This window comes from Poecile atricapillus, chromosome 3 (genome assembly GCF_030490865.1).
Source record: "Poecile atricapillus isolate bPoeAtr1 chromosome 3, bPoeAtr1.hap1, whole genome shotgun sequence".
Taxonomy (NCBI): Eukaryota; Metazoa; Chordata; class Aves; order Passeriformes; family Paridae; genus Poecile; species Poecile atricapillus.
This window is the reverse complement of record NC_081251.1, coordinates 43,894,975-44,039,153: the sequence shown is the minus strand read 5'-3', so window position 1 is coordinate 44,039,153 and position 144,179 is coordinate 43,894,975. Positions and strand designations below refer to the sequence as shown.

General features: G+C 39.4%; 1 protein-coding gene and 1 long non-coding RNA gene across 3 annotated transcripts; one reads left to right on the top strand and one right to left on the bottom strand.

The window, feature by feature from the left end:
- The first annotated feature begins 39,010 nt into the window (after positions 1-39,010).
- Positions 39,011-128,658, top strand: PREP (prolyl endopeptidase). Its single transcript, XM_058835066.1, has 15 exons — positions 39,011-39,252; positions 40,563-40,637; positions 44,501-44,634; positions 47,365-47,495; positions 51,364-51,573; positions 52,775-52,896; positions 62,335-62,440; positions 78,727-78,918; positions 90,158-90,355; positions 93,988-94,091; positions 113,902-114,038; positions 120,012-120,106; positions 122,636-122,767; positions 127,054-127,210; positions 127,999-128,658. Exons 1-15 carry the CDS (start codon positions 39,034-39,036, stop codon positions 128,291-128,293), a joined length of 2,307 nt encoding a protein of 768 aa, XP_058691049.1. The 5' UTR covers positions 39,011-39,033; the 3' UTR covers positions 128,294-128,658.
- Positions 77,237-108,109, bottom strand: LOC131577325 (uncharacterized). 2 transcript variants are annotated; one of them, XR_009277192.1, is made up of 4 exons: positions 107,954-108,092; positions 95,876-96,056; positions 90,775-91,038; positions 77,237-78,077 (listed from the first exon to the last, which is right to left on the bottom strand). It is a non-coding gene; the product is annotated as an uncharacterized LOC131577325 (long non-coding RNA). The 2 variants fall into 2 exon arrangements; XR_009277191.1 differs by lacking the exon at positions 77,237-78,077 and having other exon boundaries at positions 90,366-91,038; positions 107,954-108,109.
- Positions 128,659-144,179: the final 15,521 nt, after the last annotated feature.

The following is a 144,179-nucleotide window of genomic DNA, read 5'->3' as shown; positions in this document are numbered from 1 at the left end:
GTTGAAGTTTTGTGTGTGTAACTGAACAGAATTTCCTTTGCAATGAAGAAAAACCCTCTTGTAAAGTTAAAAAGTGAATCTGATTTTCATATTTTTCAGACTCTGTAGTTCTTGCATTGGGTCTCATTTTCGGAAACACAAACTTGGAAATGGCCCAAAACTTTTTCAGTGCCTCATCATACTGAACTCAGCATTTCTGTGTGAATGTAATTTTTCCAGACCTCACTGACTAAACAGGCAGACAAAGCTTAATCAGTTAGGACATGCTTGCCACATCTACTACAGCAAAGGAAGAAAAGTGGAGGAGCTATAAAATTGGGCACCAATAAACAAAGGAGCTAAAATGAATGCACCCACAGTACCAGACCAGTATCACAGAATTAATTAAAATGATGCCTGATAAGATAACTATAGGAAGCAGCACTGAAACTAAAACATTTAGAAGCAATGGGATTTATTATGAAACAGCATTTAGATTTGCCAGGATCTGTGTGGACTGAGACATGTTATGTATGAGAATGATACTCATCTAAATAGATGGTTTACCATGGGTTTCCTTAGCTTGCCAGAATTTTGCTGTGTTTATGGTTCCTATGTGGTGGCCATATAATTTCTGACCAGAGCATCATACACAGTCAACTTTAATCCTCAAAAAGGAATCTCCACCACCAGCTACCTATTTCTGCCACGCAGACTCAGACAGGAAGAAATCAGTATCAGTTTCATTTTCACCTTAATATCTTGCCCACAGTCTTGAGCACATAGAGGTTTGACAACTTAGGCCACTCAGTATTTCAGGGATTGTGGCCTGAAACTCTCTCTGCTCATACCAGTTTACTGCAGCTTCCAGGCCTTACATCCTGTTCTGGGAATGAACTGCATGGAACTGAGAGGGGAGTGAGACCAGCAGTTGGTGAAAAATCTGACAGCTCCCTTTTAACACTTACGCTTCTTTTCGCAACTTTTCATATCCAGATTTCCATTTGCTTAAAATTGTCTTTATGTGAGAGTAAAGCAATGCTTCTGAGCATGTCCTCTGAGCTTGATATAATCCATCTTTGACAAGGACATACCTTCTCTCATGGAAACAACCACTGGCCCAGCCCAGTCCTTTTACCTGATAGGTAGTCACAGGCTTGCCCATGAGTAGGTGTGAACACACACTGTCTGGATTCAACCAGTGAACTTTGTTCAGGGTCTACTGTTTAACACTTCCAGGCATGTTTTTTTATACCACAGTCTCATCACCTGCTGCCAGAAGAGAACTGCTGGAGGAAGCTGCTGAGCTGCCATCCTGCCCCAAACCGCCATTCATGCCCTGGGCTGTCCCTTGCCTTCTGTTGGCTCAAGAATTTGGGGAGTGTTCTAGTTCAGGGAGCCAGAAAATGTTGTAGTTGATCTGGCCCACTCTGTTGAACTGACCCACTGGCTTTTTTAGTTCAGTTTTTCTGGACGACTCAGCTCTCTGCTCTGGTCTATTCCCCATGAAAGCCTCCAGGGAGCAGAGACTATTGAGTGGGAAGGAATGACTTGGGCATACACACAACCAATGTTAACTAAAGTTGTTAGCTGTAGAGAGGTCTCAAAGGATGGGGAGGAGAGATTAAAGAAAAGAAAGACTATTTCCAAGAAATCCAGTTCCAAGGAATCAGTGTGTCATGGGCTCACCCTTCATGAAGCATTAGAGAATTCATGTGGGAAACAGCAATGGTGAGCAAGTGCTTGTCTTGTGTGTAAAGCTTCAAGAAAAGCTCACACCTTCACAGACATCAGAACCCAACCACAAGACAATTCCTTGCAGACCAGGCTGCATTGGCTCTGCTGTTCACAAACCTACTCATTTCTTTTACTCTTTGATAAGATCTGGTGGTTCACTGCTGTCTAACCTCTATGCAGTGGATGAGTGAAAAAGAACCAGGTGATCAGAGTATTTTCTGCTCTTTTGCAGCGTGGCATGGTAACTCCTACTATGGTGTCAGGGCTGGAAAGCCTACTGACCAGGCTGCCACCCCTGCAGTTTAGGAAAGATCCTGATAGGCTTTGTTTGTTCCTATTTCTTACCCGTCTGTATCAGATATGCCACGTTAGCTCCCCTGCTTCATTTTGAAAACAAAATGAGGTCTTTATGAGAGGAAAATCATGAAAGAAGGAAATATCAATATTGTGCAGGGTTGCCCTGAGGTCTGGTATTTGGTCAGATCTAACGAAAATTACTATTTTTTCTCCAGTCATTGTGGAAGACAATTCCACAAAGAACTGTGCATCATACTGCAAAGAGATTTTCCTGCAAATTTCTTCCCTTTTTCAGATAAATATATCTGCACTACATAAATATCTTAATAATTAGAAATAGTCTTCTTTTTAAAAATACACTTAACACCTCCTATGTAAATCTTATCTCATAAATTAATCCCTTGAAACCACACATCCTTTTTCCTGTAGTTTAATCCAATTACAGAATGTGGTTTCAGTGGGCAGAGAGGGGAATTATTTCAATGGCATGTCTGTGCCCTATGGCCAAAGTTTTATTTGGTCCGTTCTTGTGACTCTATTATTGAAAAATCATTTTTAACATTTTGTCCATAAGATCTGGCCAAAAACAGTAGGATCCATGGTAATTTTTGGGAAGACATAGTGATTAATTTCTGAGTTTTTGATCATCCAATATTAAATTTAAGCAAACATTTGTTTTAAGGTTTTCTGTCTGACATCCCTACTTCTTTCCATCTCATGGTTTTTTTACAGAGAATTAAAAAAATAAGAAAAGCTACAAAGGGAAGAAAACCCATTTAATTACTTGTCCTTTTCTACTCAGTTCAGAGACTAAAGTCTTCTTTTTCCCCATAGATGTAGTTACTAACCCAAATAAATGTTAGCATTACAGCCTCTTTAAAACTAAATTATTATTTCCTGTGCTCATGGAGAAAATCTTTCACAAGCCCAGACTATTTTCCACCCTAATTACTAGAATCCTCTCCCCTTGGATCCTCTGGACCTTCATCTTTGCCTGTTTCAAAATACTCAAAATGCATCAACAGGACACACCAAAAAATGAATGGGTAACTGAAAAGCTAATTTGTAAATATGCAAAGCTTTCTTAATGCTACCTGTAAATTACTGGTTCCTGTTCAAATTGGCAGGAGAGGTGACAGATGTGTTGTCAGGTTGCTAGAAAGCAGATGGAGAAGGAAGCAAAACTTCTGGCCTGCCTCATGAAGCAGGCTCAAACTGGTGCTGCCTTGAGACCCTCCTTAGTCAGTGGGACCAATTCAATAAAGCCTCAGCTGTGCAGTTGAAATACAAATAAACTATTAACTCAGTTAAATACATGGGTTTGGATTATCTGTCTACTAAAACATCTCTGGAGATTGCCAGTTTCCATTATATTTTCCAGAATCTGACTCTCCATCCAGGGAATGGACTTAGTTCAGCCCTGCCCTGGTTTTTGAGTTGTCAGCCCTGCCACCTCTGTCAGTAAAAGCTACCAAAGAATTTTGTGCAAAAGAGGTATCAGCCAAGATTCCCAGCCAGAGGCTTATTTGCTTTGTGAGTATTTCTATTCCCCTTCTTTCTGGTTATTCCTCCTAACCTTTCATTTCAATTATTGACAGAGGAGGGGAAAAAAAAAAAGAAAAAACCCAAACCACAAAATCAAAACACCTATTGTCCCCAGGAGAAATGCAGCAGACCACATAAGCACTACCTGAGTGACTACAGTATCCACCAGTACCTTCCAGCAAAAGCAGGGGATAGGGAAAAGCTCGGGCCAGCCGCGAGCTCTGGGCCAGCCGCCTTCTGCACCCTTTCCCCAGGGCTGTCTGTGCCTCTGCCCAGCCGCCCACAAGGACACAGCAGCCAGGCTCCACCTACACACGACTGGCCTGTCTGCTTGCCTACACGTGCTGAGAAAGCTTCTCCTCTTTCCTCTCCACAGACTTCAGGGCCAGGGGGCTGGGCACAGGCAATGCATTGGCACGGGCTCTCTCTTGTCATCTCCGAGCAGTGGTGGTGGCCCTCACTGGTACCACACACATCTTGGGGTGAGAAGAATTGTGACTCATCCTTCCCCACCTCACCAGGCTGGGAGATGAGATGCAGGTCAGTAATGTGACACAGCTTCCCAACACAAAAGCAAAGCCTGCTGGTACTGCCTGGGATAAAGCACAAGTGTTCTCACAAGTAGCGCAGGCTGACAGCAATTAACTGGCAGCTTTGTAGCCTGTCCCCATGGGTCAGGACATTTGTAAGTGATGCTTTGCAGTTCTCCGAGATTCACAAAAATACTCTGAAAGGGGGAAATTGCCTTCACTTTCCAGGATCCTCACAGGATCCATGGAGGACAGACAGGTGCAAGAGAAACTTGTTCCACGCTGCATTGTGCCAACTGCATCAACAGCACTTAGTGCAGCACTAGCTCAAGCCAGCTTTCAAATCAGGACTGGCTACTTAGCCAACAGAAATGGAAAAAAGGCATTAGGCAATGCATCTTTGAATAGAAAAACCCTTTCTAAAAGAAAGTATTCCCAAGCCTTCCCCATGGCCCACACTGTTGGACCTGCTAACTTGGACCTGCTTTCCTGACTAGCTCAAACTCCCAGCTCATTGAAGAACTGTGTGTAACGAAATTCATTTTGTAGGCTGCCTGAGACAGCTCTGGAAACATCTCAGACACACTGAAGAACAAAGTCAGTAATCATTTAAATTATTGCCAGGAAACCCTGAGCACCATTTTTTGCAAATAAAAGAAGAAGTGGCAAAAGGGGTGCAACTCACAAGGTGTTCCCTGGGCTGAGGCTCTGCTCTCCCACTCTAAGACAACTTCCCAACACATCTTTCAGGATGTCTCCTCAGAGGTATTTCTTAGGAACCAAAAGAACGTAGAAGTGTGACTCTTTTTCTTGACAACACAGCAGCCTGAGTAAGTGAGAGGCCCTGGGTGAAGAGGCATCTGGGAAGTGTTTTGGTTGTAATTTTAAGATGTGGAGGAAGTGGGGAGAAAGGTGAGGATAGGAAGAGAGCAGGTCTAGACCAACTGTCTACAAAGGTCACAGCACTTCTGGAGGATATTTCTCAGTCTTTTTAGGCTCTCCCCACCCTCTGATCACCAGATGTGTGCCCCAGCATGCTAGTCCTCAGGGTTTTAGGAGGAACTGAGCCCAGCCCCACCATGCTGGCAGCAGGAGGCCAGCTGGATTGTGGTTCACCTCTCTGAGACACACCTAATTAAGCCCCAGCAAAGCCTTTTCAGAAACATCAGCATCACTTTTGCTTCTTCAATAGCTTCCAGCCTTGGAAAAGCTGATGCCAACACTATGACTACCCAGGTGCAAGCAGTGCAAGCCAGGAGCCAGGGCAGCACCCAGCCCCACTTCCTGGAAGATGTTCTGGCCAGCTCTCTGTCCTCCTGGCCAGCTCTCTGTCTCTCTACAGCACAGACAGGTTCACAGCCTGCTTTTCCCAAAGCAGTGGAATCTGTCTGAACCAAGACAGCTGGGCTTGGCTGGCGGCTGGTGGAGGACACAGTGGAACCTCTGCCTAGGAGTGTTTGGCAGGACCTGGGGAAAAAGGATGAGTCCAAAGGTCCTGTGCTGCCTGGTAAGGAGTGATGGTGTCAGGTTAGGGTGCTCTGGCATATGCTTGTGACAAATGTCCCCAGGAGCTGGACAATCAGGCTGAAGCACACAAGTGTGGGCAAAAGTTGTCTCACCCCTCCTCATACCATTCTTGCTTATGCTCTGGGAGTGAGCTGGAGAGAAGGCAACCAGCATGTCAGAACACCATGTCCCAAAAGCCATACTTCATGGGGAGTATTTTGCATCCAATGAAAAAGCACACCCTTTTATGTTTTTTGTTTGCTGCCTACCTGCTTGCACACGGTGGCTGCAGGCAGTGCTTTTACACATTCACACCACCAGGCTGATGGGAACAGCTTCTGCTGGGTGTGATCAGGGGATGGAGGGGTGTGCTTGACCAGCCCATGCCAGTGGAGCTGCACCAATGCACAGGAACTCTGCACGAGTCATCCTCATCTCCATCCTCTTGTGGCCAGTGGCTCATCAAACACAGAAAGCCTGGGACTGGTGCAGAAGGGTGGGGTGTTTTGCAAGCCAGAGTCCAAGAGGGGAGTGGGTTTTCTGGATGTGTGGGTCCCACTGAATGGTAGTGGGGCTGAAGAGAGCCCTACTCCTATGCATGGATTGCTTTTGCAATGAGACTGGGGGTACAAGAAGTAAAGTGGGCTGTCAGGGTGATAGTGGTTTCTGGGGTGCTGACAGTGACTCTGTAACAGAAGAACAGGGAGAAAGTGTGTACGGATGAAAAGAGCCAGTCGTGGACATGAGCTCACTAGTGTCTTGGGCATGAATTCACAACAAATAAATCTCCTTTCACATGGAGAAGAAGCTTGTTTGTTCTAGGCCAGAGGATGAAAATCTATCCATAGCTAAGGCCAAGTAAATATGCACTGACTTTCTGTTTTTTAAAAGATGTTTCAAAAATCAAGTTTGAAAATACCCAAGAATTTGTCCCAAGAAATTTCTGTGGGAAAAACTTTGCTTCATTCATTCTTTTAAATTCTAATAAGAAAAGTGCCATAAGTTTAATTTATGAATACAACTGATAAACACCAACACAGCATTATGTGAACTTTGGCACACATCTCTTGGAGAAGGTGAAACTTAGCTCCTCATGCTAGGGATGAGTGGATGGGTAAAACATTTAGGAATATCCCTTCTTACTTCACACTGTTACAGAACTTCTACCCAGATTGCTAGTTTATAGAATATTCTAATTGCTCTGATGACTAGCATTTGAGTAAGGATTTGCCTGTTAGGGGAGAGTTAGGGCTGATCTGCTGACTCATCTCATGAGGACCCTCTTCCAGGCAAATACTCATCTCATTCTGCAGTGACTAATTGCCCAACATTAAGTTCTGGAAATAGTAGATACAAGTGTAACAGCACTGTTTCATTTTCATGTGGATGTACTAAAGTCCGGAAAACCACTATGCATCCACCAGAGCTCCTACTACCCCTCCAGTGACAGCTGAGTCCAGCCTGGCCTTTGACCAGAGATCAAGCAAATGGTTTCCAGCATTCTGGATAAAAAAAGTAAGGCTGAAGTCACAAAATAATTGACCATTAATGCTTTGTGTTGACATTACTCTGACTTGAGGCCTTATAAGGCCTGTTGAACAGCTGTCCAAGCACTTGGATGGCAACGGGGTTCCTGTGAGAGCCCTGAGTAAACCCACACTGGGAGGCAGAGGAAGCTGGCCCCACATGCCCTCCTCACAGCCACTGCAGGGGCAGCACAAGGGAGGCCAGGCTGGCTCGGCATGGGTTTCCAGTGCCAGCCCCAGAGTGCCTTGGAGCACTGTCAGCCAGCCCTGCTTGGCAAGGCGGCCAACACACGCTCCTTGGGGAAAAGGCCCAAGTCGTAGGCAGGCAGCTCCTCTGGGGAGGGAAGGGCGTCTGCATGCTGAGCTGCCCTGAGAACAACGTGGGTGCATGACACCCACACCTTGGCATCCCAGCCCCAGACATACAGCCTTTAATCATCCCCTGACCTGCGTCTCACCTTGCGGCATGCATTTACCTGAAGAAACTTTGGGTTGATCTGGTAGGACAGACTATACCTGGCTAAACAACGGCTGTCAAAATAAATGCAACTTCTTCTGAAGGATTTGGTGAAATCAGGGGTGAAATTTGTCGCCAAGCTGTCAAACAGAGAGTAAACACTAGCTTATTTGTATGTAGCTGGACCAAAGATTTGTTAGTTTAGCCCCCAAGGCTATGTCCCTAACTGTTCTTTCAAAGCTGGGTGAACAAATGTCTGAAGGCAAGAACAGTGCAGAGAGTTACACCATTTTAAATTACATGAAATTGTACTCTTTGACTTATGTAACCCTACCTTAGTGATCCCTGTGACATTTACTCGCTATACTGATGGAGAGTTGCTCAAAAACTGCAAGACCAATATTGAAAAGTTGGGCCAATCCAGGGTATATGAAGTGACCTAAGAAGGAAGAATCAATGAAGGGAAAAAATGTCTCCTATACAGAAGAGGATATAGTTTCTGTTAAGTAGCCTTTGGTTAAAGTGTAGAAGTTGCATTAGTGCTTAGAGTCCTTCTTACTATGCATTGTCAGTCTGAAAAGCCTGGGGTGTTTTTAAAAATTGTATCCTTCTTCATCAGGAAAATAATCTCCTACTTCCATTAAAAGACTGAATTGTGAGAGCTTTGAAAAATCTTTCCACAGGTGAATGAAATAAATCACAGAGGTAGGCAGGGTGCTGATTTGGATTTGATTACTTTTATGTGCACATACTCTGGTGGTGGTTATCCAGGAAGCCAAACAAGACAGGCGAGACTGTTGAACAACACATCTCATTCAAATTTACATGAATAACCTTCTTTGACCGCTATATATTGTAATGAGATAAATTTGTGAAGCAGACTTTAATACTGCTGGATTAAAAGAACCCCAGCTTTGAAATGTGCTGGGTATTAGGATATTCTGGTCACCAGTGAGCATGAAGGATTCCACCCAAATGCTCTGTTTCCCATGTAAAGGGGAATAGGAGGTGCCTTACAACATGAAGGTATATCTAAAAATCAAATACAATCAAAGACTGCTGCTGGTACCTTCTAAAGCCACCCATTTGTTCATTCCCATGCAGCTGAGATCTGTCAAAAATATTGCCTCAGAATAATATAAACCCCTCTTTCAGCAGACTGTCTTTAAAGATGCACTAGCTTAACTTGTCTGAACCATTGACAAAAAACTGCTGTAAATCAAATTATTTTATTTAACAGGGAGTTTCACAGAAGGGATGTGCTAATTACCAGAAAGGACATATGGAACGATGTGGTGTGAACAGGCTTTTAAAATGTTTTTCTTTCAAACTTGGTGAGGAGTGTCTGACACACTACAATCAGCTTATTCATTTGGAAGGTTTACATCTCATACTGATAGCTGCTGAAAGCCTGCAAATGTTTTTTAACCTAAGGTTGTACTGGCTATTTTTCTGCAAATGGGCTGATTAAGTAATACCTATTGCCTCCTGGCACAGCCATCCTCCATTTCATTGGAACTCCATGCAGGGAGAAGACCTCAATATCTGGGACCTCTTCATCACTAAGAATATAATTTGATTTTGCCATTACTCTCGCTCCTTTCTCTCATGACCAGTGACAGGACCTGAGGAAACATCATGAAGCTGAGTCAGGGGAGGTTTAGATTGGATATAAGCAAAAAGTTTTTCACCCAGAACATAGCTGAGCACTGGAACAGGTTTCCCAGGGAAGTAGTCACAGCACAAACATAATGATGTGATGTGTCTCCAGAAAAGAATTTTGCTCAAGTGTCCTTGAAAATACTAGGCTATACTATCCGTAGGCACATGTCTTCACTTTGTAGTATGGCTACGGCTCCATGTGGCTATAGCATCTCTCTTTTACTTAAGCCAGTGCAGCTTTCAGCCCAAGATACAGCCATTTATGAAGGAGGCTGAAGATCACCCCACTGAAGTTTACACACTGGCACACATAATTCCTCTGACTTTAAACACACTCCTGAAAATGAAAAGAGCTGAACCCCAGATGTGCCCACTTCTCTTCACTGATTCTAAAATGAGCCTTGGGAATTAACTCGGACATAGATGTCTACATGGTGGACCTCTAACTTTGGAGCAGAAGTCCCACCCAGTATAGCAATGCAGCTGACTCCTACATGGCTCAGTTCTGAGCTAGCCAGAAATACACCAGGTCTACTTTGAAAGTCATGAGGCTGTGCTATCAACACAGCAAGGCCAGCTTAATAAACCACATTGCTGGAAGAGTATGTGGCAATAATAAAGTGGCTACCCGACTTCTGGAACAGAATGATCTAGGTAGGGTGCTGTCTGCCCTAATTATAAACAGAGGAAAAAGGCAGCTGTCTGCACTTGTTTGTGTACCTTTTCTGCATTTTTTAGTCTTTATAAAAACTTGTGATTGGCACTGGATCTGTTACGGATGCAAGATTTTGATTTAAGTATCTGAACCAAGCGCCTTCTCCCGTGTGCTCATTAGGTAAATTCTACTGTATCATCTTAGTGCAGAGCAAGTCAAGAAGCTTACGCCTTGCCAACTAAAATCTTATCCAGTCTACGACTTAATAACCCTTAAAAGTCTTGCCAGCTTTGTTATGATGTGTGAAAAATTCACCTGAAGCACACAGTCATGCCAAAAGGACTCTAATGTAGATATAATTATATCTACAAAAAAATATCTTTCAGCTGGTGTAGTTTATTTACATTAATAAAAATTATAGTTGCTTACAGGTATATTTAATATGGATCCTTGTGTACACACTGTTTTATATCATGCATACATCAGCTGCTGTGGTATAGGCAGGGATACAGCAGACTATCATTAGTGAACACTAAGATTCTGCTGAAGGAAGATTCCTGGGCATGCTTTTATCAGTGTTTGAAATGTGTGCGTTGTGTCTATGGAAAGATTGTACATTTTTCCTGTTTTTTCTTAACATAATGTAGACAGTGTTGTCAGGGCAGGTTTTTTTACTTGTTGTGGGCTTTTATATAAATCATTTCAGTTAAATTTTCCTAAATGAAGGGATCTAGGTTATTCATAGCTTTTCTGATAAACGTAGAATGAAAACAAAGTACAGTTTGAGACTCAACATAAAACAATTCAAGTATTTGAGTTTATTGGTTTGTCCTAGACTAATTAGGGCCTGATCCAAAGCCCATTTGAGGACAGTGGGACTCTTTCCTCTGGCATTAGTAGATTTTGGATCAGGCTTGGAGGGCTACAGAAAAAAAAGAATGTTGTCACAATTCAGCCAAATAAATGAAAGCATCTGTCACTTATCATGATTTGAAACTAATTGCATGGAAAATTAGATTTATGCCCCTTAGAGATCTGTTATTGCTTGAATCTGGATTTGAGCATTTTCTTGTAGTTTAAAATATTTAATTTTCACTTTGTTTGCTCATTTTCAAGAAATTATCTCCACCCCTTCCTGTAAAAAGAACAGCTTCATCCTATAGGAGCCAAAACTAGAACTGATATTAAAGGTTTTCCAGAAAAGAAATTCAATTCCAGCTTTGCTATTGTGATGATAGCAATCCTGGTTTTGCGTGTGAGGAGAGAGAAGGGAGAGAGCTGAGTAAAAAATAGGCAGGGGTGGGCTTTTGCTGCTCTTGCGTGCTGCGCCAGAGCACTGGTCCTTCTGGTGCCTGTGTCTGAGCCCCCATTCCCTCTTGCTGTGCCATGGGCAGGGACCCCTCTGGTCTGAGAATCCACTGCTGCTCCCCGCTGTCTGGGAACCCCCACATTGAGGGCCTCTCGCTGCTGCCCTGCCGCCCTGACATGCTGGGGGCACAGGGGAAAGTATCTCCTCCTGATGGCTCAGACTCCAGCACCCTGGCTTTGCTTCTACTGACACTGTTTAAACTACTTTTTAAGTAAATAAAATACATTTGGGACCCAGCTTTGGATGTGATTTTTGAAGACAATGAAGGGATGGCACATGACTTTCTTAGGCAGCCTTAAGAAATTGTTTATAAAAAGCAAGAAAATAAAAACTGGGGAGTCTTTTCAATTATGTTTTCTCACTCAAGAAAACAAAGCTCTATTAGGTTGTTTGGGATAGATTTTCAACATGGGCCATGTAGATTTGCCAACTAGTCTATTCATTGCCCTAAAAAATTACTCCACTTAAGCAATCAACAAGACTCATCCTGCCATTTCCATGTGCTCACTATCAAAGAAGGTGAGCCAAAAACCCTGAATATGAGATGTGTGTGGGGAATCCAGGGTGTCCTTCTAACAAACCATGTTGCAACAGGCTTTTTGGTACCCAGCCACATTCCAGTGTTTCCCTTATGAAAGGGAGACATGCAGCAGCACATCCTTCTGCACACTAACCCAGGAGCTACAGCAAGCTGTTCATCAGGGTCCTAAACAAGGGATGGGTGAAATTTTGTCTAATTTCCAACCTGCTTGAATGTCATGGGTTTTAAAGTTCACTAGTCTTGAATGGTTATTTGGTTTGCATTCCTCTGAAGTGAGGCTGTAAGGGTGGGGTGAAGCAGAGAGAGGTCCTGGAAGAAAAATAGGGCAGAGAAGACAAACAAAAACAGAGAGACAATGAAAACAGGAGCAGAGAAGAGGAAGGAAAACAGTTTAAAAAATGAAGCGTAGCCTATAGGTATCCTCTGTTTGGCATCTTATTGTATGGGGCTGATATGTGCTTCAAAGCCAAATGCAGTTGTATTTATGTTTATAAGACTTGGGGCATTAGGGACCCTTAGGGAGTGAGAGGGAGAAAGAAAAGATGTAAAAGAGATTTAAGATAGAAACAGGGAATGATGGGCTTTCCCCACCTCAACAGATTAGGTTTTTCTAGTGTATATAAACACACTAGAGATGGGGTAAGGTAAAACATAAAACCAGGGAGAGCAGTGATTAATGGATTTGGGAGTTTTGTTCTTGGGATAGGGTTTAATTAGGAAGAGATTAGTTACACGGAAAGACAAGGAAGGGAGCGGAATCACAAGAGAAACTCCAAAGGCAAGGGACTTGAGTGGGAGGGAAGAAGAAGGTAAAAATAGTGAGGGCACTGGCTGAAAGTGGATTACCTGGACTGGCAATAAACTGGCAATGAGCTGGACTAGCAATAAATTGACTGCCAGCTAATTACAGCGTCCCCATTTCTACTGTCATGTAATGATAGCTACCAGTTTGGTGACATGGTAAGGACTCTTCCATGGATGCTTTTTTCCTCTATATCTTCTTCCTCATCTTCTGCAGGAGGAATGAAAGTCTGTGCTTAACCAGATGAGCAAACAAGGTCAATGTGTGCTTGCAGAAATGGTTTCAAATTCTGGGGACAGAAAGCTCTAAATCAGTCTCCTGAACAAGTCCAAGGAACTAGTTCCCAGTGACTCCTGCCATCCCACTGCCATGACTGTGATTCTCCAGAAAAAACCCTTAGAATGCAGGGAAATGCCATTCTCCTTTTCCCGAGGGACTCTGGAGGGCAGAGCCAAGGACATAGCAGAGCTATCATATTGTCCTCCCCTTTGACTTTCCTTCTCCAGAAGACCCTGAGCGAGGGACACGGCTGCAGACCCTGCCAGGTCCCCCTTGGCCCCTCCTGCAGCTCGGGAGTCCCGAGAGGTTCCTCGCTCTCCTGTCTCCTTCCCCTGAGCTGGCCCAGGGCCAGCACAGCCCTGCACCACCCTTGTTGCCAGCCTGTGTTTAAAGAGTACATTGAGTTCCTAGGTATTAGAGAGGGGTCTGTGGGTGTTGTGTGTGTTCTGGGACACGAACATCGTGCTAAATCACTTTTCAGTAGAAGGAGTACCATTAGCAGCTGCATGAGTGCTGTGAAGCAATGAAACATTAAGAGTGCACACTTTATTGGTAGGATCCGAGCAGAGCTCTTGCATCACCGCCAGCACTCGCCTGTGCTGAGAAGGGTGCATCAGGCAACTCTCCGCAGCCTCGCCTGCAGCCTGCACTTTTCATGTGGCTGCCCTGACTGACATGCAGCCATCAGCACCTCTCCTCACTCTGCAGGAGTGGCCGGTATGCAGAGGTGCTGGAGTTACCAGCTAGTCTGTAGCTTTCTGCTAGGATGCTAATGTGAACTGACAGCAAAGTGGGTGCAGTAACAGAACAAATGTTAATGGGATAATGTCCTCCTCTCATTATCTCCACCTGCCTTCTATATTCACTTACCTTCAGAGATAATCCCCAGCATTTAATTTAACGAGCTTTTGTGTACGCATGGTAGCTTTCCATTGTATTTTTAAAGCAGAAAAGCAAGTTTATCAGGCAGGATTTTTCAGTCTCTTGCTGCTGCAATTAAAATGTCTGCAGGAAAAAAAAAAATAACCATGTGGTTAGTTTCTGATGATATAGTGGTGGTCTGCATTGTTGTCTGGATTAAATAAAAACACCACTCTCACCTCACATCATAAAACCTGACAGACAAGAACATCTATGCACGATGTCTTCTATAAATTCTCCAGAACAGAGGTTTGAAAGCACTTCATTGTTTTTTTTTATTTAGCCTTTTGAATGAAAGTTTTTAGATTACCTTCACCTACTAAAAATATTTTAGGAGGCACAAAAAAAAATAATTATATTAGAGAAACTCTCTCTTATCTTTGTCCTGTGTATCAGTGGATATTTGGGTAATATATATGTTGGGCTCCTAGCACTTTCCATTTCTGGCATTCCCATGCCTTCAACAAAGACCTTTGTTTTTTAATCATTAACTTTCAACTAGACATCAAAGAGCCTGGCAAAAGTCTGCTACTAAAAGTGAAACTGATTATTTTACAGATCTAGGGTTTGATAGGTAAATTCATTCATTAGCAGTAAGGCAGATGGACGCAGGAGTCTCTCTCTGTTATTGTTATGGCAGTGTGAAACTTAGCACTGCTGTGCCATGTGGAGTATTAACACACAATGTGAGACAGTGCCTGACACAAACCTCATGCTGCTGAATGTATCATTTAAAGGACAAGGAGAATGCAAGAATTCTAGTCACAGGTGGAAAGCTAAGCATTCCAAGGATGCAGTCAGTGTAATTCTGTATCAACACAAAAACCAGGACAAGTCTTCTAAGCTCCCAGTCAGTGCATTTGGCTTAAGGTCGTGTCTCTTTTGATCCCCACTGATTAATACTGCTTTAATGATTTGGGGTTATGGCAGCAAGAAAACTACCAAGCACTTTGACATCCTAAAAGCAGATCTGGGAAACCATAAATGTTATCTGATGAGGTTTTCCGAAATCCATGATACCTCCTGGAGTTATTTTTTGACTAAAGGCGTTGCCTCAGACAACCCAGAGAGAGGAAAGTGCTTGCTGCTCCTCAAAGGAGCAGATGTCACTTACTGTTGCCCTCTTTGCCTGTTTCCTATTTCTCACAGCAATTGCCGAGGATTGCTCCTGACCTATCAGGATGTGTCTGTGGCAGTGTTCCAGGCAACTAAACAACTTTGGACAGTTTGGGAATATCAGACTGGGAAGGGTTTAGAAGCACCATCATGGGCTGTCTCCTTCATTGTGTTAGCAACTGAACCACCCAGTGCTTGTTTCCTCCAAAGAGCAGCCCTATAATTGTTTCCTCTTGTCTAGTTCATTTTTAGAACTGTTTTCATTTCGCCTATTGTTGACCCTCCTAGTTTAGTCTATTAAGCTTTACGTACACATGGAAAAAAATAACAGCACCTAACTTCCTGCCTTCCACTAGCCTCAAGAGTAACTCTCAGGGTAGTAAACCGAAGGAGCTGGGAAAGATATTTTTTAAGCTGTGACATGACCACTGTGGCAATTTAGAAGGTTAAGATGTGCAGGATTTAAGGTATAAAAGGGCAGCTCACCATTTGTGTTGTTGACTTTTGTCACACGTCCTGTGGGGCAATGCATCTTGTCTCAGTAGCTGCAGTTTGAGATGCTGCCCAAAGATTGGCTTGCTGCAGCATTATAATACAGATTTATCAATCTGCTCTGGTTTTATTTCACACTCCTTTTTCCCCCAGGACAAAAAAATCCAGGCACCTGGTGAAATTCTTGGAAGATGCTACCTATTTCAAAATGTTATAATATTTAATATTTTATCCAAGCTCTCTGAAAATTTAATTTAATATGTATTCTTACCTGTAGTGCAGTGTAGTAATTTTTAAAGATTTTCTTTTGATTTCCCAATAATCTTCACATTAGTCTGTTCTAAAATTGTAACAGTGAAATGGCTTAATGTTGCTTTTGCATAGCTGGCCTGAGCTGAAGAGGTAATTTTTTTTTTTTTCCTGCAGCCACTGGAGTGGCTCCTTCACACTGAAGACAGCAATATTTGTTTTGACTCCTACAGCTCCTTTGGGTTGGATTCTGGTTACTGCAGATCTGAGTTTTTCTCTTTCAAGAGCTCTGTGTCCAGCTGCATCCATGCCTGGACTCATCCATACCCAAATGCCCCACTAGGTGACCTCATGGTGACCTTCAGCACTTGATGGCACATGTTGTCCATGACAGAATGAGAATGTACTGAAACAGCTGGCTCACACCAGTGCTGAGTGCCTATTACTTAAAAAGAACCTTGTTAAGGCCAAGGCACCAGAAGGAATTTCAGCTTTTTAATAACCCACACTACTGGCCAGAACACTTACCTGTGGAGGGGGATTTCTGGGTGAGGTATCTAACAAGCTGAATGGGAAGAGGTAAGCACCCAAGAATGCCTGTCTGAGTGTTCTGCTCAGCATGACAGGACTTTCTAAACAAACTACAATGAGCACAGAAAAAAAGAAATGTCAGGAATATTTTTCTCACTTGCATTTGGCACTCTTGTGAAATGGCTTTGGAGCTTCAAATGATTTTCTGTGCTCAGGGAAGAAATGTTATGCCCTGTATTTCCTTAAGCTTGAATAACGAGGAAAGTACCTGTGCTTACATTGTGCATGATTTCCCTTCATCCAGGAAGCAAGAAATCTGGCTAGGATCTTCAGTTTCAGAGAGTTTGACTCCAAAATTCCCACATCCCAGAAGAGCCCTGTAACCACCAGATGAGTTCTTCTGGGACAGATAAAGCTGCACCCTTCCTGCTGGAGAGGAGTCTGCTGAGCAATGACAGGTCAAGCCAAAGGTCCAGAAGCAGAGTAAATAAGCAAACACCTGATGCTGTGCTCTCCTGAGGAGGACACGCACAGGTGAGAAGGATGTTCCCATCTGCCAAAGAGTCTTGTGTACAGGGTCCCACAGGAGAGAGACCTAGCAGCAACGGTTCACTGAGAACCTCCTCTGTTCAGAGAATTCATTCCAAAGCAGAAGCATTTCAGTTGCAAACATTGTAGTGGGTTTTGTTTTCTTTCCCCAAGAAAAATCTGTTTTCAGTTAACTTCACATAAAAATCCTAGAAGAAGCTGTAAATTTTAGGGGTTTATTATACTCAAACGAGCAAGCATATAATATATAGACAGAAAGAGCAGGAGATGAAATATGATACATTAATATACTTAGCCCTTTTGTTGACAAAGCAATTTTACCAGTAAGAACTCTCATGACTCGTAACCTTAATGACTTTCTTTTTGTATACAGTAGGGTGACAAGTAATATACACAAACCCCTTTTGGTTTTCTATGCATATTTCTCTTTTTATTATTTCATGTCTTTTTGCTTTCCCAAAACCAGAAAATGAAGTCTCCAGGTATTTTCAATCTTATTTTCCTGATTCCAATTTAATTTCTAATTTTTTCTTTTTTTTTTTTTTTTTTTTTAATGCATCACAAAAAAGGGACCATGAATGTATAAAAATAATCAAGGTCAAATTAAGGTGCACTCTATGGGCAAAGGCACAGATGGAAAAGAGGGACATCATGTCTCTCTTCCGTCTGACACACCCAGTGCTAGAAGCATGGTTCAGGGGCAGTGGGCAGGAGGCTTAGCAGTGTTAGCTGGCAAGAGGGACAGAGAAAATACTGTGTCACTGCTTCAATTAGGAAATGCAGCAAGTTTCATTCATGGCTATATTGGCTACCTAGCGCACTTTGGTTTGCGGCAGCTACAAGCTCCACAGTATTTTCAAAATAGAGTTCCAAAAATATTCCTGTAGAAGAAAAAAAGGGACACTTCTTTCATGTGTTCCATTGGTATTGATGCCAAGCTCTGATTCAACAATAATGCAAGCACATTTCTGAGAAATGGAGCCTTGTTTATTTCTATTTCAGGGTGCTGCATTAATTTATCATAAAATATGAATCATATGACACCAACATTTATTTGAAGTACAAGAACAAATCTAATAGGTCCCAAGTGCATTGAGCGATCTTTTCTTTCCTCTGTGTTTATCGCTCCAAATATTTCTAAATACTACTGTACACTTCCTCCACAATTTAGACTTGAATGAAACTTAGTACTCGACATAACAATGAATTCAAAGTCAACTCTGACATGTATTTTGATGTTACTAAACAACATGCTATCAACCATATCAGAGCATCTAAACAACAAAATAAAAATCTGGAAGCTTTCAAGCATTGTTAAAACCGAATTCACAAGGTCTCATATTAAAATAGGGACATATGGTTTCTCTGCTCACCAAGAATGCTTTTACCTTCCTCATAACTACATAGCTCTTAAGAAATCAGGACCTCTTGAGCTCTTCATAAAGATAGTTTATAATAGGTAGATACTTCATCTGTTTGAAAAATTGCAAGCACTAACTGAACTGCAACTTGTTAGCACTCCTGAAAGTCCAATGCCTTATCTATTAACCTGAACAATGTGAGTGATGTATCAAGTAGAACAGAGTGACAGTGTTTGCTGACATTCCCATTTGTAGAAAGCAAGAGGAAACCTAATCCTAAAAAGATCCTGACAACACTGGTTGCCACACTTGTTAATTTTCAAGGAAGGGAGAGCTAGCAGGTGTTAAATTGCACATGCCTGCATGCTGCTCCTTAGAGAGTAATGCATGGGAGAAGATCCATTTATTAAGACTTCAGTTGCAGGTTAGTGTGCCCTAAGAAAAAAATACATGACAGCTTGTCTCTGCAATCTGTGCCAGTTGGTACAAGTACAATACTGTTTATCCATCTGCACGTGGCTCAGCATGTTATATAGCCCATGTGCCAGGATATCATAGCTGGTGCTGTGTCACTTGAGTGCCATTCAGTGCATTAAATGACACAATGAAATGAAGCAGAAAGACTGATGTGACATTTCTCAATAGAAAGTGTTTATCTCTGTTCTATCAGTGGTTTAATTGACTTGCAAACCACTCAGGACTCAGCAAACATTTAGTGAAGATGTATCAGACAGTAACATTTTACGCTGAAGTGTCTTTAAGTACGCTAATTCATAGTACAAATGGTCAATAAGTAACATATTTTAGATACAGAAGCTGGGAAAATGAACAATTATATTTACCTTTGAGTTCCCCTATCTATGTAATTGAAGAAATTTATGCTTAGCATGCTAAAAATACTTATGGTGTTAAACAGTGAAATCTCTGCTTGTCTGTGTCACTTTTCAGTACTTTATTCTAGTCTGTGCTTTAGAGTCTTACAGCTCAGTTGCCAGAATTTTGTAAGCAATTGCCATTAATGCATTAAGTAGCACAGGCAGTGTTCATCATACATGCATGAAATGTTTGTTTTCTTGTCCTCTTCCCAAGAGGAGAGGCACGCAGTGCATTGTGTGGATTTGGTACAGAATCCAGGACTTTTTTTTCTTTTTAATATACTGTGGAATATTAAACTATCACACAGACTGGGGCCCAGACAAAAGACCTAAAAAGATGCTAAGCACATGTATTCCACATGCCTCCATCAAGCCATATAATTCCCAGCATACCACAGAAAAAAGGCATGTGAAGATTCTTGCAGGACGGTGTAGTGCCACAAGAAGGGAGTAAGGGAAATCACGATCACTGGCAATGTCCTGCTTATGTTTGCTGTTGGGTTTGCTCACAGGGCTGCAGCAATTGATTTATTTGTGCCTCTGTGGAGAAGCTCTCACTCCTTCCAGACACCTATGGGCTTCACCAATTGGGCATAAGTGAAAATGTGTTCCTGCTCCCACATCTGGTGGTTATGTTATGCACCCAAGAGAGCAGCTAGGAGCCCCAGCACTTCCTATGTGATACCTTTTTTCTTACTGTAGGTAGTTTATTGCTGCAGAAGGGAGTGGGAAGAAATTATCTTCAAACACAAAACAAATTTGGAGTCAAGTTTAATGTCAAGAGAAAAAAAATCTTTGGTCTCTGCTAGTGGTCAGCAGAAAAGTAAAGCCTTTCCTTAATGTGACAAAATTAAACTCATGAACTGAGATCACATTTATTTTAGTGGTGATCACAAGGTCCAGTCATGAAACTAACAAAGCCTGATGGCTTAAATATTAATGTCCATGCTTGGAGATCATCATCATCATATCTTGCTATTTAATCCTATCCATAAATTTTTTTTAGATGTAATTTTGTATTATTTCTCCATCAACTCAGTTTCAATGGCTGAAAAATATGTTCTAATTTCTGTTCCAAATACGATTATGTAAGGCAAACTATTCCAAAAAATGTGACCCAAGGTGCTAGGCCCTTGGAAGGGAAGTTGATGGAATTCTTTAGACAGGAGTTCACTCATGAATCTGATCATTTGTCTTCCTCAAAGACCATCATCCTTATTACACTTAGTTTCATTAGAGCAGGGGAAGGGTTTTGCTGCCCATGGTCTTCACATGGCATGGGAATCTCTTGGTTTGTGCATGTAACAATTTGTAGAAGCTGAAAAAGAAGTTTTCCAATAGCTTATAACTTATATGCTGTAGTGTCCCATGTCATTTGATATTTCTTCAGCTTCAAAAGCCTGTGTACATCACATTGCTGTACCCCAGCAAAAGGACATAAATAAGCAAAGCTAGGTCATCAACTACGGAGATTAGATGGAAACTCTTCACTGGAAAGACATGACAGAAAAGTGGCAGCTGTGATGCCATGTAGGAAGAGCTGGAGTTATAACAATATTTCTAGGTTACAGTTTAAATCAAGCTATCAAAGCCAAGAGAACTATTCACTACAGCCACAAAGCCATTAAATATTTTCTACCATTCACTCACACAATTTTTGGAATGACTTTATGTCAAATCTATCACTCTTTACTATAATTTTACCTGTCAAATAAACCTGTCAAAAATTCTGGTAGAAATTGTGTAAAAGAAAGGTGGAAGAGATGTAAAGATTAAGACTTCCTCCAGTGAGACATTAGTTTAATTTATTGACCTGAAATCCTACCATTTATCTTAATGAAGAAAACAATGCCTTGGTCATCATTTTTAGAAGATAAACACAGGATGTGGGGGACAGAAATGCATGCATATTCCTATAAGCATGTTTGTTCCATGGAGTTATGGAATAATCCATAATCTTAAGAAATTATCATTTGAAAGAGTAATTTTTTCTGGACCTACAATATTACTTTTCAGTGGATGTTCTTGCAAATGGCATATTATTCCACCAGATTTATGAGAAGGGTGTTTACCTAATGGCATTTGACAATGGTATAGTCAGACATCTATGACTTTGTTAAAGGCAAGGAATACTTGTTCTCTGTGTGAAAATTGATAATTTCCGTTCAGAGGTCTCCCAGTGAAACTTTGAGGAAGGACACATCACATCTGTAATTCTGGAGCTCAGATCTGCCTTGAGTGTTAGGAGCTTCAAAAGTAAAGAATGAGCAATGCAGATGAACCACTGATTAGTAGATACTATGACATTTGAGAAGGTAACATGTATGTATACGGAATTATTTACAAATACATTTATATATGTGTTCAAAGCACTACTTCAGTGCCTGGTCCTGAACGGCTGCAGGTACTCAGGGCTGAGGAAGAGATTTATCTTCAGTAGAGTGGATATAAGAATGCTCCTAAATTGTAATGAAGCTTCAGCAATCAGAGTTTATATTGATTCCTCTGTCTGTACAAGCTGAGATCTCTTTTTGAAACCAGGAACAACATTGTGGCAAAGCACATGGAAGTTTTTGGAAATAATCTGTCTGTCCTAGGAACATTTTCAAGCTATTTTACTACAAATACCTACTTTTTAAATAGGTCATACTGACTTTTTTTACTTAATCATAACTGAATTTCCTTGGAGAGTCTGGTCAAATATTTCAGCAGGCACTGGGGAACAGTTAATGATAAAGTCTGTTAAATTATGTGCACTGATCATCATCTCTCTATTAGGTTAAGAATTTTCACTTGGTTTGCTTGCTTGTTTTCAAATGTCAAACATTCCAGGTAGGAATGTGATTTGGATGCCACAGATTTTTTTTCTTGTGTTTATGCTGTATTGCAGCAAAACACTTTAGCAATGCAAGCAATAGAAGAGGTTGCTATTCCTCCTCAATGCCATCGGTGCTGAGGTGTGACAGTGCACAGGGTGCTTTCTCTGTTACATGTACAGAGAAAAGGGACTCCCGTACTCATCAATGTATCTCTCTCCAGACAGCCATTTAATTTGCATAGGATTGGCGTCTGTGAACAGCAAACCCTGTCTCCCCCTCCCCTACCAGTCACCAGGCAGATTTGTGCAGAGGTTTCACCAGTGCATTTGAGCCCCACCTGAGCAGGTGTTTTGGAGGCCCTGCTAGTGACAAACACTCCCAGCAGCAAAAGACTCACTGCTGGCACATCTGTGAGAAGCACCTGGGAAAAGGAGCCACAGCAGCCTCAAGCACGGCTCTTGCAGCAAGGATGGTTTCTTCATTTCAGAAGAAAATTTAATCAAGACTTTATGTCCTAAAAGTCCATAAGAAATTACTTTTCTACCCAAAGTTCCAGTTCCAGGTTAGTGAAGTTGCTTAGTACCTGATCTGCCACATAATATAGCATGTTACAGAAGCCGTCTCCTTCTTTTAAATACACAGATCACTCTGAAATAACTTGCACTGCAAACTTAAACAATTACTTTTTTATTGCTTAAAACACCCTTTTCAACTTTCATTGTCACCAAGGCAAAACAGCTTCAATCAAAAAAATCCCTTTAAAACAAACAAACGAACGCAGGGTCACGAATACTCAAAAATAACAATACAGGTCTATTTTGGTAATCCTCTTGGCAGAGTAATATGGAAGCTTCTCCCAAATGAACTGATTCCAAGTTTTCAAGGGTACAGATCATAAATAGATTTTGCAGGAAATTCACAAAGTTTGGATATGATAAGGAGATAGTAGATAATTAAGGGCAATTTTTGATTTTACCTGTGACTAAGTAACAGAGAGAGTGTATTTGTTCCCAAAACAGGGCACGGACATGTTTCTTTTTCTTAACCCTTTATGGTGTTTATTTTTCAAATTAAATCTCCATCCTTCTTAGTGAAGACTTTATCTCCAGAGCCAGAGATAGCCTTTGAGCCAGGCAATGAGAGGACACAGTACAATAAAGGACAGAGAGGTCTTTGTGATGACAACAGGAAAAGCTCAAGGAAGAAAAGAGAGTGGCGCTGAAGGATGTGTGCCAGAGAAGGACTGGGGAGGGAAGGGATGCCGGGGCCGGAGAGAGAAGAAGGTGAAGGAGTCCTGGAAGTCGCTGTTATTTAAAGAGATGGCACAGATAGGCAGAGAGCAGACTACAGAGCGCGGCCGCTGACCTTTCCCGAGCTTCATGTTACAGCAGCCGTGGGCTGCGGGCACCGACAGAGCTGGTCCGTCCTCAGCCCCTCGCTGCCTCGCGGGGACCCCGCTCTCCCCGCCGGACAAAACCCGCCCTCGACAGCCTGTTCTAAAACATTTGACACTACAGGATAAGAGGAGGAAAGGACTCTCTGCTTTCTTTACCAAAACACACCAATTTAGCTTTAATCATTGTCAAAGAAATAAAAATGGATGTCTGAAGCATTTCCAACTTTCCTTTTCTTATCAAGGTGAAAACGTACACAGAAATGGTTCACAGAATCACAGAATTATTTGGGAATACTTTTGTTTTCTTTTCAAGACATATTTTTTCTGCTAAAAAAAGAAAATTACAGATTTTTTTAAAATAAAAAAATAGGAAGTAGGCATTGTTCAATTATTTCTCTATTTTAAATTTCATCTGAGCAAGGAAGGCTAGCTTTCTTCTGACCATCTCTCCCTATTCACTTACTAAGGGAAAAGACACAAAATGACTGGTATTGTAAAGATTTTTTCATTAGTAGTAAAAAGAAAATGGCAGATTCAAACTTGTGATTTTATTAATAAAAAAATTTTTGCACTAACCAGGTCATTTTCTCCTAAAAGATCCTAAAGCATTGTAGGAAAAAAACTCTAAAGGATAAAGGATGTGCTATAGACAGTCAACCATTCCTCTGTTGAAAGTCAGCACCTTGTTGGCAGAAGTACTACCCAGTTATTTAAGACAGGAAGTGAAATCTATTTAACTTAATTGCAGGAATAATGTATGTGGCTAGAGCAGTACTTTGATACGGCATTTGGTCACGTCATGCATTTAATAGCTGCGTTATTGTGACAACAGCTATGCCATTCTCCTCAGCCCAAGTGGTCAACATCATTACCTCTGAATGAAATAGTATGGCACTACCCTAAACATCAGCTGGGACACTGAGTCAGTGCTGACTCAGAGGGGATATGTTCACATGCTGAATTATAAACATTGTTCTCCACACAGTGATTACTTGGACATTTTCTCCTCTAAGCAAAATCTTTTTTTCACATTAGTTTTGAGAACTGAAAGGTACCGTAGGGTGTGAAAGCCTGCTTCAGAGAAGTGGAGTTACCACTCATTCTTAGTTTTCTCTTCTGATCTAGGCAGGCTGCCAACAAAAACCCAAACAGAGAAACACTGCAAGTTCTGTGACATTTCAGAACACTTTTTATTGAAGTCTGGATATATCATCAAAACAACTTTCACTCTGCTTTCCAGAAATATTTCAAAGAGTTTGCTTTCTTTAAAAGTGGGATAAGCAGGAAGTTAAATCCTGCAGCTCGACTTGTTCAGATTTGTATGCAACCGATCATCTCTGTAAATATACACACAGGCACCACAGAGAGTATCACTTCAAAAAGGTGCAATACAGCTTCTTTTCTCAATAGAAAGCCCGTTGTGCTTGTTGTTTAGAATCTTTTTGTGTCTTTTGGGTGTCTCCTTGTCCTGGAACTGTTTTCCAGGTATGTGAAGAAATATGGCCTCTTAGTTACTTCCCCCAGCCCATTTTGTGAGAGTAAGACAAGTTAATTGTGCTTGACGATATGGATGACCCTTTCAAGTCATGTAAAATGATACTGCTCTGCTTATCACAGGTAGATAACCATTAATATTGTGTGTTCTGTCTATGGGAAGAGAAAGGGTCTTGTTTGTTTTGAATGTTTTCAAAGGTAGGAAACAAAGGGTCCTGTTGGGACACCAGCACACAGCAGACAGTGCAGCTGTACAAATCAAAGTTAAAAGATAGAAACCTGCAGTAAAAAATAGGTGAAAGACAAAAATATGGCTGTTCTTTTTATAATAAGACTAATCCATTTCACTGAGGTGTATAGCGGTGAAGAAGTAACATGTCATATTGAACTCCGAACTCCGAACTGGAACTCACTCCTGGCTAGTCACTATTTTTACTGAATGGATTCTCCAGTTCTTACTCATTTTAACTGTGTTTGTGTGTGTTAATAAAATGCCTTAAAAAAATGGGCATCTCACAGAGTATGGGTCAGAAAATACTTTGTCATTTTGTTCCTATGAGACCCAAAGAAAAAGGGGCTAGATCTTGAAACTTTTGCATTATTGTATAATTAATCATTACAGCTTAGGAGCACAGGTCACTAAATCTAACTATAAACAAATTGCCTCAGTACAAGGATCTTTCTTTGCAAACATGGGCAGCAGTCAGCTTATATTCAATAGAAGGGCAAAACAGGATGAGGAAGAATGTAGTCAGCTGGTTAAGTGATGGGTGCATTTTTGAGCTGAATTTTGCCTTAGTGGAATATTAATACAGAACAGAATTTTCAACTTGATTCAGCCTTCTGAGTCCAGTGGACTTTGGAACTAACCTTTAAACTGATTGTTTTAAAATACTCCACAACACAACACCCTAAAAAGCCTGAAAGTAAAATGCACTTATTTCTGTGTAACACATTAACATGTATTGCACTCTGAGGAGCAACATTTTTAAGTCAGTGGAAAATGTCTCATTAGCTTGAGCTGGCTTTGGATTAAGCTCCTGAATGGCTTTCAAAAGACATTACCAGCACCTGTGGACTTCAGAGTGCCTCACTTTTGCAAGCAGAACATAATAGTTTCTAGTGCTATTTTAGAATTGTATACTATGCACTGCACCATTTGTGGTAAAACAATATGATAAGGAAGATGAAGTATATATTTCATTTGACAGATTTGGTGTTATCTGCAAAACAAGAATGTAAAGTATAGAATTGCTGGGCAGGCAAAGAGCTGATTGAGGAAAGGGATCTCTCAACAGAGCTCAGTGGAAACACCGCATTTTGGAGAATAATGAAGATCCCAGATCCCCAGTGTCTCAGTCTTTTGGAATAATTAGGGGTTCACTTACTAAGGGTCAGATCATCTCGTTGACCTCTAAACTTTCTGATCTTTAAGAAGCTACTCAAAAGAGGTAAAAAATCAAACAAGAAGGTACTATCTGCCTTTTAAAGTGAGTTTTCAGGAAATCAAAAATACTTGATTTCTCTGAAGTTAATTAAAACATTCTAAATACGTTTGGGTTTGAAGGCCTTCATGAAGGCAATTATTGCCACAGATGAGTGAAAACTTACTCTATTTGTTGTACATTACAGAGAAGAAATGCATTTTTAAATTACTCCAAATGAAAATTACCATTGCTAGTTTTAAAATAAAACCTTTTTTAGAACAATTTTTTCTTTCCATTTTGATATTCAGTTTTTATGGTGGAAAAGCTGTTAATTTGAAATTTATTGGAAAAGTAGAAATTTGGGAGAAAGTAATCAATATTATTTGGGCTGATTTGTTTTGAAAATCCTGCTGACATATCAGAGCATTAGTTAGTAGATTTGAAATAGGAAGCACATATTAAATGTAGAATTAACAAAATATGCCACATAATGAAAATGGATCAGGATGGGAGCAAATGGGTGAGTTAAAAAAAATTTGATACAGCTTTCATCTTGGAGATAAAGACATTGAAATGCTCTGAATCCTTTTGATTTCAACAAAATACCTATAATTTCTTTTTACCAATAATAGAAAACCTCAACATCATGGTGACTTAAACACTTTTGTAGCATGTCTGTGAAAAAAAGAGGCATAAAAAATTGTGGTTGAAAAGGAATGTTAATGCTATAAATGCATACAGAAAAGTATGTACTAGTTAATGAGTGGTATGTGTTCACTTAATTTACATAAGGTTGCAAGAAAAAACTATCACAAAGGATCTACAGGGTGATAAAATTCCATATTGATACCTCTGTGTTGTATTTGAGTGTTAACTTACCATAATGGCTACACAGACACTAAAGATTTTAATTAGGAAGAGAATAACACCATTATGTGCTTATTTTCCTGTGTTTAACAGAACAAGTGGATCTTCTGACTTTCATCTGACTGCCTGATACTGCCATGAAACATGTCTATAAAATATTGCATGAAAACATTCTTCTTTTCAAAACAAATCTTACCATTGTTGTAGTAATTGCTGTTACAATGTGCTTACCTTCCTCTGCTGTTAAAACAGAATATTAAACCAGCAACTTAAGACATGTTAACAATTTCTCTGCTACTCAGAGAAAATCTCTCACAAAAAGAAGTATCAGAAGCAGCATGAAAACCCCTTGACCTTGCTACCACCCTTGATTTTATGTAGAAGGTACTAAGATTACAAAGATGCTCATGTACCTAGTCTATTTGAAATCACAATACTTGCCAGGTACTCAAATACTTTCAAGTATTTAAGCTTTACACTGCAGTGATAGGCTGTAGTGTGCAATTCTTAGACAAACAGCAGGCAGTGCTCTTCCAAATTCAACAGTAAAAGGAATAATTGATCACTTTGTATTCAGAAGTAAAACTCCTCCTTGTAATAGTTTTCATGTAAGGTTTCATTTTATCTACATGAAAATCCTCAGATATTTTTGCTGAACCCTTTAGGAAAGGCTCTTTTGACCTACATGGAAAATAATCTGCAAGAAAACAGTGCAAGCATAAGTTTTAGAGCTCTCATAAAACATCATGCATGGGCAAGTGGGGCCATGTTACATAGAACGGACTCTGTCCATGGAATTATCAGTTAGGTTAGTGGTTAATGTGTAATCTTCAATCTACAAACCCTGAAAAAAGAACTCTCTGCACTCCATATCACCTCGAAGAATGTGTTGGTATAGTCACTTTCCATGATCTCATAACTTAATTACTGATTTTGTTCACTTCACACTGTTAAGTAGAACCAAAGTTCTCTTTACATCTATTTTTCTGCCAGAGAACATTTTCATGCTAAAAAGCTACTTTCAAATTCTCCTGATACGTGCAGTTTTATTATAGCATTTTTTACCTAGAAAGAGCATTAAAACTATTTTAGGTTTTCCTAAGTTATAGGATCTAGAACTGTAACATATAACTATACCAACAATTAGAAGATGTATTTCAATTAGCTTCTTCAAGGATTTAATGTACCATTTCATATAAGAAATGGTATTTGCCATTCTAATGAAATTGATCAAGCAAGGTGCCACTAATTTAAAAATCTGAATATTTTGTTAGCATCTTTTTAAAAGCTAATTGGTATTATGCCAGCCAAGCTTGCATGTCAAACCTGATTTAAATGAAGATTTTTTTTTACTGCATTCTCTTCTCACAAGCCATGAGATAGACACATAATGCAGAGCTATGCAGGTACCTTTGCAACTATTTTGTTTGTTGCTACTTCCCACCAGAATTAGAAGTCCCATAGAAATATTTTTTGTGCTAGGCAAGAATGGATTTGGCTTTGTTATTTTCCTTTAGCATCATCCATACTCAGAGGAAACTTACTCAAATAGAAATGAGATTCAGGGGAACATTGTGTTCCCTAAAATCCCTAAATAAAGACCTTTTCCCTAAATTATGACCCTGTTCCCTAAATAAATATTCAGCCTTCGGAAGTGACTGAACTTTTATTGAACCCCAAAGTTTTGGCTTATCTCTTAGGCAATGGCTGGGCTGGTTCTTATTTATATCCCTATTTAAAACAAGCTGTTTAATTCTTGGTTTGCTTTCAAATTTAGTCACACATGGAATGTCTTAATTGTTTGTTAAAGGAACAGCAGGTTGTGGTCAGGGTCAAATGCCCTTGTGCTCAACAGATTTTAACTTTGCATAGTACTTACTCTTGAGACTGTGATAAGCAAACCTAGAGGCAGATCATGCTTTACATGAGGGAAGTGCTGAGTGTGCAGGTATGCAAGGGCAGGGGAAAGGAGAAGGGGGCCTGAGATTCTTGGGATTGGGCATTTTTTACCGTACCAGACAGCATAGTATGTACTGGTAAATGAGCTCGCAGAGCAAGTTTTTGGGACAGCATTGGATTCTGCAAGATTTGTAGCAAAACCATGCAAGATTTCTCCACTGCACAGGATTTTAGCAGAAAGGTTTAGGTTTATGGGCTGGAAACTTGGTTCTGTGTTCAGTCCTGGTAGTACTCATCATCTGCTTTGTAGGGGCAAGCTAGACAACAGACCTGCTGATGGTCCTCCAGTGGTGCCATTCCAGAATTCCATTCTCCTAGACCAGGTGTGGTCCTCCCTGAGTCACTCCAGAAGGATCTTCAAGTAGTTTAATCAACACAGCATAAGGTAACATAAGATTTCTTCTCACATGTGGTGAAGATGTCCTTCCATGTACTTGAGGAAAGGCGAGGACGATGGAGTGATGGAAGCATGAGGTTCCATGGAGGATCTGCCCATAATCATGATCCCAGCAATTTGACTCATGCAGCCATGAGCCATGGGCTGGTTGAGTGGTTTCTAAGGCAGACTCCCAGGGAGCTGGGCAACCAAGACTCTCCTCATTTCCTTGCTTTCATTCCAAACCTGATCTTGCCCATTCAGGGACAGATTATGAGGGGGATTGGAGGGGTTGAATGGAAGTGGGGAAGACATGGATAAATCTCTTCTTTTAATATGATTTGTGAAGTGTCAAGCTCAGACATAATTCTCTGTCTGATCACTGAGTGCCTCTCCTCACTGGCGAGAAAATCATTGTGAAAAGGAGAAGTTAAGAGGAGTAAATCAGGGGAAGTTGACCTCCCCTGGCTATGGTGGGCTGTAGGAAGTGGATGGCTCAGCAGGCAAGCCACTTCCTCCAGCCCAGTGGTTGGCACAGTGTCTATTTTGCATAACAGGCTGCCACCAGGGAATAAAAAAGGGTTAACTCAGACAACCATGATTTCAACTCTGTGCTCTGCAAAGAGAAAAAGGAAGACTGCCCTGTGTTTCCAACCAAAGGACTTGTGCTTGATTTTCCTTGGAGAACACTGCTTGCCAGCTTTTCCACTCCCTGGAACAAGGGGTCTGGCTGAGTTTATTTTAAGCACACTCCAGGAAATGAGGCTGTTAGGTTTATTACCATGAAACTAGAAGACAAATTCAGTTTCTTTAGTAGGTGTAGGGGCATGGTTACTAAATTTACTGTGCTTTTTCTGAAGGTTTGAGTCTTGGAGTAGGTCTGTCTGATGTCCCAATGTGTCTTTGGCTGAAACCCCCCAGCTCAGAGCTGCCACTGTGAGCAAAGATCTTAATGTAGGCAGACACCTTCAGTTAGTTTTGGTAAAAGAGAAATCCTAAGAGCTGTGTAGAAATGTGTCTTTCTCCATGTGAGTTGTATCAGTAAAAGGGCAGTGAGTGCACAAGTGATTAAGAAAGCTGGTTTACAGCAAGATGCCAGTCTCCCACAAGACAAAAAGAAAATCCAGGTAGCATTACACAAGAGAAAGGTACATTTCTTTCTCTGATCTCTTTAGTGCTTACAAGATTTAGATAACATGCTTATCATGACGCAAACGGAGATATTTTGCAAGTTTTACTTGGTGTGGTAACAACTGTTACCCTTTATACCTTTGCAAATACCCTGATGTTCGCAAGAGTAAGCGCATAAATAAAGTGAACGAACACAGCCTAACTCCAAATACCTCTTGGCTTTTCACACACATCTCTAATTAAATGATGAGGATGAATTTTTTGTGAGGTTGTAATAAAATAAAATTATTTAAATAAATAACTGACAAAATAGTCATATGGTCAGAATAAATTACCGTGACGTTTTTAATTACTAAAGTAAGTTTTGGTAGGAGGGAATGAATAATATTAAAAGATTTAATTAGTGAATTCAGAGAGGGATTATTTACAGCACTAACATCAACAACATAACATCTAACACAATTAGAGATCAAAGAAAGTCTACCAGGCAAGCAAGACCCTTCTTGCAGAAGATGTGGTGTCCTAGTCTTTAATTCTTGCTTTTCTCTCATTTGGGTTTCTTTCCCAAGTACTTTTATTTCCTCTAGAATACTTAACTGTAGATGATTAAATCATTTTTGTAAAGGATCAAATAACTTTTAGCAGTTGTCTGTTGGTTCTATAGAAGCTAAACATCAGAAATGGGTGAAGAATATTGACATCACAATCCCACTACATATGAGAAGAACGGGGCGAAGGGGAGCTAAATAATATCACTGTTATTTAGTACAAATGCTCATTTAAATTTTTTTCTCAAGATTCATAAAGGGTTCTTCTGACCTAGGTAATTTCAGCAGTGCTTTGGAATAGTCTATGAAATTATATATGGTTCTATGAAATTATAGGGCAGAGGCCTTGTTTTACCTTGGTCCTGTCCCATGCATTTTGATGACTCTCAGGCATGTGCAGAGTTTAGAATAGGAGACCTGCCAAGAGGCAAAAATAAATTAGATTAATTAGATGCAATGAATTAGAGGGAAGTTTGTGAGGAATTTTTTTCTACTCAAATGTGTCATATTTATTTCTAAAATTTCTCTGATTTGCTCCATATTTTCTGGCTGTACTCAGGAACCAGTTCCAGGCACTGAAAAATATCTCCTCTGTCTAGACTGAATGCAAAGGAAGAACATGTAATAAAAATATTCAGAAGATAAATTTATTTCCATGAAATTTGTCTCAATTTCTCCTTCTTCACATTTTCTGTCAGAATTTGAAATCATAGGGATAAAAAACCTTAAAAAAAAAGAAAAGAAAAGAAAAGAAAAGAAAAGAAAAGAAGAAAAGAAAAGAAAAGAAAAGAAAAGAAAAGAAAAGAAAAGAAAAGAAAAGAAAAGAAAAGAAAAGAAAAGAAAAGAAAAGAAAAGAAAAGAAAAGAAAAGAAAAGAAAAGAAAAGAAAAGAAAAGAAAAGAAAAGAAAAGAAAAGAAAAGAAAAGAAAAGAAAAGAAAAGAAAAGAAAAGAAAAGAAAAGAAAAGAAAAGAAAAGAAAAGAAAAAAAGAAAAAAAGCTTGCAAAATTTGAATTAAAACTTCCAGGGGAAGAAAAAAGAAAAATGTTTAACTTGTTTTAATACACACTGGATCTTTGAAAATCCTGCACAATTCTCCAAGAGAAGAAAATAACAGAATTCATGAACGACATTCATTTTCAGTAATATTGTTGTAACTTGACAAACGCCAAATTCTTCTACAAAAGTGACTATTTACTGAATAAATCACATAGGGCTTTTGTACCAGCCCCACAATAGATTCAAATGTATCCCTTGAAAAGTTTTGGTTGTAGGGTTTGAAATTAGTTATTAAAAGATTTTCTTATCAACAAATCACATACTGGAAGAGGAGAATAACATGCCCTCATTTTTCTCCAGCTTTCTGTGAGCTCCAGAGGGATCTGTCCTTGGTCTGCTTCCCTCCTCCAATTGGAAAGGGCACCTCCTCTCTGGGGAAGGTCGTCTGTAAGCACAAGCCCAACTGCTCACACTGATGACTCAAATCCACCCGTCTGCTCCAGTCTATCCAAGCCCAAAGCTCAGTCTGCTTCTCTCTGAATGTCTCGCCATCGGCTCAAGCTCAGTATGCCTCACCAGAGCTCTTAATCTGTCTTCTAAGCTTTCCTTGCTATTGCTTTTTTCCAGTCACTGTGGTTAACATCACTGGCTGTTCTGTTGCTTGGGCCTTGAGCTTGTCCAGCACCTTCAGTTTAGGACTCTCGAGGCTCTCTGTAAATTTTGATACACAAAACTTCAAAGCTTTCACCTTCCTCATACTTCTACACAGCCAAAATTACCAGTCCAGCTTTCATCCCTTCACCACAAGATGCTTCTCCCTGATTTTGACAGAGCCCATTTCCTGCTCATTCCTCTGTGCCCACAGCTGTAAGCAGGTTTCCCCTCTCCCCCCACGTTCCCATCCACTCCCCCGACATCAAGCACAACATAATTCTCCTGTGTACAGACTGCTGCCACACTACCATCTTGGACAAGCCGTGGCACCATCTGTCATCACACATTCAGGAACCTTTCACATCAGTAATGCCCTCTTTCTGCATTGTTCTGTCAGTCAAGGTGAAGCTCTCTGTAAAAACATATATCACTTTGCCATTATTTGAAATTTGGAAATTTCAACCTTCAACCCTTTTCCTTTTTCACAGTCTACAATACACCAGATTGTGAGAATGCTGCAAATGTTACATGTACCATGACCTATAACATTATTTTCCTCCATGTCTCTGAATGCAAACTACCTGTTGTCTTGTGTTCTTCACTTTGATTGAAAGTAGTAGACCATAAATGCATGGAGCATCTCTACCACCTGGCCACGTGAGGAAAAGGGCACAGTGAAGCCTTGGTCCACATCTGAATTGCACAGAGTCTGCAGTACCAGAAACACAAATATTTGATATTCAGTATCTTTAGATTGTGTTATTCAGGACTAAATTTGACTCCCACTTCTTCAGAGAAGATGCTAAAGCTATCCCTAAATGTTTAAAAAGTGAATTGTAATTATTATAATTATCTAGCATCTACTGAAATCAGATGCCTTTCTTAAAAGGCACTTCTGGAATTGAATTTTTTTATTATTATTATTCTTATTTTTGCCTTCATTTTGGAATTGTAGAGGTAATATTTTAAATTAATTGCTATACAGGGTGGCTAAAGCACTACTTTGTGGGATAACCTTACAATTCAATTTAGTTTGAACTTCAGACTCGGTGAATTGCATATAGTTTTCTTTCTTTTCCTTTCCCAAGCATTGAGAGGTTCTTCTCCAAGACATGAAAATCTCACATGGAAGCATGTTTCTGGTGCTCTGGCTCAAAGTTTTTTCTTTCTGCAGGGACCTATAGTTTCTATATTTTTATAATCCAAACCAAATGTTTTCTGAGGCATAACAGAAAGCTTTATTTCTAAGCCATTTGAACACATACATTTAAAACATATTAAACATGGGAAGATGACTGCAGAAGAAGATATTTCTAGATGTGGAGTCTTTTTAAAAGAGCTAAAACTGTTTTCCTTTCCAAGAAAAATATATCAGATTCCCTATGTTTAGTGTGTTTCAAACTCTGTCAACATGTTATAATCTGTTAACAGGAAGCTGCCTACTGGTTTGCTCACTGCCAAGATTAGGGATGACATTCCTACACTCTCAAAACCAGTGACAAAACTTCCTTTGACTTCAATAGGCAGAAGATTTCATACAAAGCAAGAACATTTTTATCCTTACATTTTCTGAATGGAAAAGAATGAAATCCCTTTCAGCTTATACTTATCTCCATTTTCAGATGCTGCCATGTAAGAATTATTTATACTGTCATCCTTTTCTATATAAAGATTATCTTAGTTGCTTTCGACACTGAAGGCAGGAGTTAATATACGAGGTCTTTTTGTGGTATACAATAACAACAACAACAGCAACAAAAACAAAAGATACTTTGGAAAGGCAAAAGCAAATACTGAAAATTAACACTTATATTTCCATTTTACTAATATGGATTTTCTACCTCTCCATACAAAAGAATTAACATAATTTCTTTAGATAGAAAATTATATTTGTAAAGGTAATTCTTTTTTCAGTGATGTTTAGCAGGAGGAGGTGGAAGAAGGGCTGATTCAAGATGCAGTGAAATAGATTTTACTATGTGATCCCTGTTTTTTGGCAAATTCTTCATTTAATGGCAAATTATATGTTAAAAATTAATAATAATAGAAAAGAGTCAATTAAAAATTTTTCATCATAAATCTTGTCTACAATTAGAATTTTGTTAGTTCTTTACCTCAGGTCACTGCACAAGGAAAAGGCGAACCTAAAACACGTTAACTTTCATCTGTTTGAAAAAGTTCCTTCACAGAAAAGTGATTTTGGATTGGATGTACTTACAGTATGATCTCTGTGTTCATTCTCCCAGTTTAGATATGTTGGTTTAGACTGCCTACCTGATAAAATAACTTTTAATACTACTTTTCAATTGCAATGCCATGCTCATGCTTCATGGACATCACTACATCACTGAAGTGACTTCACAGCAGCACAAGCACATTTAAGCACACCAATGTACATACCCAGGGCAAGCTAGAGAATGATTCTGCAGTGCAACACTGACTTCAATGACACCATCCTGTCCCATGGCATACAGAGAAGTTTACCACAATGAAACATTGTTTTGGTTGATTGTACATTCAAACATTGACCAGACCTATGTCACGTAGAAGTTTCCATGACTGAGATAACAAAACCATATTTTACTATGTAAGCCATTTCATAATTCAGCTCAAAAACAAGCAATCCTTTAATTACCCATAAACAATATAAAATGATCATAATTAATGTGTAGACCAGATTAACATAATTTAGGAATCAAAGGATCACTGAAAATCAACAGGACTTAGGCTCTTGAGTCAGTGCTTCCAAAATAGAAACCCATCACGGCAGACGATTTGAGAGTCACATTCCTCCGAAACTGGAGTTATTTGCACACCTCGGCTCATGCTCATGGTAGCACAAGACTGAGGTTCTGCTGACACCTGTTGGTAAATGTCTGAACAGCAAAACTGGTGTCACACAAGTAAATGAAATAAAAAACACACATACAAAACAGGAATAAAGATACAGACGTGTCTTCATTCTATAACAGAAATGTTTCCAGTAATTGGTAAGTCATAATGAGAGTGAGGCTGGGGAAAGGGCGACAAGGAAAGGTAAAAACAAAATTTGCTGCTAGATTTTTTGTCAGATCTTCCCTGACCAAGATGATGAGTTCACTTCCTACTGAGTCAATATGGTACTTGCAGTGAGTCATTGTGGAGATGCTGACTAAGCTGAAAGAGATTTGCTAATGACTGGATGATCAGCAGAATTATAATTAATATCAGCAGAGACCAGTATCTGTTTTGCAAATGATCAGAATGATGCTAACATGGGAGTGTGATAAGATGACAAACACTACTGAGAGATTTTCAAACTTTTTGTTTAATATATAGGAAGATAATTTTTTGCTTACTCAGCAACTTATCCTCAAAACACAGCAAATATCAAAGATGAACTCCACTGGTGTTGGTTAGGCCCAAGAAAAGGTAAAATTTTAGTAGAAACTTACTTTCTGCTACAACACTAACAATTAAGATCGGCTTTGAATTTTCAGTCATAGCACAGTCCTATTGTGAATCGCTTTTAATTTTGTGTTAAGCAAACATATTGAAAAAGGCAGAAGAGTGCTACACCTTTCATTGTAAGGATTTCCCTTATCAGACTGCACTCTATTTCATCTGTACAGGAGGTGCATGGCATCCTGTAAGAAAGATATATTTTAGGCAGTGTTTTAGACACTACGTGAACCTGTATCAGCTGCTTTCTTGATAAGAAAAGATCCAACAATGTAGATTCGCTCCTTCTGTTGTTGTTCACTTCCTTCTCCCCCCACTGCTTCCAAATATACAAGGGAGAAATTTACAGTACAGAGAAAATTCACTTTCTGTCCCTGGTGCTCACCTAAATTACTGCTAGTAAAATTACAGGACCAAAGGTCTTACCTTGGACTGCTATGTACTTGGAGTTTTTTGTATATTCCTACCTGCCTATCCTACATCCAGGATGAATTGAGAGGTACTGTGATGGATAGGTGCTGTGCTTACTGGACGCTTGCCAGCCCATTCAGGGATTACCCTGTCCTGCTCTGGGAGCGCTGCTGCAGCCTGAGGAGCACCGGGCGCTGCCGTGTGGAGCAGCAGAGCACCCGTGGGGCCAGGCTGCCCTCTCCCGCCAGCTCAGGGAGCTCCAGCTGTGTGGAAGAAGCACAGCTGCCCAAAACTTCCAGCTCAGACTGGCTGCTTTTACAGCATGATGCTGATCTTCGGAGACCTTGTGGAAATGCTCAGGATATTGAGACGTCGGGCTGTTCAGTCAGATAAATGACATACGTAACCTTGCTTGAGCTGCTAGATAGTCAGGCATTCTGGACAAACGTAAATACATTCATCCCAGATAATATCTTCAGGCTGAAAAAGACATTTGCATGAGGCAAACTGCAGCTCTGAATCAGATGCTTCTGCTGTCTACAAAATTAATTTGCAGTAGACTGCCCAAAATTCCCAGAAAAAAAAACCCACTGTGCACATACAGCTTGTTTATGTTGCACACTGGCAAGCAGCCAGAGGTATTGAGCTAATAATTCTCCCCACGATGCAAATTTGTGTGCATATACAATTCTGTTGGGGAAGCTTTAGACAGAAACAGCCTTGGCTTGCCAGAATCTACCTAAGCAAGTTGCTCAGACAATTAGCAAGCTTTTATCAGCATTGGGCATGTCAAGGCATTGCCATTAACCTCCTTGCTGGTGGCATGTTCTTGAGATCCAGAAAAAAAGGTGTAGTTGTAGTCAACAGCTGTCCTGCTGCCTGGCAAAGGGAGAAGATTAACAAAGAAACAAGGTAAGAAGGAAAAATGACCAAATGAGAATGGATGAGAGGAAAGAAAACACCTAGTTGTTGTTTAGGATGTAAGCAAAGATGATGAGCATGGTTACGTCACTTAGTAACAGTGATCATTACTGGGCTGGAGTATTTCTTTATGTACATAACCCTCGGCTTCTACACAGGATGTCCAGTTAGAGATGGTAACTCCATTAAGAGAAGACAATCCAGACCAATCAAGACACAGCTCTGAGCTGGTAACTATAAAGGTTTGATGCCATTTCCAAGATGTTTTAGGTCATTGTCATTCCAGGTGATTACTTTATTAACAACCATGAGTGCTCTTTGGGCTGACCAGACCTTTAAAGACCATACATGAACCTCCGTGTCTCCAGCTGGTGCCATTAACCACACATAAACACAAGTTCACCCTGGATGAAGAGCTGCCATGAAGTCCTCCCCAGGCTGACAGGACAGCTTAGCAAACTTTCATTCGGAAGGAAAGCAGTTCAGCCATGTTGCCAAAACACCTCCTGTTCCCTGCATGTTTCCATTGGGCAGGAGCAGTACACTTGGTCTCTCCCTAGAGGAAAAATATTTGCAAGTTTTCTGACCCAGGAAATGCTATTGTAAAATAAACACCCCATGGATGAGCCTGAAGTTATCCACTTGAAACACCTTTACTGGGTGTCCTTTCATCCAGACTGGCCGCACAGGCCAGAGTGGGGCTGGTGTGGGACTGCACACTGTGACACAGAGGGCAACAAGCACCAGCCAGCTGGGCTTGTGCCCTGGAGTGACCATCTTCACTGGGACCAGATGGCCAACTTGTCCTTCACTTCAGGGCAGAGGGGAGTTGCTGGAAACTTGTGGAGGCATGTTCAATGGAAACTCACTGAAGGTTTGAGTGGACTAAGCCAGGTTTAGCCTGGAAAAGAGAAGGCTCAGGGGTGACCTTATTGCTCTTTGCAAGGCCCTGAAAGGAGATTCTATCCAAGAGAGGGTCGGCCTCTTCTCCCAGGCAAGCAGAGACAGAAGAGAGGTCATAGTCTTAAGCTGTGCTAGGGAAGGTTTAGGTTGGTTTAGGAGTTTAGGTTTGGACATCAGGAGGAATTTTTTCACAGCAAGGGTGATTAGACACCAGAATGGGCTGCCCAGAGAGGTGGTGGAGTCACCATTCCTGATGTGTATAAGGAAAGACTGGATGCGGCACTTACTGCCACGGTTTACTCGACAAGGTGGTGTTCAAGGTGGTGGTCACAGGTTGATGATCTCAAAAGTCTTTTCCAATCTAATCGATTCCGTGATTCTCTCACCTGGCTTCGAGCTGAGCCACAGAATCAAAAATCAAGCCTACCCAGGAAGCAGCTCTGTGAGTCTCTTCGTGTGCCAAGGCTGCGGACCTGAGCGGAAAAAGAAGGAAAACCTGAGATTTTACTTTTTTGCAAACGCTCGCTATAAGGAGGACGAACCCCGGCTGGTGCCGGGCGCACAGCTCCGCCGGAGCACGGTGACGAGGCGCGGGGAGCAGACTCCAAGGGCGGCGGGGTGGCAGGGCCGGCCCCTCAGCCGCCGCCATGGCGGGCGGGAGCCTGCAGGGGGCGCTGTGCCGGCGGCGCGGTGCCGGCAGGGGGCGGCCGTATGGCGGCGACGGCGCTCCGCCTGTGCCGCGCTGCGCGCCCGCTGCCGGCTGCTGCTGCCGCCGCGGCCCGAAACACGGCTCCAGCCCCGCGGCCGCCTCCGCGCCTCTCCGCCTCCTCCTCTTCCTCATCCGCCTCCTCCTCTGCTTCCCGCCACTCTCCGCCGCAGCCCGTCATGCAGGCCTTCCAGTACCCCGAGGTGTACCGCGACGAGACCGCCGTGAGTACAGCGCTGGCTGGGACAGCCCCTGGCGTGCGGCGGCCGCCGGGCCCGGGCGCGGGGCTCCCGGTTTGCCATCCCCCGAGGGGCCACCTCGGGGCGGGAGCGCCGCCTCGGGGCTTTGTTCGGCCGCGGAACGCCCGGCGTGCTCCGTGCAGAGGGCCTCGGGTTTGTCGCGGCCGCGGCGGCGGCTGGGGGCTTGTTAGGGCGGGATTCGGGCCCTTGCGCCGGTGTCTCCAGGCACGTCCCGCGTGTGTAGGGCCGGCGTGGCCGGGGGCCGGTCCGGGACGGGCGGCGGGACCGGGGGTCCGGGAGCAGCGACCGCACGGCGAGTCCCGGAGCTTCGGTACCGGTGCGAGTGTCAGGCAAACCCAGGCCTCCGCCCGGGCTGCAGCAGCGTCAGCAGAGGAACAGATAGTCTATTTATATAGGATGGCACATCTGTAACACAGTCCCGTCTCCCTGTGTTTCCACCGTATCTGGATACACAAGGGATTACGATGTAAGTTCGGCTAAAATGGGTTTGTTAGATTTTCTTTCCCTTCTTAAAAACACTGTGCATTGTGCACCGGCCAGGAAGAATTTACATTGCATTTAAACCAAATTGTTTACCAGTATGAGTCAAAGCTGGAAAACATCCTGAAATATTTACTTTCCTAGTTGACTGAAAGGCTGAACTGTGCAAGCCCTAGTAGCAGGTATCTAGTCATTTTTTGTGTACTGGAGGAAGGAAGCAGGTAAATTCAACCATGTGGATTAATCTTTTGTGGGTTTTTTTGTTTTGTTTGTTTGTTGTTTTGGGGGTGGGCTTTTGTTCATTCTAAATTATGATTTTTATATATATATATATATATATATATATATATACATTATGCTCATATTTGTGGGCAGCCATAGTAGGGAGGGCCAAACTACTCCATTTGTGTAACCATGAACCATATTTTGGGTACATCCAGTAACCAGGTTTTATAATTTGGCTTGAAAACCTTAAGGGTCTTGGTTTGGCTGGTGGGGTTGCTTTTCTGCTTACTAATCGGTCTTGTGGAAGTAATTTATGTGCATTTCACCATTTTTCTGGTGCTCCGTGTTTTTTTTCTGAGAACTATTCTGCTGCTGTGGTGCAATCACCAAAGAATGGTAATGCTAGTAACTCACCTGGGAGCACTGTGTTGGTTCTCTCTTTCTTTTCTCCTTAGCACTGTATGCTTTTGTGAAATCCCAAATGCCCTTCATTGTGCTGATTGTCATTCCTTCATGGATAGAGTTTGCTTGTGTGCACATCTTTTATAAAATTGCTTTTATAAATTCAGGTGTCGGATTACCATGGATGTAAAATCAGCGATCCGTACTGCTGGCTTGAAGATCCCGATAGTGAACAGACGAAGGTAACCTTTCTTTGCATGGAATGGCTGTTTTCACATGGTTCTCTTTTACAGACCAGATGCATTGGTATTCTGATTATGAAGAGCCAGCCAATGCTTCTTGAAAACTTACATAGTGAATGAAGGCGTAGTTCATGTGATATCTCATGGTACCAACAGCAATGCCGTTGTTTTGTCCCTGTGTTTTAATGGGGGAGAGGTTGCATGAGGCTTTGTTCAACCTGGTTTACTGGCAAATGTCCCACGCCATGGCAGGGGCATTGAACTAAATTGTCTTCAAGATTTTTTCCTACCCAAACCTTTCTATGGTTATATGAAAGTCTGGAACACTTGGTGTAACTTAGATCACAGAATTTTTAAAATGAAACCCATGCTTATCTTGCACCCATTGTTCTTGGCCAGTTCAAATGCTCAAGGTGGTTGTGTCATACTGAAAAGAAACATAAAAACCTTTTTCCCTGTGTGCGCTCAGTTGGAGGAGTCAAGGGCAGCTATAAGCAACCAAACTCCCTTCTCCAGATGGGTAATGTATAAAAATGTAATAAAAGCAAATCCTTGGTCAGGTGGGGAAGTTCCTATCTCACTTTGGGGAAAGGAAGTGTAGAATCTGAGTTCATGCTCTGTTGCTGTTTGGCTGTTGACTTCCAAGACAGATTGAGGAAACATCCCCAGCATGGCTGAAACATGCCACACTGCTGAAACACTTCTGGTAATGACATATAGGCCACAACTGCAACACCACACTTTCACTGTTGTCTTGGCCTTGGCTTAGTTGGACTTTCAGCTTCTTGGTTTGTTTTAACACTTTGTGAGAAGTAAATTCATTTTCAGACTACAGCAAAGTCTTTTTGCTGCCATGTCAGTCATATACAGTACCTTAACTCACTGACAGTGTAGGCAGTAATGGTGAGCTTGTTCCAGACACGAGGGATGGACAAGTGATGGAAAAGCAGGGATTGTGTGGGGTTGAGTTGTACTATTCTGAACATGTGTATATTTGAAATGGGACACTGAAACTCGCAAATCTACAATTGAATGGATTTGTAGTTATAATACACCAGTGTTTTGTTCACATTTTGATAAATTTTCCAATTGCAGTTTGAATATTTTTTGTTAAACACTAAAAAAGTAAGTGCTCTGGGGCAAGTCACAAGAACTCTGATAATTTTTTTTTTGTAATACTTGGGAAAAGTATGTGCTCTCTTGTAGGAGTTGTACTGAACTACCCTTGACTGAATATATATATATATATGTGTGTGTGTGTGTGTGTGTGGACTGTAAATACTTTGCAGTATAATAACAAACCAGTCATGTTAAAACAGTTTCTATTCTTAGGCTTTTTCTTGGAAAGTATATTGCCAATGAAATAGTTATCTTGATAGAGTAGTTTAGTAGAATGTAGAAAGGTGATAGGTTGTAAAAAAAAGCATGGTTAAAAAGAATTTGTGGCATGTGTTTCTTAGATGAAATTTAGTTTGACTATTGTTTTAGAATAACAACTGGCCTACTTACTGGTGAGACAGTTCAGCCTCAAGTAGACCGTCTCGACTCTTAGTATAATGCTTTAGAAATTGTTTTGCTTTTCAAATTACCTTATTTTCCAAAACAGCCAGAAGAAGTTGCCTTACTTGGACCCTTATTCTGTTATTTCTTCTGCTAGCAAAGTCTGTCCTGGTTCAAGGCCTATGATACATTGTCAGATGCAAATATCTACAGGTACAATAAAAATCTTTCTCTCTAGGTTCACAAGGGTGTACAGTTACTGTTAGCCTTGTACTATTAGCCTGGGTGGCTAACAATACTGATATATGTTCCTGTACTTTATCTTAGAGCAGTATTTCAATTATGTATTGCTTTTCAAACATAAGTGTAACCATGCTCAAAAGTGTGGAAACAGAAAGTTTCCAAACTGGACTGTATTCTTCACCATAAAACTCTTCGAAAAATCTGTAATTCCTTGCTTCTTTTTCATACAGCTTTGGCATTCCTTTTACAAATAATCTTGGAATCTTTGGTGCTTACTGATTGGAAATGAGAAAAATATATTAAGTTCCTGTAAAAGCAAAATTACTAGTGATTCAATTGTGAGTGTAATAATTAGTCTGTAAGCATGCTCTTGGGCAGAAAATGCTTGTAAGGAAAAGTCTGTGATTCTTCTTTGAATATCGCTAATGAAAGCAGATGTGGTAAGATGTGTCTGTGCAGTTAAAAGTGGGTAACACAGTTCCAGTATACCCTTGCAGCAATGTTGTCATTTTGGTCATGTTATTGATGGTTGAAACAAAGACGTGTTCCAGTTTCTGTTCCCTACATGTAACTGGAAAGTGCTTTTGGCCATCCAGTACACTGGATTGTCTCACACATGTTTTTATAAGCCACCGTTTCTCTGAAAATGTCGCAGGACTGGGACAAGTTAGTTTATTTGTGTAGGATCCACAGTCCATATTTTTGTGTATGTGGTCTTTGAAGTTCGTGTGTTTCCATTGAGAGAAAACCAGTTCAGATACACGTAATTCTTGGGTAGATTTGAATAAGTTCTTTCACCATCTGATGCGGGGACAGTTATAACGATACAATATGGAGGCTGCATGACTTACCACTGGGATGTGCTGTGTACGTATTAATTCTTCACCTGAAAAATTAGTAGATGACTAAACACTGATAGCAGCTGGTAAGTGTGTGCCAGGTATTCTGCCTGTATAGCAGCTGGCTTTTCTGAAGATCTGTGAAGCACAAGTTGTTCGATATGCAATGTGGATTGTAGCCCTGCTATTCCTAGGGGTCATGCCCTGCATGGAGGTATAACTCAAATGTTACAATGCGTTGAACTGATTGCTCTGTGACAGATTCAGGACAGGTAGAAACAATAGGCTCTTTCAAACCCTTTTCTGGGAAAGAGCACCGTGTAAGCAAGAGATGAATGGACAGGATTTCGTGCTGGAGGTGAGAGGCTTGGAGTTCGAGGGTGACACTGAAGCCGCAACATTTGGCTGTGAGTTACAGCTATACACAGTGTCCTGTCCTACCTGCTTCATGTTAGAGACAGAAAAGCCTGCATGTCTGCTTGTTAGCAGCTGTGATTCACCTTAAGATGCTTAGGTATTCATTTTATGTTAATGTACCATGCTATAAATAGGGATGATGAAACACCAACAGAGCACCAGGTTTTCCATGCAACAAACAGCTAGAGTGGTAATGGTTTTGATCACTGTCCTTAAGTGTTTGTGACGGGGAGCTGGAGTGTTTTAAAGAAAGCAGACTTCCCAAAGTTTTGAGAGATTAGTATTTTCTTCCTAAGAACTGACCTGTGAACAGTTCTTTGGGCTTCTCATGAAATACTGGCTAGGACTAATTCTGTGTGTTATGTTAATTATATGAACAGATGATGCACATGAAATTTTGTGTCATCTTAAAGCTCTTCCTAGCTCCTGAAATAATAGTGCAGTCTGTGGGCAATATTTGTCATTTGGGCAAAAATGAGAGATTTTAAAAGCATGGTGTGCTTTTGGAGGTTGCTACTTTAGTTTTTGGGGTTTTTTTATGTTTGTTTGGTTTTTTGTTTGCTTAGGGTTTCTTTGGTAGTTGGCGTTTTGGTTTTTTAAAAGGGGAAAGGCAGGGGAAAAGACTGTCTTGTCTTTTGGCCAGTTACCCCAGTGTATGTCCTGGAGAACCATTATTCAAGATATAAGCTGAGTGTTATTAAAGAATTTTGGCATAATGCAAATAAGCATGTGGGATTTTTTCATGTGTGACACTGCATAATCTATACGGGGGAGAGGTGTCTGTGATGCATTGCTTCTGAAAGCATTTTCTGTAGAAAATAGGCATTTCTGCTTGAGTTTATATTTTTTGATATTTTCTTTCAGGCATTTGTGGAGGCTCAGAACAAGCTGACAGTACCCTTTCTCGAGCAGTGTCCTGTCAGAGGACTGTTCAAGGAGCGAATGACAGAACTCTATGATTATCCTAAGTACAGCTGCCACTTCAAGAAAGGAAAAAGGTATGTGAGGAATTTCTTTGGAGGTGGTGATAAATGTGAATCAAGTCAGAAGCAACTACTAAGTAGGAAAATTACGAATTAGGAAAAAAATTATAAATTCTATTTGTATTTATTTCTTTATAGCTGGGAAGTAAAAAAAACTAAGCCAGTGTTAATGTGTGGTTGTATGATGCTGAGCACAAGGTGCTTCACTTTCTGCTGTTCCCAATCATATCTTCTTCTTTTGTTATCTTTTCTTTTTATAAGAAGAAGAATTTGTGAGTTGATCAGAACACAGACAATTTTGTAGAATAATGGTTGTTAAAGTAGAGCTTTGAGGGTTTCTTTCAGAAAGGCTTGGTCACTGTCAGTGTAGTTACAGGCATGTTATCTGAAAACAGCATAAGCCCAGATACAGTGCTGCTCTTACATTGGTCTTTCTTTGAGCAGCTGGTAGGGTTTTTTGGTTCAGTCATAGTCAGTGAAAAGCAGTAGGAATTCCCCTGTGAAAAACTGTTCTGTAGCTGCAAGGGATATGGGAAAAATAATTTGGAGGACTTAAAGCAACTGATGGAAAAAGATCTGTTTTCTTAGAAACAAAGAAATCCTGCTATATTACAGTGCCTAACCTGTTCATATCCCTGTTTTAGTTCTGTGGCTAGGTGAAGAGATGGTGTTTCTGTGTCTTACCCAAGGTCTGGAGACTGCAGCTGCCACTGAATTTAATGTGACCTCTTTTAGAAACACTAGCATGCATCTAGAGAAAGGGAGTAAAGGGACTTAATTACAGCTAAAGATTGTTTTAGCAGTTGAAAAAGAGGTAGTTCAAACAACCAGCCACTCATAATCATGGGAAACACAGATAATATTTTTCAATATTTTCAATTTGTTTGATCCTTGTTGAGTGGGCTCCCAAATATGCCATGTACATGTTCACCATTATCCACAGATGATGAGATAGAGAGGATACCTTGTTGCCTTAAGATTTCTACACAGATATTGAGAGGGATTTGTCTTAGGGATCTGGTGCTGTGAGAAAGGCACTGATACTTGCTGCTAGGGGAGCGAAGTTATGTACTATGTGGGGTTTGGTGAAGGTATATGACGGGGAGTGAACCCAAGCTGTTGGTGGATTTAACGTGGATTGTTATTGTCGTGGATGTGGCACAACATGTCAATGTATAGAGGTGGGAGGCTTCTGCCCAGAAGCAGTGGAGCTATTTAGGACAGTGCCGTATCTGGGGAAGTATGCCTTATTGTGTGGGTCAGGCAAAACTTGTTAGTTTGTATGTGATGCTCACGTAGATGTAGCAGGTGACCAGGTCTGGGCAGTAACTGCTCTGGATTCTCTGACCCATTCTCCCTGTGCAGTGCAAACTTGCTTGGGTGCTCTTGCCTTCAGTGCTATTAAGGCTTAATGTTGCAGAAGTGCTCATGGCGGTGATAAGAGATACAAATTCTTAATTTTATGCAGCTGACTGTCCTCCAGGAAGAACATTTGTGCCAGGAGCTTATGTGCTTGTAATTTATGACACTGTAGTTCGACTTTAATAGATGTCTTTTTAGTCTTTCTGAGTGATAATATAATACAAAAAAGCCCCGTGTTGTGGTGTTTGAGGCAATCAAAAGGTCTCTACCAAGTTAAATAACACGAAGTGAGGTGTGGGGTAAGGAACTATTCTATTTGAAGAATTTTCTGAACTTTTCATGACACTCAGAAATTCTTAAATTTAGCTACTCTGGTTTTCTGATGAAGAATAGCTGCTAAAGGGCAGTGTCTGAAGAGTTGCTCTGTAGAGTCTGCAGAAAGGAAGGCTGCCCAGGGAGGTGGAGTGGCTGTCACATTGCTTGACCTTTGCTTCCCAGCTTGTTGCCCAGCATAGCAAAGATGAAATTGGCAAGAAAATGCCTGATATATAGAAAGTTACTTTTCTTTTTCTTCTGTTTCTTTTAATCTTTTAGTTTTGCACTTGCTGAACATTACTGTTATTACTTGAACGTATTACTAGCTGATATTGTTAACCAGGCTTTTGTGAGTATATTTTCCCCTTCTGGTTTTACCAAGTTCCCATGTTTGTACCCAAGTATTTGTCAGTCTTAGGGAATATATTAACTTATTTTTAGATTTGAATGTTGCTCCGTAAACTCCCCTGTTCCCCCAGGTGAAGCTGCTGTCTGGTTTTTTAATGTCGTGTTGTTGTGTAGTAAAGTTCTATGAATACAGGTGTTAATTTCTTTGAGCTCTGTGGTGTCTTAGGATGTGAAGAGTATCACTCCCTAAAGACAGCTGTAATTGTCTGTTCCTGCAGCTTTTTCAAACGTGCATTGGTAGGGACATTGAAACAGTTTTGGTTCTGTTTCATTTGAACATAAGTCTGTCACCCAGTATGGATTGAAAGCAGCTGTGTGAATGACAAAGCTGAGAACATAAGGGATGGGAACCTGTGCCAGTACTTGTAACAGAGAAATACTGCAGCTGCCAGAGATGTTTAACATAGACAGTTATTTGGAGTTTATAGTATACTTAGAATTCTTTGAAATGCACTGTGGAAAATGCAGCATGTATTTTTAAAGGATATTTTGGATGCATCCTTGCCATGACACCTACTCTACTGTGAAACTTGTGTTTCCCTAACCAATTCATCTGTCTTTTATTCTCTTCATGACAACCTCATACAAGTTTCTCATACAGTCGCCTAATTGAAAATCAGAGCTCTTTCTACTTAATTTTTCCCTCTTGTGTTCTTTCAGATATTTCCACTTCTACAATACAGGGCTCCAGAATCAGCGAGTTTTATACGTACAAGACTCCTTGGATGCCGAAGCCAAAGTTTTTCTTGATCCAAATAAGCTTTCTGATGATGGCACTGTGGCCTTACGAGGTTAGTGAGACAGCAGTTCCTGCTGAGTAAATCTCAGTCTTAAGAAGTTGAAAATTTAATTAAAGTAATTACAATAGTCCTATGTGGATTTGTATGGTGCTTCAGAAGACTACTTCTAAATCTACATTGTATCCACAGTTATCTTGGTTCAGTTTCCCCATGCTTCTTTTCACAACTCTGTAACAGGTTTCCAATGAAATATGAGCGGTTCTTGAGACTGTTCACAGCAAGGAAAAAAAGTTTGTGTCTTTATATTGATTAGTCCTCTTAAAATTGTATTTTACACAAGCAATACAATTGTATTAACAAGCCAATGAGTTAGAGACCGTGAAGGAACATAGCATTAACTTCTGTAATCACAAAATTGTTTGTGCTCACTGGGGCTGTAACTTCTTTTAGCTGTCCATTTTCTCACTCTCTAGTTGCTTATTTGTAGAAGCAGACTCTTGGATCAAAAAGTCCTCTTAAGTCTCTTCAAGGACAATTTATAAGAACAGAGGATAGAATTAGTGAATGTTTCTCTAAAAGTGACCTAGTTGAAAAGAATCAATATGGCTTTTTTTATGGAGAAGTCCTGTCTTAATCTGTGTATATTGCATTAATATAATATCTGTGTATTTGTGTAAGTCTTACAGCACAGTCTCCTTCCAAATGTACTTAGAAAATCAGTGTCTGTGTAACAAGAGGGAAAGCTCCTGGTGTTGATTAATAGTTGATTTAAGGGCAGGGAATGGAAGAACTGATGGGCTGTCAAGTGGAAATCACCAGTAAAGCCCTGTCAGGGACTATGCTAGGATACACAGTGTTCATATGATGAATTTACTAGAAAAAGGAGTGAGCAGTGAAGTAGCAGAGTTTGGTGACAGTACAAAGTTACTCCTGGCTGAAGAATGACTGAAGAGTTGCAGGAAGACCTTAAGAATAGTAGTAAGTTGGCAGTAAATTAACCTGTCAGAGTCTCTGTGCAGATAAATTAAGTGATGCACAAAGGATAAACAATCTAACCTCATTTATGGAGGAATGGATGGAGTGAACTCTTGAGCTCATGACGAACAATGAGCTCTTGGGAACAATGATTGGAGTGTAATACATAAATGCATGAAAATGTCAACTTGGTTGTTGGTAGAAGCCAAGCAAGTACATCAAATACCAATTTATTCATCAGGAAGAAATTTCCCCCTGGAAGTGTTCAAGAAACAAGTCAGTGCAGCAGTCAATGCTGCGATTTAGTTGACAAGGTGGTGGCTGGTCAAAGGTGGAACTCCATGGCCTTGGAGGTCTTTTCCAACCTTAATGATTCTGTGATTCTATGAAATACAGAACAAAACAGGAGACACCATTATATTAGCAACCCAGGAGTTTATACTGTACCACTGAACACTAAATCAAATCTCAGTCTCCTTCCTCAGCTCAAAAGGGGCTCTGAAATACAGATTAGAGGAGGGCAGTAGGAACAATCAAAGGAAAACCTGAGTGTACCTGAATTAATTAGCTTGAAAAAGGGACAATTCAGCAAGGATATTAAAGATCTGCAGAATCACTTGTGGTATGCAGTAGGTTGGAGAGAAAGAATAAGGGTTGATTAGTCATTTTTCTATTACAAGAGTGAGAGAATATCAAATGAAAGCAGTGGGAGTCAGGTCCCAAGCAAACAGAAGAAGGTGATGGTTCATGCTGCAAAAAGTAGATCTGTAGAACTCCTTACCAATCAATGGTGGTGGTGGAAAAAGGCAAGCTGGACATAATCAAGGAGATGGGAAGCATTCAAGAGTATTAGCCAACTACTGAATGGAAAATGCTAAATTAAAAATGGTTGGAGGCAATAAGAATATTTGAGGAAAATATTACATGTGCTTGCATTGTTCTTGCATTTATTCCTGCATTTTGTTCTTGCGCTTGCATTGCGCAGTATCAACACAGGCTGGGGAATGAAGAGATTGAGGGCATCCTTGCTAACAAGGACTTGGGGGTCCTGGTGGATGAGAGGCTGGACATGAGCCAGCAATGTGAGCTTGCAGTCCAGAGAGCAAATTTAATCCTGGGCTGCATCCAAAGCTGTGTGGCCAGCAGGGCGAGGGACAGGATTCTGCCCCTCCACTGGGCTCACGTGAGACTCTGCATGGAATACTGCATCGAAATCTGGGCCCCCATTGTAGGAAGGACATGGACCTGTTAGAGGGAGTCCGGAGGAGGGCCACGAAAATATTAGAGGCCTGGAGCACCTCAGCAATGACAAAGGGCTGAGAGAGTTGAGATTATTCAGCCTGGAAAAGAGAAAGTTGTGGGATGATCCTGTAGTAATAGCTTTCCTGTACCTATGGGGGGGCCTACAAGAAAGCTGGAGAGGGACTTTTTGCAAGGGCATTTAGTGATAGGACATGGGGAAATGGTTTTAAACTGAAATAGGTTTAGATTAGATATTGTGAAAAAATTCTTTACTGTGAGGGTGGCGAGGCGCTGGAGCAGGCTGCCCAGAGAAGTTGTGGATGCCCCATCCCTGAGAGTATTCAAGGTCAGGTTGGACCTTTGAGCAACCTTTGTCTAGTGGAAGGTGTACCCGTCTACAGCAGGAGGGTAGGAACTAGATGATCATTAAGATCCGTTCCAATCCAAACCATTCCATGATTGTATGGTTGTTCTTGGTTGTGTGACATCACATTGTGTTTACTCCTGAGGACAGCTAGACGGAATTGTGTTCTGAATCAGAATGGCCACTCTTATGTTCTTATGGGAGAGGATATATTGGTGTGGCACAGTGGTGCCTCTCAAAACTATCATGTCTGTGAAATGCAGCGTTTTCTTAGATTGTTTTTTGGTTGTTGCTTTCAGGTCTGTACAGGCCTATGATAATTCAGTCTCTTCACCTGACTTAATTTGCAAGCATGAATTTGATCTTTATCAACTACAATGGAAGCTCTTCATTCCTTAGTGTTTGGATAAAGTGAAATATATACCACAGGTTATGGATTATAACTATGAAGCAGGCAGCACAGTGCCTGTGGAATAGCAGGCCACATAACTTTCTCAGTCTCACCTGAGAAAGTGGCCTGAGAACTCACAAGGAGGAATTAAAACAATCCTCAGAGATAGAGAACAGCCTTGCAGGTGCTGTTTGTCTGTTCCTTGTTTTCTTGCAAGAGAAGGTCAAGGGGTGGTGTACCCCACTGACCAATGATGGTGATGTGTTAGTTTACTAACCAATAAGAGTTGTACTTTTTTGTACTTTCACATATCGGTCTATAAAAGAAGATCTGAAGTAATAAACCTTAAGAGAGAAAGAACTCTCCTGTTCAATTCACAGGAGAGTCTGTGTCAGCCATTCCCAATAGAGCGACAACAGGTCTTAGCTGAGAGTACTGGTAGTTAACCATTTGCGTGCTAGTGGCAAAGTTTTCCAGTGACTTCGGTTTTCAGGGTTTTAAAGGGACTAATTTTCAGTGACTCAATTTTTTAAGTGATATTTACACTATTTCAGGACACATAGCTTGCTTCTCTCTTAGCTTCTTTGGTACTGTTTCTCTCTTAAAATTTTGCTTAAGTTCTTTACCAGTGTTCATTTTCATTTTCTAGCTCTTCCTGCCAAGCTCAGGGCGGTAGAAGAAATACAATTCAAACCATAATTCAGATGTTTGGCATAAGCTGTGTTACTGAACATGGATGCACTTACTGAGTATCAGCATCTAAACTTGGATCTGTGAATGAATTGAGAAGTCACAGAGACTGGAAAAGTGCTGTGAATCCCAAGTGGTAGCAGATGTAGTGTCTTGCACTGTTTTTTAGAAAATAAACCTTATCTTAGTGTTTGGTGAACATTTCCTTTAACTAGTATCTCAATTTGATCTCTCTTCATTTGTTTCTGATTTCTTAGGTTATGCATTCAGTGAAGATGGTGAATATTTTGCATATGGCCTGAGTTCTAGTGGCTCTGATTGGATTACTATCAAGTTTATGAAAGTAGAAGGTCCTGAGGATCTCCCAGATACACTGGAGAGAGTTAAATTCAGTTGCATGGCATGGACCCATGATGGAAAAGGCATGTTCTATAACTGCTACCCAGAACAAGATGGGAAAAGTGATGGTAGGTATGACCATTCTAATTGCATGCTATGTGGAAGCAAAATCACTTTTGCAGTGAGTTGGAGCAACAAATAATTAGCTCTACAAATATATATTGAAATAAGTAGCTGTATTGATTGTGCAACTATAGATCAAATTATGTCTTGTGTGGCCAAATCCTATGTTCAGTTAGTGGGAGTTAGTTCTTGTCTGCCTGCCCTTCTTTTTCTCATAAAAGTTTGATGCTCCTTTTCTTTTTCTCTGGGATGATTTACTTAGGTTCCATATTGTTCGTGGTACTGGCTAGAATTTCATGTCTGGTGGCAGCTTACTTCGATCTTTCCCCTTACGCATTTGTGTGGGCATAGATAAACTGCTCTTGGAGATGGACCTCATGAATAGCAATGTGAGGCATAAAGTTTTTGTTGTTCAACCAGATTAATTCATGTGTGGTTCACAGCAAAGCAAAACAAAATGTTTATGCTAGCAAAATTCAAGGAGCACCACACAAAGTGGAAAGACTTGCAGAGGAATATCACTGGGGAAGGAATTTAGCCGCTTTTTTTACAAAGCAGAGCTACTGAAAAATTTCTTCTGGAGATGTGCTCTTTGTTAAACTGGAGAGAGCCTGAATTTTGCCTCTGTATTTGCTTTTGAAGCCTATAATTTTGCCAGACTTTGTAAGATAGATACTAACCTTGGAAAATATTGCAAGAATGATTTATTTTTTTTTAAATTAATCAAGTGGCACCTCATGCAGTGCTTTAAAATACATCACTTTTATATTTTCAGCAAATGCAAGTATGAAGGTTTCTAGAAATGTTAATTAGCAGTAAATCTCCCCTTAGTTGCTCTGGGTGAAATAGAAATAAAAGTGTCAATAGAGGGTGGCAGGGATTCTTGGTTTTTTTTCGCTTCGCTTGCTCTTATTTCTAAAAAGCAAAGCTTGAAACGATAAACCTTCAAATTTCGAGAAGGTATTATCAACAATAAAAGGAAAGGGTTCCTGTTTAAACAGGTTTCCAGCATGAAGTTTTGTCTTGTTTTGTAGGATGGTGTTTGTTTGGAGGGGAATGGTTGTTACTTGGAACCATTTCAGAAGAGAAGTTCTCTCCTCTGAATTTCTCTTTTATATACAAAGGGATACAGAAGTTTCTAAGGGTTCCATATGATTGTTGCATTTCTTTGAGAACTTGCTGGTTTAAATATCTGCATTTCACTAGGCACTGAGACCTCCACTAATCTTCATCAAAAGCTGCATTATCACGTATTAGGAACTAACCAGTCAGAAGATATCCTATGTGCTGAATTTCCTGATGAACCAAAATGGATGGGTGGAGCTGAGGTATGGTAAACATCCTGCACCATATCACTGTAATGATCTGTGTTTTAGATTCTAACAACTAATAGTAGATATTAATTTTAAAACATGTTGTTAAAAGAACACTTTTTATTAGTGTAGAGTTGACAATTGAACTAAGAATCATTGATTAAGAATTTCTGAAAATAAGACTGCCTAATTTGCTTTAAATCACTCCTCCAGCCTGCAAAGACACAATCAAAAGCTCTTTTTCACTGAGATCATTCTGCCTGATGCACATTCCAAGACAGAGAACATCATTTGATGGATAATGTGTCACTGTTCTTGTTTCTTCTTGGTCAGTGTTTAGCCCCAGCTTCTAATTCCTGTGCAAAAACCTTATTCTAATAGTCAGCATGTCTGGATATTCCCTGCCACGTATTTATTTGGTTATATTTAATTTTGCAATGTCTTCCCTGAAAAATAAATATATTTGTTCTTCTTAATTGAGGAATGGAAATATACAGGTCAAAATATGTTAATACTGTGTGTGTAATTGGAGAACTCTTAAGTTTCCCTACAACAAGTTTTATCAGCACACATATGGTACAGACTGTGTTATTGGAAATGGAATTAATTTCCTAAGTTCATTTTGTTGAACTACTACTATATAGTGCAAAGTCCCAGTAAACCTAATTAATGTGTTTTATTCCCCATATTAAATTTAGTGATGTGCAGTTGAGTGCACTGTTTTGAAGTGATGGTCATTCAATTTATCAGGGAACTGACATTTTTCTTGTGGATGAATACTTCTAATACTCTGTACTCTCCTGCCTCCGATGTTTGATAAGACATTTTGTTTCTATAGGCTCTATTTTGTCCGACACTTTTGAAGAATATTAAGTGTTTTTAGCCTGGTTTGGAGTACTCAGTTCCTACATACTTTTCTCTGTGACAACCTCTTTTGAAAAATGTGGTCATCAGTTTGTGTCACTTTCCAACACATTAACCCATGAAAATGTTAGGGGTGTCTTTACTGTAGGCTGCCAGAAAACAAAGAGTCTTTCAAAGAATTTGAACAGTGGGATTTAAAATGAGACAGTAAGTGAGAATATGAAGAGCTTCCCAGTAAAGTGATGTCACTGTGCTTTCTCTAACAAATCAGACTTAATCTGTAGGTTCTGCAAATAACCACAATCTCATGTATTCATGAAACATTTTTTAGCAACTGGCCTGAATATCAATGTAAGCTTGCAAATGGGACTTGGGTTTTTTTTAACGGTTCAAAAACCAGTCAGTTTGGGTTTAAGTGGCAATCAGATGGAATTTGGACATTGTTATGCTTTTTTTTTCCCTAGTTCCATAAATAAAGGGGTTTTTTTTTGGTGACAAATGTCCTGTAATGATGTATCCCCTGATTCACATTAGTGATGCTTATTAGTAGTAGTAGTAGTATTAGTATTCCTTTCCAGTATCATGTGCTAAACTACACATGTTGTGAAGGCAAATTCATTTTTCATGTTGCAGTCTGATTAATTAGACTTTTGCTTTAGAACAGGGGGGTAAAGGAATGTAGCAGAGCTATGAGTTCCGAAACCACTGGTGTTGAACAGCCCCAATACTGTTGTGGAAGTGGGAAGGACAGTGCATAGAGAAACACCTTCCTACTGTGGGATTTTGTTTAATAAACAGATGTTACAGGATGGGTAGGGCTGCTTATGTTGGTTTTCATGACCTCTAGCAGACATAAACTTCCAGAGATGTTGGTATTTAGGAAGAAAGGCTATTTTAGGGAGGAGTGGAAATGCAGTGATCCACCTCTGCATATAATAATTATCTTTTCTAAGTGAGAATACTTTAAAAGGGTTGGTATTCTGAGGTTGTGCTGTGAGCTCCAGCTGTAACACGTCTCTGTTGTAGTGATACTGATTAAAAAATGGTTTTTAATGGTCAGGAGAAAAATATTCTGCAATTAAAAAAACCCAAAACAACAAAACCCAAACCAAAACAGTGCAATTGCAAAACGTGGTTTCATCCTTGTGCAATGGGTAAAAGTCTTCTTTTCAGCTTATTCCAACAAGTTTTCTGTTCAGTTTTTCTAAGTGTTTGAGAAAGCAGAAGACCACAAAGTAATGGAGGAAAAATTAAAATACCATTAGTCAAAATCAAATTATATGCCTGTTTGGTGCTGTCCTGAATATACTTCCTTGGTGCTAAGCTGCTGCTATAGATCTTAAAATACAACTTTGCACAGCTCAACATGTTATAAAATGCATGCTTTCTTCCATGCGTTCCTGTCAGATAAATTTAAAAATGTTTTAATTTCACAGCTTTGCTAGTCCCACTAGTTAGAAACATTGTTTTACCCAAGCTTCAGTGAAAACAGTTGAATTATGGTGTGGGTTTTCTAGTCTTAAGTACCAAACGTTTCTGTACGGTGGGGGGAGAGTTGAACTTTCATACCTAGGTTTGAACAGAATTTGCAGATCTTGCAACCAAGGTCAAAGAAGACAAATACCTCACTTGCAAGTGAAAAGCACCTGACAAGGAGATCCTTCAGAGACTGCAAAATTAATAATGTTGCCATGATGCTTCATAAAAAATAACTTCAGGTGCACTGTAGGGAGTCAGAGTGGTTTGTATTCTCAAGATCTCGATGATCAGAAACCAGGTCATTCATAAGGACAAAAGAGCATTGTATAAAATTTTGTCAGCTTAATGTATTTACAAGACAATATGCAAGCAAATAGCTCCATGGTTCTTTTCCTTATTATACATTCAACATCAACCCTAAGTATGCTTGATTTAAATAAAATCTGTGGTGCTGAAAATGCTGTTGGCAGAGAAATATAGATGTATTTCCAGCTCTTCACTTGAATGGATTGTTTGTGAGGAAAAATATTGTTTATTGTTAGTCAGATATGTAAGTTTTGAAAAAGAGGCTATCAAATCTTTTAATTAGTCTAGAAAAAGCATATGCATTTCTGGTACAGATTCTAGAATGGTGGGAGAGTTGTGATGAGCAGGGATAGAATTTAATTAAATAACAGCCCGGCAGAGGGCACTCTGGTATGGAGATTTTTAAAACCTTGGCAATGTCATACGTACTCTGGGAAAACAGGGGCTTCCCATGCTTCTCTGTTGAAGTAGCATTTTCTTGCTTCTTCTCCAGACTGAATAAGCATATCTCTCTTTCACAGACGGACTGTTATTCTCAAAGTTAAACAATAAGTTATATAACAGTCTTTCACAGTTGGTAGTGCAAGAAGTCCCTGTGGTACCACACCAGGAAAGTAAACAGAACAGAAAGGAGTGGGTGAGGAGAACCCTCCTATCCCAGTTCTGCCAGCAGTAAAATAAGAACAATTTTTCATGTTTTTTAACAATCACTGTGCACTGCCTTCTGAATTGACAATTTTTATTTTTTTTTTTAATTCTTAATTTTATATTTAGAGCTGTCAGTTAATGGTTCTAAATGGGGTTTAGAACCATTCTATCAATGGTTCTAAACCGGGGGGGGTGATTTTGCATGTGAAATTCAGAGCACAGAGAAGTAGGCTGTGCCAGATGTGTGCTGGCTATAGTGTTTTCACTGCAGCAGTGCAGAAGCATCCACAAGGGAAAAGTGAGCAGCATGGAGGGGAAGGGCTGAAAACATTGTCATTTTGCTCAAGTGAGACACACACTGCTGGGTAAAACAGGGCTGTGGGAATTTTTCTAAAGCCTTACACTGTCTAAGTCAAGGATGAATCTTGAATAGAAGTCTAGTATTAATATCTTCCTGCAGCTCTGGCAGTAGGCCCAGAGAATTTTACTCTCTTAAGAAAGAGGCAGGTAATCATGGCTGCACATGGCACTATGGGAGCTGATAATCTCTTACATAGCCAGGTTCCAGGTGCTTTGGTGCTTTCCTTGCTCAAAATCAAGCTGAAAGCCACAGTAAAAAATGTATGTGATGTTTGTCACCCCAGAAAGCTACTGATTTTATTCTGTGCTAGACTTAGGAAAGAGAATGCATGTAAATATGTGTGTACGTATTGCTGTGTTCCTCTTTAGAGCAAGGCTGCCTGGGGTTCTGTTGGAATTGTAATAGTCATAAGCACAATGTTCTAGGGTCAAAATCCCTTTTCTCTGGCTTTGGTAGGCTCTCTCAATCCCAAAGTTATCAGAGGCTCAAAAGGATATGGTCAGAATAGAAGTGCTCTTTATCTCAGCACATTGTATCTAAAATCCAAGAATAAAAACCCAGCTGGAATAAGGGATTTGAATGAATGCCCAGAGCAAGTTTTCTAACCTGGTGAGTGGGTGGATAGAGCACATCAGAATGTTGTTTGCATATAACTGTGTCCACATCCTGCATAAAGTGTGTCAGGCCTGCACCTCAGAATGTAGGAAGGGGATTATATTTGACCTCATCCTGAAATTACGCATTCCTGTGATCACCCATCATTAGGGCTTCTGAAATCTGATTGATTCTGAAACCAGTACTCTGCAAACAGAAAACAAAACAACACCTTTGTAGCCTGAGAGCAGCAGCTTCAGGTGGCTTGCATTGTGCAGACAGAAAGCTCCCAAGAGGTTGCTTTGTGAGAGGGAGTTCGTGCCCCAATCCTCAACATCTCAAAATACTGTGAGAACATAAAATGTGATAGGAGCTATTTGCAAGCTTCAGTGACTTTCTGGCACCACTGCAATGATAATATCACAATGTAGCTATCGGTTTCCTTTATTAAAAAGACAACAAACCAGTACCACACCCCACAACCCCCACAAAAATCCACAACCCTTTACAAAAGGGTTTCCTATTCTAGGAAAGAAAATAGCTTTGATTTTTCTAATAAAAAGTGAGATAATAAAAATAGAATTTGAAAGGCTAGGAGACAACTGTGGGGGTTCTTTGTCATCATGCAGGCAGATCTTTGCAGCACTGGCGCATGTGCACATCTGTGATAGTAGAACACACAGTGTAATTGCTCTTTACTTGCCAAATGTTTCAGCAAATTTTACAGTAATTTTTTTTTTCTCTCTAGAACCCACATGCTTTGTGGGTTTTTGTTCTTAATATTTTCCTTTGTTCATCTGATCAAAGCTTAAAAATACTCATAAACAACAAAAGAGGTAATTTCTACAGCAAGTGAAAGGTTTCTTGCATGTAAATTCTTCTTAGTGGGGTCATATCCAGGGTCAGTGGTGTTACGTAAAAGTCTGTGCAGAATATATCTAAAGTTAAGGAAGTAATTGCTGTCATGAATCCATTTTACTGTGGTGACTGGGTACATTCCTAAATAAGTATTTTTTTTAAAAAATATATTCAGTTACTCTGTGTGGTTTTAAGCTGTTACATCCATAGCATATAGTGAAAATTGTAGCTGTGAAAATCCAGCTTATTGATGCAATGAGTTTTTAGTTCCTAGTTCTTAATTCCATGTGTTGCATGGTTGCATCTTTATTGCCACACATCTTTCTTTTTCTGGATGATCTGATCTTTCATGGCTGGATACGTTACAGTTAGTAATTTGACCTTTTAGCTCTGTTGGAAAGCTTTGATTCTGTCTGTGATTTTTGTGAACTTTAATTTTTATTTCTTTTTCTTTTTTTTGTATGTGATTCATTTGCTGTGCTTCATTGGAAATGCATTAGATAGCAATGACAATTGCTCAGTTTCATATGCAAAGGGTACCAGTGCATGAAGAGCAGTAGTTTGTGAAATAACTGCAGATGCAAATCAGATTGTAGATTACCAGAATGTTAATGCCTGCAGTTAAGGAGAGAGTTTATCTTTTTCTCAACACAGGCATAGGATCTAATAACTGAATTTTATTTATTTTATTTTTAGTACCTTGTTACACAGAAACAAATCATGCAGTTATTAGGTTTTTTCCACCTTGATTATAAAAAAGGGCAAAGGTAGTAAAACTTTTGCACTTATTATCTATAAAGGAATGAAGTGTATAAGGCAATAATAATTGCCTTAATAGAATACAATGTAATCTAAGGGCCCCTACTTGTGAATTAAATATAGAGAGCTCTTCTGTATCCTCAGTCCAGCAGTGGTGACTGTCCAGGTAACATCCACAGAACTTGCATTAATATTTACTGTTGGCATGCACATGACTTGAAAGTAGGGCACTCTAATATCTCTCATATTGACATTTTAGTTGAGCGATACATAAAACCAGGAAGTCTAAAAACCCAACAGCTTTCTTGTGTTCATTCTTTTTTGTCATTGTTTGTTCAATTATGTATGAATTTTTGGTCTGAAATCTGCTGCTGCTGCTGCTAGACAAAATATTTCATTTTGTTTTTTCTGTGGATCCTCATAAGCCTTTTGCAGTTCCTTATATGGCTTGTATAATGAATTGTATTTACAGTAAAGTTACGGGTAAACCGCTTCTTCTCTTAAAGTTTGTCTTAGCAGTGATTTCTGTTCATCAAAATGGAGAGAACAGGTAACACTGAGGCAAAATTGCTAGGCAAAAAAAACAACCCAGAGAAAACACTCCACTATAAACCAAAATGGTACCATAAAGGAGGATTTGAAGGTTTTGATGCTTGACAGCCTAGATAAAATATTAGTTGGGACTACAGCTATCTTAGTGATACTGTTGTGTATGTTTGTAAAGTGTAATGTTGGTCACAAGAAATATTTAAGAAATAGTAGATCTAACAAACTCAAAATTGCCAACTGACTGAATGACAGTAATAATGAAACTAAAACCTACATACCAACATCAGCTCTTTGAAATAATCCTTCCTTTACTAGTCCTGAGTTAGAGATTACTGTGTTTATGCCAGTAAAATCATTGTTATGCTGAAGGTTTTTAAAAGCTCCAGTTGAAAGGCTACAGGATTGCTTCTGTCCTGTTCTGACAGATACTAAATGTTGTTTTAAGAAGTGCAATTGCTTTATAGCCTGCTTACCTGTTATTTGAAATGATGGTAATTATTTTAATGAGAGAAATGTGCATTGACTGGCATTCCAGATCTCTCTCAGAAATGCTTGAGATACGTTTCCTTTTCATCTTAAATGTGGGAAACCAGGTCTGATTTTGCAGCTGTCCCCCTTATGCTGAACCATAAATGCATTCTGATATTGAGTGAGGAACTAGTAGGAAATTTCAGTTCATAAATTTGTGAGCCAAGAGCAGGAATTGCAGCTCAACTCATGAAGATGATGTAGCAGTGTAAGAGTAATTCAAATGATAGTTGATAAGTCCTATTTCCTTTTGCCATGCTGAAAACCTGACCCTTGCCTGTTTACAGTGTAGGGTCAGTGGCATTTGGGCTGTGATTACACATTCTTCAGTGCTTCAGTCTGAGCTGCCTTGAGCAATCTCTGCCCCTGTTATTCATGTTTCCAGCTGTTTGGTACTGTGTGTTAGCTTGGCCATTTGTGCAACTGAGCAGTGAACTGATTGAGATACTAATCTGGCAGAGGGGCTTCTTCTATTCTTCTTTTTTAATTGTGGATTGTTTTTTTTTTTCTTTCCCCTTCCCCTCCTGGATTCTTTGTTTTGTTTGTTTGGGTGTTTTGTTTCCTCTGGATTCTTTCTTCTTTTCTGTTTATTGGAGATTTAAATTTTTGGGTTTTATTTTAACATGCAGTTTTTTCAGTTGGATCAGTTCCCTGAACTGGTTTACTTAACAAATGGTGGATGCTAGTACTGGCACAACATGGGCAATGAACTTGCATGGACACGAGCAACTACAGCCATAGGAAGAGCTAAGGACTGCATAAGCTGATGCTGCTGCCAAGATTGCTCATCAGACTGTAACTTTGCAATATGGATGTCTAAATCTGCAGTATAGTACTGAACATTTTGGTATGCTGCAGTCAACCATCCTGTCCTGTTTCTGTCAAATTCTTTTGGGTTGTAGAACTCACTGGTATAAGAATAGTTTTAGTGATAGAGACACGTAATTGGTATCCCACCAGCAAGATGCTTTGGGAATTCTTACTTCAAATTAAACATAAACTGCTATCAACTCTTTAACTAGTCCAGCTGGGTATATGGAAGGAAAAATTAGATGTACTCAGTTTTGCTGTCATCAGAGATTCTGAATTGCCCTTGCAACAACATCAGAAATTTGCAAATCTCTGTTCTTTCTTGGCTGAAGTTATTAATCCTCTCTTAACAGTTTTATTCAGAGAATCAAAGAATAAATTTATGTGGGTTCTGACTGTGACTGAAAGAGTTTTTGTGTGTCATACTCTTGAGTTTAACTGAAATCAGTATTTTTATATGCAACTTAAAATTATTTGTTAAGTTTTTTCAGTATGTGAGGAAGTGAAGGGAACTGGGTGGATTTCACAAGTATGGACAGATGTTTAAGCAGCATATTGCAATCATTTTCTTAATTAAAATTTACACCTGCAATTATTGCTTGCCTAAAACCACTGAAGATATGTCTTTCAAGAAAGATCACCTAATCTTGATTTCCATTTCTGGATACACTTGGTTCTAGGAAGGAAAAGGCAGAATATCTCAATTTTGCAGGCTGCCCTGTTAAAGATGTCTTTGCTGTTTCATATAATGGAATGTTTTTTGGCTACAGTAGGAATCTTATGTGTTCTTTTCTATTTATCTTGTAAGCTTTCAGCTGTATGGACTTTTTTTGTGGTATAATTTGCTCTTAACAAAATGCTTGTAAAATATGATTTGGAAACACTCATTTGGGGATTGTTTTTATTTCAAGGAGTGTTTGGTTGGGGTTTTTTTTGTTACCTTTCATACACTGAAATTTGTTTCTGTTCTACTAGGTCTCTTTCTTATGTCTTTAAAATTGTGGATCTGTTGGAATAGGCGTATAATTGGAACCCAGTTCTTCTGAAATTTATTTTGCACAGCTCACTCTACAGATATTTTGCATAACGAATGTTGCAAATACAAACTGAAATATATGTAAGAAGTAATATCATTATAAGAATTGTTTTGAAGCTGTGTATAGTACCAAGTGGAAGATTTCGAGAACACAGATTCGTATTCTGTGACTAGAGGTTTAAATTTCCATTAGATATGGTCATATAAGAATGTGGACACTAAACAGCCCTTCTCTATCAGCTCTGTTAATAAAACATCAAAATTTAGTAATTTTGGAATATGCTCATAACAGCTCAGTCAGGAGAGGGAGACTTTTTGAGTTGATGACTTCTTGTTACTTTTTGCCTTTCCTTGTTGGACTTGCACTTTCAAAAGCTTTGTTAAGACATGTGGGGTGTTTGCAAAGCCTGAGTAGCAAGAAGGATTGATTGATAACCTTCTGTACTAGCAGACACCATTTCAGAAATTCTGTTGTGTGTGTACATGCATGTGCAAAAGCGAATCAAGAAGCTTCATCAGATCATTTATAATGTGGTTGTAGCTTGTAATGATTGTTTAACAGTAGCACTAGATTTTTCTGTATGTGTGAACTCACTTTTCAAGTTGGCCTTCTTTTTTCCAGGGGGTGAATTGTCTTTAATTTTCCTGTAACTTCTTACAGGTGTCGGATGATGGTCGATATGTCTTGCTGTCTGTCAGAGAAGGCTGTGATCCGGTGAACAGACTGTGGTACTGTGATCTACAGAAAGAGTCTCAGGGTATAACAGGTATGTGTTGTTCTGTAAGTTTTCTTCCTTTTAAGATGATATGAGATTTGAAATACCTTATGTTTGATGAAAAAATATATATAACACATATATATTCAAAAACATGTATTGCTTAATCACCTTAATGCAGAAATTAGATAAAATAAGCACTCCTACCATTCCATTTTCTGTTAAGCATCAGTAGAGGGAAAACTCCATTCTTCATTCTGTAGTAAAAGGTCACAAGGAAAAGTTGGTATAGTACAAGCAGCTGTACCAGTGTATGTTCCATTTCATTCTACCCCAGTAATAAATATGTTTAAACTTTTTTTTGTATTTTAAAAATTTCACATATCTCCCTTCAAATGGTGATAGTACTTTTTTTCAAAAAGTGGCTTATAGGTAACAGTTTTTTTTCTATGTATGGTGCTAGGAAATAAAAATCCTCCAGTGTTATTTGGTAGCACCATTGATACTACAGTAGAAGTATCAACTCATATTTCAAATGCGCTTTCATGAAGTGCTCCTTCCTTCCCTTCTAGTTGGAGTAGCCTTTGGCTTTTGTGCATTAGGCTTTGTAGCCGCAGTGGTACAAGCCAAAAGTATGGCACTTTACACCCTATGGCTGTTGTTAATGGTTGACATAGGTAGCTGGTTTACTGATTGGTGGTTTTGTATTTCCAGAGTGTTGGATTATTGAAAGGTATTTCTTAATATGTGTTTTGCATAGAACACTACTTAGCTTTTTTGATTCTTTCAGCTTCTCTCTGGAAACTTCAGAAACAGAATAAATATTTCTGTAGCTCTTTGTTGAACACTGGATCTCAAGGAGCTTGTTCTGTTGTTTATTGGAATATTTCAGGCTAAGGAGGGGACACTACTACTGACTTGTCTACAACCAAACTTCAGCCAAGGCTGCCAGCAACTTCCAAATGCGCAGCCAATTCTTTGTTGTTTGTACATACCGGATCAGCCAAGGCATCATTCTTTCTTTGGCTCTGTGATCACCTTGGGATGTTATCATCAAGGCACTGTAGAATTCTAGATTGCTTGAGCCCTAGATTACATCGTCCTTCCACAGAGAAGACATCACAGTGGCTAGAATTTTCACTGTAAGGATGACCAGTGAACATGAGTCTTCTTCCAGTTGTCTGAAGAAGGCATCATCTACTTCTTCCTAATTAGGAAGTCCAAAGCATGTACTACTACATGTAGTACACTACTACTACTACATGCTCATAGCTCATAGCAGTATATATACCACTACAGTAGTACCCATGCTGGTCTGCCTGTTGGTCTTAACCTGTGAGCTATTGACCATCTCCTGAACTGTCCCAAGGCAGAACTCCACAAATTCCAGCCGTTCTTTCACATAAAAGACAACTCACCTCTTCTCCTTGCCAGCCTGTCCTTACTAAACAGCCTTTATCTCTCCATGGTAGCACAGCAGTCCTGTGAGCTATCCCACCATGTCTCCATTATCCCAGTGAGGTCATAGTCCAGAAACTGCACACAGACTTCTAACTCCTCCTCTTTGTTCCCACGTTGTATGCATCAGTGTAGAGGCAGTTCAGGCAGGCACCCAAGTGTGCTGATTCCTCAGTACAGGTTTGAGAGCTTTCTCCATGAGGCTGTTCTGCAGGCACTTCCTTCTTTACATGCCTATGCTTGGAGAGAATACAATTCAGCTCTGTTTTGTGGACTGCTGTGTCTCTTTCATTGTTACCACTCAGGCCCTTGGCTTGCCTTTCACATCTTCCTTACTTGTTCAGGAATCACTTTCTCCTGTTTTTTTTCTGGTTTAAAGCTCTTCTTACTGGATTGTCTAACCTGCAAGGATCCTTTTGCCTTGCTTAATCCAGTAGACAGCAGTGCAGCAGTAGTACAGAATGGGGTAACCTAGAATTGCTGCTGGATCATTGGTTTTTCACTCGGATGTGTATGGATGAATGTCTCCTGTTCCTTATTTGTGGCCTGCTTTCTATGGAAATAATATGGAGATGCTTAATCCCACTTTGCTTTTTGAACATTGGTTTCCAAATGCAATCAATGGTAATGGAAAAGCAGGAATCCCAGTGGCCCAGCTCTCACAAGAATGTGTAGGAGGTCAGTTGGCCAGGCAGAGGTGAGAACATAAGTTTGTGGCATAAATTTAATCTTGTTATACCTTGAAGACTCACTCAAATGAGCACCCTTATGGATACCCGAGATGTGGAGAAGGCTTCAGAAGTTTTTGTCATCTTAAACTTAAGCCACTTTCAGTCAAAGTTCTCTCCCCTGTGGATTATCCAAGATATGAAAGTCTGTGAAGATTTGTCTTCCAGCTTTGATATTTGTAACTGCTCTCTCCTGTGAATTCTTGCATGACACTCTGTTTATGTGGCATCTTAATATGAATTGAGTTAGAATGTCAAATGACTATACAAACCCATACACCACTAGGTTCCACTGTTTCCAGTATTCAGAGACTTGTGTCTCCTTGTTGCATACAACACTCTGTCTCACTTGTACTCACTTAAGAGGACTTTGAAGATGCACCCTTCCTGTGCATCTGCTTACTTGGATCGTTACGGTATTCAGCAGGGTTTTGTCATCACTGGGAGGTTGTGGTGACCTGAGATGATCAAGTTTCAGAGCCCATCCATGGATTAGAAGGAACAGTTATAAGCAATTACCTTTCTAGAGAGCTCCTTAAACAACCTGTTTTCCATTCTGATTTTTCCCAGAAGTGCCAATTGTAAGTCATAGATAATTCATAGTGTGTTAAATAAGTGTGTTCTCAGACTTGAAATAAAGTCTAACAGCCGTAACTGGGAAAGTGCACTGGAATATCATAGTCAAGTAATATTGGCTGATAAGGAGGTGTATGATTTAAAGGACCTGTAGGGTGGATGAGTGGAGTAATTCTGTTTGGTTTTAAACTTGTAAACACGTTTCCTTGAGTGGGCTATTGGCTGAGTTGGGTATGTGATAACAAGGCTAAGTTGCTGTAACCCACATGTTTATCCAAAAGCTGTTATATCATTGACTGCTTTGAAATCCAAAGTGGATGAGATGAGAAATTAATTTTCTTGCCTTATGCTGTAATGAACGACTCTGCTTGCCAAAAATCTGAATTGCCAAATTCTGTGTTGGAGGTAAAGTGAAAATCACCTCCAGATGTAGATGTGATAAAATTGTGGACTGAATGTACCTGTTTAGACCATTAGCTGAGGCTCCTACTCTCCTGTGCTCCCTCAGGATGATTCAGTCCATGTGAAATACAGGTATCTCTCTGGACAGATTTGGACCCCTGTGCCGACTGGAAAAGATTCCCATGGCTTGTAGCTCACGTGCTTCTAACATTAAAGGGAGAAAAAGAAAAGAGAATTACCACAAAACTGAAAGAAAATTGAAAAAAATAAAGCAGGAACACTTCTTCTGTGGCATCTGAAAAAAAGTACAAACTAGGGGGCAGAGAGAAAATGGCCTGATTAAGACACAGATATTTGTGAAGAAGCTGTCAGAAAAAAAAAAAAAAGAATTAGCAGGACTATTTGAGTGAATATTAGTTATTTCAGAAATTGTACTGACTGGTGAAGAAGGAATGAGGGAAATTGAAAAATGAGAGAAAATGGATGATGGTATTATAGGTAGCCTATATGATCTAGCTGATAACACATCTGATATAGGTGCTACTTTGAAGGACAGAGTGATTTGGCAACTCCAATTTTGTAACCATAAAGAAGAGGTGAAATAACGTTGGATAGGCTCTGATTATTTCAGTCAAAATGCTTTTACATCCTGGAGGTGCTTGCTGAAGACAGAGATGCAGATAAGTCTGAATTTGCAACTGAAAGCTGAAAATGACCATTAAATTCTTAAGTTACTTATTTTACTGATTACTTTACTTAGTTACTTATTTATACTAGTTTTTAACACCATGTTAAGGTGATACTGACTAAACTGCTTCCTGGATTATTGAAACTGGTTGACCAAGGAAAGTTTCTGTCAAGAGACAGGACTATGGTTTTGTAATGAAGAGGAAAAAAGTAATGGAACTAGTAATCAAGGGAAAGGACCGAATAAATGGAATGTACCTCAGAGCTGAAGGGGCACAACTGATATTGCAGTCTTGTAGTAATTTTGTACTGAGGTTATTCTGTCCCCCTTTTTTTTTTTTTTTTCCTCCTTCCATAGTAGACCTCTTACATCTGTGTCCCTTATATCACTTCCAGTGTTTGGACCTGTCCTTTAAAATTCCAGAGGCTAGTTATAGAAATGTCCTTAATACTATGTAATTTCTTTGAGATACATGAGAATTTAAGTCCTGTTTGAGTAGCAGGTCAAGATAAACGCACATGTGTATATTTATGGACTAAAGCCACACTGTGGTTGTAGAAGCTCCTGTACTTAGTGTTCTGACTGTATCATTCTGCAGCAGCATTCTGGCTGTAGCAGCAAAGATGAGTAGGCAGATCTGACTTCCTTTGTCTGGATGGAGCAAAAAAAAGGTTAGGACTTCCCTCAACTATGAAGGGATCACGATAATAAACTATTCCTGTCATAGACATTTTATATGCCAGTTACCTGTTATTAGCTCTTCTTGTACTGAATAGCAATATTGTGGTTTCTAGGTTGAGGCCCTTGGATTCAGTGAAAGCCATGAAGTGATTCGTAGTTTGGATCCCTTTGACACAAAGGGATATATATATGTATATATATATATATCATGTATAGTGATTGTTTTTATATTTTTTTTCTCATTTCACTGAGGACTTAAGAAAAAGATTTTGAAAACTTCATGCAATCTGGCAATATTGCACTGGATATATAGAGCTTGGTATGTGACAGATTTCAGATGATCAAATAAAAATTTAAGTCTGCTCTTTCATGTATACACTTCATTGATATAGTTTTTCATTATTTTCATTTTTGGGACTTGTTTGATTTAGCTGAACTAGCCTACTTCAACATGCAGCTGGACATATAAAATGATATACTTATTAGCTATTTCAAGTCTAGTGTCAAGAAATTTCTCATACTTCTGAATTTATTTGTGTTGTTAAGTCATAGTTTAGAAAGAGTAAATGCTCTGTACTTAAGGGTTGTTAGAATTAAAGTTAGCTAGCTCATTTTTGGGCTTTGTTTCTAACTTACTGTAGGTTAGAAATGCGGCACAATTTTTAAAAAATATTTTTACATATATGTTAGGAGACCTTGGTCAGAATCAGTTCATTTTGTCTGTCTGAGAGACAAAAAAAGGCCTTTTCCCTCAAATAACACAGTAGCTGGCTGAATTATTTTGCTTAAATTTTCAGGATAGAGTGGGGAAGCAAAGTGAAAAGGGGGGGGGATATTCATCTTGGGAAAAGAAAGAAGAAACAGGAGTGCAAAATTAAAAATGTGTGGAAATAAAAAATGCTTAATAGATGTCTGCGTGATAGAACTTGGAACATGGCTGTGAATTCAGGGATGAGTCAGCTCCTGTGGGAATCATCAAGCAACACAATATAGCCCATAACAAGCTTACAGAAGCCTAGATATTTCTTTCCCCAGTAGGTGAAAGGAACGTGTATTCTTCCGTTTTTACTCTTACTTATGTTTTTATGGCAAGAAAATATTTCCTTTTTAAATTTCAAATTAAATTCAGCAGTTTGTGGCTGTTTTGAAAAGATTCATCCAACCAGATAAGCTCATTTAGTCAAAAAAACAAAGCTATAAACCCCTTTTTTGCCTTCTTAAATTGTGAACTTCTTTCATATTTACGCTCAATTACATGCCTATCCCATTTTTGCTGTCTGTCTAGACAAATAAAAAAGTAAATTTGCACCTTTTCAATCCGAGACACTGGGAGGGAAGATCCAGATTGATCCAAAAGAAATAGAACAGAATAATTTTGTTAACAATCTAAAGTAAATTGCTTTGATGAAGAGGAAACCTTTGGTTTAACTTTCTCACAAATTATCTTTTTATGAAACATGGTTTGTCCGATATTTGCCACTTAATTATTGCTTTAGTAATCTTGAGTTAATGCATTTCATTACCTTCCTGCATAGCATGTGTTGTTGCTTCTTTTTGCATATACTGCCTTTAAATAATAAGTGAGGTGATAATGATGTCATCATAGACTCTCTGGAAGAGAGAATGTTATGTTAGTTCTGTTGTACTGAAGGAAGTTGTGCATTTGATTGTTCATTAATTTCTCAGGCTGTGATTCAGTGGATGTTAACTTGCCCTGTGTTGAGTGGAAAATCATCTTAGCCTCTGAATGGAGATCACAGCTAATAAATGAGAGTAGACTATTTCTAAATGTTCAGGAAATTTAAAAGGTTTTAACTTGTCTGTTTCTACATTTGAAAACTGAGGTGTGTAGATAGATCTTCCCCCTTTACTATATGTCATGATATTTTTGTCAACAGCTGTAGATTAATCGAATTTGCAGCGCAGTCTCCTGTGATATTCCTTGTCAGATTGTTTTCCTCAGAAGATAATCTACACAGCAGTGTTTCTGTTTCTTTCCATGAACAGTACATGGAGCGTCTGAGCATCTTTTCTGCCTTCCAGATTCGCGAAAATGTTCTTCATGCTTTCCTTCCCCCTTCACAGGGTTTCTACTGTATACTGACTGGGTCATTTTCCTCCTCAAATGTTCAGGTTGTTTGCTAGGTTTTTAAGCAGGCCATTGTAAGCTACTTGTGCCAAGAATGTTCGTTTTTAGAATAGAAAATCACTGTGGTAAATAACCTATGACAAATATGTAATAGCTTCATTTTAATGGGGATTTAAAATTAGTGTGTAAAGATAAGAGATTTGGGGAGATACTGTTTCCCTTCCTTCCCTACTACCATAGGCCTCTTATGAATCCCACCAGATTAACCCAGTTTGTGGCATAGTTTTTGTGACAAAACTCTTTGTGTTAGAAATGGGCAGGTTTACCAATTAGAATTTTGTTTACAGCTAACTTAACCAAACCTTTTAGAAAGGTTTTTATCTCATATCAGTGTTTTACAAATACGCCATTTCTCAAGACCTCTGGTCATAATTCACAGTATTGTGGCAAGAAAATGCTGTGAGAAGACCCCATTGGGAGGACACAGCTTATTTGCTTTTTAAGCTTTTGGGGTAACTCCCTTGCTGTACTCTGTTTCAAATAACAGTGGATATGGGAGCTCTTCCCTTTGTGCTTGCCTCTTTAGTTCCTTGTGGAGTGAGGTTTAAAAAGATCAGGGACAAAATTATGGGATTCTTGTCCAGATTTGACCACGCTGTCAGCCAGCTGATAAGTTTTGCTTTATGAGTCAGTAGCAGGAGTGCAGTGCCTGTTGGGTCAGGAAGGACACCACTGTGGGTTCATGGCCAGAAGGTTATTCCCTCATTCAATATTCCAGATTTCCCTACTTATCTTGCTAAGCTGTTAGTAGGTTTTTTAACTCTTGGCTCCTGTAACAAAAATTTATAAGTGATCTAATGCTCAGTATTTACTAAAAAACCATATATTTACCCAGTAGCTGAGCAATGTAAGGCACAATTTTTGGTAGCTGTTTTATCAAATTTGTCTTTCACAAGACAGACAGAGCTCAGGTTTGCTTGTTTGTTGAACCAGTCAAACAAGAAAACTTCTCTTATTAATCACTGTGCTCAACTGTTCTTGGTATACCTGAAAATGCCTCATAGTAGCCAAACATCTGGATACACAGTAATCAAACAATTATTTATTAGCAAACCTTGTTGTACACCTTAACAGAAAACCCAAAAATCAAAAAACCCAACCAACCAAAAAGAAGCTATCATCACCCAAAAAAAAACCCCAAACCACAAAAACAGTGGATTTTTTTATATAGCATGTCTCTTCATGCTTCTGTGCCTGATAATAATTTTGTTTTTCCCGTTTCTTGAGAATTGAGATTGTTTCTTTTTGATTAGATTGTCAGCCTTGACTGTTTACTCTTTTGAATATGTGATTTGGTGCTGTGAAGAAGGAATTTAGCGCCAATCTGTTGGTGCGCAACAAGAAATAAATGAAAGCTATTTAATCACCCTTGGCTATGAACGTAGACCAGCATGACATGGCCTATTGGTCTTGTTGAAATTGTCCTTAATATTGACATATTTGTTTATTCTGTATTGTGGTAGCAGCTCAGAAGCCTAATGAAAAAAATTGGGATCCCCTTGTGAACACTGTAGAACTGTTTTATGAGTTACTGACTCAGAGCTCTGGGCAGAGCCCCACTTTGCTCCTCCTGGGGGACCTGAGGCATGAGAGCAGAGGGGAGAAAAGGAGGGATATAAACCATCACAGGGAGCAGAAGAGGTGGCTCTTCTCATAACCTTTGGGTGTGTAGAAACAGCCTTAATGATAACTTGCAGTGGTTTCTGGCATACAAAAAGTGTAGAGGGTTGGATAATAGGAAAGCACACCTGAGTTGTTGGATTGGAAGGGAAGCTAAACACAGGTTTGTTTTATATGGGAGGTACAGGGGCTTTCTGGAGAGAGAACAGTGATAGGGGCTCTTATACTTGGGTACTGGGCTGCTTGGAGATTGGTGGTTTGTGTCTGCTGGGAACAGTGTGAGGTGGTGGGAGGACACTTGTAGGGGAATAGGAACTAGTGAAAAATACTTGAGAACCACTGGCTTGAAAAGATGTAATAAAAATAGAGCAAACACAGAAGTTCACAGCTTGCTGATTGCTTAGTCATTGTCAGTTGGAACTGCTTTGTACTAACTTGCAGTGAGAGGTTGCAAGAAAGAATTTAAGAGTAAGGCTGTCAGTCAGAAGTGTTTTTTATTTTGTTTCTTTGTTTAGAATGTTCTGGTTTTCCCCACACTAAAAAAGCATGTATGTGACTTGAGGGCAGGTGGAAAAACGTAATGTTTGTCCACTTCAGTGTTGAAAATAGGATTGTTTGGCCTTTTTAGTTTAGTCTTGCAATTTATAAGGCTCTCTTAATAAATAAATAAGCAATGAAAAGTGCTATATACAGTAACATCAAAGGGATGAGTCAGTCTGTGCCGTGTAGCTTGAAATAGTGGATCAAAACCTTTGTAATGAAAATGAACGAGACAGTGAGGCTACAGTAGACATCAGGTATAAAGTGGAATGTGGTGAGAGGGAAAATACTCTTCCATATTTTGAAAAACTTTTCTGTGATTGAAGTAACTTTTTAAAAAAGTTTCAAAAATAAATATCAAAACAAGGCTATTGTATCCTAACAAATGGGGAGAAAAAATTAGTTTTCTTTAAAAATATGTGGAAGGATCAACAATAGAGTGTTTAAGAAAAATGTTTCATATCTCTTAAATGTAAATTTCAAAGTTTTGCTTTCACTGTATTTTTTTATTTATTTATTATAGAAAATATAAATATAAATTCATACTTCATATGTATTTATTCTTGGAGGCAAATTATTAGCAATAGAGATAAGTAAAATTACTGACAAAAATGCCCTACGGGGCATCATCTGTTTGAATTTCTGTAAGGCCTTTGACGTGATCCCCTACAATATCTGTCTCTCTAAATTGGAAAGATACGAATTTGGTGAGCAGATTCTTGGGTGGATGAGGTATTGGTGAATGATCACATCCAGAGGGTAGTGGTCAACAGCTCAGTGTCCCAATGACCACGGGTGACAAGTGTCTGTGGTCTAATGGGACTGTACATACTCAGGGGTCCCATACTGGGAGCAGTGCTATATAAACAACGGGATCGAGTGCACCTTCAGCAAGTCTGCAGACATCACCAAGCTGATTGGTGCTTCACACCTGAAGGACAGGATACCTTATGGACCTGGACAAGCTCAAGGAATGGACCCATGGGAATCTCATGAAATTCCACAGGGTCAAGTGCAAGGTGCACCTGTGTTGGCATAACACCCTTTATCAATGCTAGCTGCAGGATGAAGGGATTGAGAGCAGCCCTGCTGGATCTGAGAAGAACTTGGTATTGATGGATGAGAGGCTGGACATGACCAGGCAATGTGCACTCACAGCCCAGATGGCCTAGGCTGCATCCAAACCAGCATGGCCAGTAGGACAAGGGAGGGGATTCTGTGCCTCTGTTGTGCTCTCCTGAGACCCCCATCTAGAACACTGCATCCAGCTCTGGGGACCTCAGCACAGAGAGGACATTTGACCTGTTGGAGTGGACCCAGAGGAGGATCATGATGAAGATCAGAAGACTGGAGCACCTCTCCTATGAGGAGAGGCTGAAGAGCTGTGGTTTTTCAGCCTGGAGAAGAGAAGGCTTCAGGGAAACCTTGCTGCTGCCTTGCAACTTCAAGGATGTCTGTAAGAAAGATGGAGACAAACTTTTTAGCAGGGCCTGTTGCCATACAAAAAACATAAGAGTTTTAAACTGAAAGAGTAGGTTTGGATTAGATAGAAGGAAGAAGACTTTTTACAATAAATGTGTTAAAACATTTGAACAGGTTGCCCAGAGGCGTGATGGATGCCCCATCTTGAAAACATTTAAATTCAGGTGGGGTGTGGCTTTGAGCAACTGGATCTAGTTGAAGATGTCTCTGCTCATTGCAAGGGGATTGACATATAGATGACCTTTAAAAGTCCTTTCAAATGCAAACTATTCAATGAAATTAAATAGCGTGCTGTTAATTTGAGCAAGGACATCTTCATGCTGCTACTGTCTGACTGGACATTACATTTATAAAGCACAGAATCATAGAATGTTGAGGGGTTGGAATTGACCTTAAAGATCATCCAGTCCCAGCCCTACCTGCCATAGGCAGGTTCACCAACCATTAGACCAGGTTACTCAAAGCCTTATTCAAGCTGTCTTTGAACACCACCAGGGTAAATAGTATTCATAATGAAGTTATTTTTAGATGAGGTATTTGAGGCTTTTATCTGTTAATATTAGAGAAAGTGTAGTGTCAGGGAGAGAGATTACCTTTGGTGCCTGCTTTTCTGTTGCTATAGTCTGCTGTCTGAGGGCATGAGCTATAACTCTCTCAAAATGAATCATATATATTCTCCTCTGTCTTTTGAGTGATTATCCCAGTGGAAGTAAAATTGAAGCCTTGAAACTGATTGAGAAATGTCTGTTCATAAAAGTGCTTGATTTCTTTCTTCTGGATTAATCTTTGAATATATCTTGACACATCTGAACTTTTTACTTAAAGGAATGAATATTGCTTCCTTCCATTTATTTATAGTTTAGACAGCAAATACATTAACTTTCCATGATCACTGAATAGCTGTCATCCATCATCTGCAAAATGAGTGATACCCTCTCAATATAAATACAAAAGTTGCATTCCTCTCAGGAACATCTTGATATCTCCTTTACAGTATTTCCTCCCTCAGATGTTTATAAGTGAAGTCAGGTCCCAAAGCATAGAGAGATCTTGCTTTTAAAGATGTCCAAATTGTTTGAAAATCTCTCTTGCCTTTGGAGACCTGAGTGAGACAATTAAGTATTTGTGGCTTTGAAGAAATAGAAGGAAAAATCCAGAGTTCTTTTCCCTAGTTGCCTTGCTCAGAACAGGGGCTTGAGAACAAATTGAGTATTGCATGATTCAAAAAGAAATTAGATTCTGATGTGGAAGTAAATGTCTGAGTGAAGGACTCTGCCATTCAGTTCCCAGAATATGTTATGAACATGCCACAGGGGACCTGAAACAGTCTCTTCCAATCTGATGTATGCTGCGTACCATGAAATTATCTGTCTTCTATTGAATGTAAAACCTAGTGTGTGGCAGTGTGCCCCAGGGATGACCAAGAGTTAACATTGTCCCACCCCAAACCCCTTGTGAAGGGCGGCCCAGGAGTTCTGATTGGGTTTGAGTCCCTGGGGGGTTCTCCCTTGGTGTGTTTCTAGTGGTCCCTGACCCTGAACTCCACCCTCAAAGGTGTAAACCCTCGGTTCTGTCCCTCAAAAACCCCTGCTGTGCCTCTGTTCAGAGCTCTCTGTTCTGGACATGTGTTTGTTCCCATGCTGAATAAATGGTTTCATGAACCGGGAGCCCATCTCGGTTGGTGTTTCATGCTGGTTCCCAGAATCCTGCTGCTTCTCTGGACGAGATCCTGGAGTTGCAGACTGCAACACTAGTAGATAGTACTAGTGACTAGAGTAGTAGATAAGTACTGTGAAACACCATAAGAGGTTGCCTAGAGAGGTTGTGGATGCCCCATCCCTGGAGGTATTCAAATCCGGGTAGGACAGGGCTTTGAGCACCTGGTATAGTGATATGTGACCCTATCCATGACAGGATGGTTGAAACTAAATGGCTTTTAAGATCCAACCCAAATTATTCTGTGATTCCATGAAAATCTAGGGGTTAAAAAATCATGATCTTTCTTTGGGTAGAAGTTTATGTGTGTACCGTAATAAAATGTGGCATCGTTCTTTGGGTTAGAAATCCTGTCCTGTTCTTATGAGCCTTCTGGTTCATTTCCTGAGCTTTCTCAGCATGGCTCCATTTCTAGAAAAGTTGTCCTGCAAAAAATGACACGACAGAATGGAATTTATGGAGATGAACATTTCTATCTTTACCTGATAATTTTGACTGTTAGGGCACATGAAAAAAGCCAAATGCAAGTGTTTGCCTTTTGAAAACCTTTTTTCCCAGTGTCAGATAACCCTACTGTTAAACCCTGTCTCTCCAGTAGGCACAGACAAGAGGTTATTTGCCACTGTTTGGCAAAATTGTTTGGCCTTTGCATGAAACATGAAATAATGGAAGTATCTAGAACACATACATAGTGACTCTCAGCCACTCTATTATTTCTGTCTAAAGAGGGTTGGTAACAAGACCTTGTGATAACTCATGCTCTTATCAATTTGTGCAAATTAGCTTTTCCTTCTCCTATAGTTGTCATCATTCAGTTACAGACCTGCTTCATCACCCAGAGTTCTCTGCAGACCATGGAATACTTTACTATGTTCAGAGGCCAGTACAAGATTGAGGGCTTATTCTGTGATGCTTACTGAAACAGTTTCTCTTTTGATCTTCTATGGATCCAAAAACTTTGTTTAAAAATTCTGTCTGTACACTAAATGTTGCTTTTGTTTTGGAGAAGCCTAGCTCTGTAGGTTTATTATTTTCTGTTGAGTGGCATGGCTTTATTGTCCACTGAATTCTACCTGCAGTTCCTATTGTAATGCAGTTATGTGGTGATGAATGACTGATTGGTATAAAACATACAGGCAAAACCATCTGTATCTTCTCAGCAATGTATTTTAATAGAAAGACTGGCAGGGAGAAGGATTTTAGGGTATGGCAACAGTATACAGGAAACCATCATGCTTTTCCTGTATATGTCTGTCTCTGTATCCTTATGTGGATTAAATTGAAGTCTTTAGTGTTTCAGGTGTTAGGAGTAGCCTTAGACTATACAAATGCCACTTCTCAGTGATTCTTCTCAAAGACACATGTCCTCAGAGGGCTGCTGGTTAAACTTGTAAATTCTTATCAGGATCCAGTTCTTCAATTCTTTTCTCTCCTTTTTATAAAGAATGGGCAGAATGTCCATCCTTCATTTTGTTTTTCAAGTACTTTCTGAAGCCATAACTTACAGATGTACTGTTCTTTTTGTTACTAAGAAGGCAAGGCCAGAGTGCTTGACATGGGGGTAGTGCCATGTTAGTTAACTGTATGGCCTGTCCCTTCCTTGTGTTGCCATGGGCATGACCTGGAAAGAAATGGTGTCTGTCCCCATCACTTTTCAACCATATTAGTGCCCAGTGAACTGCTTGTGTTTGTCATCAGGTTATTTCTAGCCTGAAGGAGAAGGCTAAGCAGGAGCATCTGAAGCAACGCTAGAATACCCCTTTCAGTCATAGCCACAACTAGGTTACCTGCAACCAGCCATGAAGAAGCATCCTCTTATGGCTGATACCTGTGTCATTGCAAAGCATTTCTTCCTCTCACTGGAGAGCTGCGGCACATACCCTGTGCTGCAATGATGTGTCTGATGTAAGGGCTGCCTGTAGTTGCCTCGTTACCACCTCTGATCCTGGACTAGATGTTGGCATATTTAACCACTTCAGTAAGATAGTGGTTTAGAGGTAATTCATCTGCAATATTTGTCTTCTAAGGATTACATAAAAGCCACTTTAATAAGATGGATGCTGTTGTTTTTGTATAATAACAACTAAGTGTACCCCTGCAGAACATCAACCCTATCACTTTTTTGCTAGCTGCTCACTTAGGAGTGGATGAATGAGTTGCAAGGAAGCAATGCAAATCCCTACTGTCACGTTATTGTCCTTATATCCAAGTATATTGTCCTATATCCAAGTTCTGTTGCACTTATGGAGACTACAACTATTGTGCACATTTACCATTAAAAAGTGTGATTTTTCAACAGTCTGGTGATTTCTTTTTATGAAGTCTTGTACTTCAGTATGTTGGTTTCATTCTGTCAGATACCGGTATTGCTATGGTATAAAGTTTTTATTTCTTAAAATGCCTGTGCATGTGATTTGGAATCCTGAAATGGTTTCACTGATGTTTATCAGGGTTCACTGTAGGCTGGATTTGCTTTGCTTTTACTGGGCATCAAAATGGGTTTTCTCTGTGGAACTCACAGCAACTGGAGTGACTAGTAGGATTTTTCTTCAACATGAAATCTCTTGAGAATGGCAAAACTGGATCTCAGGAAAAATCAAAATTTAAGGGGCGGTGTATTCACTCAGGATACCAAGTTCACTTTGCATGTCTACATATAAAGTATGTATGTCTAAGTTCACTTTGATTGTCTGGAAAGTTTGTGTTACAGCAGTACAAAAAATAGAATTTAATCACTTTGCATGAAGAGACAGGGAAGTTTTCTTTAAACCAAGATGTCAATTAAGAGATACAAACTTTATGAATGTACCAGGCCTGACTGTACTCTGCTATTACATCTAATGGGTTTAAGTGACCTTAGTCATCTAACTGCTTCCTCAATTATTCTTTTCTTTTTTTAAATTAACAGTAATTACAGCTCGAGTATGAGCTACTTGCATTATTCTGCTCAGCTTTTAATATTATAAAATAAGCTGAAATGCTTTTTTATTGATACAAACATTGCGTTATAGACTTTCACAAACAGATTTATGGACAGTTTGTTTGTTTATACTTAAAAGCAAAGACCAAACCTGTAGCATTAGGAGAGGGGCAGACAGTGCACTAGATGTTATTTTAAGATATAAGAGCTTTAGTTTCACATATCAATAAGGATTCTCATTTTCCAGCATAGCTAATGTATGATGCTTGCAATAGTAAGTTTTGATGATAGTTTGTGTTGTAGACATAACAAGTATATCACATATCTTATGCAGCTAAACTGCTGCTTTTTTCTTTCTACTAGCTGCTCAACCTATTGCAAAACAGGAAGATGTGAATAAAAAGCTGTAGAGTCTTAAAATTCCATCTTCAGGTTGAGTCAATACTACCCACTCTGTACCACAGACTGAAACTGAGGCAATTCATTTTTGAGAGAAGTCCACTTCTTTTACTGAGTGTGATATTCTAGGAGTTTGATAGGCAAAATGCAATTCATTCTTCAGGAACACAGATGTTTTTGCTAACTGTAGTTGTCCTTTGGTGGTGACAAATTTCCGCAGAACAGCATTTCAGGAATGTTGTTTCTGAGTTGAAAGGGAAATTCCTCATGATGAAGTTTATTGTATTCATTCCAATGGCATCATTTCGTATTCTGCGGGAAGTTCTGGGCTTTTAAAGAGAATAGAAAGTTTTCCATTTAAATTTTTTTGCAGGAACTAACATCTCTTTAAACATTTCCCAAATTAACATTTTCCAAACATTTCTTTATAATTAAAATTCCTCTATAATTAAATATATATATTATTTCTTTATAATTAAAACGTAATATTAGAAAAAGTGTTTAAAATAAAATTGCGCTTGAAACCTTAGTGCAGTCTTTCAACTCAGCTGCAGCCCTCCATTCTAAGTTTGTAGAAGGGAGCACTTTGCGAGAACCAGATGTGCTCAGTGGTGTTGGCTTCAGAGCAGCCACTGTGGTAAGAAGCATTTCTGTGGTAAACATCTGAGCTCTCCAGATGCCCCTTAGGAAAGCTGATATAAAATGAGCCATAATTCTGTCTGTATATTGTTAGAAATTCCTCCAAACCAGTCATGTTAACGTGTCTGTGAACTGGCATTTTTCCACTGCAGCCTATTGATCACAGGAGCATTCTTTGGAAGTTCTTAATACCTGGTTCACATTCTGGCCTTTCCATAGCTGTACTTGTGGTCACTGCCATTGTGCAAGAAAGATCCTCCAGCAATTGCCAGGAAGGCCTTGCCCTCAGGTGTTGAAAGGTTTTGTTTGAGGAATTGACATCTATATTTGATCTTTCAGGAATTCTTCAGTGGGTGAAGCTGATAGATAACTTTGAGGCTGAGTACGAGTATGTCACCAATGAAGGAACAGTGTTCACTTTCAAGACAAACCGCCATTCTCCAAATTATCGGTTAATCAACATTGACTTCAGTGATCCAGAGGAATCCAAATGGAAAGTACTCGTCCCTGAACATGAAAAAGATGTTCTAGGTAAGAGTTCATGTCAAGTTAAAGACATTAGGTTCTGCGTTTTCCAAATTAATTCAGTAATTAGTCTGTTGAATGATCTCTTACAGACCTTCTTGCTTTTTTCCTGTTTAAACCTTGTTTAGGATTTGCAGTTAAAAGACTTGCTGAGATAGAAACAATTCAGAATATCGTTCTGTCATCAACATCTTATGTGGCCCTAGTGAAGTTGCTTCATCTGTCCTTGTTTTAATTCTGTGTTGGTAGGAAATGAGGGAAAAGTATTTTTCTGTTTCATGTCAGTGAAATAAATGTTTACTAGACAGTCAGGGATTACAACAAGAGGGACTTTGTAAGGAGAAAGAGGGGAAAAGCAAACCTAGCTGTACTGCAGCATGCTTTGAACAGAATTGGTCAGAATTTGAGACAGGATTTCTTTTGTTCCTGGAGTAAGGGGATAAACAATACTTAAAAAAAAAAAAGCCTCAGGAAAGTGTAAGGACATGGATAAATCTTTAGTTTTGACATAGTTAAAATAAAGGTATATTGTTTTAATCCCATCATTTTGCAGAAAGTTCTGTGGAAGCTTAGAATTAGTTTCAGATAATACAGAGGAACCTCCTCTGGGCTGTTTTTTGACAGATGCCTAGTGTACATTTATGTAGTTTGCTCTCTGTACAGTACGAGGTACAATTACGATTTATCTTAAATAATTAGTTATTCAAAAATACTCTGACATTTTTATTAATCAATTTTTATATAAATTTCTTCATGTTTGCTACTTTTCCTGTGAAGAGCTGCTTTGTAGAATGAGTCAAATTCTCTTTGTATATTATTTGATATGTGCATATACAGTAACTTCTGTCTTTCCTCACTGAGACAAACATATTTTACTATTTCAAAATCATCATTTTGTCACTTAAAAAAAATCTTTATTTCTGTCTGCAGTTCACAATGTGTCCTGTGTGATTTCTGCCACAGCCTAGATGTCCCCAGTGTGACAGAAATGTTGATTCTGAATATATCCAGAATTGTAGTCATGTTGAAAGTGACTGGGGTCTAGAATATTAAGAGAATTTTAGTGAATGGAAATGTAGCAAATTAGAGCTTGGTGAAGCACAAATATTTTCTTAAGATTGGGAACTAGTTGAATCAGAAGCAACCTGCATCTTAACTGAAATATGTTTCAAGTCCTAAGCAGAAAATTAATAATAGATGTATGTGCAAAAATGCTTCCAAGTCTTAATTTTGGTCATGTGCAAATTCACTGATGGTGTGTTAAGCTATGTTTAAATTACGAGGATCAGCAGTTTATAAAGTGGGACCAAATTGGACTTGGATGTGGTGACTGTATAAACAGAATGGGACAGAAATGTTTTACTGACATGAAATGTTGTTACCATGTGTGAATTTACCTGGAAAGTGGTCTAGGCAGCCAAAGGATCTTTGACCAGTGGCTCTGTAAGCACTGATTATCTATTCTTTTCCAGTCAGATAAATACCAGATATGCTCTTCCCTACACTGTGGTATTTAGCTCAAATCCATTTCAGTCTCATTCTAAAGGCAAAGTCGTGATGAGTTCATGTTCATGCACAAAGAAAAATTTAATGTGTGCGACATTCATTTAATGGCTTATTCATGACAGCCTTGACAGTAAGACTTAACAAGAACTGCACTAAAAAATTTGAAACCTCAGATGAATGGGTTTGCTGAGGACACTGGCCTTTAGACTGTAAACCCATCAGGCATTCAGCTCTTAAACACTTGAAAGCAAACATAATCTGTCATATACAACCATCAGTGTGACTTTCAGGAATATGTTGTGTGTCATTAATCTTTTATTGTAGTTGAATGTGAAGCTAGAACAGGTAATTGTATGACTACTTCTCTCTTTAGCTTTTTGGAGTAGTATGTAAAGAAATTGGATTGAACTAACAAATGAAAGAGTCTTCATAAGAAGATGAGTTTTAAGTAGATCTTAATAAATCTATAGTAGATCTTAGAGTAAAGTAAATTTAAATTCTTCAGTTGCTTCTTTGTTACAGACACTTGCAGATTAGTGTTGTATACTTTAGCATCAAGATATGGTAGTTTCCTCATGCTCACAAAGTTGTGGTCCTGAATAAATAAAAAACCTCACTCCTTCACTTGATGTAGCCAGCAAGCAAGCCAGTCTCCATGCCAGGCTTTTTTAATCATTCCAAGCTTTGTTAAGGAAGACATAATTACAGCAATGACAGTTAATAATTCATTGTTGAAAATCTTGGAGTCAAGTGAATTTGATTCGGGTGATAAAGAAATGACAGTGTAATGAAGCTCCTTCTGCAAAAGCTAAGACAGCAGTGATTCAGAGTGTAAATGGGTATTGCTCCTTTTTACTTACGTGTGGGAGTGACTTTAACAAGATGTAATTTAGCTGTATTAGTATTTCTTCACAAGCATTATAGTTAGTGATACCCTAGGTCACAAATGTGTTTTATTGGGATATACGGATCCTACTCTGGTATGACCTGCCTGGAAGACATAGCCTGTTCATTTCTGTGTCTTAACTTAGATTCGATTTCATAAAAGCTGCACTTACAGAAATAGATTTATTTACAGATAATGAATTCAGGATTGAGAATTAAGAATCTCTACCAGTGTCCATCACTGGCATAAAGAGATGTTCCGCAAAGTATCATTGTATTCTTAGAAAGATGATGCAGCTAATATAGTCTAACCAAGAAACAAACACACATGCTTACATGATGGTGTGAATGTCATTTGGTTTCCTCAGTAAATTTCTAAGATAGACTTTTCTTTTGGCTTTGACCCTTTCTTTTCCAAGAACTGTTTATAAATGAGATAATTTGGGAAATAAAGGGAAAAATCAAGCATATTCCTGCAGTGAGGTTGTACATCCACTTCATTTTACAACTGTCAGCAGGGATTTTACACAGAGATGAGGTAAATTTAGAGCTCTACTCTGTAAGCTGAGGGGAAGAAATAAATGACAGCTGTTTTAAAAGGAAATTGAAGAGGGTGCCTCAGAGCATATTGTAGTGCAATGAGACTAATTTCCTTCCCTTTGGAGTTTGTTTATAAAGTGTTAGTTTTAGTTTTCAGGGAGTTGTGAATAAAACCACAGGAGAGATTGAATCTGACATTGAACCTGTGGTTTAAATGACCACGTAGCTGCAAGAAGCATGCTGAATTGAAAGGCAGCTACGAAACCATAACTGCTGACTGACCATAGCAGACCTGCAGCCCTAGTTCTAAGGCACAGGATAAACCTGCTGGGTTTAGAAGGTTAAATTACTCATTTGGAGAACTGTGACACCCCCCACCACACCCAAAGTGCTCAGTACAGGTAGTAAGTGTCTGGCCCGTCCCTTGTAGCAGTGAAAAGCAGAATAGATTTCTTGAATCAGGAGGTCTAAGGAGTAGGACATATTCCTGAATGTGTTGTAGATGGGGAGAGGATCTTGAGCAGTGCCTTGAATCTCAGTTGGCCATTTAACAAGCAGAGGCAAAGCAAGCAGTACTCCCTGTACCTTGTACATGTCTGCACACCTAAACTCAATGCATGTAAAATGATTCCCTTCCCTCAGCTACAATTCCCTAATGGAAAATAGTATTTTTCTTTATACCTTTAACCTGCTAACTAATTCATAAATGCTGAGGAGATGAGGAAGTGAATTACTGCAGCTGAAATTTGTGTTTAGGCACTGTAGTGAAGCCAGGAGGAGAAAGTCTGGAAGGAGCACCAAATTCCTGAATTGTTGAAATTGGTTGAAGCTTTCCCATAACCTTAACATGGCAGGCTGCCACTGAGGATGGGGTCTCAGTGAGAAGATACATGCTTTATATTGTGAGGGATTGTCATCATTTACTTTGATGTTTCAGAATTATTCATGTTTTATTCTGTAAATTGCTCCTGCTTTACCTGCAGGTCTATTTGTAAGTAGCCTTGAGTGATGGTTACAGGTCATTCTAGTTGAGATCAGCATTGGTTCCTGTTAATCTGCAGAGACACTGAAGTTTATGGTCACTGTGATGACCAAAGAAATCACCATGACCGTCCAGGTCTGTCTTGCAGCTACAGCTTTGGCCGTCCATTGAAATACATTAATTAATCTCACTCAACAATACATGCCTTGAGTGGACCCATAAGCACAGCACACATCAACTCAGCAATTCCTGCTGAAATTCTGTGGCTGCTTGGCTCTTCTAGCACGGTGTGTTCTCCATCAGCATTTCAGCCTGCATCTGTCAAAGCATGTTTGGACATTCAGACACTTAACATGCTGTAGTTACTGCTGCAGAAAGGAAAGGTCAAAACTCTTTTAAGTCATTAAGGTTAGTGGCACAGATGCTTAGTGTCATGATTCAACCCTTTTTTTTCTTGAAACTATTTCAAAAAGTTTTTCACAGCAACATTGCAGATGCCAGTTAGTGGCTTTGTGACTAATGACAGCTGTCAAAATAAAAAATAAGAGTTTATGGAAAGTAGCAGTATATGAATTTCTGGAAGGTTGAACTAGAAGTTCTAGACACAGTTGAGCTCAGTTTTCTAGGCCTTGTTAAGAAGTGTATCTCTTCTAGCCCAGATTTAGCTATTGAAGAATTGTGTGTAACCTACTGTAGTCACCAGAGTGGTCACTGTACTCTTCAGAGAAAGCTGGCTGGTACCAAGGATAATTCTTCACACCTGCTTTCAGTACTTAGGACTGTCTACAAGTGTGTTCATCTCTCTGATGCCTGAAGCAAGATGCTCAGGTTGGAGAAGGCAACCACTTAGTGTTTATTGTGTAGTAGTATAAATCCTTGCCTGATGGATGTTGGAAGTAGGTGGGTTGATAAATTAGATGTAACCAGGAGAGGAACTGCTCTGTTCCTTGGTATTCACTGAAAATAAATTGACCTATACATTGGAGAGGTTTCAGATAGTTAGCTTTTTAAGAAACACTGCTTGTGTGAGCAAAACTGCTCGGCAAGCAATTCACAGTATCCCAGAACAGGATATATAACCAAAATAAATGGTTCACTTGCACTCTAAAGGTGCTTATTTCTTCTCATTTGTCTATAAAGGATGCCTGCAGCAGTGGTGTCAGGTTTAGACAGGAGATTTGAAATCACTGTCTTAAAAGTTTCTAGGAAATACAGAGGCATGCAGGATGCATCCTGCAATGCACAAGCAAAACCAAAAGGTTAGTTGCTAATGCAACACACCAACAGAATCTGTGGTTCTCAGTGCTGAGCATGGGAATAACAGAGACCCAACTTAAAGCTTGCAGTCAAAAAATAGCTCTTGTTAATAATTCATCATTGTTTTAGCTTACTGTGTATATATGTGTTGTTTCTTAGTGTTTTCTTTCTCTTCTGCCTTTCAAGTCTGCTTCAATGTTTTGCTCTATTTTGATTTTTGCATTTCTTTGTAGCTGCCATTACTGTAAGTTTTGGAGGCAGTTAGCAATGCACCAAAACCAGTTATAATACAGGTACTGTACACAGAGCTGTGTTCCTAAATCTCATGGAATGTTTTAAAAGCATCTTGCATTGTCTTCTCATCTGTTATCTTCACCTGAGAGCATCTAATTTGTAAACCAAAGAGGTGATGGAGAGTTGATATTGCTGCTTCCTAGGCAAGTTCCTTAGTAGAAGAAATCCCCACATAAGCCAGCAGCCTTACTCCTGAGCAACTGAATCTTTTTAATAAAAAGAGTAATACCTCCTCATAGATATATGTCAAAGTAATAATATACATCAGCTCTTAATGACAAAACCCATTTAACTGAACTGTTTAATCAAATAATTAGTGAGGAATTAAAGCAGCACCACAGTGTCATTTTAAAATAAAAATACTTTTTTTTTTTTGAGGTAAATGTATATATTATATACATTTAAAGTTTGTCTGGGAGTGTTTAAAATCCATTTTGTGAAATTTTTCAAGAAATTTTGAGAGTAAAACTGAACATTTTAATTATAAATGTTGCTGAGAATGCCAGTGGAGTTAATGGGATCTCATATTGCAGAGGCAATAATTCTGCATGCAAAAGAGGTCTGTTACTGTTGGGATGCTAACTTTTTAATTCACATTTTGTGTTAATAAACTGTGTAAAAGTGTTGGAAAACTTGTGCAGTAACAATGTAAAAAGTATTTTCAATTACTACATATTCTCCCTGTGTATACAGCCAAGAATGATTCTGTATTTCAAAATATGTAATAGAATTATTAACTTACATTTATTATGTTCTCCAGCCTCACTTAAGAAATTTTAGCCACCCTAGAACTAAAATTACACATCAACTACTAATTTATAAACAGTGTTATGCTGTACCTTACTATTTCAGGTCATGGCTGAAATTTCAGTTAGTGTTCTCTAGGGCGTTGGTTAGAAAATTCCCAAATTTAGCCTAGCTCATGAGGAAATTGGAAATTTTGAGGGTAAAAAAATATGAATGGTGGTGTTTGGGAAAAGGGAAGTAGTAAGAGCTTTCTTTAGGTGTCTATGAAACATGACTTCATATGTCCAGAAAGACAAGTATTACATTTCACTGGTCTTTTGGAAACAAGCTAAAGGATTTGAAGGTCTTTGAGCTCTAGGGGGTCATGACAGACCTGAACTCTGTATGAAAGCATATAGGATACTTTCAGAATAGCTAGTTTTGACCTTCAATTACTGTTGCCGCTGAAGATGAACAGATCACACGGACACAGGTCGAGGTGTGGTGAAGAGAAGAGAGAGGTTTATTTTTCCCTCCAGGATTTATAGGCTCCTGACCACAGCCAGGGATTGGATGGTCAGGATAACACTTTCTCACTGCACTGGCCATGAGAGATGTCCATCACAAGACGTGTAACAGAAAGAATGTACACATATCTATCTTTATAGTTACTGGCCTGGGAAAGTCTTTAGAAAACTATGTTAGCAAGCTCAGAAGCTGAGTTTTCAGGGCGACATCTCACCCTTTTCGGTTTAATAAAAAGAAAAGAAAAAAGAAAAATGAACAAAGAAACTAGCAACATTATAAACAATCAAAATAATAAATAATAGAAAAATACAATACTCCATACAATCAGAAGGCTGTAATTTCAGGGTGATATCTCACCCTTTCGTTATTATAAAAAAAAAACTTTTTTTTTTTTTTTTAACATAAAAAACAACAAAACTCAAAAAAAAATAAATGAAACAAATGTCCAACATCACCACCTGCTTGTGGATGGCTCTCAATTTGGTCACAGAGGCAGAATCCATGGCCAAACTGAAAGGTGCCTGGGAAAATGTATGAAATGCTATGACAGCAGTATGTGATTCCATCAATTGGGCTGATCCAGCCTCATTACTCTCCAAGAAAAACCAAAAAAACAAACCAGCGACATCAATGGAAAGATTAATGTAATAAACTTGAGGAGCAGAAACTGCTCGCAGAACCTCCTCCAGCATCTACTGTGCCTGTGGAGTCAGTGTCAGAGGTGACTTTAAAATCAGAGTCCCCCTTTAATAGACCAAACAAGGGAGACAGTTCTGTCGTGGTCAGTCCATATAAGGACATAACCATGTAAAAGTCCATTAATATTTGGACATCATTCATGCAGTGTCTGCACTGAATGCAAAAAAAATAATTGCACCTCCAAATGTGGGACTGTTTGTCCCAAAATCATTTTTACCCTCAAATAATTTCAGGGAGGTTGTAGAGACGAGCAGCAGGAAACTGCTTGCAAACTCCAGAGAGGGCTAGAGCACCATATCATCGGCAAATGCCGGCAAATTTTCACAAGCCTTGTGAAATGGCAAAACCTCCATTGACATCTCTGTGTGGGCTCAGCATTATTAATAGCTGGCACCAGAAAGACAAATTTCGGTCTGTCATCGGGATGCAAAGGAATTGCAAAGAACAATCCTTCAGATCCACAATGAGAACTGGCCAATCAGCAGGAAGCATGGCAGGTGAAGGCATGCTAGCCTGCAACATCCCCATGCTTTCCATCATAGCAGTAACTTTCTGGAGGTGTAGCAACCTCCATTTCCCAGACTTCTTCTTGATACAGAAAACAGGAATGTCCCAGGGACTGGTTGAAACTCCAGATCACTGTGATCCAACTGTTCTTGCATCAGGTCACGGAGGGTGACTAGTCTATCATGAGAGAGGAACAACAGAATCTGCTGAACAAAGAGTCAGTCTCAAGTTCTTCTTAGTGTTGAATGTCAGCATCAGGTCCAAGGGTCCATCAGCAAACCAGACAATCGTGATGTCCATGCCAGTGTCAAGAAGCCCGCGGAGGCTAATCTCTGACAGCATCTCACCAAGGATGGACAGGGTGCAGACCCGTTCAGGATGATCCCTGGCTATCAGAACAGCAGTCCATGAACCCAGGGAGGTCCAGGGAACCCGAAGCCACCATCTCCCCGCAGCTGATTCTCAGCTCTGCGAACACAAGACTCAAAAGGCACAAGGTGAGCAAATCTAGGAACAGGAGGGGTGAGTGTGAAACCCATGGCAGAAATGCACCCCAGGAAATTTGAATCAACGTCCCCTAGGTGAACAATGGTGCCCTGAGCAGTGGTGTTCAACCATGCCACAAGAAGAGCACTCACGGCCTCACCCACCGGACCAAAGCATTCGGAAGCACATGGAATGCCTGATATGCTCAGCTGCACAGTCATTTTACAGGAGGACAAGGTCCACAGGCCAGCCGAAAAGGCTCCAGCAGCCTGGGACCCCTGGCCCGTCAAGGCCACCGGCTTCTGTCCCGCCGCAGCACCACCGGAGCCAGTGGTAAACAGCGCAGGACCTTGGTCTGCCACAGCCGCAGGAGGCGACGGGGGAGGGCTGGCTCCAGCCGCAGGCTCGGGTGATGCCCGGGAACCCGAGGCGGGGAGGGCTGGAAGCAGCTCGGCAGAGCCCGCTCTCGGCGCGGGGGGGGGGGCGGGGCGCTGGTAAAGGCACAGCCGGCAGAACCGCGGCATTGTCCTGCTCTGCTGCCAGGGGATAATCCGGGCTCGCAGGACGGGAATCCGGCAGCACGGGGCCGGCAGAACCCAGCCCGGCGTCCGCAGCACCCGCAGCACCGGTGCCCCCGCCCCACGAATCCGGCACGGGGCCCGGGCCCGGCCCGTCCCCCACCGCGGGGCAGGGCACGGCCCAGCCGCAGTACGGACATGGGACAGACCCCGAGGCATCCCCCAGGGCCGGCGCCGCCCCCCGTTCAGGCACCCCCCCCATCAGTCTGTGCCGGGGAGGAAAAAGGAACTCCCTGTCCCTCCAGGTGAAAGGATCCCTGTCCCACAGCCAGGGATTGGGTGGTCAGGATAACACTTTCTCACTGCACTGGCCATAAGAGATGTCCATCACAAGACATGTAACAGAAAGAATGTACACATATCTATCTTTATAGTTACTGTCCTGGGAAAGTCTTTAGAAAACTATGTTAGCAAGCTCAGAAGCTGAGTTTTCAGGGCGACAAATTACTAAGAACTTGTTACCCTTGATGGAAGGGGCACATCATACAACTCAGAACTTTTTTTCTGCAACCTGAATGTGTAAAGGTGTGTTTATAAGTCTGTCTTCTTTACAAATCTGAGAATTCAAATTATTTGGTTTTATTGGACTTTGAGGAAACTGGAAAGAGCTGTTTAGATGTGAATAACATAAAGCGGTGTAAAACTAAAATTCTGTCAATTTTTGTATGCTTATGTTCTGATTTTTTTTCCTTCAATGTTGTCACAATAAACTCTCCATCTCACAATGCTACTTCGGCATTACAGCGTACCCCTGTCAGTTCTACATCAGATTTCTTGCACATTTGGTTCCATCTCTTCGTTCTTTGCTTCCAACAGATAAAAAAAGCCACTGTCCCACACTGGTATTTTGCCTATGATTTAGATTTCCCGTCTGAGTTGTCAGAGAAGAGGTTGTGTATATGTAGTTGGAAGTGAATAAGAATCACCTCCTCACCTAGTCTTACAAGCGATTAAAAATTATTTGTCCCACAATACCTCCTTCAGGATACTTTCTTTAATTTTTATCATTGCTTGTATTTTGTCTTGCTTGTATTCAATTTGTGAATTAATGAGAACTTAAAATACTTCTGTTGCAGAGTAATTTCTTAAATGACAGAAATACTGATCAAGATTAAGATGTTTTAATCTCTCTCCTGTCTGTATGAGTAAATAAATAGACTTGTCACTAGAGATCCAAAGCCAGTGGCACAGGAGACAGGAGAGAATGTTACATGATTTATATAGTGGGCAAACTGGAGCTCCAAAGAGTTTCTACACTTTACAGCCTATAGAGATGGAGATTGAAGTGAGATAGTCACTAGAACCACAGAGATGTTTAGCAATTGCCAGCCCAAATATTTTAATAGGTTTCAATTTTCTAAAGTCCAATTGAAAAATTAGCATGCCATGAAATAAAGGTTCACATATGTCTAGTAATTATTCCAAGGAACAAACTCAAGATGGGAGAAGTTCTGTGGAGCAGAAGCTTTCCTGCACAGCTGCACAGACAAGCTGGGGCTAGAACTATGGCTGCCAGGAGGGACATAAAGGCAGTGAACCTCTGCAGAGGGATTTGTTCCTGGATCCTTTTGCCTGGAATGAGTTCACTGTGTTGCATCCTGCTCCTATTACCTTACAGTCTCAAGAATGCTTTTTAGCAACATTAGCATCTTGAATAAGCATGTGGGGCTTTTTTTAATGACATGATGAGAACATCACCCCAGAATAGCCCCTCTCTTACACCCAGTAGGCCTTGCTTACAATAATAGTCTCCGGGTCACTTCAGCAGTAGAACCAAGACAAATATTAACATCTAGGTTCTATACCTCAGTGTGCAATACTGGATCACATCTTTTTTCCTTATGAGTTTAGTTTGGGTATAAATCATAATGATTTTTTTTATTTTCATGACTTTCCATAAGTATTGCTGGCAAAGATAAATGTTTTGCTTGGGTTATGCATTGAAATATGTGATATTTAAGAGCAGTATTGATCTATAAATATCCCAAATGCATAAGCATATTGATTAAGCAATTCTTTGTGTCTGCATAAATTAACTTTAAGTGGCATGGTTAATGCATTTCCAGAGAATGACAGACTTTATTTTGGGTTCATTTACAAAGATTTTAGAGTTAAAGGCAGTGCGTGTCAGAAATTTTGCTGCATGCATTTAGGTATGCTAAAGAATTTCAGGAGCAGAGTATGTCTGATTGTTTTCTTTCTTACATTTTTTAATTGTATTTTCCATGGCTTTGTTTTTCATTTCCATGCTGTGCAGAATGGGTTGCTTGTGTGAGGTCCAATTTCCTGGTTTTGTGCTACCTGCATGATGTGAAGAATATCCTGCAGCTTCATGACCTAGCCACTGGTGCACATCTCAAGACTTTTCCCCTAGAAGTTGGTAGTATTGTGGGATATAGTGGCCAAAAGAAGGACACTGAAATATTCTACCAGTTTACTTCCTTTTTATCTCCAGGTAAGATATTTTTGTCTCATATTATTGTTTCTTTTCTTAGAAGTGTCTTTCTAATTTTCTGTAGTTTAGTAGTTATTTGGTATATTGGTATAAAACTGCTTCCACCCATATTATCAGTGATTGTGCACAAAAAATGTATCAGTCTTTGCTCTATCAAGCCTAAATAATGTGCCTACTAATATTTGAGATACCTGCATTAAGACTCAAGACTGACTTGTACTGGAGATAAAATTGTAGCATTTGCACAGTTCTTGCTTCATACAGCAAGACAGAAGGTGAAAATCTCAGTAAAATATAATTGTTAATGTGCTTAATGTAATTTTTATCGCAATTTTAAAGAACATTAATAAAAGTCACAGAAATTGTACTCTGGCAGTTTTATGATTCATTTATGCATAGCCTTATTTGAGCATCCTTACTATCTGTCCTTAGAGTACTTGGCCTTGTTGGATTTGGTGTGCTCATCTTCTTTGCAGTCCTGCAAAGCTAGACCTGTCCAAAGCATTACATAATGCAGGTGTGGCAAAACAGTAAATATTCTAGGATTTTGCATAGGAAGGGAGTTTCTACACAATTGTCAATCTAGTATACAATAAGAATATGTATTTATCGTTCACTCTTTCTTCTCCTTCTCCTTCTCCTTCTCCTTCTCCTTCTTTCTTTATGGCCCAAACAATCAATGCCTAATACAAGACAAGATTCAAATATGAAGGGGCAGATAGGATATTTGTCTGGATATTTCTGGGTTATTCAGGATATTTATCTTCTTCGAAGGTTTTGTATCATAAGGAGATAAAAAATGTTCTGATAGCATCTGACCTATGTTTCTGCTTGTTTTAGTTATATGTATATACAGCACAGCAATATTACATTGCAAATACATTGTAAAATACTTTAGATAAATTTGCTGGTTTTGCTAGGTAGGATTATGTCAAATTATCAAAAATAGGTTTCAGTCTTAGCAGAGAAGTGTGATGAATTGCCTATTATCTTACTGTTCACATAAACATAAATATTATATATTTTCAGTTCCTTCTTTAAACAATATTCAGATTATTGCAGCCATTGCAGCTGGAGAGTAGCTTGAGGACACTCACATTTATTTCTAACTTCATTCTTAGTTCACTTGCCCCCATTATGGGCCAGAAGTTGCCAGCTTTACAGGCCTACACCATTTGTCTCAGCTGAGCCAGTAGAGTCTCTGCAGCTGCTAAAAATGTGTAGGAGAAAAGCTCAGATTTTTTTTAGCCTGTGGCTTTACAGCTGACCAGCAACAGCTGCTCTCACTGCCTGCTTGTTGCTTAGGCAGATTGTTTTTCTCCTTTTCTTTCATTTGCTTATCATCTACAAAGAATTCAGTATGGCATAGCCCTGTTGAATGGGGCGGAGTGACCTGGAATCTGGAAGAAAAGGGGAAGATAAGAAATGTAGGTAGACTGTATGGGGATAAGGAAAGAATGAGGAAAGCAGGCCAGAGAGGTAATTTTTAGGTTGGTTTATGGAACCTTTTTAGTTTGTGTGCAGCCTCCGTTCACCTCATCAGTGGAATAATCATCCAAAAGGTATGGAGCTGATTCTTGTTTAACCTAGATATTGCTATTTTACTGTTGGAAATCAATTTGCACCTGTATTAGGTTGGGCTATTGTTTTTTTTCTAATGAGAAACAAATTAACATACTCATGTTTAATACCTACAACAAAAATAATAATAAACATATATATGAAATAATGACTAAAGCAGTTCTAAACCCATATATGTTGACACAGTAAAATAATTTTCATTATTCTCTCAAAAATATGGTTATCCCTGCTGTCCACTCTAGTCAGATGCTTAGGTGACCACTCTGGCATTTTGCATTTATTTAGCATCCAGCAAAACAGTTAAAAATATTACAATTTTTTTTTTATATTAACTGCTATGACACTAAAAATACAACAGAACAAGAGATGCAGTAGCAGGGGTTGAATTGCATGTTATTGTAACATTAGGTTGATTTGCTCTGGAAATGCAGTCTGTGACTGTGCTTATTCTTCATCATATGGTTTGCTAAGATGTGGCAATTCTGCCTGCTCTGTGTGCAGTTTGCCAGTACATTACCCAGCTTGGGCAGCTGCCTGTGTGTCAAACAGCTGCTCTGCTGTTGCTGCCTGGAGGGCTTTACACTGCGCTTCCGCATCATTTTCTGGATCCTCATCTTTATGGGAAATACTGCCTTAATGCTGGTTTGCACCTATTAAACTGATTTGGCCTGCAAGTCATTTTGTGATAAATAGAAAAAAAAAAATCCCAGCAGACTAGGGTAGTCCTACTTTTCGTCCACTGTTAATTCACTGTTAGGGAGAAAGATTTTACCTGTTGCTAGAAATGTTAGTTTACATCTGCATTTTTTTACCAATCTCTATCTTCCTGATTTTCCTGTCTATAAAACTAACTTCAAGAGGCAATTCTCTGGTATCAGATAGGTTTCCTCATTATTTCGTGTTTTAGTCAATATGAATTTTTATAGTTGAGACCTCTGTAGTATACTATTTCCTGAATATATCTATAATACACACCATACAGCAGGATTTCAATCAAGTCCTGTCCACCTTGGTTAACTTTATTACATAGAGCATCCCAGTAAAGTGCTTACTTTTAGTATTTAGTATTTATTATACCTTTTAGTATTCTTTTCCCTAGTATATCTTCCAAATGGACTGGCAAGGCTTGTTGTAAAGGAGAAAAACAATAATTAACACTTAAGTTAGTTTATGTGTCACGTGTATCTGTAGTACAGTCATGAATATTAGGATTTTTTAGTGTGCTAACCAGGTGCAAACACGTTGTATGACACGTACTCAAATGTTATTAGGGTTGAATGACAGAAAATTTGTTTTATAGTTTAAATGCAAAGTTAGTCTTGGCTAATTACACATCTGTGTAGTGTTTAGATAGTTGCAGTCCCTGTGTTTCAGCTTCTGCTGCAATGTAGAAATTTTATAATATTTACAGTCATAAGTTTTCTCATGTGCATAATCCTTTGGAAACCATATGTACAACTCAAGTGAAGTTCCTTCAAACCTGCAGGATCAGGCTGTAAAAGAAATTACTCAAGACCAGATTTTGTTCAGTTCCATAGGTAACCTGTGCTAGTCTGCCACAATTTCAAGTGGATGTTTATCACTTTCTGTTATCTGGGGCATTTGAATTTTAATTTTAAATATTTCATCATAGTGAGAAATTTGTTGACCTGAGTGAAATTCTTGCTATATTTATTCTCAGTCTGGTGGATCTCAAAGGGAGTGTTTTAAATTTGACTGTACATTTCTTTCTACCAACCTTATTGTTCTCAATAAGTCCTTTCTAACTTTATGTAAATGGTTTTTTCCCCCTATTTTGCTTAAGCTCCCTGGCTTTGTGTGAATGGTGAGAATTATTCTTTCTGCACAGAAAGCCTTTGTACCCTCCCTAGATAAAATGCATATATGTGTTAAATTGTATAATAAATGAAAAAGTGTGTCCAGAACTACTGTTTTTCACCCTGCTGAGTTATCTTTACTATTCATGACTCCATCAAAGTGCCTAAACTGGCATCTTTGTAATGATGGGTGTATACTAAGCTGACAAGCTTGCACTGTATTCTGTATTTTAGGTATTATATATCACTGTGATCTGACCAAAGAGGAACTGGAGCCAACAGTTTTCCGAGAAGTGACTGTTAAAGGATTTGATCCTTCGGTTTACCAGACAATTCAGGTAATAAACTTGAACCCTTCTGTCTTGCTCTAACCACCTATGCAAGAGCTCAAGACAATTGGACTTAGTTATTGGTGAGGAGACTTGCTTTAGAACCATGCTTTGGTTTTGAACTGAAATACTATTGTAGATGCCCTAAAGGCTCAAACAAGTATCTCAGTGTAGTAGCATGGGGACTCCTTTGGAGGTGCACACATAATGAAGGTGTATAAGAATTGGTTAAATTTAAGGTTTATAAAGTTAAGAGAAATTACTTCAATGGAAAACAGTGTAAGCTACAGATTATATGGAACAGGTTCAGAAAAATACAGGGTTCTTCACAGACAACTGCTTTGACCTCATAACAAGTATTGTGACTAAAAGGATTATACAAAATATACATTTTAAGTACTAAATTATCTTTCCACTAAACACAGCTTTGATAAGACCCTGATAAAATACTATGCCCAGGTCAGGACTTTTAAGATAGGTATGAAACTTCTAGAGAGAGTTCATGGAAATTTGTTGAAATCACAGAATCATTTAGGTTGAAAAAGACATTTTATGAGCAAATCCAACCATAACCCTCATATTGCCAAGTCCATCACTAAACGTGTCACTAAGTGCCCATCTTCTTGTCTTTTTAAAAACATCCAGGGATAGTAACTCAACTGAAATTATTAGGGGTCTAGAAAAAAGTCATTATATTGGGATTCTTAGCATGTTTAAGACCTGCAATTTATAGAATAAATATTGGAGGGTTGATTCATTTTTTTATATGTAGGATTTTTTCATCTTCTCACTAAAGAGTAAGAATGGAATAGAGGCTTTTTCTTTCTATGGACAAAGGCATAACTAAATCTAGTGCCAAAAGTGGAGCTTAAATAAGCTTAGCCTGCAAAAAGGTGAAATTATGTAGAAGGTAAGCAACATGAAGCCATGTGAGAGCATGGCTTGGAGTCTCTGAAAAGAGATTAGATACTTCTCTTAATATCTTACTTTGAATTTTGCCTCTGACACATGCACAAGGCACATTCTCTAAAAGCTTAAAGACAGTAGTATGTCTTTAGTAGTACATGAGGTGATTGTAAATAGCCCCTTCTGTTTGTCTCTGTATCTCCAGACAGAAATAAGAGTGTGGTAGAGAACAATTTGCTGGAAACGCTCTCACAGAGAATGCGTTTTTTCTGCTTCGCTCAAATTCATTAAGAGACTTCCTCAGGATAACTTTAGGGCAGAGTGAGCTGGATAAGAAAGAGAAAACTGCATTCTCTTTAGGAAAGAACTTGGTACAATTGTAATGCTGCCATCAGACTCAGAAGGATAATAATGAAACACAAATACCCATGTAATTAAAAAGGGTATAGAGGAGGTTGCTGTAAATTAGAAATAATATATTTTTCTGGTAAATCAAATTTTATAAAATAAATGTCTGGAAAAATAAAATCTTGTTTTACACTTAAATCAATTACATGCTAAATTAAGGTAAAGTAGAACAGCAATACAAATAATTTCAATGAGGAAACATGCTGTTGCTTTACCCTTGGAAACCTTCACTTTGTAAAGCACTGGCAGAGATTCACTGACAGAGCTGGGCTGTAATGTGGTGGAAGTCAGTATCACTGTCCCTGGTTTTCTCCTTACTCAGCTCCTGCTCAGTTCCAGCTCTAGGAAAATGAGACCTGTGTAGTTATATTGTGATCAGTGCTTTTAAAGAGTACTCTTGGCTCACCAGTCATCCAGTTTTGCCTTATACCAACAAATGATCTCAGTATGGCAACCTCTTAGAAATCAGATTTTGATACCTTTCATTCAGATCCATGGAGAATTCTCAGCTGAGCTCTGAAGAAGGTTGTTTGTCAAGGCCAGGGCTGGGACTGCCTGCTCAAGTTTGTAGTAACTGAGCCTGTCAGTGCTGCACAGGTCAGATGGACTCCAGTCTTCATTTCCATTTGTGTGGTCTCATTTAGAGCCTTGAGGGTGCTTCTGATTGGAGGAGGGAAAGGGGATGGAAGGGTATCAAAGCAGTGTATTAATGGCTGTCAACCAAATGAATACATAGCTATTTCAAAACACAGGCAACATTGCAGGGAATTGTGGAAAAAAAAATAAGAATGCAAGAAATATACTGAAAGTAGGCAAACTCTGATTATTATAGGAGAATGAACAGTGCTGCAGAATCTAGTTAATAATCTTAATTTCCATCATAATTGCTAAGTAGTAAAGGATAATGTTGCTGACTGTCCTAATCCATCTTCTTAATGAAAGGCAGGTCTCCTGCCAAGGTTTTTTTATTCTCATATACCTGAAGAAATACCTACTCATACTAGCAATCTTCCCAGCTTTGCTGTGTAGCGTACATGAAACTGTAATGAGCTGTTCTTTAACAGTCTTTGAATATAACTGGGTCAAGATTTGAACTGAAATGTAGGTGTCATGTGTATATGAAACCTGAATTAATGGCAATTGCCTGTTTTTTGGTCTTTCAAATCCAAACTACAGTATTTGGTATATGCTGTAAAGTGCAAGGGTGGACTAGTGATAAAGTTTATTACATTAAGAAAATTTGTGGTAGAGCTGCTACTTTTTTTGTACTTAGGTTTAAGATCCAACACTTTGACAGCTCAAACTAAAAACAAATTAGCCAACTTGCACTGAAGGGGAAAGCTGTATCAACATACCTGACTTTTGCATCAGGGTGAGAACTTGTTTCTAAGTTATTAGCTCCATGTGACGCCCTGGAAGTACATAGTCTAATTTATTGTGCTGTAGCTTGTGTTTTTGCCCTTACCTTGAAAGACTCTGTGACCTTCATGAAAAAGTCAGACTGTTTAAAATGTTTGCCACACATCAAAAATTTATCCTGGCTGCTTTTGTTAAATGATACATTAAGTTGCATTAATTACTCTTCCTCTGCCAAGCACTTCTTGAAATTTGGTTTTGCTTCCCTGCATATTTCCATCTGTCACAATGACTGATTTTTTCAGGAAATAGCCTGGGGTGGGCTTTACAGAAGGAAAAAACACTTCTACAGGAACTTAAAAACAGCACTTGCCCTAAGATGTTTACTGTCTTAATAACTCAACTGTTGCTTTAAATAAAAAGCCTTTATTTTATCTCTGTAAAGTTGCCAACTATGTTCTTATATGCCTCTCCATGTTGGCACCTCACAGTGACACTTAATCATGGATAAACAGTCTTCTGGTGTGGCTCAAAGCTCACCTACTTTTAGGCTGATATGTAGGCTTTTAAGTGTTAAAATTGCAATAATAAAAATGCTGATTGGCTCCTTTTACCAGTCTTTGAATACCCTCCAGTACTTAAAATACTTTGAGATGGGCCAAAAATAGATGTTGCTATTGATAGAAGCATTTTGGATTAGTTCTTGCAGGTGGTGAAATTTGTAACATAACTTGGTTTTACAAGTTAGTTTGATTAAACAAGCACTGCTGTTTAGATATTGCAGCAGAGATGCAAGAAGCACAGGTCTTAAAAAAGATGTTTCTCTTTGGGCTGGAATGAATTTCTGCCCTTTTTTTGCAGATACTACTTTTGCAGGTGAAGTAATTTTCATGAGAATTCTATTCTTGTCTTGCTCAGTCTTTCACTCCCATCACCAAACCCTCGCAGTACTGATTTCAAGTTATGAGACATTGATAGGGAAAATTTGTCTATGGTCATTCTCATTCCAAGTAGAACTTTACACCATACAGTTTGGCACAGTAATTAATCTCTGCTTCAGGAAAACACAACACTGAGAGAAGATGAGTCAAGCTTGAGACTGATTGGCAGAGAAACTTGTGCACAGCACCTGCCCATGCTATTCCTGGATACTGCTGTTGCGGGTGATATCATTCCATGAGCATTAGATTCCCTAATTAATATAAAAATAACAGAGGAAAGCAGTGTCCTCTGAAAACTGTAGTAAGTTCAACCTGCTAAGCAGTGCAAGAGCTGTCACTATAGTTATCTCTGTTTTTTTCACTGTGGTTATAGAGTGGTTTTAACATTGTTTTCTTCCCCTTACCCACATATATATCATAGAATCAAAGGATGGTTTGAGTTGGAAGGAATTTCAAAGGCCACCTAGTTCCAGCCTCACTGACATGGACAGAGACATCTTCCATTATACCAGGCTGCTCAAAGTACCATCGAACCTGGCCTTGAACATTTCCAAGGATTGTGCATCCACATCTTCTCTGGGCAGCTTGTTCCAGTACTTCACCACCCTCACAGTAAAGAATTTATTCATAATCTCTCATCTAGACTTTCCCTCTAGCACTTTAAACACATTTGCTTTTGTTTTATTGCAATATGTTCTTGTAAAAAGCTCCTCTCCAGCTCTTTTATAGGCCCCTCTCAGGTACTGGAAGGCCACAATTAGGCTACCCCAGAGCCTTCTCCAGGCTGAACAGCTCCAACTTTCTCAGCCTGTCTTCATAGAAGGGGTGCTTCAGCTCTCTGATATTCGTGTGTCCCCTGTGGGCCTGCTCTGACAGGTCCTTCATATATGTTGGGCACCCCAGAGCTGGATGCAGTGCTCCAGGTGGGGCCTCACCAGAGTGGTGACCTGCTGGCCATGCTTCTTCGGATGCATCCCTGGACACAGTTGGCTTTCTGAGCTGTGAGTGCACATTGCTGGGATACAATGAGTGTCTGGTCATCCCCCAAGTATTTCTTCTCAGTCCATTTCCATCCAGCCTGTAACTGTGCTTGGGATTGTCTCAATCCAAGTGCAGGCGTTTGCACTTGGCCTTGTTGGACTTCATGAGGTTCACACAGTCCCACCTCTCAAGCCTGCCAAGGTCCCTCGAGTTGACATCCCTTGCCTCCAGCATGTCCAGTGCACTGCACAGCTTGGTGTCAGCAAACTTGCTGAGGATACTCTCAATCCCACTGTCCGTTTTGCTGCCAAAGGTGTTACACAGCACCAGCCCAAATGCCAACCCCATTGACCAGAACTTTGAGTGTGACTTTCTGTATGAATAAATCATTGTAAGTTGGAGAAAAGTTCAGTAACTTTGAATCTATCTGCAGAGAGCTAGAGGCATGTACTTTCAACTGATTCTGAGCAGAGAAAAATAGTTTTCCCCTTTTCTACAGAGGAATAAGTAATTTTGGTATCATTTTCATCCCTCTCCTAGGAATCCATCACAACCAAAAAGGAGTTGATTTTTGAAGAGTTGGACTTTCTTTCTTCTCACAGTATTTGGGGTTTGAATCTCGCCTTGATCTCATGGGATGGGAGGATAGAATTAATGCTTGGGGAAAATAAGTTGCTTATTGTTGTTTGTTTCTATTTTACTCTTTTTATTTCCTTGAGGTTTTGTATTGCAGTAAGGAAGAAAATGAGTTCCAGAAGTGCTTGGACAATACTTTCAGGCACATGGTGTGACTCTTGGGGATAGTCCTGTGCAGGGCTAGGAGTGGGACTCAATGATCCTTGTGGGTCCCTTCCAACTTAAGTATGTTCTGTGATTCTGTGAAATACTGGGGGAAGAAGGAATGTGACAAACACCACAGTTTTAGTGCTTGCCACAGTATGGCAGACATCTGCTGTCTTGCAGAGGGGAAATAAGCTTTGAGCCACTCCTTTCGGAGCTCCCAGGAAGGAGGCTGAAGGCTTTGGCTCTGATCTCACCTGGTGTTTTGGCACCAAGGCACCAATCTCACTCTGGAAGACATCAACAAAATCACAGTGACAACTGTGACAGCATTGGCAGTTTGCCTGTGTGAACTTAGTATCTTACTCCCTTGGCATGTGGTTGTTCCTAACACCACATTAGTCTGCCATTACCTCTTCTAGTTGGAGGTCGGTGAAGAAACAATAACTGAAAATGTAGCGCTCTAGTTTAAAGCACTCTTGTAGTTCTTGAAAGCCAAGAGACTGTATATTAAATATATTACAAATTTGCAGTCACATTTACACTCCTTTTTAAGGGAGGAAATTGTCAGAATCAAGGACTTTACATCTAGACAGAGTATCAAGAGACAAATTGATTCCTATGATGACCTTAAATGCTCTTGAACGTTGAAATCCATATGCTGAAGTAGCAGAATAGCAGTTGGCTCTATATCCGCTATAATTTAAGTAGTCCCATCCAATGACGTTCAGCTATTTCTTTGGTATCTGAAGTAGGAATCACATCTCTCTATTCCAGATAAGAGGATGAAGTGATAGACTTTGCATTGCTTTCTTCACCAATCCACTTCAAATCCTACTTTAAGGTCTAAATGTCTGGATTTGCTCTATCCCCTTATTATATACCGCTGGGGCTGATGTATAGTTTTGGAGGTTGGGGGCTTTTGTTCAGCAGAATGCCAAGCAATCGAAATGTGGTTTGGGATGAAGGGGAGTGTAAAACTGCTCTTAGGAAGAATTAGCGCACTACTGACCACACAATGTGGGAAATAATACTAAAATAATAAAAAATACTCAGTGTTCATTTGTATTGTTATACAGGCTTTGTGATTCAGTAGTTCCAAGCTTTTAATAGTAAATTGTTTATTTTACTGCTGAGTGTGCAGGGAGTTGGAGATCTTCTTAAAATGGAAGCATCTGTAGAACTTTCATGCTCTAGACTTTATAAAAATGTTCATTTGTTTCAAGCCTACAAGAGAAGTGATTGCTTTGTAGTGTAATTAAAGCTCATTATGAAATACTATTCTTATGCCTTACTCAGTAGAACTTTTGTTTGAACTTGCAATGGTTTGTTTCTGACTTTTCTAGTGAAGGGGGGTGTTAGTTGGTTTACTTAATCCCAAGCTGCATTCCACGCTCCATTTCTTTCTCAGAATTCCTTAAAACACATGGCAAAATAGCACAGACTGAAACAGACCTGTAATCATTAAACATAGTGTAGTGAATTCCTTTTTGCACACAGGAGTTTTAAACAAGAGCTTAAGCAATTGTAGTGGAGCTTAAAGGATTGCCTCACATGTTTTAAATGATTACATTGTTGAAAAATAGTTTTGATTTTTACAGTAAATGGGAAAATACCTTTTGCCATCAAAAATATTTTAGAAGTCATTCACTCAGACACCTTAAATGAGCACGTGTGTTGAAGTCTTCAGGAACCTCAGTAGGTAGATTCTTTGCTGATACAGAGATATTAAAATGATAATGTAGTAAAAACACTTGGGGTTTATCTTCTTTCTAAACAATTTGAATTTGAAGTGAAGAATTTTTTCTCTTCTGTTTTTCCTCTAAGTTTCATATTCACTTCTCTGATTGAACTCACCTCCAGTAATTAAGCATGAACGCATTTCTATTTTAATTAACTCTCTTACTCACAGGATAAGTAAGAATTTTATTTAATGGATTAGTGGGAATCTACTTCCAACTTTTCTTCTCCCATTTGTATAGGCTTATCAGTGCTATTTCTCAAAGGTAGTGAATATTACTAACTTCATTTTACAGGAACAGAAACATTCAGAATTAAATTTGTCCATGGCTTCACATTGATGAGGTGTTGCTCTGGGGATATGGTTTGCTGTTCTAGTGGCAGTGTTTTGCTGATCCTCCGAGTTGAGTTTTCAGATGTAGATTGAAAACTTAATCAAGACAGTTATTAAAATCTTACACAAATAGTTCAGAAAACTTTGGCATCAATAAAAAGCCCCCCTCTTGATATGTCTAATAGTAATAAAGGCTGACAGCACACAGGCTTTTGATCATTATGATGTTTGTGTGTCTTGTATAGTACAGATTGAATGGCCAGTGACATCCATGGTAGAGGGTCAAACACAGAATGCTTCCACAAAAAACAATTGCTCTAAAGCCTCTAATAGCTGTTTAATTCTTGTTTAAACCAAGTAGTCATAAAAATGGGAAATTTCAGCATAGTTCTCTACTGAAAGAAAAAAATGATAGCTACCCCTTTTCTCACTAAGAGGATAAATGTCAAACTTTGGCATGCCAGCATTGTTCAGAATGAGAGTGCTCCTCTGCAGAATGGGAATATTTCTATCCATCTGCCCACCCATCATTTTACCTCATGGAGCCTGGCCGGGGGGTGGGGTTTAATTGTGATGATAATATGCTGCACTGGGGACAGATTGCTCTGGGATCACAATCATGAGTTTGATTCACACAGCTGGCAAAAGATTATTAGATGATTGCAGCTGTCAGTCATCACTGGCATAGTCCAGCATTCAAGCCACTGACCTAGCATGAAAACACATTGACTGCCTTTACCAGGCCACCAAGAAAACCATACTTTTCTGGTTCTGTTTTTCAGTGATAGTACTATGCTAGCAGTGTCATGTAAGTGCATTTAAGAGTTACTGGGTTTCTGAGAAAGGTGATTTACTTCAGTAAGAATTATATACCCAGGTATGTATCTGCCTGTGCTACCAGAAAGCATTTAAATTCAAACAGATTTCCAGAACAGTAACAATTATAGTCATTTATTTGTTAGTGAAGCAACTATTACTTGAAAATAAAATGTTGAGCACTCTTAATAGGTGTTTGCATGTCTGTATTATACATACGGGCAAGTTTTAAAAATGTTTTCTTTGGTTTTAACATGTAAATATTTAATACTTGCATTTATAAACTATTTTCTCAAGTTTAACTAGTACAGATCCGTAATGCAGGTGGTGGGTTTTAGAATATGTCTCTGTTCTGACCAGCTGTTCCTGTAGATTTTGTTATGTATGTAAACTCCCTGGATGGCCTTCACATTTCTCAGTCATGGTTTCATGAAAGGCAAAAGGCAGTGAGAAAGGGAGGCACTGGGGCTGTTATAGAGTCTGTCTTCTCCAATTCTGCTTTTGAAGCTTCTCTTCTTGAAATCATATAAATCAGGTTAAGAACTGTCTCAGAAGCTCATCTAATCCATTGGAGTCCTAAGAGGTAGGATACTGGCTTTTCCTGCAAGAAGAGAGGAACCAGCTTCTAGCTGCTGTACTAAACAGGGACCAAAAAGACTAGGAAAAGGAAGAAACTACTGTGCCTGAATGTGTTTGGACGTGGTGGTGACATAGACATGACTGATCTGTCATGGGCACTATGGCAGGTCACTTCTGCCTGTACCATTCCTGCCTGGTTTCTGTCTGCCTTATGTTTAAAAGCCTTCACACCCCATAGGCAATCTGGTTCTCACTAAGTTTACTGTTAAAAGCTTTTGCAGGGAGTAGGGGTACACCACCTAAAGGTCTCGGCTGAATTCCTTTCTTGAGTTTGAAATCCATTGCTGTGTGTCCCTCACTGCTAATTGGTTCTCTTCTAGTTACAGCCAGCATCTGCATATTGAATGACTGTCACTGTGTGTCCCTCAATTTTATTTTCCTTCACACTAAATCAAAAGAAAAATCTGCACTCTGTTCACTTTCTCTAGTGGATTGTATTTCCTGTCCTCCTATCACTCTGCATCCACTTCCTGGAATCTGTTTAGATGCTCAGCATATGGTAATGCCGTGGTTTCAGCTGAACACAGCACTCCAGCTGAGACTTTGCAAATCTGAATGCAACAGGAGCGGTTACTTCATAACACCTTGTGGGCGAGACTTTAGTTTTTATATCCTCACATAGCGTTTGCCTTTTCCCTAACAATTCATTGTTCAAGTTCAGTTTGGCATGTCTACAACTCCAAGATACTTTTCTAAATTACTTTATAGTGAGTTGTTCACTATTCTTTATGTGACTGCATCTGTCAGGCTATATGGTATGTTGTATTTCTGGCCTTGTTGGATTGCATTTTACTGTGAGGTAGTTTTGCCTTTTGTTTGTTACTCCTTCCAAAAAGCACTCCCTTGTCCCCTCTTTTCTGCAGTGTCTCTGTTTCCTGTTAGCAATTAAGCTTCACCACAGCTCCATACTCCCATTTAAATACATTACAGTGGATGCATCTCTCATTCTGAATAGTGTCCCTGTAGGCAACTGGGGAACTGGAGTATTTTCAGAATAGACGTGGCTCTGGCAGAGCTAGGAGGTTTGTGTTTCAGAGTTGCAGGCCTCCAGGCACACACAAGTTCATAACTGGTTTATGCAGTTATTTATTAGGCTTGGCGTGCAACTGTTACAAAGAGGTTTAAAGAGGTAGGGCAGCCAGCAGAGAACAAATTAGAAGGCTGTGCAGGACTTAAAGAGTCTTTATCATGGACCACATTCAACAGTGTGCTGGACAGCATGGAACTGCAGACCATCACAGTGCCCTTACCAACCACAGCTTGAAGCAGAACAGAGAAATCAGTTACATTTGGAAGATTAATAATTATGGCTATGCAATAACTGCCTAAAGGAGACAAAAGCAAATTAGAACTGGTAAAAAATGCAGATAAACTCTTTATATATATATATGTATGTATGTGTGTATATATATATATATATACACACATAATTACTGCAGCCCAATAAAATTATAATTGCTGTCTTCATCTAGGGTCAAAACTGCTTGGTGGATTAGGGTTTTTGTTGTTGTTAATTAACACTCAACAACCATTTCAGATGCTGGTGGGATCTTACACAGACATATGTAAGATGAAAATCTCTGCAAAATGATTGAGTCTGTGTGGCCACTACTTGGAGCAGACTCTGCTATTGAAAGGGGAAGCAAGTTACAGCAAATCTTGTAACCTAAAATGACAACTCTTGCATTTACTGTGAACATGACTACCTTAGAGAAGGATGCATATTAACCTGGATGATCACAGAGTAGTTATCACCAGTTCAGTTTATACTAAGAAAATAATTTTTTGCTAAATAGTAATGAAGAGATTTTGCAGAAGCTCTATTATTAGTGTTTGATTGCATAGTCACACCTGTTAGTAATACTGTTGCTGGCCACTTTGAATGGCCTGGTCTCTATCTGTATCAAATACAGAAAAAAATTGCACTAATAACACTAAGGCAGACTTTAAAAAGCTTAGTCAATAGCTTTGTCAACAGATTTGGTGGGTTGTTTTTTCTTAAATTGGATTCACTCCTGAAAAGTCAAGCTAAACATAAAGTGCTGTGATAAGTATCCAGAGATGCAAAGATGTGAACTTGAGTAAGTTGAACATACATACATGTGAAATAATTCTGCTCTCTTATTTGTCCTCAGTATAAGAAATGAAATAGTAAAAACTTAACAATCATAAAATCTTGGTGCATTCTGAAAGAACATTTTTTGAAGGAAAAGAAAGGAAGATAGTTCTTTTTCAGTTCACTTTCTACCCAGTCACTCATTTTCTCTGGGCTTTTGTCTGCTTATGATGCAGCACAAGTTCATCAATGTGCACTTTTTTTTAATGGTAGTCTAGTTTTGCATCTTCCTTTAGCAGTTGATTTGATTTTATCAACACTGCTCAGGGGTACTGATAAAATACTATCTTCCCTTAGATTAATTATTTCTGCTCTGTCCTTGAATCATCTCCCAGGAAATTTATGGGACAAAGGAAGCCTCTAAGAAGTATTATTATTTACAGTAGCTAGTGTTTCAACTGTGTAGATGAATGATATAAAGAAAGAGATTTCCTTAGTTCCAGCTTCTCACAGAGAGGGAAAAATTGCTACATAAATTCTCCCTGACAACTCCCTGAACCACTTGCTTTTCATTCAATTTGTCAGTTGAAAGTACCAGTGTACAAAGATCCCTGCTAAGAGCTAAAAATAGTCTGGATGCAGAAAAGCTTCAAAGCATAATGCCTGAAATCAGGGAGTTGTCTTTTACCATAAGGACATCCCTGACTTTTTCTTTGTGCTTACTGGTGGTTTTTGAACTGATAGCACTCATTCTAGTTGATCTGGTGTCATTAGAAATTTGATATGTTGTTTTATTGAGAGTTGATTATTAGTTGTGGATTATGTAATGTCTAATACAAGTTCATTGGCTTTTGCTGTCTTGTTCATGTTTTGCCTAAGAAAGGAAAGATTGCTGTACATTGTCCTTAGTCTTAGGTCTTAAGAAAAACATTCCTCTTTTATTATTCGTTTTTCTCTGCCCTTTTCCAGGAGTATCATAAGGATGCTTCAGCACACTCCTTGGTGCTCCTGGTATGAAATCCATTCAAAGTCTTGATACTGACATCTGTCTGGAAACTACACCATCAGTTGAAATTTTTGCTGGGTTGTTTTCTATTAGATTTGGAATGTTTTTTTCCCTAAGCATTGTTACAACAATGAATGAAAACTCATACTTCTGCTTCTTGCTACTCACTGAGTGATTTTTCTTCGTTGTACAAATGACTCCTATGAATCTGAAAACAATAGTACTGTCTCCACAGGAAATGGTTGAAATCAATAGCATCTGAACCTTAGAGGTTTTTTTTCTAAGGTAGCACCTCAGATATTCTACAGGACTTTAGCTTTTCCTTGATCATTCTTAGGGTTTTTTTTTTTTCCTCTTGTGCTACCATTTTGGTGGTATTTTAATTATGTAGGGGCACAAATGAATAACTTTAAATTCAGATTTATCTCAGAAAGTAAATTATATGTAGCTATAATTTGAGTGAGAAAATGTATATGGAACTGCTTCACATTACTTTTAATGAACTATTTATTTCAGTAAGTACTTTGGAATAAATATTCACTGGAAAGTGATTTGGAACTGATTTTGAAATATGCACTGTCTGGTATAGAAGATCTCTCTTTCAAACCAAAAAGCATGGATGAATTTTTAATATTCTACTAGCCACATGCAGAATTTTTGAGGGTGTTCAGTGATTTATAGTACTTCTGATTTTGGATAGTGAACTTGACAGCTGTAAACATGGTATGATTCTCTAAGGAAGAGAGAGCAGAGCCCTCTGTAATTGCCTGGCATTTGAAAGCCATGAAAAAAGCTTCTTTGCCATGTAAGCAAATACGTGGATCCTCTTGAGGCTTTGACACAAGCTGACAATTGACACCCCCATTGTCAAGATTGAATTTTCTGTGTGCAAGAATTTTTGAGTATGAGTTTACAGGTGAAATTTGAGCACCCTGAACTGGCCCTACATTAGAGTGAAAATCTAGCAGTAGTTGTGTTATTTTCCTGAGGCTTGTAAACACTCACCAGAGAGGCTATGTTGAGATGACCAAGCAAGTTTGACGCAAGATGTAGTAAACAGGAGAGGTGAATTAGCTAGTTACTAGTGAATGTTAGTTAGCTAGTTACCAGCTAGTTTGAATAAATGTATCTCTCTCTCAGCACGACAGATTAGGTGTATGCATCTAGTACATCATAAAACCATAAATAAGAATACTTACTATGAAGTAGCTTGCAAAAAGTAGGTTCTCCTTCTTGCTTACCCCATGATAAGTTGCCTCTACATTTTTGTTCTGAAGAGTGTTTCTCATTACAATTTGAACTGATATCCAGAATGGTAAAAATGAGTAGTGTTTGCTTTCTAATACCTACACACTACACTGCAGTGAGTTGTCTCTTGTCAGAGCAGTTTACTCTGTGAAGTAAAGCTTGATGTTATGAAAGAAAATGGACTAGCCAGCAGCTGTTATTTATGATTTTGTTCATAATGATGTGCTACTTCCTTCAAGACATCCCTTTGCTTCTCTCATGCCTGTTTCACAGTAGTACATTTCCTGAATGCATAAACACAGAGGGAATTCAGAAAAGAGACTGTAAATTATAAAGGCCTCTGGGACATTTTTCTGTTTAACATTACTACAGTGTATATTTAAATGAAAAGGTAAATTTATCTGTCTCGTATCTGTCTGTCTCTACACTGTATACTAAGTCATCTTCAAGGCAAATTGATGAAAGAAGAGGAATAACTGTACTTGGCAGATTCTAATTATTCTGCTGCAGGAAGCTCAGATTGTACTGAAAGGGGCAAAGGATAAACAGAAAAGGCAAGAAGCTGCTCTGGTTGCAGAAGTAGAAGGTGTGTGGGGATCTCATTTGATCCCATTTACCTCTAAGGCTTTATGTAAAAGGGGATCATACCTTTTAACTTACCTAGAAAAGAGTGATTTAAAAGAAATTTTTGCCATGCCAGTCTTGCAGGATTTCTCTCACCTTTCACACCTGTATTTTTCTCTTTTCTTCCCATACATCCTCCCACCACCCTGTGAGGTACCTCTCTGCAGTCAGTGCAGTTTAGCAGCTGAACCTAGCAGCAAGGAGACGTTTCTTCTAAAACACGGTCTCCTGGCACTTTGCCTCTGTCAGCATGAGTCTGTTTTTTGTGCCGGTGGGTGGGTGGGTGGTGAAACAATTTCTTCTGAGTGGTTTCTTGATTATTTTCATAGTGCTTTTGCAAATGTCTGTGGTGGGTGTCCTTCTCTCTGGGTTTTACCTGCATGAATTTTTACTGTACTGAGTTACTTTGGCCCCTCTCCAGCTCTGTGTTAAGCAAGCTTTGCAACCCACACAAAATTGCTTTGAAGCTAATTTAAGAGACTTAAAGAAGATTGATGAGGATTCCCCTCTGAAGAAAGGAAACCTCAGATTCTGTGGATTTGCTCTGTAGTGGTAACAGTTCTCTGTTATTTTTCCTGACTTCTGATTCATGTTCTATTTTAAGAAAACAAAAACTGGTGTCTAGTAAGAGCTGCTCTTAAGCGTGGCTGTTGGCTGGCTGCCAGAGCTGCCTATGGGGCAGCTGCATATCTTATACTTGGGTCCATGCCACTGCTGCAATAAATAGGGAGTTTTGCTTGTGAACTGCTATAGTCTTTAGCCCCAGACTGGTGTCTGTTTTGTAAGGTCAGAGGTTATGGGAGATGGAATGGGCTGTGGACAGATGGTGTGGAAGGCAGCACGTGATTCTGTTTGAATCGGTGAATTTTCTGCCCTGGCATCTCAAGAGAGGATTTCTCCCTACCTGCCAGGGCTGCATGTTCAGGCTTGCGGGAAGGCAGGATCTTTGTGACTTGCCTTCCTGAAGCACCAAGTGTTAGGACTTGTCAGTGGGAGATGTTGCTATGTGCCATTGTTCAACCTCAGGCATTGTTATCTCTGTACCTAAACACAGGTTTGAAAACCTTGATGCCACCATCTGTGAAGGAGGACTTTCTCTAGGGACTATTCCTTTCCGTTTACAGTTCCAGTCACCTTTCAAAGGTACTGGTGAGGGATTTTTAAAACAGTGAATGTTTAACAAAGTATTTGTGACATTTGGAAATATGTGGGCAATGTTATGTGATTTACTATGAATTCCTTACGCTTTTCTTCACCAAATCTCAAAACGCAAATGTTGGTGTAAGTGTGACGAGAAATCTTCACTTAACAAAGGAAATACTTTATGTGAAATGGATGTTTGAAACTCAGTTCTAAGAAGTAAAACCTGAAGTAGTCATTCCCCTGTGCCAGGGTTTGCCAGGACTGAACAGAGTGTTTTGCTTCCCCAGTGCTGTCTGTAACTTTGTGGTGGCTGTAGCAGTGTGTGAGGGCAGCTGCTCTTCCCTAGAAGCAGAAAAAAAATTGCTATATTTCACAAAACTGCTAAATCCTGTTTGTTTCAAATGATACGGAATTATCTCAGAAAAACTATATAGGAGACATTGGAAACAATTATTTTAAAGACATTGTTACGGTGTTAATAAACTTAAATTATTGAACATGAATTTCTAATAAGGAGCATTCCAGCTTGGTTTATATGCCATTTTAGTCACTGTAAAATTTTTTGGTATTTCACACAATGCATGTCAGTCTAATGACAAGTTTAATTCTTACCTGGTTTTGATCAAGCACACAGAGACATGGAAACAATTGCTATTTCTGGTATGTAATCCTTAATCTTGAAAGAGAGTTTGGGAGAGACATTATTAGAATAGCTACTGTCTACCTAAGAATAATTAGCTAACTGTGACTTAGGAAGTGTTTTCAAGTCTCAGAAATCTTCTGATTTCTTCTCATTTCTTCTTCTCGTGTGTAAAATTCATGTTTTATCTACAGGAAATAACTCTTTCTGACAAGACAAACTAATCACTAATCAAACTAATCACTTTTTAACTGAATATTAATGCGTTGATGAGCAAGTCAAGAAAATGATAAAATATTTCTGAACATTCAGATATTGTTCACAGTTCAAAAAATATATACATTAGAACCCTATGGACAAGATTTTGGATTTGTGTTTTACAGCAATATTTCAAAACCTGTGTTGAATCTTACCTTAGAAGGTTAATTTTAAACGTGTAAAGGTTTGGGGTTGGTTTTTGTCTAGAAGGATTTTAGGTTTTGTAAAATCAAGATGATTTCAGGTGCACTTTTCTTACCCAAACAATTATAATTACATACATCTTCTAATCTCTCCACTATGTAAATAAGTAAAATAGTTGTGAAAGGGAGAAAAAGCAAAACTAAATACTCAGAAATTGCTGAGGTTTTTAATTTTTAAAAATTGAATTTTCTTATCAGTGTCAGTAATTTTACATACTTTTAGTTATGTGGCACAATGTGAGTATGCAGACAGATTAGTTTTATTTATTTATTGGGATGATTGTGTCACTTTCTTTAATATTCAAAGATACTGATTTCATATGTACTTGCAAGAGAAGTGCGTATTGGATGATTGCCAAAATTACTTTCAGTTCTCTGTGTAAGTGTCAATGTTTGGCTATGTTACCTTTGTAGCTAAATGAAAGAAAAACTTCATCTGCAGCCTCTGTTTTTCGAACCTTTTGGTTTTCTAAAATACTTAGTTTTGCCTCCTAGTGACTAGAGATGGAGAGGATACTTCTTGTCATTGCAGACACAGAGGTGGATAAATACAGAGCCTTTCTGAATATAGGTCTGTGAAGCTAGCTGATAGTTCCCCTCTTTCCTGAGTGAAGATTCACCTCACATAAATACTGCACATTTAAAGCAAATGATAATTAGGAGAACAAAGGCCTCCTCAGGAATGAATTTATTGAACTTTTTTATCCTGCTTAACTGCTAAGTAAATTTACAAGCCAGATCACATAGCTATTAACTGTATTTGCTTGGAAAACTTACTCTGTAAACTGTCTTTGACATAAACATCCATTGACTTTCTCTAGTGAAAATGGAGTGTAAATTGCTTTCAAGTGCTAAGTTTAAAAATAGAAGGAAGGTAACACACCACTCTACAAATATATATGTATGCACTAAAGAAGAATGATGAAGATTCGGCTCTGTTTCGCTTATATAGCTTAATTTTCATGTAATTTGTAGCAATGAGCAGCTGTCTTGCTTTCTCCTTCCATCACAATAAGTAGACTAGAGGCTATAAATGTATCCCTCAGGCTCTGCCTTCTGAATTGAAAGTGATTCTGGCACTGGGCCCCCGCTGCCATGTGACACAAGGACATTAGTGTGAGACTAACAGGTACAGCTATTCCAGGGCTGTTCTACTGCTCCAACATTATGGTCCTAGAATAGCACCAAGGGTTGCACACTGCAGGAGTGCCCTGTCAACCATGCAACATTGCTGTTGCATTCCTAAAGGCTGAAGATACTTATTTTTAGCATGTCCCTCCTTGAATGGTGAGTTTCAGCATTCATAATAATATTCTTGAAGTGTTTTTCTCCATTCTTTTCAAATTCATTTTCCTAACTTGTCCTCTTCTTACATATGCTGACTTTAGTGACTTAAGACCTTATTGGAAAATATATGAACAATGAGTAGCACTGTGTGACTGGCACAAGTGGATCTCTCCTATCTGTGATAAAGCAGGAAAAGGTAGTACCCTTTTATGAGCATTTACCACTGTAAAAGCTGACAGCATCTAAAGTTAGGCATGAAACACCATCTTGGGAAATCCTTTTTAGGGCTTGCCCTTTGCAGTTTACCTTAATCTTTGAGATAGAAGCTCGTCCCTTTATTGGTTACATGAATAAACCATTCGACTTGCTTCAGAGATAACAGCTAATTTAAAGGTGAGATTGAATCTGTTGTTGAAAATAGTCTATTTGGAGAAGCTTAAATAGCTTCACATATCTTAGTGTCTCACTGAATTGATTTCCACCCCCCTTCCCTCATGTGTTCATCTTGGAGGGAGAGGTAATAATTATTTTAGCAAAGATAGGACTGAAAACCCTTAAATTGCAAATGTCAGCTTGACATGAATCTTTTTTTTTTCTGTTGAGATTTCATTTAATGGTATGTTATTTTATCTAAACTGATGACAATAAAAGCCCTACAGAAGTCAGTTTTCAGGGAGTAGTTATATAAAAGGTAAAGTCCTCATTCAGAAACCAGCAGTAAAATTAGTGGCATACTTTAATAATCAGGAAAGGACTGGTCAATGGCAGTTAAGTTTCTAGAAAGGCCAGATGCTTGCTTCCTGCAAATTTCCAGCAACAGCTGGAGTTGACGGATGGCGTTTTAGGGAAGAGTCTCTGGAACTCCTCATCATCAGACTCAGCAGTTCTCCTGTTCATCAGTTATTTTATTCGTTTGTAGTGTTCAAGTAACTATTTAGTGTGAAAATCCTTTTTCAATACTCTACCGTTCTGGCAAGAACTGTGTCAGTTAAGATACAGTTTTGGCAGCAGTTGGAAACTGATTTCATCTATGTAAAAACACCTTTAGGCTTTTGTTCTTTTTTCTTTTTTTTTCCCACCTACTGGGTACTGTGAAATACTGAATTTTTATCTGTTATATGTCTAGAGGTTTTGGTAAAGCCTTTGGAGGTAGATATTTCATTTGAAATTCCTCACATTTCCGTAGCAATGATTAAACTAAAACTAAATGTGATTACTTTGTTTTCAGTGTGCCATGTGGATTTACATGTTTCACATTACAGGCAACGCTCAGAATAAATGTGTTGCATAGGTTCATGTTACTGATGAGGCTGATGTGTAAAAATAGAACCTGTTGATCATGTGCTTTACCAATCACGGTAGGACTATCTCCTTTTAAAGCAGAGATTGTAGACATGCAACTCAATTATAAGAATGTGTCATTCTTCATTTACTACATTTTTTGTTCTAATTAGAATAGAAGCTGCAATGATGTTAAAGCAAGGCAGTGAAAAGGAATCAGCCAGAATTTTAGGACAAGGAACAAACTGCATTCACAGCCATGTGTTTTTGCTTGATTGGCAAAATATGACACAGTGGATCCCAAATTAGAGTATGCAGGCAGAGACATGCATCAAAACAAGAAGATGTAGGAACTGTGTTAAGCAATTATAGTTTTCGTTTGTGTACATGGAGTTCAGTTTTTAACTTCACACAATGTTGTGGCAGCAATAGAAGGACATGTGAAAGCATGTGCTATGTGGATACTTGGTGTCTGGGGAGCTGGTTTCCTTTCAGGAATAAAACCAGTGGTCAGTTCAGTTGTCTTGACAGACTGGGGATTCTGCAAGGTTGGGTCTCCTGGTTCTAGTTATTTAGTAATGTCCGAAAAATACACCAAAGTGCTACAAAAGTTTCTGTCATGGCTTGTGTTACCACCCTGACAAGGTTGAAGTGTCCCAGAGAGAATCTGAAAGACTGGGCAGTGCTTACCTGTCCTCTTTTAGACAGTCCCCTTTTGCTGGATACAGACCTACCTTGGTGAATTCATCTGTGAGGAAATCTGGTTTTATCTGTTTGTTCTCTGTGCCAGCTCAGTCTTTTGCCAGCTCTTTCACATGCGATGGACCATGCAGCCCGAATGTTTTCATAAGCACAGCTCCCTTGCAGAGAACTGTATTCTTCTTGTAATATTTTCTTACACGGTTTTGTGTGTAGAATTGATGAATAAGATACCTAAAGGTGATACTATCATACCCTTTGTATTCTCTCATTTTGATACATTGTCCAGAGCTGCTAAGCAACCAAGCGGGTGGTGCCCATTTACTGAATCTGACCTGGCAATTGGTGCAAGTTGCTCGGAAGGTTTTACCCATCAGACACCATAGAAATGATCACCTCTGGTTCTTGTTAACAGCACTTGTGGAGAGTTACAGCACTAAGTGCATTTTGTATTTCTTTTTCTGTTGTCTTAGGTTTTCTACCCTAGCAAAGATGGCACTAAGATTCCAATGTTTATTATTCACAAGAAAGGAATTAAATTAGATGGTTCTCATCCTGCCTTCTTGTATGGATATGGAGGCTTCAACATATCAATTACACCAAGCTACAGGTAAGTTGGGTGATTCACACCTTCTAAAGTATCTGGCGTTAACAGCTGTCACAGACTGTAGGCAGGGTGCACCACGAATCTGACAGGATGCATTTCAGGTTCCTAAGAAGCACGATGGAGGCCATAGGGGCTGCCCAGGCATCATTTGTCTGTTCTGTTAGTTCTGAATTCAAGGGTTTTACCCAGGCTCACAGAAGAAATTATGTCAGAGCAGAGAAGTGCTCTGCTCTCCTGAGGTTTACAACAGTCACCCTTCCCTTAGGATTACACCTTAACCTCTTCTTGCTCTGTCACTGAGTTCAACAGAAAAATGTGGACACATATATTACGGAAATATTTGAGCCCTTTGCTGAACTAATAACATAGGAAGTTCTCTTTTTTCCAAGTTAAACAATTGCCTATGTCTAAATGATTTAGAAAATCAAATGTTTAGCTAAATTAATGTAAATTATAAAAATTTGGCTGCATTTTCATATTATACTTTTGAGATTATATCGGAAACAAAATCCTTCTGCGTCCTATATGATCAGGAAGGAGGATTGCGTCTTGAAACACAAGTGATACTGTGTTCACAAATGCAAAGCAACACGTTGTAAATCAAAAATTCTGTGTTCAGAACAGGCTTTGTAGCTCTCAAAAGCTATAAGCTTTATTGCATAGATGATCTCTTTAAAGAAAATCTTTCTTAGGCAAGGCAATTTGAATAGACTTGCCAAGAGGCAGTGCTTGAATAGCTAAGAAATGCTTCTAGGTGAGGCAGAGGAAAACTGAAATGGAAAGGGCTGAATAGAGAACAGATTTTCAGGAAGCAGAAGAGCAGCTCACCACAGAAAAATAATCTATTATGAAACAATCCGTTTAAGTTTAGGTGCTACCTAAAGCAGTCTTGCTTTAGAGTTAGCACATTTAAAGAAATCCTTTGTTGTGCTTGCCTTTCTTATTTGCTGTGATTGTATTTCTGAATAGCATTTACAGTTCCTTGTCATTTTTAGCAAATACCTTGTCTAACAACGGACCTCCCATCTTGTGTTCTGTTTATTATTTGTAAGCTTTTTATCTGCCTCATAAAGCTACACTTCTAATTTCCTGTGGTTCTTGAGAGACACAATTATATAACTAGCATAGTTTTAAAATTCTTTTTTACTTAGGTTCAACTACTGATTTATTACAGTTTATTGTAGATGCTGAAAACTGTGATAAAACTTACCATGTTTTTGTTTTAAAAGAATGTAAAATAAGTATTACCTATCTATTGGTTTAAGGTAAAATTTCACATACTGCGGAGCTGACATGAACTGGTTGCTGGCAAAAGGAGAAGTTATTTCACAGTGCCTACTTCCACCTCCCATCCATTGGCCCTGGTGCTTGCTGGAGCCTTTGCTAAGCTGATTTACCTCGCAAGAATGACAGAAAACTATCCCAGCGAAACAGAGTGGGTGGTTTTCTGCCATTTTGGCAAGCTAAAAATTGATTCTCGTAGGAGTCCAGCAAACAGCAGCAAGAGGGTGCAGCTGACATTTAGAAGAGAGGAAGATGGGAGGTAGGAGCAGTGACCTATATTTTCCTGAACCCTGTGAAACCTTCATTATACAGTTCACAAATTAAGAATATGAATCTGTAACAGTCCCTTAAAAGTAAATGCAGAGAGAACTACTAATGACCTCCAGATCAAAAGGTATTATCCCACTGACAATGTAAATAAAACAAGATTGGCCACACTTACTCTTTCCCTTTAATATCAAGATATGATTTCTCAGCTTTCTCTTTCTAAGAGAAAGAAAAGAAAAGCCAAAGCCTTCAAATACATGTTTATGACTAATAACTTGAGAATTGAGTACTTGGCGAGGGAATGTGTTCCAAAAGTAGGCAGGCAAAATCAGGGAAATTGTGAGAGAGAATTTATGCCAGAATAGCAGGATGTCCAGTTCACCCTTTACCTTGCAGATTCCACAAATGTTTTACTCCATCCCTGTTACTGTATACTGCAGTTCTCCACAAGGAGTTCCCAAGTCCAAGTGCTGTTCCATATGGTTTTTATGACCACAGGCATGAGTGCTAGAAAGCAGCTACAGGATGGCCAAGGCTGAGGCTTGCCTCATGCCTCACTCACCCTATCCTGAGCTAAGATGTAGCCATGGAAATGTAACCAAGTAGTAGCCAGCTTACCTTAAAAAAAAAAAACAAAAAAAATTCCTGGCTAAATACTTTTTTATTTAAACTTAAGGCTTTTAAAACTTTCCACAAAGTGTTCCATCTTCTCCTTTCCAGTGGTTCAATTCTGTCCTGTATGTCTTCCAGCCTGTACAGTATTTTCTTATTGGTATTTCACACCCATTATCATGAGCCAGCTCTCTGGTTTGGGGAGCTTATTTCTGCTTAATTCACAAACTGGTGTTCACTTTCACATAAAAAATGAAAAAAAAAAAAAATCACTGAAAGCAATAAAAACAAACCAACAGGTTACAGGATCCAAAAATAACTGCAAGAATGATAGGCCAAAGTCATTCAGTCAGTTACAGCATTGGTTTATTTTTGAATGCAAGCATGCATCTTTCATATGCTTCTCTGGACTGGAGAGCTGCATTTGGTGGCATTTTGAGATGGTGCTTGCTAGAGCACTGTCATTAATTATACAGCCCACATAGCAAATGAAGGCTGATGGAACTGATACCAGTGGCTTGGCAGAGCTGCTGGGGAAATGCCATCAGAAACCCACCACTAATGCCTCAGATTTGGCTAACTCTGCTGTAGGAACCAACATGTTTCCCTTCACTGTTCTGTGTGTGCCTGCGTGGGTACAGGAGAAGCAATTTCTAACTCATCTTGGAATACAGCTGGTTGTGCAGCAGACTGTGAAATTGCATTTCACTGCCAGGTTGTTCCCAGCCTTTAAGCAAAGAGGTGGCGCAGGGAAGAGAGACTGTGAGCCTGGAGAAAGGTCAGGCAACAGAGCAGCCCTCAGTGCAGAGTGGATGATTACTCCTTATTCTGTTACTGCTCTCTTCAGCTCCACAAATGCTGAAAAAACAACCAAATCCAGTAGCTCAGGACTTCTTCCCTGTCACCTGTGCACTAGCCTGTATTTTTTTGTGTCAATTCTAATATTTGACAGCAGTTCAACAATTCTACAGAAGTGTTCTTGCTCTGTGAAGCACAGCTCCTCACGTTCTCTATTGTAAAATCAATATCTGATGTATTATTTCTTGTTTTATGCTCCTTAAGAGTGATTAGAGGGTCTGGAAGGAGCTCTCCAGGGCAGGAACTATCTTCTGATCCCTCCACTGACTCTGTCCTGACAGGTGCCCTTTCCTTTACCCTGCTTCCAGGAGAGAAGGAAGAACAGGGATAATGAGCAAAAGGCTACAGAGACTGTTGGCAGGAGCAGGGAGCCAGACTTTGCCTTGCAGAATGAGACATTTCATAGCCATGCAGGTTGACTGGGCAGTTTGCTGAGACTCAAGCTGACTTGAAATCAAATCTGGAAGCAAGAATCCACCTGGAAAAGCACAGGAAGCAGTAGTAGGGCTGTATGTGAAATTTGTGCTTCATGCTGTCTGATTACTTGGAATTTTCACTTTTTAAAAAAGTAATAAATCTGGATTCTATACTTATAAAACCTGCTTCCTTGAACTTAAAAGTAAAGTTCGAGAGAAAAACTTAGAGAACATTTGTTACAAGCTTGGACCTTCAAGTGTTGGTTAAGTTCAGGTCCTGACTCACCGTGAGCCTTCAGACAGACACAGTTTCTTTCAGCAGATGGAAGAGGACGGACTCTCTTGTGGAATATTTTTATTTTTTAAGTATTTTCAGGCAGTATGTTTGGGAAGCAAACATACCTTTAGTTCTTACTTGCTACTTCTGATTATTAGGGAATCAAATAACTTTGGACCAAGAGGTCCAAAGTTTGAGGCAGACAGGGAAAAGAAGTGCAGAATATTTTGGAGGTTTTGTGATTCTACATACCAAAAATTAAGAAGCCGCAGTAGCATGAGGCAACCTATTGTCAGGTTACTCCGCATCAGCTGTATAGCAACCTGTTGAAATTAAAAGAATCCTGGAGTTTGACAGAGTAACGCTCTCTGACCTTTGCACAATGTGCTTATAGAATATCAATCTTGCATTTGATCAGCATGTCACAGCACTCTAAGGAAAATGCAATTCACAGTGATGGTCTTGAGACTTGATTTTACAGAAGCTGAGATAATTCATGCCTCCTGAGCCATCTATGGGACTGGATAACCAGCCTAGGTAGAAGGTTTTCCTTTGATGGTTATGAAAATAGTCTCTTATCAGTTATCCTTGTGCTTTTCATTTCCTTGATATATATGCCAGTACATAGGTAATTGCTTTGGGAGGTATGAAAACTTCACCTGTTGTGACACTACATCCACATCAGACACACTGTAGGACTACCATTTTTCAAGCCATTTCTGATGAGCAGTTGTGGGACTTAAAGGTAAAAAGACCCAATCCTTGCCCTTATGTGGTGCTCCGACCTGCTGCCACCTCAGGACCACATCAGCCGAAGGTGCATTGGCATTAAATAAAAAGACGGGTCAGTGGAGTAGTCCGAAAAGGGTTTAATGACAAAAACAACAAACAGTAAAAGCTGAATCACAATGTAGGACAAGCTCCAAAGACCCCAAAATGGGGTAGGTAGGCTGTATTTATAGAGCAGGGTAAAGGGTGGAACCTGAGGGTGAGGGTCCAATAGGAAATGGAGATTAGGAATATGCAAAATTATGCACCAAAGGGCAACCAATCAAAGAAGAACTGGGGAACCTCCTAGAACTACAACCTTCTGTGAACAGAACTATTTACATGTCACTTTCCCAGGGAGCAATGCTGGCAGGGCACTGTTCACCCTAAGCTAACGTCGGCCTACAGACCAGGCTCCCTTGGTTTTTGGTTGCTCTCTATGGTCTGATCAACCCCAATACCCTTGTGGTTGAACAAATTTGTATTCTGCAGACAGTGGTTTCTGGGTGAGCAAAGAATTCAAGTAAATAAGAAATTTAAACCTACTAGAGGTGGGGAAAAAAAGACTTGTTGAGCTTAAATATTAACATTTTACTTGTCTCCTTAGCATATGTATGGTTAGCCTTCTGCAGCTTCTGCTATGTGCAGATCTGCAGATTGAGCTGCCTCAACAGATCAACTATTAACATTTTTTATTTGTTAAATATAATTTTAATTACTTCCATTAATTTTAAAGATAGTAATATTTTCAATACTTTTGCAATTTTGCATTTTAAAAAATATGCTATTTTAGCTTTCAGACAGTTTCAGGAGATAGTAGGGGAGGCAGAACCTATAATTTTATGTTATACTGTTTGTTTTGTATTTAGCAATGTGAGAGAAAAATGGATGAGAATGGGGTTGGCCAGCTGCTGACTTGACTGCTGACCATGGCACAGAAGTAGATACTGAATTTTTCTTTACAAACACAGTATTGCAAAGGTCCAAAAGAAGTATATTAAGCAGAAGTTCAGTTGAAAATACCTCTCATAAGCAAAGATCAAATGCTGATCTTAAGTCTTAATTGTTTGATTTCTTCCTTTCCTCTCTGAAGAAGTGAAAGTCCCATGAAAGAGGAACAATTCAGAAAGCTATGGAGGTCCAGTGGTACTGCATAACTCTAGTCTGCTTTGAAGATAATTTTTGTAAATGGTGACAGATTCTGAGTGGTCATCTGTTAAGCCAAACCACTGGCCACTCTCCTTTGCAGAGCAGAACTAAGGGAGGAGGAACGCAGCACTGGTTCCTTCCTTTCCTAAAGCTGCTGGGAGTTTCATTTCCGTGGATAACGGTTGAAAAATTGAACTACTCAGGTTCACCATCAAGAGGGACTTAATTCACAATTTCATCAATGATTTTGGGAGATATCTTTCCCTCAAAAGTATTTTTGTAGAAGTGGTAGGTGTATAAAAAGTGGAAAATAAAAATAATCCTGTTACCTGTTTGCTTTTGCAGCGTGTCAAGACTTATCTTTGTGCGACACCTGGGAGGTGTTCTAGCAGTGGCAAACATCAGGGGTGGGGGCGAATATGGAGAGACCTGGCATAAAGGTAAGTCAGTCAAAGCACAGGAAAAAGACTGCAAGCTTAGCAATGAAAATTTCTTTTCACTCCCTCTTCCATGCTGACATCTCCTTTTGCATTTTACTTGTTCTGCAAAAAAGTAGATCTTTTTCCTTACTCACGTGTTAGATCTGTATGTTGTCCAGTGTTAATCTGATGTTTTTTATTAGATTATTTGCATTTTTGCAACCTACTTAAAAACAGTTTTGTACAAAGACAGTATTTTCCGAGGAAACCATTGTGGTTTTTTAAGCAAGGTCAAGTACCCTGGACTTAAACACTGGAAAATGCAGCTATTTGTCTTGAGCTGATCTTACAAAAAGTGTCTGTCTATTGCAAAAGACCTGGCTTTCACGTACCTCTTTCATTATTGCAGGTGGCCAATAAAAGCTCTGTCAATCTCTTTTCCCCTTTTCTTAACACTTTTGATGTACTTTGGTCCATGTTTTTCCCATCAAGTCCTTGTCTTCATCATTTAATTGTCTTTGTCCACTTGCCTTATTGTTGACAACTCTCCACATTCCTTCACCAGGGTAAAAAGTTTGAAAAGGTCCTTATCTCAGCAACATACCTTATTTAATGGTGACATTTTACTCATATTCCAAGAATCTGGTGCATAAGTTGCTGGAAATGTTGTCAGCAAGGCAAATATACCACAACAGTGATGCTTATGATCTAGCAATTTGCCATGGCAGTAATCCATAATATCTTTTTATCAGACAAAATGGTATTTCCAGATCATTGCATCTTGATTTTACTGTTTCATCTGTGGCAACTATTTGTCTGGGTCATTTCCTCACAATTGAGTTAATTATGTAATAGTTTCATAAATAGAAGCTGTATGTGCTTGCAGATACAGGATATTATTGCTAAAGATGAAGTATCCTTCATTAATTTTAATTTGCAGATTGATTTGTAGTAGATTTTAATAAAATTTATTGTAATATGATAATGCTTCTTTGATCCTCCTATTTCCTGCTTGATTTGAACCCAAGTCTTTTACTGCAGTTTGAAATAAAATATGTATCTGTTCTTTTTTAATTCCAGAAGCAATTCCAGAAGTTTTTTTTCACCTAGATTTAATTTTATAAATAGGATTCTGACCTTACACCAGCCTAGTGTTTAGAGCAAGGAGAAAGATTTATTTCCGCTTTATTCCCACATAATTGAAGACTTCTTTGTTGTCCCAGTATGTCTGTCTTCAACGCTCTTATTAATACAAGAATTATGTGTATTAAAAAAAAAGACAAAAAAAATACAAATGTACTGGTTTCAATTCTGCAAAATCTTTATGACTAAATGTCAGACTTATCTTGCTAAACTTCTGTGACATAGAAACAAAGCAACCATTGTAAACTGGTTGTCTAGGATCAGTTGATGGAGAATGGAGATAGACACCTCCAGTAGCTCATTTCACTTAATTTAGGGTAAAATTAATTGTCCTAGAGGTTCCTAGACCATAGGGGGAACCTTAGGCAATCAGCTTGGAATAAACATCCAGGTTTTAAAGAAAGTAGAGGAAACTGGACTTCTCTTTCTGCATCCTTTAAGCCCCACTTGCCTGGCTGGGCCACTGCCTTTGCTACAAGAATGGAAGGATTTTCTTCCTAGTTCCCATTTCTTACTAGCATTTAATTGCCTGAGATTAACATGGTCTTTAGGTAGGATAACCTTTGAGGAGAATCTAATTTTGGTCTCTTGCCAAGCAAGCAAGATTTGGAATTGTGAATTCTCTGATCTGATACTCTTCTACTGAAATAATTGAAAGATCGTAGGTAAAACCATCCTTTTCCTTCCCTATCCTACCCTGCAAAAAAAATTTTTTTTCAGACGTGGAAGTCTTATCAGTGATGTCATTTGAACCAACATTTTCTGTCATTACTTATTCCCTTATACATCTGATGACATATGGAATTTCATTCAACATGACAGCAGTATCTTAAACATTTCCATATTGAAAATTAATTAATAAAATTTCAGTGCAAGATGCAACTCTGAAGTCCCTTTTTAACCATAGCTTTATATCATCTGGTTTGAAAACAACTAATAGGAAAAAAAGTAAATTACCAGCCACATAGTATATATCCAGGAAATTAGAAGTGCTTATTTTACATAGCTTGTTTATTGCCTTAAGAAACTGTCACTGCGTTTAATGATGTTAAAGTCCCATTAGCTCAAACCTCAAGTGGGTTTTATGTGGTCATTTTGTATATATTTTGCTGTGCAAAGCTTTTAGCTTTCCTTTCACTGGTTAGGAACATTACCTGGCACTGACTCCACAGTATAGGTATGTATTATTCAGAGTTTCTGAAAGCATAAGAGTTATTGACGGAACCATCTTATAGCCTCTCTGTGTTGACAGAATCTCATTTTTGCTGGTTTTCTGAGCTGCATCAATTATTAAAATATTCATGAAACTGGAATTGTTCCCAGGTATTTTTGCACATATGTTTTTCTGAAGAGATGGTATCAAAAGGATTTTATGGTATCAGCTGATTTGTTTTGTTTCCGTGCTAGGTGGTATCTTGGCCAACAAACAAAATTGCTTTGATGACTTTCAGTGTGCCGCCAAATACCTCATCAAGGAAGGCTACACATCCCCAAAGAAGCTGACTATTAATGGAGGATCAAATGGGGGCCTCTTAGTTGGTAAGAACTGCTTGTCTATTTCCCAGATTTGGTGCTGGGCTTATTAAAGTAACCAGGCAAAAATTGTTGAGATTTGCCTGTCAAAAGTTGCCAGAATGTCAATGTATTAATGTATACCAGGTGTTAAATATGTACAGTAGTACTTCATTTGCTGTTTGCATAGGACATTGGAATTCTGCAGTCTCTGGCAAAGGCTGACTGTTAAAAGCCACACAGTCTTGTGTGGTAATAGCTAACCCAGTGGTAGAACCACACAGAAAGTAGGAGTGCTTAAAAAAACTTTTTTTTTTTACTTATTTTTCTTTCTTCAGGTTAACCATTACAAAATAACTACTGAACTACTAATTTATGTAGCTTCAGGAAAGTGTGTGTGGTCTGTTACAAATGCATCTTGTTCACTTAAAATTCACTGCTGTGTCCTTAAATTCAAGGAAATTCATAGCCTCCTCTTAAACAGAGGTGTTGCCACAGAAAGATCTTGTATTCTGAACAGTCTAAGAGCTACAAAATATATTTCTGATAGTAACACAAAGTAAAGAAGAAAAAAGAAGGTGATTTTTCTGTGCAATTTGGAAAGGAAAAGGAGACTCAAAGTAATAGTATCAGTGTCTGTTTGCCTTTTTTTAAGCAGCATGAAAGGTGACAGTATGACAGATTTGAGCTACTTATGTGAGGAGGGGGTAAAAAAGGCACCTCAAGCTCATAGACCACTGAGTTAATAGAAAATGAGCAGTTTTACTAGGCCCATTCTGCTTGCTCTTCTTTTTTTATTTAGCTGCTGCTGCGTACTGACTCTATTGATATTATTCTATTTTTCAGTGAATTCGCATCCAGCATAAGAAACAGGATTTGGAATTATACAGATCTTTGGTCTAAGCCATCTTGGCTAGACCTGCATTATTATTTTTAAAAAGCAATTGTTTCAAAGATCAACAAGTACTTGTAAAGCTGTATTTTAGTTTTTGTTTATATGCTTCTCAATAACCAGTGGCAGAAAGTGTTTATGCATTGAAAATAGAAATGGGTGAATATGATAAAGGATTAAAGGGTTTGTACTCCATTTGGGAATGCGAGCATTTTACAAGTCAGTTTTATATGAGCCTAAATACACAGTTGTAAAAACTACAAAAAATTGCAGGTAAACTTTGACTATGTTACATAGCTTCTGAAAATACTGTTTTATTGTTATCTGGACTTCAGCTTCAGTCAGGATGAGGCTCATCCTACCCACCTTCAGTAATAAAACTCCCTGGTTTACTGGCTGAACTATTCAGCTGGGCTCCTTGTGTCAGTAAGGGGAAGCAAGTGATAACTGCAGGAACTACATCATTCTGGTAGGAGAGAGGTGTTGGGAATCTAGACCTCCATGCTGTAAAAAGTCTTGTTAGAAACCCTTCCCTTGAATTTACTGGTAGATTACAGTGCAGCAGGATTTCCATGCTCTTGATGAACCAGATAGGGATTTTACTTGGCTGAGTAGTTCGGTGAATTCAGGAAATCCTTGTAAGGTCTTTTTTATCAAAGCAAGAATAAATTTTGCAATAGTTGTTGATGCAACATTAGAGATCATAACTCATTTTATAAGTTCAAGGACCCACTGCCAGATTTTCTTTGTTCTTATTTATTGAAGAAAAAGCTGACAAGGAAGAGTATTGTCACTCTTCCAGAATACTGTTTCCTTTTAGTCAGACTAACAGGAGGTGATTCTGAGGACTGCAGAGCCCTGAGCTTGTCTTGCCTCATTCAGCCACAAAACAAGACTTCCTTGTCCTGCACTGTGATCTCCAAGCTGAGCAGAGCAGCACAGCTGTGAGCTGAAAACCTTCCTGCAAATGCAGTGTTTGACCTCTCGTGTTTGCCTTGACAAAGCCAGTTCCGATGTTTTGAAGGCTTCTTTTTGTACTGACTTTTAAAGCTAAACGTTATGTTTAGAAGAATAAAATTCATAAATAAATTGTTGTTCAAATTTATGCTTTATTAATGCATATAACTAAGTATTGTGGCTAACTTAAAAGGTACAGTGCACATGGATGAGTGTCTCCATAGGTGATTTCTTACTGAACTACTTAAGGAACTAGCAAGGAGCAATTTCTTCCAAAATCCTGAGCAACAGACAGTGCTCCAAGAGACCTCTGAAATAAAGAGTATTAAAATAAAATGTTATGGTAGTTGTTTTAGCTTTTGTTCCTACCACAATACAATCTATGTTCATTAAAAAAAAATAGCTTGAAGGAGAGGGATCTGATCAAAAGCTGTTAAAACCTTAAGATCTTTTGCATAGCATCTCTTTAAGGCTCTATATATACCTTATGGAAATGACTTGTAAATAAGGAAGAGTTAGCATAGTTACATATCAGAGATGACCAGAAGCAAAATTTCATTTTGCAGGAAGTAAAAATCATATTTAAATGAAGAAAATGGGTGTATTGTAAACTCTTGGCAGGGACAGACAGATCACAGGAGAGTGATGAGCAAATTGCTTCCAGTATTAAGATTAGCAATGACATTTTTCTATGCACATCAGAGGCAGGAAGCTGACCAGATGATCTGTGGGACTTGCAGGTTAGTGAGATGTAAAAGGAGCATTAAAGAAAAATAATGGCAAAGCAGAACAACTATATAGTCTGTTTGTATTGATGTTCCCTCCTAAGGAGTGGGGGGGAGTTCCCTGCACTAGTCTGTCATGCAGAATATTCTCGGGATCTGACTCCAGCTGAAGCATCAGCAGGGAAAGTTTTGGAATTAATCAATCCAATGAAAAGTAGTGTGTTGCCAGCACCAGATGGTGCACATGCAGGATCCTAAGTGAACTTTGATATGAAATTGCAGGCTACTAAGCCTGAATATCTGAGGAACAGAAGGGGGCAAGTGTAATGCCAAGTTTTAAATGGTTCATGGTGATCCACAAGCTGCAGATGAGTAAATCTGACTTCTCTAATGGGCAAGCTAGTCGAAACCAATAAATAATAGCTGACATAAAAGAAAGAATTCTGCAGGCTGAAGTTGCAGCTTTCAAATGTAAGAGATATCTGAAGGAGTCAGGCTGCATATGGGGCTTGTAACAGTGATCTAGGTGAGGAGCTCTTCTTGGATTTTCAAAAGCTTCCTCACATAAGGCTATGAAAGAAAGTCCTTGCTGAGCTGGAAGCCAAGTCATGTCATAGCAATATCAGGGTTAGCAGGAGGCAAAGAGTGGCGATAATCAATCCATTTTTACAATGGACAGAAATGAGGAGATAAGAATAATTTGGGAAAATTATACTTACATGTAGATGCACAGTGAAGAGTTATGAATTAAGGGATTCTGGGATCCATTGTAGTAATTACGTGAAAATGTCAGTGCTCTTATTTCTTAAAATTAAAAAAAAAGGGAATTTGTAAAATCACCAGGGAAATGTTTAAATCAAGAAACAGGAATTGGAATTGAAGAACTTACTGCTACAGGATATGATGAATACTGGATGAATAAACATTAAGAGAGGAAACAGCTGTATTTACAGGGGATGTGTGCTTTGATGGCTTTTTTATAGGATGGCTGGAGATAACTCCTACTCAGAGAAAACTGAAATAACTAGTTCATCAAATAATAATTTACAGGAGAGATGTCCCAGTTGCCACTCTTATACATTGAACACTGAGCTTGATGGGCTACTGCACTTGTTTCTAAAATATATGAGGCAAGCATTATTCTTAATGAAATTGTCCCTTCCAAGACAATCTTCTTGTAGGAAGATAAAAATAGTAAAACAAGAAAATACAGCAGCAATTCACTTTGTTAATTTGAGGTTATTCCACTGATTTTGTAACAGTCTGCTTTTATCAAAACTCTTTTCTTAGGGGTTTACATAGTAATTATGAAAGACAACTTCCATCAGTAAATGGGGGGCTTTTAATCCTTAATGCACTTTTCTTTCTTGAGACTAATATTAAAAGTTTAAACAGTGAATGGCTTAGGTACCTTCAGTTCAGTAGTTCAAAATTTCACGTGCTTTAAAAGTTCATTTCTCCTTCAGTCCCAATTTGGTGGTTTGAAAGGCAGTTTTCATAGAACTACATGTTTGGTGTCTGAAAAGCGGAGAAATGGCTCTTAAGTTCATTTGAACATACCGTCTTTCAGAGTTACTTTTTTTATCCATTTGTGTACCTGCTTACAGTTTTGCTTGAAAGTCTCTTTAACTTCCTATTTACTAACAGCCTGCTCCCAGTACAACTTGGTAGTGAACCTTTTACTGTAGAACTTAATTCTTTAAGATCTGAATACTAAAGGAATTTTTTTCCTGCTGAAGCTGCCTGTGCTAATCAGCGCCCTGACCTGTTTGGTTGTGCTATTGCCCAAGTGGGAGTGATGGACATGCTCAAATTCCACAAGTACACCATCGGCCATGCTTGGACCACTGACTATGGTTGCTCCGACTGTAAAGAGCAGTTTGAATGGCTGCACAAGTAAGTGCCTTCAAGTACTTTCTGTGGTTGTTAAAACACGTAGTCTGCTCAACACTTTCTGGTTGTCATGATCAATAGCTATTCTAATGATTACTTCATCCTTTCCCACACTGAATTTGGGGAGTTCAGCATTTCCTTACAAGTCAGTTTTGAATCAAAGACTACCTTCAAAGCCTTGTTGAATCAAGTGCTCATATTTTCAAAGACCTTGTTCTTCTAGCAGCTTTTAACAGTTCATAAGGTTTTCTTTCTGAATAGTGACTCTTAGGCTATTACAACAGAATATTCTCAAGTGGACCACTACATGAATTGTATTTTTTACTGTGAGGGAGAGACAGTGACCTTTGTGAATTGTGTTATACAATGTGGGTGGGATTTATTTGTAGGAATTGAATGGCACTCGAACCATAATAAGATCTTAATTAATTTCTTAGCTTCTGTTGAGAGTCGCAATTTCCCTGTTTCCAGCAGGATGGATCCTGCTATGGACTTCACAGGTTTTACTACAGTTTCTCTGCTGGCTACTCCTGATATTTTGGACATTCCTATGAGCTGTACATATACATCTCTCTTGAAAATAAAGAAATGGACTTGCTTCACATTTCAGAGCCAGAGATCTGTGGCTGCTACTGTATGTCAGTTGCCATTAGTGCAATTCTGATTAATGTAACTGGGAACTGTTTTATTCTGAGTGCTAACAAATGCCACTGTGATGGTTTCAGTAGGAAAGGACCTTCTTGTTGAGTCTTAAGGAAAAAGATACGGAAACATTTGTGTGTTTTTCTCAGGTACTCTCCACTTCACAATGTCAAACTACCAGAAGAAGATGGCATCCAGTATCCGTCCACGCTGCTTCTCACAGCAGACCACGATGACCGTGTGGTCCCTCTGCATTCGCTGAAGTTCATCGCTACCCTGCAGTACATTGTGGGCCGAAGCAGTAAACAAACCAATCCACTTCTCATCCATGTTGACACCAAGGCTGGGCATGGAGCAGGAAAGCCAACTGCTAAAGTTATAGAAGAAGTGTCAGATATGTTTGCTTTTATAGCACGGTGTCTAAATCTTGAGTGGATTGAATAGGCAAATTGCTTGTTACTGTCTCCTTTAGAAAACAAGGGCTTTAACATTTAAGAACAGCCACGTTACTACTTGGTGTAGTACTTACATTTAAGAACTACAGTTTAATTATTGATCCAACCTGCTATGGAATTTTGATCTTCTGTGCTTCCCTCTTTTTGGCATTTCTTTGATTTTTTTATTTTCTACTGCATTCCAAATTCCATTTTGAAAAGCATGTTCAAAAAAATAGCTGAGCTACTCTCAGTACTGTTGTGAAAATTTAGATTTCAAAATTAGTGCTAGTTGAGCTTATTTCCTGTAAACAATTTTAATGTATTTCACCTATAAACATATCCAGATCATTTGTAATTAAATGTAAGTACTGTTCACATACAAGAACTCTGAGTATATTTTATTTACACAGTAATTTATTTAAGAATATAAATTGAAGGTGTTCAGTGAAAAACTGAAGAGACAGTAATCCAGTTACATCAAATATTATTAAAAAGCATATATTACATTATGTTCATAAACATTTTACAGTCTATAATAATGATGTTGCTAAATTGCTCTCTCCTTCCAAAGAGACTTCAAAAATCTCTTCTACTATTTATTTCTGCACAGAAGAGAGAACTGGAGGCTCAAAAACTCGAAGAAATCTTAGATTCTCACTGTAATCGCAGTCAAGCTATACAGATACTCACCAACGACCCATGTGAAATTATTTCTTTAACTGTTTCTGAAGGATAGACAAGGCACTGATTTAAATAAATGAACAAATATATAAACTAACACAAAACAAAAAAGCCCACCCCAACCCAAAGCCACACCTTTATTCCAGATTTTTCAGATTCAGGTTTTTTCTGATACTTTTGATAGGACATTCTCTAACAAGGCAAAATCTGAATATGCATATATCTGTAACCTAGTTTTGTCTGCAAAACAGCAAGAGCTTGTAGTCAGACTCCCATATGATTTGACACAGGCACATCATTTGAACTGCCATTTTTCCCATCTAGGCTGTAGAGCTATAAAGTAGATGTGAGTATTTGCCTACTGTTTAATCTCTGATGCCTGAAGCAATTAGAGTTTGGTTTTATAAAGAAAAAAGTATTCTATCAACTGTTATTAGTCTTATTGCCCCTCCAAAAAACATCACTCTTTCTCATTTTTGGGTGAACTGATATAATCTTCCAGAATCATGCTTGCCATTACATGCATACTTAGACCCTAAGGACTGTATTTTAAATCTGGGCTCAGGAGTTTTGTCTCTAAACAAGCAATGTCTTGGTGCAGGAAGAGGAAGGAGTGGTATTTAAAAGAAAGAGGAATGCTCTAAAGAGCAGGAAAAATAAAAATAAATCTGTACCACAATCACTCTGTAGTTCCCTCATGATCTGGACTTGTTTTGATTCTCTCTGGAGTCCAGGAAAGATGATCTTCTCCAGGCCCTTATTATGTATGGCTAATTTGATTTTTTTTGAGAAAATAAAAAATTATTTCTGCTTTCATATGAAATACCACACCTAAAAAACTGTATGTGATCTGGGGTTTATTTGGGATTCACGGGCATTACAGTTGTTTACAAGATACTCTGTAGACTTTTGCACTTTGATCACAGCATTGAATTAAACAATCAGAATAGGGAGTTGAGCTAGGATTGATTCTTTTTTCCTTCCAGGCTGCAAAAACAATGGTGCAGGTTCAGCACCCACCTTTTCCCAGAGGTATATGAACTGCTTTCATTGGTCATCTAGAAATTTTCAACAGCTTCCTCATGTAGCAAAAACAAAGCACGTAAAGCTGTGCCATCTCCGTTTGTGATATTCATAGTTGTTACATGTAGCCTTCTATTGAATTTATAGTTACTGTCAAGAGGCCAGAGCTTCACCTCTGATACAGAGCTTTGCAAGATAGGGTGTGTGGAAACATGGTTCTCAGACATTGGAGAAATAGAGCTGAACCGTGTCAGTGCATTGAATTGCAAGTGCTTGGTTACAGCCACCTCAGTCATCTCTAGGTCTGTTCCTAAATATGCTTTTCCTTGTTCTCCAATTGCTCAAGCACAAAACTTCTGGCACAGGTTAAAAGTAGCTCTTTTTCCTTCTGAAGCCTTCTGTTGAAGCTGAGTTCCCTGAATGACTCAGTGTCATGTCATGTGACCCATAATCTGGGGATTTTGGAAACAAACATTTCTCTTGAGTGGCAATCAGTAGTATTGAAGGTGGAGCTGCTTGCTGGATACACCACTCACAAAGTGTTCCAGAGTATCCCTTGTGGAATGCTGGTGTCAGTATTGGGGATGCACTGTGTTTCTGTAACAGGGTCATCATGTTAACATTTATTTGATCTTAATCAGCTGTGCCATGTTCAGGATTCAGGTGCCAAAAAACTGATGTTGTAAAGCTGTCCTGTTATATGAGTTGCTGCTTTTGAGGCAGACAGGGTCATACTCTAACTGGAATCTGTAATTAAGTCTGAGCGAGTAATGCTCTTGTAATATAGTGGGATTTAAACCTTCGGGGTTTTGATTAAATAGACCTGGAGCCAAACAATTCCTGCTGTATAAAACATAATGAAATTTCTGTTAGTCTAGTTTCAAGGTTAAGTATTTTCTCTATAGTAGAAACACTATTTTTTGAAGATACTCTTGTCTTTTGGGCAGCTATTTCCAGTATGTGAAGTAAAATTCACAAGCTGGGCAATGTAACCTCCCAACTATCTGCTTTTTCAAAACTACCTTAAAAAAATAGATACTGATGTTTTGCACCAAGATCCAAGCCCTCCAAAAAAGCCCTGTAAGAGGCTTATGTTACATGAAGAAAAATCTCTTTTTATGTAGAAGTAAGTGAACTTTTTGCATATTTCTCCTAATAGTCTTCACAACTGATGTAAAAAAACCTTAGTTGCCTTTTGTCCCATGAGTGTACATTTGTGTTAGAGTTGATTTATGTGAAAAAGGTCAGAAGTGTTTTTAAAAGCTGAGAGTGTTCATATTCTTTACAGAGAGAGATTCTTGAATTCCTTTGCATTGGAGTTAATTTACATTTTTGTAGCTGCAAAAAAGATAGATGATAGATAGATAGATAGATAGATAGATAGATAGATAGATAGATAGATAGATAGATAGATAGATAGATAGGTAGATGTGTATGTATATATATATATGTATGTACTGATTTCAGCTGGGAGCTGCACTCTGTACTCTAGGGATGGAAGAGGGCAGCTGGCCTGTGGATATGTAAGAATAAAGGGTGCTCAAGACAGAGTTTGGAGATAAATACCTGTCCCTGGCACCTCAAGCTTCTTGATCAGGATTTTCTTGACTTGGCTCTACTTTGCCATCTGTCTGTAGGAAGGCAGAAACATGAGCAGCGGTACTTCTCACTGGATTCAATACAGAAAGCAGCAGCCTTCAAAGATCAATGTTGCCAGGTCATTTCTTTATTTTTAGCCTGAGGTTGCCCCTCAGGATTGCCTAAAGATCTGTTTATAGACTTCCTGACAGTCTCTTCTGTGAAAGGGGTTTTCCAAGCTGAGTAGGATTTAGGAGGAAGGACAAGGGAGGGACTTAGAAGCTAGGCTAATAAACAACCACACAATTTTCTGCCAAGTTCTTCTACTTCGAAAATCTTTAGTAGACCACTTTTGTGTAATTGTCTCTCTGTCCACACCTCTCAGAACATGGATAGGTCTTACTGGTTTGAACAGTCAGGTTTGGCAGCTTTGTTCATTTTCCCTTGTGTTAATTACTTCTGCCTTCAGATATGGCATGCCAGGAGAAAAAAAAACACAATGACAAAAAATAATTTCTCAGGTTTTTCTTAGCTTCCTCTTGCAGAATAGTGATGTGGAGTAGCCTTTCAGTTCTCATGCCCCTGAAGGTAACTATAGTGTGTCCTCAAGATAATATTATCCATGAATAGAAAATTCTGAATAAGCTCATGTCTTCCGTTTATTCATGGCAGAGCAATCCTAGTGACGGAGTCCCTCAGTGGAAGCTGGACTAGCTACTGGCACAGAAAGTAACTGAAATTCTGGACTAGGAGGACAATGATTTTTCTGTTTCTCCCAATTTTCCATAAGAATAACTGAAAATTCAACATTTTAAACCAAAGCTGAGCAATAACCTATTAGTGAGAATCTCTTCTCATCCCGCTGCCTTCTTACCAGGGGTAAGAGAGGCAAGGAACAAACTTGGTGCTCATGTCCTTACCCACTGCAGTGGAAGTTTAATACTGAAAGTCTGAATTGCAGGAGTCAATGTGTGGTGACTTCACTAAACATTTCCAGCTCCCACAGCAGATGCAGCATGACAGCTGGAGTTACTGGATGGATGACATCCCTGTAAACGTGACATTACCAGCTGGCCACGTGCTGCTCAGAAAACTGTAATTTGTGCTTGTGTGCTGCTTTCAGTGCCTCTCGGGCTTTCTGTGTGCAAAAAGGAAGGAGCTACTATTCTTGAAGCCCCTAAGTGGGGGGGACACATACTGTTTTAAGCAAGATGTACATTAATTTTGTTATTTCTCTATAACCTATACAGGGCATTACTAGGCTCAAAATATTATCTGTAATTTTTATCTTAGCCTCACTCTTAAATTACTGAGGTGATAATGAAAAAAGCAGAAGTACAGCAGTAGCACCTGAACTAATAGGAGGTGGTAATTTCATTTAGTTCTTAGCACCATGATTTTTATGCTACATTTCTTTCCCTGTGAAGAGCTGTATTTAACCTCTCATATCTCCTCAGCAGAAGAACAGATGAACATGAAGATATATGGCATTTCAGTGATGCCATCAAATATATTCTGCTGTGGGACATTGAAAGTGTCAAAAGACAAGAGCAGTAGAAAAAAAAAGTTTTCTTTGCCACATAGCAGTTATTGAACAACCATGAACATCCCAGATAACAGAGGAGTTTATTCATTAGATAGTTTTACACCAGTTAATGCAATATTTTAGAAGTTTGGGGAGTGCTTACCTGGTGAAAAACTGTTATCCGTGCTGATTTCTTCTTGTAGGCCATTTTTGGTGTGCAACAAGAGCATGTCGTTGTGACAGAAAGGGATAAAATGCTGTGACTTGGACTGTTTTTTCGTTCCTGAGGAAGAAACCATATAAAGGGCTTGGGCATTTCACTCATCAGAATGCTTTGGAACAGTAACAGAAGCAGATAAACAATACTTATTGTCTTCAGATTATTTCAAATGAAACAGTGCCATTTCTCAACAAAATACGTTGTTTTCTGGTAGTACTGCTGTTCTAGAGGAAGCTCTGCTGTAATAGAACAAGCTTTGTGATGTAGGTATGTGCAGATACTTCTTTCTGTAGCTGGGCCATGCTGTTAAATACCTCCTGTTTCATATATTTAGTGTTCATAGTTAACATTTCTGCTGCTAAAACTGCTTTTTGGTTTAGTTTAAAGCTTCTCAGCATTAAAACAATATTTTCATCGTAAATGGCATAAAGCTTTAGATGTAAGACCACTGATAGGGGACCCAAGCTTCAGTTCTTGAATGGTTTACCCTTCATTTTGTGTTTCACTGAGTAGACACAGGTAGAATCATAGAATGGTTTTGATTGGAAGGGACCTTAAAGATCATCTAGTTCCAGCTCTCCTGCTCTGGGTAGGGACACCTTCCACTAGACCAGGGTGCTCAGGGCCCCATCCAACATGGTCTTGAACACTTAAAGAATGGGGCATCCACAACTTCTCTGGATGACCCGTTCCACTGCCTTACCACCCTCACAGTGAAGAGTTTGTTCCTAGTATCTAATCTAAACCTGCCCTCTCGATTTGAAGCCATTTCCCCTTGTCCTATCACTACATGCCCTTGTAAAAAGTCTCTCTCCATTTTTCCTGTAGGCTTCCTACCTGTAGGGTACTGAAAGCCACAATTAGGTCAGCCCAAAGCTGCTTTTTTTTTCCAGACTGAACTAGAAAAACTTAACATTACAGAAAAAAGGGAAATAACCGTAGATGATCGCTGCCTATAAATTGAAGATCTTGAGAGACCTCTATGGTTGACTGTATGTAAACAAGCCTCCAGCTCTATTTTGAAATTAAAGGGATTACACCTCCTAATTAGAGATGCTCAGCCCTCTTTGAGCTTCAAGGAAGTACAGATCAAAATCTGAACTTCATAAGAGCACACATCACTGAAAATGCTTAAAAGCAGGTCTTGAAATTCCCTGTCTTTGCAATGTGGTTATCCTTGAGCAAAGCTTCGGTTGCCAAGGACAAACTGGAAAACATCCTCCTCTCACAGATGACAGTCACTCACACAGCAACCCAGTCATTAAATAGTTTGCTGCCATGGGCCTGCTGCCCATTCTTCCTGCCTGGTGGAGCCTTCCAGGGCCACTGTGATTGCCAGAGGAAGTCAAATGAGGGGGAGGGGTACCAAATTTACAAAACTGCTTCCAGCTAATAATTTAGACAGTTACTGAGAACATTTCATTGGAGATTTTGAATTGCTTTCATTATTTTTGGTACTTGTTCCCTGTTACGATCTGATTAGTGGAAGATGCCTCTCCTGAATCAAGATTCAAGAAAGATGTCTAGTGTTAATCATTTTTGCTTGGCTGCCATGGTAAAATTCAGAGGTTGTTACCTCAAGCTGTGCCAGGGGAGGTTCAAATTGGACATCAGAAAGAATTTCTTCACAGAAGGGGTTGTTAAGGTTGTTAAGTATTGGAACAGACTGTCCAGGGGAGTGTTGGAGTCACCATCCCTAGAGGTGTTCAAGAAACAACTGGATCCAGTGCTATGGTGTAATTGGCAAGGTGGTGATCGGTCAAAGGTTAGAGGTCTTTTCCAACCTTAGTGATTCTGGGTGCTTGATTCTGTGACCTGGGTCTTGGCTATGGAGAAAAATGGGCTTACATAGGAACTCAGGAAATAAATTTAGAATTTGAGGTCTCTAGGACTACCTGCCCTGCCTCAGCAGAGGGTCTGAATGCTGCCAAATTACAGAGGCTACCTTTCTCTTTCTTTAAACATCTGCACTCAAAGCTATTTTTTTTCCAAGTTTATTAGTCTGTTCATCTCATTTGTGGGTCTTCTCCACTGTTCAGGATGACAGCAGACATCTAGGGAGGCTAATTGCTCTTTTGTCAAGCCCTTGAAGGCTGTGCAAGCCTTTTGGGAGAACATGTCATCCATCTCCAGCACAGATTTTGATGAAAATACCGGTTTAGCTTAGAAGCCAGCTTCCCAGGGGCCTTCCTTCCTGCAGCAGAAACATGGAGCTGATCTCCCTGGCCTGCCAACCCAGGACCCACACAGACCTATAGAGAAGGGAGGTACCACAAGGATACCCCTTAGACCAGCAAGAGCAGCCAAGGCAAGGAAAACGGAAGCCCCAGTTTCTACAGGGCTTGCCAAAATTCTACCACTGACTCATTTGTTTCAGCTGTCCTGTAAAGCATGAAGCTGGCAGGAAACTGAGCCTGGCCTGTCATGCAGAACAGAGGAGAAGTCCTGCTCAGGTCAAGCCTTTGGTGCAGCAGATACCTCCAGCTACCAAGAGAGATTCTGGCCCGTGTGAGATATTTTTAGAGGGAAGCAATGAACTTACAGGGTTTTCTGAATGACAGCTTTAGACTTAAAAACTTAAAGTCTATCTGACATGGATCTTCCTATTGACTCTGAGCCCATATCTTACAGCAACAGCTTTGTCCTTTTCATTCTCCTGTCCCATTCTCTGTACACTGTTTTGTGTGTTACAGGAATACCTAATTTTCTTTACCTTTGAGCTCCAAAAGGTGTTCTTATCTTTCCTAATCACATTACACCTGATCATTTTTCATTCTTTGACCTTGCTTTTTAACTTTGTCTACTCTTTGAATTACCTGGAGCTTCAGCATGTGAGAATATCTACAAAGCTTATGGCAAAACAAACAAGCTGCAGGCTAACACACACATGCATATGCAGCAAAACCTTTCCTTGGGGTTTTGCTTCATTTTCTCCCTTCTTTTTTTCCAGATCACTTATTAGAAATTCAGAAATCCCTTGAGCCAGTTTCAGAAGATTACTTCTCCTTGGGTGACATATGGTTGCCACATACATGGCCCTCCTAAGGACTGTTTCACTCAAATCTTAATTCAGGAATGTTTGGCACTAGCATTACAATTCCTGTTTCTCCCTCTGGTTGTAATCCCTGCTTTCACTGTGCTTTCACCATCTGTTGCAAACTCCAGCTGTTGCCTTTTAAAGAAACACATTTGGAACATTAGTTGTGGGCCCTGAAAAACCTCTCCAGTTGCTTCTGTGGGAATTGGATGTCCTTAGTTAACAAACAAGTAATGCCCAAGACATACTGCTGCTCTGAACTTCCTCCTGGTCTGTTTAATCAGCTCCTCTAGCTGGATCTAGTTGTGGTTTAGCTTCTGCTGTTTTTTCCTTTCCCTCATTATTTCACCGAGGCAAGCTGTCCCCACAGACTGCTGCCACTTCTTGTGCATCTCCTCCATCTCATTGTTTGAAATTGCTAATGAAAAGATGTCGACTGTGTATGCTTTCCACACTGGAAGATGGACAGCTTGCAGAGCTTTCAGCCCTGATGGTGATTTCACCTCTACAGCAGCCACTTGTCCCAGTAATTGTCTCAGAGAAACAGTCTCCCCAAGACAATGTGGGCTTCTCCTGCACACTCCGTGCTGTTTTCATTACAGCACCTCCTGCAGTCACACAGATAGTATGTCTGGCACGGAGGTGTTTGGGGATTCCTCAAAGTGAAACACCATCCCCCCAACACAAGGTTTTCAGTACTGGAAGCTGAAAAATGACTGGCAGCAGAAGGCAGTCCTCATCCAAAGCACAACAATCCATGTGAATCTTCCCATTTTGGCAATGAACTTTCAGATCAGACCCAAAAACAGCAGGGAAATTTTCACATTAGTGTAATTTTGAAGTTGCAGCATAGATGGTACAAAAGAGCCCTCAAATACCTGTTGAGATATTTCAGTATACCTTACTAGGGTAGTTCTACCACTGCTAATATTTTGTGTCTATGTTTACCTGAGTCCTTGAACAATATGGGAACTGCAGGTCATTAATTATCACAGCCACCCTCAGTGACAGGGTGGGTGAGAACACATGTTAGGGACAAGGCAAAAGGACAAGGCTAGGGAGCTGTGCCCTATCTCCAGGTAGCTCCCCACCTGGCTCCAAGCCAGCAGCTCACCCTAGGGACCCCTGAAGGCATTCCTAACAGCATCTCCCTCTCAGCCCTGCTCCTGGGCAAGGCTCAGCATCAAAAATATGGCAACCTGAGACCCTGCTGCAGCTGCTCACAGGTCTTGGGAAGTCAACCGTACCACAAGTGTGGACAGTCCCCTCTGAACTGGAGCAAATCACTTCTATGTACAATTTACTTGTTGAAATAGAAGAGAAAAAAAACTCCAAACATTATGGTTCTCAGATCTCCATGACACATCCTGAAGATTGTTCACACTAGAAAGATGGTGGGAGAAAAGTGAGGAAATGGGTGTAAAAAGGAAACATTTTCTTTCATTCTTAGACTCTTTCCATTTCTTTCAGTCTGAAGACATTTAAGACATAAAAAGGAATAAGATTATAAAGGCTAAGATTACATGTTCTCTGAATCTGACACCCCACCACTGCTGGGATTTTTCAACCAAGGGAATGCACTGCTGTACTCAGTCCTTGGATGTCTTCGTCCCCTGTGATGATCTGAGGTGACTTTGCTGCCTGTAGGAAGGTTGAGCAGCACAGTGTTTTGAAAGAGAGAAACAGGTAAAATGCTCAGAGATGGTTTTATGCAAAAAACCATGAATGTACCTGTTCATTACTGCTACTCCCTTGACACTGCTCTTGGCCGCACTGGAGCTCCGGGCTAGCTCTGTGGTGCCACTCCGGCACGAGCAGTCGCCAGGAGTGGGGAACTGCAGGGGAAAGGCGATCCCACTGCAGAACCTTCAGAGCACTGAATCCTGTAGGGCTCTGCCAAATCAGGAGTCGTGGGTGGTGGCAAAAGGAAGGAGGAGACTAAGGGTCTGGGCTGGGAGAAATCAGGACCGAAGAGAGCCCAGAGCACCTCTGTGCACTGGGTTTTATCTCAGGGGCGGGCACAGTCCAGGGTCCAATCGGAGCTCACGGAGGGAGGGGTAAGGGGAGGAGGTTACAATGTCAGGGACCAATGGGGATACAAGGCAGGCAGGAACATAACATAACAACCAATAACTTGTCGAAGAAGGGATGAAGTACATGGAAGGAGCTGGAAGGAGAGGTGGGGTTTACGATGATGGATGGGGAGATGGGGCAGGGTAAAGGTGATTGACGGGGAACATTCAGGAAAACTGGGAGGGGTTTATATAACAGACAACTGGGGCTAAACCATTACAGTCAACAGGGGGAAACAAGAACGTACTAACAAGTTTTAACACATTCTTAACAAAATTAAAAAAGCGAACTACAATACTCCCTTACTACTTGGATTCATGCAAGGGTTGTCAAGGAGTTTCCTGAGCTCTTTGCCTTTTGATCAAAATAAAACTAAGCTGCTAGTGCCAGCTCGTTACTACAAATGCCTTTAAATACAGCCTTTGCTCTACTCACACTTAATTTTAAACTGGCTTGACAACTGACAATTAACCTGATTTCATGTCATTCTTTTTCCTTCTCTCTTCTAACTTGACTGTGCTGTAGCTACTGACATTGATGCCAGTGGTCTCTGCCTTTTCACTTCCATTTTCCTCCTCTGCTATTTGTGCAAAATGTGGTTTTCAGTTTTCTGGTCAAACTCATACAATGGGTTCAATGTCTTTCTATTTTGTTTTTTTCCCTCACTAAAACACACATCCTAAATTTCATATTTAATTGCAGAAAATTTATCATTTGTCCAGGAAAAAAAATAAGCACATCTATCACAAAAGGGAGGAAATTTGAAAATGAAATCACTTGATTTTGCCAACATTTTGTGAGACTCTTTTCCAGCACTTCACTGAATGTGTCAGGAACACATCACTGTGTGGTCCTAAAATACGGAGTATATTGTTGTTCACTGTCCTGCATGTTCTAAATAATTCTACATTACCACAAGACTCCCATGCTTTCTCTAAAGTATTTATATGCCTGTGAGAGATTTTTGGTGTGGTTCCACCTTTACCTTTATAAGGTTTCTTCAAAGAACAGGTCTGCTGCTGCACCTCTGTTTTTTTCTGCCAGATTGTTGCTGAAAACATAATCTCTCAACTGGAGCTGGAGCACAATAGCATTAATCAGTGCCTGCTGCCAAATTCTTGCCAGTTCAAAACAACACTTGGGGGATTATTTCTCAGCTTTCATTCACAATCAGTGACCTCTTGCTTATTATTTTAACTGCAGTGACAGTTCTGCTGGATGAAGAGATTTCCCCACGTGTCCTCCGCTGGATTTGTAGCAGTTACATTTTAGTATTCTTAAATTCATATTTGGGTGCAAGATTTTGCCCCGTTGTAAGTCTCATCTTCAAATGGTTCTACCCAGTGAATGGGCTTTCCTCTTTTCCCCTTTCTGCGTGCTTTGGTTTTCCTTTCTCTTACAGTCTCAGACAGAGGCAGCAGGGAGAACTCTGATGCTCAAGGACAAGTCTGAAACAGTAGTGAGAAATTGTGGGTTTCAGCCTCCTTCATCACTTCCATTTTTCGGGAAATAAAGCCTGGCTCACAGCAACACAGCAGCAGTGGCACAAGAGCCACCAGCCTCCCCAGGGCTCTGCAGTCCCCCCACGGCAGCTGAGCCCTGCCTGAACTGAGTTCCTCACCTTCACTTCCCAATAGTGGCCACCCCACCTCATCAAGCAAGAGCTGCCTTTCCTGTCAGGAACACTTGTGATGCTGCAGGTGCCATGAACATGCAGGGAAAGGCAGGAATGATTCCAGCAGTAAAATGGACGGTGGGATGCTGTTACCACCATGCTGCATTTCCCAGTAACTTCACTGGGATCCACGTGTGCACTGAGCTCAGTTTAAAGATGCTCAAAGTTATGAGGAGCTTACTGGAATGTTTGTCTTAAGCCCTTCAGACAATTCAGCTTATACCATCCCATTTTTAGTTTCTTCATTCCCACTTATCATAGTGCTACAATGAATCTCATAGACACGTCCTGAGAGGGAAATGGAAAATATCTTTTCGTTTGCCAGCTGCAAAAGAAAATGTTAAGATTAACAGCTATTGTCAGCTCTGTTAACAATGTCTTTTACAGATTTGTCCAATCTTGGTATTATTTTCATGCACAGTGAATTATTAGCTATTGTCTCTGTCAAAAGCAAAAAATTCCATTTCTTTAGCAGTGTGTTAAAACCTGAAAAAGAAAAATTGTGCTTCATAATTCCTGACAAGATTCCATTATGCTGAAAGGAAAAAGTTTTCTTCAATTCTGTGTACCCAAAAAAATGATTGCTTAAAGGCTGTGATGCCTCTGTTACACAAAGAATATTTTTTATCAGTACAGTTACTCTTGGACCACACATCCGTTACTGACCTCCAGGTCTTCATTTCATCTAATATGGGAGTGTGTTCTATGGAAGAAGACGTGATGATGTTCATATCACATCAGAATTAATCAAAATATCACAAAGAAATTTTTTTTTTCTCAAAATCTTTAAACCTAATCAATTCTGAACAGAAATCTGTGATTTAAAATGAACAGATAAATCATAGCCATCTGAAGGAACTACACAATACTGTTTCATCATATAATTTTGCACCCGTCGGGTTTTACAGGAGAAACCCATGACAACTGAAGATGAAAAGGCATAATCCTTCCCTAATAAAAATTCCTCTAACTTCATTAAATTCAAGCAAGCTACAATGATTTACAGTTCTCCAGAGTGTTTTCGGCATACTTTCTTTCACAAATAGAGCAGGGGGAATGGGAATAATAGAAGGTAGGATTTTGGATAGACAAATCAGAGAATGGAGACATCATGAAGTCTGCTAGGGCACCCTGTTAAAATGTAATTCAGCTAGCAAGTGTGTGTGCTTCATAGTTCTGTGATGCACCAAAAAAAAAAATCAAAAAGTGAAACCAACAAAAAACTCCACAAATACACATTTTTAAAAGATCTTTGGGCTCTCCCAAAGGGGGCAAGTTTCCCAGGTCTTGGGAGGTATGTGCCAGCCCTGCTGAGACATCACAGACTACCCTTGGGCATCTCAAACTGAACAACCTTCTTACATTAGGACTATAATGCGAGCTTTATTTAGATAAGGCTTATATAAATGCACTATATGTCCACAACACGGACAGTAAGGCTGATACACTTTCGAAGGAGTCTTGAGTCACCCAAGAATTAGCCACCCTCCAAAAAAAACTTTGTTATTTTTACCTTCTCTGCTAGAGCAGGGCTTGAAAGAGGATGCCCAGTCACATCTCTTGACACCAGCATCCCTGAGATTGCTCATAACTTTACAATCCAAGTGTTTAAATATGTTTTAGTACTACTGTGCTACCACAAATACAGAATTTATACTCTACTTACTCACTTGGCTTCAAAAATACAAACTGTCCAGCAACTACAAATATGAATATAGTCTTTATCAGGTGGTATTTTGTTATTTTCAAATGGTTCTTCTCCTGAGATGACAATGAATTAAAGTGGGATACCAACTTAACTCTTTTCAAGGTCAAGGTCTCAGCATCTGAAGCTTTGTAGGGCAAAGCTTTCCGATTACTGGTGTGAGTATGGACTTCATGGTAGCTTAGGAGTTACTTCAAAGATTGGCAGCTTAGCTGAACTATTCAAATGCTGCCTCTGCTGTCAGAGTTTATTTCATATGCCCATTTTTCAGAAAAAAACATCTATGACTGCTTTGAAGACCTGAAAACTGAAGTTGCTGTATATTGGCTTCCAAGTGATAACTGGCTCAAGTTTTTGAACTCACGTTTTCTGCATTCATCTGTTCAATAAAGAAAATCTATTTCACTGGATTAGAAGTAGATATTTTATCCTAAGCCTGGTTAAAAGTCTTGTGTACTCACTTCACACTTGCTTTGATGTGCCCCAGAGATCCACAAAAGGCATTTGGGCACCAAACTTTGTCTCTGCAGACCCTCCAGGTGTAATGCTTAGATAGACTGGAAATCTTTGCTTGGATTATTTCCAATTCTGTCATACAAGCATCTAGATTTAAATGCACAAATTTCTTAAATGTCATCTTTTGGACATGCAAATGCAGGTTCTGAGTTTAGCCCATACCTAAATTGCTGTGTCTTACAAGCCTGGCACACAAACCCTTGCACGAAAACACACCTGGGATGTGGTACCAGAGCAGACACCTGCCCCATCCCAGGTGTAACATGAGCGAAGGCAGCTTCCCAGGCAGCATGCTGGGTTTGCCAGCATGGTATATACAACAGTGATCTCAAAGAAGGTTTTCTGACTGTTTTCAAAGAGATCGTTTCACTGAGGAGTCATTATTTAATAAATAGTGTGGAGTACATGTAGTCTATACAGAAAAAAATCCCAACGGGCTAATTATAAACATTTTTGTCTATATTTCCTATTCCAAATTTCTGTAGTTTCTTACCTGATTTAATTTCGTTCTAGTATTTTTTCCTCACAGAACTGATATCTTTGCTTTAAGTCTTCATTGTCTCTCACTTGTCATAATTTAGAAGCTAATTACCCTCTTCATGACATCATACACTGAAACCCATTATGCCAAGGACAGAAGTATGACAGTCTCAGGCGTGGGGAGTAGGAATAACAAATGAGAGACAGCAACAGATGTAAATTAACTGCTAAAACCGAAGAATTATATTGTACCCTTCCACAGGAAATCTCTGGGAGGAAGGCAAACAGCACAGCAGGGCTCTCTGTACCCTGGGGATGCTTTCTAAAATCCCTCACCCATCATTAGCAGCAAAGGAATTGATCAGACCGAACCTGCTCTTTCGCAAAGGAAATGTAGTGGGCTAACAAATGGCAGCTAAAACAATGTTAAACACAGCCTAGCACTTAGTCTAAGCAACTCATGGTTAGCCTTAGGTTGCTTTTAGTTCTAAGTAAAAGCGTGGCTTTACTCCAATTCATAGTGCTATCTGTTCTCCTGTGCAGCTTGAAATCATGCTCAGTGCATTTTTACACAATTGTATTTTATTGGATAATTTCTTAAGGATAGGTAGCACTGTGTGCTGAGCTGGGTAGAAGTGCTAAAAATGATTGGGACATTTTGATAGCTCCCAGGCTGATTCAGTGTCATGTTTAATGTGGTTTTGGCCAAAGGAATCCCACCTTTATTGAAAAACTGAATGTTTTTAATAACATTGCATTGTACTACAGTGGAGTGGTGGAAACAAGTTCAGGGACCACAGTGGTCACAAGCCACAAACATGGCTTTTATTCAAATAAGGGATTCCCCATGAGTGCTTGCATCTGGTACAAATGAGGAAGGAAAGTAAGTTGGAAAGGTGCAACACCAGACTCAAATGTAAAGGGTCAAGCAGCATTTGTCTTTTCACTGTAGGTTTCTGTTTCCAAATTTCAGATCAGTAATCATTTCTAGGCAAAAAAAAAAAAAAAAAAAAAAAAAAAAAAAAATTTTTTTTTTTTTTTTTAACACTTAAAGCTGCTGATTGCAACATAAGACCAGAAAGGTGCTTAAGGTGGTGCTTTTTGTCCAGCAGTGTCTGCAAGTTACTCACAGCATCCTGTTACCTTCAGAAAAGCTCTTTTCCATGAGTTTGTCCTGTGCCCATTGAGTACAAGCAAACTTTGGACATCCATGTCAGTGAACAGGAGCTCACAGCCCAGGGACACCCTGAGGGTGGAACAACCTCTGGTGCTGTTAGCTGAACCTATTTCTTACTACTTCCATCTGCCAGTGCCTCATTCCTCTACCAGGAGTGTTCTGTTGATCCTCTCTTTCAATGCTTTTCATTACTTCATTAATTT

Bases quoted from the DNA above. Each gene is read 5' to 3' on its own strand.
- PREP (XM_058835066.1), top strand. From the start codon at position 39,034: ATGGCGGCGACGGCGCTCCGCCTGTGCCGCGCTGCGCGCCCGCTGCCG. The intron at 44,635-47,364 runs GTATGTGAGGAA...GTGTTCTTTCAG, and splicing joins CACTTCAAGAAAGGAAAAAG to ATATTTCCACTTCTACAATA. The intron at 52,897-62,334 runs GTATGGTAAACA...AACTTCTTACAG, and splicing joins AATGGATGGGTGGAGCTGAG to GTGTCGGATGATGGTCGATA.